The sequence below is a fragment of the Anser anser genome, assembly GCF_964211835.1.
Source record: "Anser anser genome assembly, contig: HAP1_SCAFFOLD_129, whole genome shotgun sequence".
In the NCBI taxonomy this organism is placed as follows: domain Eukaryota; kingdom Metazoa; phylum Chordata; class Aves; order Anseriformes; family Anatidae; genus Anser; species Anser anser.
Genome location: NW_028153757.1, coordinates 167853 through 296397, shown reverse-complemented (window position 1 = coordinate 296397; position 128545 = coordinate 167853). Strand labels below are relative to the sequence as shown.

At 49.8% G+C, this 128545-nt stretch overlaps 1 protein-coding gene and 1 long non-coding RNA gene across 3 annotated transcripts; both read left to right on the top strand.

Annotated features, from left to right (window-relative positions):
• Nucleotides 1-6965: 6965 nt before the first annotated feature.
• On the top strand, nt 6966-68348 carry LOC310891555 (zinc finger CCCH domain-containing protein 11A-like). Of its 2 annotated transcripts, none has more exons than XM_083853821.1 (3): nt 6966-8005; nt 8422-8483; nt 65511-68348. In XM_083853821.1, the coding sequence occupies exons 1-3, from the start codon at nt 7847-7849 to the stop codon at nt 65770-65772; spliced, it is 483 nt and encodes a 160-aa protein (XP_083709947.1). In that variant the 5' UTR covers nt 6966-7846; the 3' UTR covers nt 65773-68348. The 2 variants fall into 2 exon arrangements, with proteins under 2 accessions (XP_083709947.1, XP_083709948.1); XM_083853822.1 differs by lacking the exon at nt 65511-68348 and adding an exon at nt 9261-9885.
• A 48726-nt stretch (nt 68349-117074) lies between these two features.
• On the top strand, nt 117075-124192 carry LOC310891550. Its single transcript, XR_014577627.1, has 2 exons — nt 117075-118081; nt 121534-124192. It is a non-coding gene; the product is annotated as an uncharacterized lncRNA (long non-coding RNA).
• The last annotated feature ends 4353 nt before the right edge of the window (nt 124193-128545 follow it).

Sequence of the window (128545 nt, the reverse complement as noted above, 5' to 3'; positions counted from 1 at the left end):
TTTGGACGCTGCTGCTTCTGTTAGTACTCATTTTTTCAGAAACTTGTTGAACCTGAGCTGTGCCTACCACACCAACGAATGCTTTCATGACACAGTATTTTGTCAAAGCAGTTTTGCTTCTTGGAGCTACAGAAGCAGCTCTGGCTACATGATAGGGAACTGTGCTGCACTGGCAAAAACAGACTTACTTACAGACTTAACACCACTTGCTAACTTGATCTATTTCAAATCTCATTTTAACTTTAAAGAGCAATCAGTTTTGCGGTTCCTGTCTTACTAAGTTGCCTTGTTTTGCATGGAAGGTCAGCCTGTGAATGTTTTGCTTTATTGCATGCTTCAAAAAAAGGCTGAGAGGAAGAGACTGGAGGAACCTTTTCTATTCTATAGACTTTCCCCCACGAATGTGGAATTGCAGGCTACTTGGATGAATGTTCGAATGTAAGGGAGCAAGCCTCAGCCAAAGGAGGTAGAATCCTTGCTTAAGAGGAATTATCAGTGTGGGGACATCTTTGCTTAATGGGAGCCATTTAAACTCTTCATAGAAACTCAATAAGCTCTACATCTTATATTTGGAAAGCAGTATGGTTACGCAGCTGCTAACCTAATGACTTGAGTCTTCTGCTCTGCAACTTCAAATTTTGTTTTCAAGCAGTGCATACATCAGTTTAGGCTTTGGACAAGGAGATTTGTAATGCAAATAGTGATAAACCAGAATCAGTGCTACTGACGAGCGTAATGGTGAAATGCAGCAAATCAAGTGTTCCTGGAGAACTGTGAGATTACAAAACCAATAAGCCATGAAGCACTTTTTTTTTTTTTTTTTTAATCAATTCTTATATGCTGAAATAACACCTTCAAGAAAATCTGTTTATCCAGCCAGGCGACGGTGTCTACCTGTAAGCACAAAGGAAATGCCTTGAGAGTTCGTTTGCTGTATTTGAAGTTCTTATACCCTGCAGAAATAATTATTTAGAGTAACATGTAACTGAGGAGATCGTAGCAGGAAGTATATTATTTCTAGCATTAAATTGCTGCCCCGTTGCCAGTGCAATCTAGGGAGAGAACTGTATATAATAGTTAAACTCCCCTGGACTGACTTACATTATAAAATATTCTGACAAAGTAAGCTCTAAATCACTTGACATTTTGAAGAGTTTTAAACGGGTACAAAACCGAAGCTTTATAAACCAAGCAGCATTTATAATGCTTCATATATAAAAACAATGCCTATTTTTAAGATTTGTTACATATCTATGTAGATACGCTTGCTGGAAAAGCCAGGTCTGTTGTAGACCAAATGCTGCAGATTAAGACTTGTGGCTTACCAGTTTCATTTCTGTATTTTCTTGGAAAAAGTTTTGAGTTAGAGTTTAAATATAAAATGTAAATACTGTACAGATATATATTGAAATAAGTATTTCTTGGTGTACACAGGTGATATGCATGACAAATACTCTGTATCGATCATTGTTAAAAACGTAATGTTCTGTGTAAATCCACTGCGTATTAATCTTTTCATTTATCATCAAGAGCTGTTACTTAAGCCTGGACATTCTCAAAAACAAAGTGTGAAACTATATACCATTGTGTAGCTCCTCCTTTATCAAGAGTGCATGCAAGATAATTGCTCCTTTTTTCCCTTTCCAGAGGATGATTCGATTTTATAGCATGGATTATAACCGCTCTTGCAAGTGACCTTCTTTTAAGCACAACAGTTTAAATGATCAGGTTACAGAGAAAACCCTTTCACTGCAAAATAGATTCAATAAAGACTTGTGGCTTACCAGTTTCATTTCAAAACCCAAGTTGTTGGGTTTGATGGAAAAATGGTTGGTTTGGACGGTAAAAAGGTCGTCGGTTTTGATGGTAGGTTTAGTCTGAGTATTGAAGGCTTCCATCAGTAAGCTCTGCATCTGAAAGACAAAGGGAAGAAATGTCATTCCCTGTTGTGATACTCAACATGGAACTGTCTGGCTCAGTGGTTTTCTTTCTAAAGAGAGAAGTCACAACCCTGCACATGGCTTGATCTGCTCTCTGACTACAGGGCTGAACTGACTGTTGAAGGCAGCTTCCAAAGCCCTCCCATTAAACTGACTGCATTTCAGTTCCGTGCTAAAATTGGTCAACTGTACAGAATATTAGGACAAAGCTACCTGCTTTGATAGCAAACGGTAGACCTTAGGTAAGTTACATTCATTTGAAGGTTTGACTGGACGGCATCCTTGTTTTACTAGTGATCTTGTGGTCAAGCGGACCAAATCCTAGCTACAGAACAGAAGCGTTCAGAAACTGGCTAGAGAGAGCACTTAGGAATGCAGGAATTTAACTGCTTTAACGCTGCTCTTTCTCTCACGTATCTGGATTTTCCTTAAATCACAAATTATCACCAGCTATCCTTGTTAATTTATTCAAAGTAACATGAGTCCAGGTGAAAAGGCACACTCTAACAAGTCCTCAGTTGTTCCTAGTCTGCTCCTAGCTTACTTGAGAGGTTCAATACAGTTAAAAATAAATAAATAAATAAATAACCTGCTGAAGTAGCCTGAAGTAGTGGAAAACTCGGAAAATGTCCCAAGCCCTACACACCCTCCAGTTGTAATCAATGCTGCAGATGATGATGAAGATGATGATGTTGAGCATGGTTTGGTTCTTGGAAGGAATTTGTGCTGTAAATGATTGTGTAAGTCTTTGGTTCTTGGAAGGAATTTGTGCTGTAAATCAATGTATAAATCACAGATGACCTGAGGTCTGACTAGCGATAGGGCAGGCAGTCTGGTCAGGTCACTGGTGGCTTTGTCTGGCAGTCAGTGGACAGAACCTGAAATGTTGGAGGAAAGCTTAGAACCACTCTTGGCTTTAGTTGGTCTGTTGTGTAAAGCTCTATGTGAAACTAGGAAGGAAATTCCTTTTTTTTTGTCTGAAGAGTAATATGTTGTGTAGTAGTTAAAGCTGCAGAGAGAATCTAGAGTCCTAGATGTTTTGTCCTAGGGTAGTCTACTTACGAGTTCATCAGGTCAGTGTAGCTGTATTAAAAAAAAAAAAAAAAAAACAAAAAAAACCCAACTTTTTTATAGGAACCATGGACTGAAGTGTCATTGCATGAGCTACATAATCACGAACAATCTGGCCTATGCATAACTGAATAGATTTTTCCCCTTCAGACCAGCTTTCTGCGGAAGGAGAAGAAACTAAAACTCCCGTCCAGCAACCAGCTGAGGAAGGCCAAAATGGATTACGGATGATTTCCACTCGGAAAGCCAGTGCTACTACTGCTAAACAAGGTATTCCAGCACCTGTAGTAGGATAAATCGGAAGGAGAACTTGACAATTAACTCAAAAGCAATGTGACGTAAAAACACAACAGAATGTAGGGGTGCTGAATGGACTCGGTTATTTCCATGATCTCATTTCTCCCTGATACCATCATGTGCCCATTGGGTCAGAAAGTTGAACTCCTTTTCTTTCCTTTTGGAGAACAAAACAGGGTCACAGCATGGAGTTTAAATGGCTGCACGTGCAGCCTGGCAACCACTGTTGAAAGCCATATCTAACGATAGAGGGATCTAATATCACGTAAATGGATTAAAATTAAAACTACAGTTTTTACCCTGAAGGGTGAAAGGAGGGGCAAAATGCCATTGATTCTATGGTTGTTTCACTTGTGAGGAGTGTTGACAGGGTTTATTCTAAATACTTCTGAAAGTTCCTGAGCACTAAGAAGCCTGAGGATCTGTGGTCCTCAGTGAGTGCCTCTAAGCCTTAGTCTCATTAACTGTTTTCTGTTTTCAGAGGACGGTCTGAATTTTGGAATAAAAACACTTGAAGAAATCAAATTGCAGAAAATGAAGGAAAAAACTAAGAGACACGGTGGTGAGTTAATATTCCCTACTTTCTTACCCTCTTCACCTTCATCCTGTGTGATGATTTTTCTTTCAAAAAAAAATTCTTCCAGTAATACCGGGTAGCTGGCTATGCTTTGGTGAATCCAACTATTTGCCAAAGAAGTGAAATTTGATTGGCTTCAGAATGGCAGGTGATGGTGGCTGGGAGCTGCTTGAGGGATAGACTTCCATGTTTAGCTGGGGGCATCGAGCAACCTGATTCTCAGCCAGCTGGTATTCTAGATGGGAATTCCAAGGGCAACCAGAGGCAAATTAGTCACCTCTCTTATTTGCATGCTCTGGTCACTGTATGTTTGACAGTAATGAATAATTACAGTTTTTTGTTCTTCGTGATAGTTTTTTCTGTTTGGTAAACTTCCTTATGTTTTGCTTGCTCTGAGCAGAAGGTCCTTCAAGATCTTCTCTTCCTCCCGTCGATTCTATGATTTTTCCTGCTCCGGAAAAGGAAAATGTCCGGACAGTGGTGAGAACTGTGACACTGTCTACAGAGGAAGGTAATAATTCATGCTTTTGTTTTGATTTCATTACTCCTAAACTGGAAGGTTAAGCAAGAAGGAAGGCAATTCACCCCTGTTAGCCTCCTGGTGCTGCCGCCTTCTGTTCAAAACATGCTTTTATGCTGAAAGTCCCTGGTTGTACTGGAAAGCTTTGGTGCTCAGGTTAAGTGCAGTAGCAGGAGAAAGAAAAAAATGTGTCAGTATGCAAATAGGGGGATAACTGAAAAACAGGAGAGTAACGAGAAGAAAGAGCTCTAGAGGACAGTGCTATGTAAGAAGCAATTTCTGAAGCTTTAAAGAGGCTGACAGTGGCACGTGTGGACAGTAGTGCGATAGGAGTCTGTGTATAAATTATATTGTTTAGAGTTGTGCAAATTCCTTTGAAAGGGAAAGAAGTGAAGAAGTACTTCTACCCATAGACATTCACCTTAGAAAGGAATATTTCTCAGCATTTGTACCTAATAATATTCTGCTTGCTTATGCAGCTCTGTTCTGCACAAAGTATAGCTGTCAAGCAGACTCAGATTCATTCTCGACTACATTCAGCTGGAATTTGAGGCAAACACTGAGACTATGGATACTTTTTCTAAGTTAATTATAGTTGAAATATGAGTTTGTGTGGTTTAGCTGTCAAAACAGTGTCTTGCTGGGTTTTTTTGGACATGGGCTAACAGTATACTATTTCTATTGGCTACTGGTCTCTATGAAATAGAAAAATTTTACTTTTGTTTTAGGGGAGGAACCTGTGGTTCGACTAGATCTTGCTGAGAAACAAGGAAAACGGAAAGCCTCCGTGGGTAAGAACTTTTTATGAGCTGTTATTTAGGTGCCGCCTTCTCTATATGACTGCATCGAAGAGTATTTTTGACGTGTGAGAGGAAAATGCGTTGCAGTGGAGATCTGTGTTGACTGCAGAAATGGCAAAAAAACCATTTAGCAGCTGAAAGGCAATTTTATGAAAATATGCTTGAAAAATAGAAGCTTGTGGTTGACTGTTCTCAAATCTTCCTGCAAAGAAATGTTCTTAAAATATTCCTTGTTTTCTCTGTCTGAAGCTGATGTAAGCGCCCTTCCGGTGAAGCGCAGCCTTGCTGAAAGGCTGGGGAAGAAGGTGGAGGTTCCGGGAAATGCTGACAAAGCACCAAAGAGAGGTACAGCTACTAAACAGGCATCTGGATGTGATTCACGGGTTTTGTATTTAGGCTCTCTGTTTGTCCTTTTCCTGCGATGTTTCTTTTTGCATGTTGGCTGAGGTCTTAATCACCGGGATTCAAAGTTACCTTTCCTGCCTTGTTTTCGAATGTGAACACAAAGTTGACGTTTATGCAGCCTCCCTAATTTGGTCTTTTTCTGTTTTGCAGTTCAAGTTCCCAAGTCTGTGAAGGAGAGACTAGGATTACCTTCTCAACGGACTAGTACTGCGAAAGGTAACAACTGGCTATTAAATATACTTTCTCCTTCTTCCTTTCCGTGAACTTAGACCGTTTTCATACAGCCCTAAAAAGGAATTCAAATGAAAACAAAGAACTGGTTCCTCTTGCTCGAGTGCTGAAGCTCTTCTGACAGCCACTATCAGAAATCTGCCTCTAGGTGTGTGTTTATTTTCCGCTTGTGCCTTGTCAAGGTTTTAAGCTGCTTCTGTGAACCATCATATACAATTAGAATAGAGCCACTGCCGGGAGCAGGAATTTGAAATGCAGTCTGAAAAAGTAATCAAGTAAACTAGCATTTCTGTGTAGCAACTCTCTCTGGATAGGGCTGGTCTTCAAAATACAACAAGTGGCTCAGAGGAGGAGGAGAATGTTAGGCTATTGTCCTAAGATGGGTTATTGGGAACGCTCAGGCTTAGTTTTCCTTAGTACTGTGACAAATTTTGGAGACTTAAACTATTGTTGGACTCTCTTTAAATGCTGGTGCTTCTCATTTCTTGATGATGACAGGGAAGGCTGCTAAGCCAAAGGGAGAGATCCATGTGAAAACACTGGAGGAAATCCATCGTGAGAGAGCTCTTCGAGAAAGTCAAGCCAAAGCCCAGGCTGAATGGCATGGTAAAACCAAAGATCCCCGCGCAGGGGCAAAAATTGAGGGTGAGCCCAAGAAGCAGAGTGTGCTCACTCTTTCCGGGCCCAGCAAAGTGCAGTCGAAGGAGCCGGCAGGTAAAGCCAAGCCAGAAGGAGAAGTGCGTGTTAAAACCCTGGAAGAAATAAAGCGCGAGAAAGCTCTGCGGATGCAGCAGAGTGGAGGAAATGTGCCAGCTCCCCCAGCACAACCTGGACCTGCCCCAGCCGGGCAGAAATCGTTATGGAACACAAAGCTATCAGGTAATAAGATGCTTTAATACCTGCCCCGGTGAGGTGCTTCCCATATTGAGCAAGTTCCATTTGCTCAGGATCTGCTTTGCTTTTTCCTTCAATGCGGAGGATAAAAGAGTTTAAGGCTACAAAGTTCAAAGGCAAAGAAGGGCCAGAACATGCAACCATGTCTGTTTTCGTTAATTACGTGATGGTATTCTGTATTTCCCACTAGAAAATTAACACATTGAGGGGCTTTTTAGTCTAATTTTGGTATTCTGTTTTTTTCTGCCATCTGTTTATGGTATGAAGTCCTCCCTGTGTTGAGTTCAAGTTCACCTTCCTCTTTGGCATGTGTTGCTTAGCTTGACACGTGTATGTGTTTGTAAAGCATGCATCAGCATCTTAATGTGGGGGGCCAGTTTCTGTCAAAAATGACAGAGGATCAAAGGCCTCGTTGTTAACATTATATCAACTTTGTAAAATGAGATTGTGTGAGGGAGATAAGGAGGGCTTAAAGGCTGCATGCACTGCACATTGTAGCCTTTCTCTCTGTCTCACGGGACACGAGGAAATAAACACACAAAGAAAACAAGTACCCAGCTTTCTTTCGTTTCTTCTCCTGCCAGCCAGACGTTAGGTCAGGAATGGGAGACTAGAATATGACTCTACAAATTTGGATTTTGTAGAACAACTTAATAAATTTTGTGGGACATCACTGCAGGGGAGAGGAAGCTGGTACAACAGTTGCATACACTCTCTTGTCTTACTATACCTGCTGCTTTTCCTTTCCTAGAGGGAGCAAGACTTTAAATACAAAAGCTGTCAACATTTGTGAATCTTACTAGACTTCATACAACGTCTTAGAGTATTGCTTGCACTTGGGATCGCTCTGTGTCTGAGTTTCCCTCGTCCTGGATTATGATTTACTGTAGCCATTCACTTTCTTTGTTCCTTTGTATGGATTGTTGGTAGACGGAGTTTACTATGTGGAAGATATTGCTGAGAATCCAGGCAATGGCAGTGTAATTCTGCTGGCCAAATACAGTTAACTGTGTAGAAGGGCCGTGGAAATGAGGAAGAGAACGTGGATTTTTCATGAGGCAGAGCAAGACTGTATCAGTTCTCTCTTCCTTTTACTCTAGCCAACTTTAACATGTTTGCGAAGCCTTGGGATGGGAAAGTCGCTTCCCCCAAGAAGAAGGCACTGAAACGTAAGGCACCTGGCAGTTTTCCCTCTGCTGTAGCAGCTGTGAAACCACGGACTGCCTCCGACGCTGACACAATGGGACCTCCAGCCAAAAAAGCAGCTATGGTAAGGACAGGGGCTAATGCAGAAATGGATCCCTTGTAAAATTTATACCCTCCTCTAGGAGAAAAGATGGAAAACTCAAATGTTCTACAGGCCTTCTGTTTCCTTTTAAATCCAGTAGCTGCCTACAGAATTCTTGTAGTACCCTTCCATATTTATTAGATTAATGGCACTATTTACTTAGTCCTCTGTGATTCTGTGATTTCTCTGGTGTGGAGGATTTTGTCCATTAATGCTGTGTTCTTAAAAGACACAAGATCATTAGTAACCTCCAAGTGAATATTAACTTTCTTCAGGAGCACCTTGGTTTTGTATTTTGGCTAAGGCTCCGCAATGCCAGAGGAGAAGCAGCATGGAGGAAAAAGCTAGTAAGGAATCTTTTACCCATGAGTCCTAAACACTGTTTTGCTGCTTTCTAGGCTGTTCCAGCCACGCTGGAGCACGTCCCAGCCACCAGACTTGAAGAAAATCCCCAAAACAGGTGATGACCACAACTTGTTCTTTTTCTCAATCGGTGTATATCCCCAGTGAAACATAAGTTCTGTCACAGGTGGGGAAAAAAGGAGGGTTCTGAGATAATTAAAGCCCAAATCCATCAGAGGAATAAGTCACGTGAAATGACTTTCTAGCAGCTAGAAGGAATGCTTAATTAGACTTACTTTCTTTAAATGCTGCAAGTCGGTACAGCTTTCCAGTGACTTCTTGCTCTGTCTGAATACCTAAATGAGGATGAGGTGAAGTTCTTCTACTTCCTTGTGAGGTGATAAATGATGAGTAGTGTCCTCTGCCTTTTGGTCCTCAAGAATGCCACCCGAACAAACATACAAGGTGACAAGAGTGCAGGGAGAGCAGAGGGAAGTGATGGCTGCAGATCAGCTTCCTGTAGTGGGGAGCAAACTCTGCTGAGTGTGCCGTGGGAAAAATGACTAACTTAGTAAACAGATATTTGCAGATGGAGACTTCTTAACATTTTTACAGGAAAATTAAGCAAGGTGGCAAAGTGCCTCTTGCTACAAAAATTGAACCATCTCTGCTAGACTCCGGGTGCTCTGGCTTCACAGAGAAACCCCCAAACTGAAAAATGTACCTGCTAATATATTGGGCTCTAAATGTAGCCCTGGGTTAATTGAATAACAATCCCTGGGTAAGATTGAAGTGCAGGAGGGGTTGGCTACGGTTTTAAGAGCCGGTTTGCAGAAAAGGGATTTCCCGTTAAGAAATGGCATATACTGATTGTTCTCTTCCTTGCTCTGCCAAGACCTCAAGCACATCTTGGAAGCCAGGCAGAATCCGTGGAGCCAATGGAGTTCTCAAGCTCGACTTCAGCTTCTTCCCAGCTAGAAGAAGCAAGGACACGCCGGCTGAGTTCCACAGGCAACGCGCCCGTATCTGTAGACGAGGATTTAGAGATGCTACTTTGGGAACTCTCAGACGGCATACTGGAAGCCGAGCTCGACTTGGACCCAGGGAAGGATGAGGATGACCTCCTCCTTGAGCTTTCCAAGATGATTGATGATTGAACTGCATAGTCCTATGGTATATTAAAAAAAAAAAAAAAACAACAACAAAAAAAACCTCTTCTTCTTGTTGGATACCCCGAAGTGATTCTTTTTCTAACTGAGGCTTTGCAATGAGACTTAAAGCACAGTTGGATCTGGTAGAAATTGGCAGGATCTGCACTCAGTTGTCCTAAGTTTTCCTGCTGGTCAGAGTTAAGGTCTTGTGCATGGTTCCGTAACTATAGGTGGCTACCTTTGATATCAAGAGGACAAAGCACTTGTTTCTTTTGGCACAGAAAGATGTCCATCGGCACGCTGTGGTGGCTGTGAATTGACGTAGTGATGGAGCGATGCTCTGAAGGCTTAAACGGAAAGCTTCTTCCTTCCGCCCCCCCTTGGCACAGCTCGATGTTGGGCACATTGTGAAGCCTGAGTGTTCTGATTTCTCGGACAGCTGATACCCAAATCCCGGAGTTACTATGTCAACTCTTGACTTTTATTTGTGTATGCCATTGTTTTGACTGTAATCTTTTCAGATGATGAAGCTGTAGGGGCGGGAGGGAGCAAAATAATTATTCTAGCGTTGTGGACCAAACATGCTGCCAGGAGTGGTGGTGGTGGGGTCAGCCCACCCGGCCTTACTTTCAATTATCAGGGATGATAAAATGGTGTGAAAAGCAGCAGCTCTGCGATACGGCTACGCTACCCCCACTCCCTTCTCTTGTGCTGTACCAAAGTTCCCCCAAGCTTTGGTTGGTGCTTTTTGCTGGTGACAGTAGGACTCCAGGGCGAGTAGTCGGGACTCTCCTGCAGTAACTGGGTCAATTAAGGGTTGGTTTAAGTGCCTCCTGGTTATTAAAATAGCTCCCCTGAGCTGCTGGCTCTGCTGCCTGCTACAGCAAATGTTCGGGTGCCGTCAGCGTCGCACTTGGGCGTGGGCACTGACCCTGCGGAGGAGAGCTGAGACTCGCGTGTATTGTGTACCCTGCCGCCAGTGATCGTTTTCCCCTAGCAGATCTATTTTGAATCATTTCCCTAAATTTTAGAGGAACTTTAGGCTCTTTGTGCTATGATTTGTGAAGCTGTAGGGGCCCTCAGGCATTTGCTGCTGGCAGAGGAAAACCGCTTGTCGAATTTGTTGTAAATACTTTCTGTTTGGACAACAACGCCTGTGTGTGTGTGTGTGTGTGTGTGTGTGTGTGTGCACGCGTGCATGCTTTGACGACCCCCTGCGACGCCCCAGCTCCGCGAGGGAAGCTTTGAAGCGGCTCTGGGAAAACCTCTGCGGAAGAAACCGCTGCTAGTGACTTGCGGAAAAGGGACTCCACAATCAGTGAGATTGTAAAGTAGGTATGTTTATTCAGCGCTGGGCAGCACGGGAGGTCGTGGGCATGAAGATTGATGACTCTTCCTCGTCACCGCTAGTTGACCTCTTGTCTTTGCACAGACTCAGTTGCTCCTTGGCTCTTGTCCACCTGCAGGACCAGTTTCTCCCAGTTTCTTAAGACAGGCTCACTCTCTTATTAGGAGACTGACCTTGGTAAGGGGCCCAAGGCTTCTTGCTTTAGTTAATTGGCACAATGCACCATAGTTAGCAAAGACGCTAAGTAGCATCCTAGTTTAACGCTGTCAGCGCTCTATCTCTACTTGATAAGATTCTCCTAACTCCCTCTCTCACTGGAGCCCACGCAGCCCTCCGTCCTGCCGAAGGACTTCACGGGGACTTCTGCCGGCTCCGGGTGCCCGCACACAGACAGAAATGGCTTTGAGAGAAAACAATCAGGAGGAGGAGAGCTCAGAGACTGCGGCCGGCTTCGGCCACCTTCCCCTCGCTTTCCCTCTCCGTGTTCAAACCGAGCACTGTTCTGCCGTCAACCTTCGCTGCCTCTGCCCGCGGCGCCGGGCTTTCGCGGGTGCCATTGCTCCTCTACATATTTTATCCTTCCTTTTGTAAGGAATGGTCCAGCAATTCGTGTCACTAAGGGATTTGAAGGGTTACCATCGAGGCCCGGGTCTAGGTGATAAGAGAACAAAGGGGTTTTTAGGGAAAAGTGCTGACTACTGCAGGGGATGTTGCTAGAGTTTCTGAAATCCGGCGCAGAGGCTCCCAAACGAGGAGGAAGGGGGAGCTGAAGGACAATTGAAGGACAAAAGCCTGAGAGGAAGACAACCAGCATTCAGCCCGAGCAAGCCCCGAGAGACCACCAGAGACTGGTACGCAGGCGCCCCTGGGAGGGGTTTCGGATTCCGGAAACCAATTCTAATAACCCTGCCTCTTCTCGAAGTAGTAATGAATATGTATTAGCCTGGGAGCATCAAAACCAGCCGCCTTACGTAACAGGCGTGCGTCCTGGGGGAGCAGAGACTCCCGGCGCACCCAGCGCTGCTTGCTTGCCTCTATTCGTTTAATAAATTGTAAACTTTGATTGTAATCCTATTTGGATTTATAACAGCCATTTATAACACTTTTTATATTTGTATTTTATTTAAGGCTGTCTTGCCCCCCTCCCCCCCCAGCCTCGCTGCTCGCCAATAAAGCTGGCGCAGGGGCTAAGGGATTTGAAGGGCCTGCTTGTACACCTAAGGGATTTGAGGGCCTGCTTGTACACCTTTGGGGACTGCCTCTTTTGGGGGGGGGGGGGGGGGTGTTAGGAGCTGCTTGTATACTTTTTTAGGCATTCCTCTGAGAGGGGGTTGGGAGCTTCGTGTATACTGGGGGGGGAGGGCCTCCCTCGAGGTGGAAGCGGGGGGGGTTGGAGCGTTTCTACACTGTAGGGGCCTGCCTGTACACTTTTGGGGCCTGCCTTGGAGGGGTTGGGAACTGCTTGTACACCTTTGGGGCCTGCGTCTGCGCGGGGCGGGGGGGGTTAGGGGGTTGGAGCTGGTTTTAACCTTTCGGGCTTGCATCTGGAGGGGCTTGGGGCCTGCCTTTGGGGGGGGTGGTTGTGAGCTGCTTGTATACTGTAGGGGCCTGCTTGTACACCTTTGGGGCCTGCGTCTGGGGGGGGGTGGGAGCTGCTTGTACACTGTTAGGGCCTGCCTTGGGGGAGGGGTTGGGGCATGTGCCTTGGGGGCATGGGGTTGGGAGCTGCTTCTACGCTGTAGGGGTCTGGGTCTTGGGGGGTTGGGGCTGTTTGTACACCTTTGGGGCGTGCCTCTGGGGAGGATGGGGAGTTGCTTGTACACCTTTGAGGCCTGTGTCTGGGGGGGGGGTTGGGGCCTGTGCCGGGGGGGTTGGGAGCTGCTTGTACGCTCTAGGGTCCTCTGGCAGGCTTTGGGGCCTCCCTTTGAGGGGGGCAGTTGGGAGCTGGTTGTACACCTTTGGGGCCTGAGTCTGGGGTGTGGGGGCTGGGGCTGAGGCCTGGGGCCTGGGGCATGCCTCTGGGTGGTGGGGGGGGGGGTCCAGTTCATGGGGGGGGTGGGTTGGGAGCTGCTTGTGGACAGTTGGGGTCTGCATCCGGGTGTGGCTGGGGCCTGCTTGTAGACTTCTGCAGCCTGTGTCTGGTGTTTGGGGGCTTTTCTGTAGTGTTTGGGGATTGCATTTTGGCTTTGGGATGTGTCTAGAGCTTCTGGGGCCTAGCTGTAGTGCTTGGGGCCTGCGTCTGGGGCTTTTCTGTAGCATTTTGGTAGCGTGTTTGTGATTTGGGGTCTGTATCCAGGGTTTTGCCTTTTTTGTAGTTTTCAGCTTTGTGTCTGTTTCTTTGTTGGTTGCCTGGGGTTTGGGGTTTGGATCATTAGTCAGTGTCATTAGCGTCGGGGGGTTGATATGAAGGGTTAGGGTTGTGGTTAGAGTTGTTACGGTTAAAGAGAATAAGGATTTTAGGGTAAGGGGATCAAGGTTGTGGGAATAAAAATGTTTTTGCACAGAGTTACATCGTTTAGAGGGAAGGAAGGTGGTATTGATATATGCTTGCAGTGATAAGAAAGCTTAACAGACAACCTTGTAAAATGCAGACAACCAGAATCCTTAGAGCAATTGGGTGGAAATCACGGTGTAAGAAACATTACCACCTCAAAGAGGAAAACAGTCAAGAAAAAAATAAAATTGACTAGTAACAGGCCAGCAGCTGTGTATTTTCTGTGAAGCACTGGATAGATCGTGAACATGGATTACTCAGTCAATGGGGAAACTGGGGAGGGTCCTGGTCACCGAGAGGAAAAACAAAATTATATAAACTGTGTTATGGAACTAGTAGGTGGCTTGTGGGACGCCTGCCATTGCAATCGTGAATAAAAATGCTACCTCACTGAGATACTTGCCTGAGCCTATGGTATTGGTTACAGAGTGTTTCTAATAAGGTGTTAGGGTTTTAAGGTTTCAGGGCTAAGGCACTAGGGTTGGGTTTCAGGGTTAGGGTTTCCAGGGTTTAGGGTTAGGATTTTAAGGTTGTTAGGGTTGGAGTTATAAGGGTTAGGGTTTGGGGGTTAGTGTGTTAAGGTTTTAAAGTATTTTGTGGTTTTAGTGTTGATAGGGTTTTTAGGGTTAGGGTCTTAGGGTTTTAGTTATGGTCAGGTATTTAGGGTTAGGGTTTTAAGGTCTTATTTTTTTTTTTTTTAAGGTTAGGGTCTCCAGCGTTAGGGCTTTGAGAATCTTTACGTTTTGGGTTAGGGTTTAGAGGGTCTTAATTTTTAGGGTTAGGGCTTTTAGGCGTAGGTCTAGTGTGGTAAATTTTATCGGGTTAGGACTGTAAGGGTTTTTAGGGTTAGGGTTTCTAGGGTTTTTTGGGGTAGGGGTTAGGGTTAGATCCGTGGGAGCCGTAGTGTTAGGGGTCAGGGTTCTTAGGGGTAAGGCCCAATATTAGGGTGGAAGGCCAAACTAAGGGGGGAGCCCCCCCCAAAATTGAAGGGTCGAAGCCCCAATTTAGGGGAAGAAACGTCAAAATTGTGGGGTCCCCCAAAATTGGGCGGAAGAGCTCTTAATATTGGGGGAAACCCAAAAAAGGAGGGTGGGGGACTCTAAAATTGGGGGGACCCCCCCAAATTGGTTGTGTCCCCCCCAAAATTGGTTGTGTCCCCCCCAATTAGGGGAGGAACCCCCAAAATTGGGTGGGCGAACCCCCATATTGGGGGGGAAGAACACTTAAATGGAAGTGTGAAATTCCAGAATTGAATGTGGACCCCCCAGAACAGTCTTCAGGGGTTTAGTGTGGTAAATTTTATCAGGTTAGGGCTGTAAGGGTTTTTAGGGTTAGGGTTTCTAGGGTTTGTTGGGATAGGGGTTAGGGTTAGATCTGTGGTTGCCATAGCGTTAGGGGTCAAGGTTCTTAGGGGTTAGGCCTAATATTAGGGCGGAAGGCCAAAATAAGAGGGGGGGAGCCCCCCCCAAAATTGAAGGGTTGAAGCCCCAAGTTAGGGGAAGGAACGTCAAAATTGTGGGGTCCCCCAAAATTGGGCGGAAGAACTTTTAATATTAGGGGGGAACCCAAAAAAGGAGGGTGGGGGACTCTAAAATCGGTTGTGTCCCCCCCAAATTAGGGGAGGAACCCCCAAAATTGGGTGGGCGAACCCCCAAATTGGGGGGAAGAAGACTTAAATGGAAGTGTGAAATTCCAGAATTGGATGTGGACCCCCCAGAACAGTCTTCAGGGGTTTAGTGTGGTAAATTTTATCGGGTTAGGGCTGTAAGGGTTTTTAGGGTTAGGGTTTCTAGGGTTTGTTGGGGTAGGGGTTAGGGTTAGATCCGTGGTTGCCATAGGGTTAGGGGTCAAGGTTCTTAGGGGTTAGGCCTAATATTAGGGCGGAAGGCCAAAATAAGAGGGGGGAGCCCCCCCCAAAATCGAAGGGTTGAAGCCCAAAGTTAGGGGAAGGAACGGCCAAATTGTGGGGTCCCCCAAAATTGGGCGGAAGAACTCTTTAATATTAGGGGGGAACCCAAAAAAGGAGGGTGGGGGACTCTACAATTGGGGGGGACCCCCAAAATTGGTCGGGTCCCCCCAAATTAGGGGAGGAACCCCCAAAATTGGGTGGGTGAACCCCCAAATTGGGGGGAAGAAGACTTAAATGGAAGTGTGAAATTCCAGAATTGAATGTGGACCCCCCCCAGACCTGGGGAGGAATCCCCAAACTTGGGGGGGACCCCCAAAATTGGGGTTAAAGCCCCAGATCCCGGGGAGCTAAGCCCCAAATTAAGGGAAGGAACCTCAAACATGTGGTGAGAACCCCAACATTGGGGGAAAGAACCTTAATATTAGGGTGGCAGGCCAAGAAAGGATGGTGGGGGCCTCCAAAATTGTGGGGGGCTTGGAATTGGGGGGAATCCCCAAAATGGAGGGGGAACCCCAAAAGTGGGGGGGGGGCGAAGCACCAAATTAGGGGAAGGAACCCCAAAATTGCGGGAAAGAACTCTGAAATGGAGAGCTGAAAACCCGAAATTGAGGGGAAACCCCCCAAAACGGCGGGAAAACCCTCCATAAACACGAAACCGGTAATGTAACAGAGCAAAAAATGGCGTCCTACGGCAAGGTGCGAGGCTCAATTTTCTGGGGAGTGCTGGGAAATGTAGTTCTTGGCCACCGGGTTTCCGGGAGTCCATATTGTTTTCCCAGAGCATGCCGGGAGATGTAGTTCTCGGACACTGGGCTTCCGGGAGGCCATGTTGGTTTCCCATCTTTGCTAGACTCCGGGTGCTCTGGCTTCACAGAGAAACCCCCAAACTGAAAAATGTACCTGCTAATATATTGGGCTCTAAATGTAGCCCTGGGTTAATTGAATAACAATCCCTGGGTAAGATTGAAGTGCAGGAGGGGTTGGCTACGGTTTTAAGAGCCGGTTTGCAGAAAAGGGATTTCCCGTTAAGAAATGGCATATACTGATTGTTCTCTTCCTTGCTCTGCCAAGACCTCAAGCACATCTTGGAAGCCAGGCAGAATCCGTGGAGCCAATGGAGTTCTCAAGCTCGACTTCAGCTTCTTCCCAGCTAGAAGAAGCAAGGACACGCCGGCTGAGTTCCACAGGCAACGCGCCCGTATCTGTAGACGAGGATTTAGAGATGCTACTTTGGGAACTCTCAGACGGCATACTGGAAGCCGAGCTCGACTTGGACCCAGGGAAGGATGAGGATGACCTCCTCCTTGAGCTTTCCAAGATGATTGATGATTGAACTGCATAGTCCTATGGTATATTAAAAAAAAAAAAAAAAAAAGAAAAAAAAGAAAACAACTCTTCTTCTTGTTGGATACCCTGAGGTGATCCTTTTTCTAACTGAGGCTTTGCAATGAGACTTAAAGCACAGTTGGAACTGGTAGAAATTGGCAGGATCTGCACTCAGTTGTCCTAAGTTTTCCTGCTGGTCAGAGTTAAGGTCTTGTGCATGGTTCCGTAACTATAGGTGGCTACCTTTGATATCAAGAGGACAAAGCACTTGTTTCTTTTGGCACAGAAAGATGTCCATCGGCACGCTGTGGTGGCTGTGAATTGACGTAGTGATGGAGCGATGCTCTGAAGGCTTAAACGGAAAGCTTCTTCCTTCCGCCCCCCTTGGCACAGCTCGATGTTGGGCACATTGTGAAGCCTGGGTGTTCTGATTTCTCGGACAGTTGATACCCAAATCCCGGAGTTACTATGTCAACTCTTGACTTTTATTTGTGTATGCCATTGTTTTGACTGTAATCTTTTCAGATGATGAAGCTGTAAGGGCGGGAGGGAGCAAAATAATTATTCTAGCGTTGTGGACCAAACATGCTGCCAGGAGTGGTGGTGGTGGGGTCAGCCCACCCGGCCTTACTTTCAATTATCAGGGATGATAAAATGGTGTGAAAAGCAGCAGCTCTGCGATACGGCTACGCTACCCCCACTCCCTTCTCTTGTGCTGTACCAAAGTTCCCCCAAGCTTTGGTTGGTGCTTTTTGCTGGTGACAGTAGGACTCCAGGGCGAGTAGTCGGGACTCTCCTGCAGTAACTGGGTCAATTAAGGGTTGGTTTAAGTGCCTCCTGGTTTTTAAAATTGCTCCCCTGAGCTGCTGGCTCTGCTGCCTGCTACAGCAAATGTTCGGGTGCCGTCAGCGTCGCACTTGGGCGTGGGCACTGACCCTGCGGAGGAGAGCTGAGACTCGCGTGTATTGTGTACCCTGCCGCCAGTGATCGTTTTCCCCTAGCAGATCTATTTTGAATCATTTCCCTAAATTTTAGAGGAACTTTAGGCTCTTTGTGCTATGATTTGTGAAGCTGTAGGGGCCCTCAGGCATTTGCTGCTGGCAGAGGAAAACCGCTTGTCGAATTTGTTGTAAATACTTTCTGTTTGGACAACAACGCCTGTGTGTGTGTGTGTGTGTGTGTGTGTGTGTGTGTGCGTGCTTTGACGACCCCCTGCGACGCCCCAGCTCCGCGAGGGAAGCTTTGAAGCGGCTCTGGGAAAACCTCTGCGGAAGAAACCGCTGCTAGTGACTTGCGGAAAAGGGACTCCACAATCAGTGAGATTGTAAAGTAGGTATGTTTATTCAGCGCTGGGCAGCACGGGAGGTCGTGGGCATGAAGATTGATGACTCTTCCTCGTCACCGCTAGTTGACCTCTTGTCTTTGCACAGACTCAGTTGCTCCTTGGCTCTTGTCCATCTGCAGGACCAGTTTCTCCCAGTTTCTTAAGACAGGCTCACTCTCTTATTAGGAGACTGACCTTGGTAAGGGGCCCAAGGCTTCTTGCTTTAGTTAATTGGCACAATGCACCATAGTTAGCAAAGACGCTAAGTAGCATCCTAGTTTAACGCTGTCAGCGCTCTATCTCTACTTGATAAGATTCTCCTAACTCCCTCTCTCACTGGAGCCCACGCAGCCCTCCGTCCTGCCGAAGGACTTCACGGGGACTTCTGCCGGCTCCGGGTGCCCGCACACAGACAGAAATGGCTTTGAGAGAAAACAATCAGGAGGAGGAGAGCTCAGAGACTGCGGCCGGCTTCGGCCACCTTCCCCTCGCTTTCCCTCTCCGTGTTCAAACCGAGCACTGTTCTGCCGTCAACCTTCGCTGCCTCTGCCCGCGGCGCCGGGCTTTCGCGGGTGCCATTGCTCCTCTACATATTTTATCCTTCCTTTTGTAAGGAATGGTCCAGCAATTCGTGTCACTAAGGGATTTGAAGGGTTACCATCGAGGCCCGGGTCTAGGTGATAAGAGAACAAAGGGGTTTTTAGGGAAAAGTGCTGACTACTGCAGGGGATGTTGCTAGAGTTTCTGAAATCCGGCGCAGAGGCTCCCAAACGAGGAGGAAGGGGGAGCTGAAGGACAATTGAAGGACAAAAGCCTGAGAGGAAGACAACCAGCATTCAGCCCGAGCAAGCCCCGAGAGACCACCAGAGACTGGTACGCAGGCGCCCCTGGGAGGGGTTTCGGATTCCGGAAACCAATTCTAATAACCCTGCCTCTTCTCGAAGTAGTAATGAATATGTATTAGCCTGGGAGCATCAAAACCAGCCGCCTTACGTAACAGGCGTGCGTCCTGGGGGAGCAGAGACTCCCGGCGCACCCAGCGCTGCTTGCTTGCCTCTATTCGTTTAATAAATTGTAAACTTTGATTGTAATCCTATTTGGATTTATAACAGCCATTTATAACACTTTTTATATTTGTATTTTATTTAAGGCTGTCTTGCCCCCCTCCCCCCCCAGCCTCGCTGCTCGCCAATAAAGCTGGCGCAGGGGCTAAGGGATTTGAAGGGCCTGCTTGTACACCTAAGGGATTTGAGGGCCTGCTTGTACACCTTTGGGGACTGCCTCTTTTGGGGGGGGGAGGGGGGGGGGGTGTTAGGAGCTGCTTGTATACTTTTTTAGGCATTCCTCTGAGAGGGGGTTGGGAGCTTCGTGTATACTGGGGGGGGAGGGCCTCCCTCGAGGTGGAAGCGGGGGGGGTTGGAGCGTTTCTACACTGTAGGGGCCTGCCTGTACACTTTTGGGGCCTGCCTTGGAGGGGTTGGGAACTGCTTGTACACCTTTGGGGCCTGCGTCTGCGCGGGGCGGGGGGGGTTAGGGGGTTGGAGCTGGTTTTAACCTTTCGGGCTTGCATCTGGAGGGGCTTGGGGCCTGCCTTTGGGGGGGTGGTTGTGAGCTGCTTGTATACTGTAGGGGCCTGCTTGTACACCTTTGGGGCCTGCGTCTGGGGGGGGGTGGGAGCTGCTTGTACACTGTTAGGGCCTGCCTTGGGGGAGGGGTTGGGGCATGTGCCTTGGGGGCATGGGGTTGGGAGCTGCTTCTACGCTGTAGGGGTCTGGGTTTTGGGGGGTTGGGGCTGTTTGTACACCTTTGGGGCGTGCCTCTGGGGAGGATGGGGAGTTGCTTGTACACCTTTGGGGCCTGTGTCTGGGGGGGGGTTGGGGCCTGTGCCGGGGGGGTTGGGAGCTGCTTGTACGCTCTAGGGTCCTCTGGCAGGCTTTGGGGCCTCCCTTTGAGGGGGGCAGTTGGGAGCTGGTTGTACACCTTTGGGGCCTGAGTCTGGGGTGTGGGGGCTGGGGCTGAGGCCTGGGGCCTGGGGCATGCATCTGGGTGGTGGTGGGGGGGGGGTCCAGTTCATGGGGGGGGTGGGTTGGGAGCTGCTTGTGGACAGTTGGGGTCTGCATCCGGGTGTGGCTGGGGCCTGCTTGTAGACTTCTGCAGCCTGTGTCTGGTGTTTGGGGGCTTTTCTGTAGTGTTTGGGGATTGCATTTTGGCTTTGGGATGTGTCTAGAGCTTCTGGGGCCTAGCTGTAGTGCTTGGGGCCTGCGTCTGGGGCTTTTCTGTAGCATTTTGGTAGCGTGTTTGTGATTTGGGGTCTGTATCCAGGGTTTTGCCTTTTTTGTAGTTTTCAGCTTTGTGTCTGTTTCTTTGTTGGTTGCCTGGGGTTTGGGGTTTGGATCATTAGTCAGTGTCATTAGCGTCGGGGGGTTGATATGAAGGGTTAGGGTTGTGGTTAGAGTTGTTACGGTTAAAGAGAATAAGGATTTTAGGGTAAGGGGATCAAGGTTGTGGGAATAAAAATGTTTTTGCACAGAGTTACATCGTTTAGAGGGAAGGAGGGTGGTATTGATATATGCTTGCAGTGATAAGAAAGCTTAACAGACAACCTTGTAAAATGCAGACAACCAGAATCCTTAGAGCAATTGGGTGGAAATCACGGTGTAAGAAACATTACCACCTCAAAGAGGAAAACAGTCAAGAAAAAAATAAAATTGACTAGTAACAGGCCAGCAGCTGTGTATTTTCTGTGAAGCACTGGATAGATCGTGAACATGGATTACTCAGTCAATGGGGAAACTGGGGAGGGTCCTGGTCACCGAGAGGTAAAACAAAATTATATAAACTGTGTTATGGAACTAGTAGGTGGCTTGTGGGACGCCTGCCATTGCAATCGTGAATAAAAATGCTACCTCACTGAGATACTTGCCTGAGCCTATGGTATTGGTTACAGAGTGTTTCTAATAAGGTGTTAGGGTTTTAAGATTTCAGGGCTAAGGCACTAGGGTTGGGTTTCAGGGTTAGGGTTTCCAGGGTTTAGGGTTAGGATTTTAAGGTTGTTAGGGTTGGAGTTATAAGGGTTAGGGTTTGGGGGTTAGTGTGTTAAGGTTTTAAAGTATTTTGTGGTTTTAGTGTTGATAGGGTTTTTAGGGTTAGGGTCTTAGGGTTTTAGTTATGGTCAGGTATTTAGGGTTAGGGTTTTAAGGTCTTTTTTTTTTTTTTTAAGGTTAGGGTCTCCAGCGTTAGGGCTTTGAGAATCTTTACGTTTTGGGTTAGGGTTTAGAGGGTCTTAATTTTTAGGGTTAGGGCTTTTAGGCGTAGGTCTAGTGTGGTAAATTTTATCGGGTTAGGACTGTAAGGGTTTTTAGGGTTAGGGTTTCTAGGGTTTTTTGGGGTAGGGGTTAGGGTTAGATCCGTGGGAGCCGTAGTGTTAGGGGTCAGGGTTCTTAGGGGTAAGGCCCAATATTAGGGTGGAAGGCCAAACTAAGGGGGGAGCCCCCCCCAAAATTGAAGGGTCGAAGCCCCAATTTAGGGGAAGAAACGTCAAAATTGTGGGGTCCCCCAAAATTGGGCGGAAGAGCTCTTAATATTGGGGGAAACCCAAAAAAGGAGGGTGGGGGACTCTAAAATTGGGGGGACCCCCCCAAATTGGTTGTGTCCCCCCAAAAATTGGTTGTGTCCCCCCCAATTAGGGGAGGAACCCCCAAAATTGGGTGGGCGAACCCCCATATTGGGGGGGCAGAACACTTAAATGGAAGTGTGAAATTCCAGAATTGAATGTGGACCCCCCAGAACAGTCTTCAGGGGTTTAGTGTGGTAAATTTTATCGGGTTAGGGCTGTAAGGGTTTTTAGGGTTAGGGTTTCTAGGGTTTGTTGGGGTAGGGGTTAGGGTTAGATCTGTGGTTGCCATAGCGTTAGGGGTCAAGGTTCTTAGGGGTTAGGCCTAATATTAGGGCGGAAGGCCAAAATAAGAGGGTGGGAGCCCCCCCCAAAATTGAAGGGTTGAAGCCCCAAGTTAGGGGAAGGAACGTCAAAATTGTGGGGTCCCCCAAAATTGGGCGGAAGAACTTTTAATATTAGGGGGGAACCCAAAAAAGGAGGGTGGGGGACTCTAAAATCGGTTGTGTCCCCCCCAAATTAGGGGAGGAACCCCCAAAATTGGGTGGGCGAACCCCCAAATTGGGGGGAAGAAGACTTAAATGGAAGTGTGAAATTCCAGAATTGGATGTGGACCCCCCAGAACAGTCTTCAGGGGTTTAGTGTGGTAAATTTTATCGGGTTAGGGCTGTAAGGGTTTTTAGGGTTAGGGTTTCTAGGGTTTGTTGGGGTAGGGGTTAGGGTTAGATCCGTGGTTGCCATAGGGTTAGGGGTCAAGGTTCTTAGGGGTTAGGCCTAATATTAGGGCGGAAGGCCAAAATAAGAGGGGGGAGCCCCCCCCAAAATCGAAGGGTTGAAGCCCAAAGTTAGGGGAAGGAACGGCCAAATTGTGGGGTCCCCCAAAATTGGGCGGAAGAACTCTTTAATATTAGGGGGGAACCCAAAAAAGGAGGGTGGGGGACTCTACAATTGGGGGGGACCCCCAAAATTGGTCGGGTCCCCCCAAATTAGGGGAGGAACCCCCAAAATTGGGTGGGTGAACCCCCAAATTGGGGGGAAGAAGACTTAAATGGAAGTGTGAAATTCCAGAATTGAATGTGGACCCCCCCCAGACCTGGGGAGGAATCCCCAAACTTGGGGGGGACCCCCAAAATTGGGGTTAAAGCCCCAGATCCCGGGGAGCTAAGCCCCAAATTAAGGGAAGGAACCTCAAACATGTGGTGAGAACCCCAACATTGGGGGAAAGAACCTTAATATTAGGGTGGCAGGCCAAGAAAGGATGGTGGGGGCCTCCAAAATTGTGGGGGGCTTGGAATTGGGGGGAATCCCCAAAATGGAGGGGGAACCCCAAAAGTGGGGGGGGGGCGAAGCACCAAATTAGGGGAAGGAACCCCAAAATTGCGGGAAAGAACTCTGAAATGGAGAGCTGAAAACCCGAAATTGAGGGGAAACCCCCCAAAACGGCGGGAAAACCCTCCATAAACACGAAACCGGTAATGTAACAGAGCAAAAAATGGCGTCCTACGGCAAGGTGCGAGGCTCAATTTTCTGGGGAGTGCTGGGAAATGTAGTTCTTGGCCACCGGGTTTCCGGGAGTCCATATTGTTTTCCCAGAGCATGCCGGGAGATGTAGTTCTCGGACACTGGGCTTCCGGGAGGCCATGTTGGTTTCCCATCTTTGCTAGACTCCGGGTGCTCTGGCTTCACAGAGAAACCCCCAAACTGAAAAATGTACCTGCTAATATATTGGGCTCTAAATGTAGCCCTGGGTTAATTGAATAACAATCCCTGGGTAAGATTGAAGTGCAGGAGGGGTTGGCTACGGTTTTAAGAGCCGGTTTGCAGAAAAGGGATTTCCCGTTAAGAAATGGCATATACTGATTGTTCTCTTCCTTGCTCTGCCAAGACCTCAAGCACATCTTGGAAGCCAGGCAGAATCCGTGGAGCCAATGGAGTTCTCAAGCTCGACTTCAGCTTCTTCCCAGCTAGAAGAAGCAAGGACACGCCGGCTGAGTTCCACAGGCAACGCGCCCGTATCTGTAGACGAGGATTTAGAGATGCTACTTTGGGAACTCTCAGACGGCATACTGGAAGCCGAGCTCGACTTGGACCCAGGGAAGGATGAGGATGACCTCCTCCTTGAGCTTTCCAAGATGATTGATGATTGAACTGCATAGTCCTATGGTATATTAAAAAAAAAAAAAAAAAAAGAAAAAAAAGAAAACAACTCTTCTTCTTGTTGGATACCCTGAGGTGATCCTTTTTCTAACTGAGGCTTTGCAATGAGACTTAAAGCACAGTTGGAACTGGTAGAAATTGGCAGGATCTGCACTCAGTTGTCCTAAGTTTTCCTGCTGGTCAGAGTTAAGGTCTTGTGCATGGTTCCGTAACTATAGGTGGCTACCTTTGATATCAAGAGGACAAAGCACTTGTTTCTTTTGGCACAGAAAGATGTCCATCGGCACGCTGTGGTGGCTGTGAATTGACGTAGTGATGGAGCGATGCTCTGAAGGCTTAAACGGAAAGCTTCTTCCTTCCGCCCCCCTTGGCACAGCTCGATGTTGGGCACATTGTGAAGCCTGGGTGTTCTGATTTCTCGGACAGTTGATACCCAAATCCCGGAGTTACTATGTCAACTCTTGACTTTTATTTGTGTATGCCATTGTTTTGACTGTAATCTTTTCAGATGATGAAGCTGTAAGGGCGGGAGGGAGCAAAATAATTATTCTAGCGTTGTGGACCAAACATGCTGCCAGGAGTGGTGGTGGTGGGGTCAGCCCACCCGGCCTTACTTTCAATTATCAGGGATGATAAAATGGTGTGAAAAGCAGCAGCTCTGCGATACGGCTACGCTACCCCCACTCCCTTCTCTTGTGCTGTACCAAAGTTCCCCCAAGCTTTGGTTGGTGCTTTTTGCTGGTGACAGTAGGACTCCAGGGCGAGTAGTCGGGACTCTCCTGCAGTAACTGGGTCAATTAAGGGTTGGTTTAAGTGCCTCCTGGTTTTTAAAATTGCTCCCCTGAGCTGCTGGCTCTGCTGCCTGCTACAGCAAATGTTCGGGTGCCGTCAGCGTCGCACTTGGGCGTGGGCACTGACCCTGCGGAGGAGAGCTGAGACTCGCGTGTATTGTGTACCCTGCCGCCAGTGATCGTTTTCCCCTAGCAGATCTATTTTGAATCATTTCCCTAAATTTTAGAGGAACTTTAGGCTCTTTGTGCTATGATTTGTGAAGCTGTAGGGGCCCTCAGGCATTTGCTGCTGGCAGAGGAAAACCGCTTGTCGAATTTGTTGTAAATACTTTCTGTTTGGACAACAACGCCTGTGTGTGTGTGTGTGTGTGTGTGTGTGTGTGTGTGCGTGCTTTGACGACCCCCTGCGACGCCCCAGCTCCGCGAGGGAAGCTTTGAAGCGGCTCTGGGAAAACCTCTGCGGAAGAAACCGCTGCTAGTGACTTGCGGAAAAGGGACTCCACAATCAGTGAGATTGTAAAGTAGGTATGTTTATTCAGCGCTGGGCAGCACGGGAGGTCGTGGGCATGAAGATTGATGACTCTTCCTCGTCACCGCTAGTTGACCTCTTGTCTTTGCACAGACTCAGTTGCTCCTTGGCTCTTGTCCATCTGCAGGACCAGTTTCTCCCAGTTTCTTAAGACAGGCTCACTCTCTTATTAGGAGACTGACCTTGGTAAGGGGCCCAAGGCTTCTTGCTTTAGTTAATTGGCACAATGCACCATAGTTAGCAAAGACGCTAAGTAGCATCCTAGTTTAACGCTGTCAGCGCTCTATCTCTACTTGATAAGATTCTCCTAACTCCCTCTCTCACTGGAGCCCACGCAGCCCTCCGTCCTGCCGAAGGACTTCACGGGGACTTCTGCCGGCTCCGGGTGCCCGCACACAGACAGAAATGGCTTTGAGAGAAAACAATCAGGAGGAGGAGAGCTCAGAGACTGCGGCCGGCTTCGGCCACCTTCCCCTCGCTTTCCCTCTCCGTGTTCAAACCGAGCACTGTTCTGCCGTCAACCTTCGCTGCCTCTGCCCGCGGCGCCGGGCTTTCGCGGGTGCCATTGCTCCTCTACATATTTTATCCTTCCTTTTGTAAGGAATGGTCCAGCAATTCGTGTCACTAAGGGATTTGAAGGGTTACCATCGAGGCCCGGGTCTAGGTGATAAGAGAACAAAGGGGTTTTTAGGGAAAAGTGCTGACTACTGCAGGGGATGTTGCTAGAGTTTCTGAAATCCGGCGCAGAGGCTCCCAAACGAGGAGGAAGGGGGAGCTGAAGGACAATTGAAGGACAAAAGCCTGAGAGGAAGACAACCAGCATTCAGCCCGAGCAAGCCCCGAGAGACCACCAGAGACTGGTACGCAGGCGCCCCTGGGAGGGGTTTCGGATTCCGGAAACCAATTCTAATAACCCTGCCTCTTCTCGAAGTAGTAATGAATATGTATTAGCCTGGGAGCATCAAAACCAGCCGCCTTACGTAACAGGCGTGCGTCCTGGGGGAGCAGAGACTCCCGGCGCACCCAGCGCTGCTTGCTTGCCTCTATTCGTTTAATAAATTGTAAACTTTGATTGTAATCCTATTTGGATTTATAACAGCCATTTATAACACTTTTTATATTTGTATTTTATTTAAGGCTGTCTTGCCCCCCTCCCCCCCCAGCCTCGCTGCTCGCCAATAAAGCTGGCGCAGGGGCTAAGGGATTTGAAGGGCCTGCTTGTACACCTAAGGGATTTGAGGGCCTGCTTGTACACCTTTGGGGACTGCCTCTTTTGGGGGGGGGAGGGGGGGGGGGTGTTAGGAGCTGCTTGTATACTTTTTTAGGCATTCCTCTGAGAGGGGGTTGGGAGCTTCGTGTATACTGGGGGGGGAGGGCCTCCCTCGAGGTGGAAGCGGGGGGGGTTGGAGCGTTTCTACACTGTAGGGGCCTGCCTGTACACTTTTGGGGCCTGCCTTGGAGGGGTTGGGAACTGCTTGTACACCTTTGGGGCCTGCGTCTGCGCGGGGCGGGGGGGGTTAGGGGGTTGGAGCTGGTTTTAACCTTTCGGGCTTGCATCTGGAGGGGCTTGGGGCCTGCCTTTGGGGGGGTGGTTGTGAGCTGCTTGTATACTGTAGGGGCCTGCTTGTACACCTTTGGGGCCTGCGTCTGGGGGGGGGTGGGAGCTGCTTGTACACTGTTAGGGCCTGCCTTGGGGGAGGGGTTGGGGCATGTGCCTTGGGGGCATGGGGTTGGGAGCTGCTTCTACGCTGTAGGGGTCTGGGTTTTGGGGGGTTGGGGCTGTTTGTACACCTTTGGGGCGTGCCTCTGGGGAGGATGGGGAGTTGCTTGTACACCTTTGGGGCCTGTGTCTGGGGGGGGGTTGGGGCCTGTGCCGGGGGGGTTGGGAGCTGCTTGTACGCTCTAGGGTCCTCTGGCAGGCTTTGGGGCCTCCCTTTGAGGGGGGCAGTTGGGAGCTGGTTGTACACCTTTGGGGCCTGAGTCTGGGGTGTGGGGGCTGGGGCTGAGGCCTGGGGCCTGGGGCATGCATCTGGGTGGTGGTGGGGGGGGGGTCCAGTTCATGGGGGGGGTGGGTTGGGAGCTGCTTGTGGACAGTTGGGGTCTGCATCCGGGTGTGGCTGGGGCCTGCTTGTAGACTTCTGCAGCCTGTGTCTGGTGTTTGGGGGCTTTTCTGTAGTGTTTGGGGATTGCATTTTGGCTTTGGGATGTGTCTAGAGCTTCTGGGGCCTAGCTGTAGTGCTTGGGGCCTGCGTCTGGGGCTTTTCTGTAGCATTTTGGTAGCGTGTTTGTGATTTGGGGTCTGTATCCAGGGTTTTGCCTTTTTTGTAGTTTTCAGCTTTGTGTCTGTTTCTTTGTTGGTTGCCTGGGGTTTGGGGTTTGGATCATTAGTCAGTGTCATTAGCGTCGGGGGGTTGATATGAAGGGTTAGGGTTGTGGTTAGAGTTGTTACGGTTAAAGAGAATAAGGATTTTAGGGTAAGGGGATCAAGGTTGTGGGAATAAAAATGTTTTTGCACAGAGTTACATCGTTTAGAGGGAAGGAGGGTGGTATTGATATATGCTTGCAGTGATAAGAAAGCTTAACAGACAACCTTGTAAAATGCAGACAACCAGAATCCTTAGAGCAATTGGGTGGAAATCACGGTGTAAGAAACATTACCACCTCAAAGAGGAAAACAGTCAAGAAAAAAATAAAATTGACTAGTAACAGGCCAGCAGCTGTGTATTTTCTGTGAAGCACTGGATAGATCGTGAACATGGATTACTCAGTCAATGGGGAAACTGGGGAGGGTCCTGGTCACCGAGAGGAAAAACAAAATTATATAAACTGTGTTATGGAACTAGTAGGTGGCTTGTGGGACGCCTGCCATTGCAATCGTGAATAAAAATGCTACCTCACTGAGATACTTGCCTGAGCCTATGGTATTGGTTACAGAGTGTTTCTAATAAGGTGTTAGGGTTTTAAGATTTCAGGGCTAAGGCACTAGGGTTGGGTTTCAGGGTTAGGGTTTCCAGGGTTTAGGGTTAGGATTTTAAGGTTGTTAGGGTTGGAGTTATAAGGGTTAGGGTTTGGGGGTTAGTGTGTTAAGGTTTTAAAGTATTTTGTGGTTTTAGTGTTGATAGGGTTTTTAGGGTTAGGGTCTTAGGGTTTTAGTTATGGTCAGGTATTTAGGGTTAGGGTTTTAAGGTCTTATTTTTTTTTTTTTTAAGGTTAGGGTCTCCAGCGTTAGGGCTTTGAGAATCTTTACGTTTTGGGTTAGGGTTTAGAGGGTCTTAATTTTTAGGGTTAGGGCTTTTAGGCGTAGGTCTAGTGTGGTAAATTTTATCGGGTTAGGACTGTAAGGGTTTTTAGGGTTAGGGTTTCTAGGGTTTTTTGGGGTAGGGGTTAGGGTTAGATCCGTGGGAGCCGTAGTGTTAGGGGTCAGGGTTCTTAGGGGTAAGGCCCAATATTAGGGTGGAAGGCCAAACTAAGGGGGGAGCCCCCCCCAAAATTGAAGGGTCGAAGCCCCAATTTAGGGGAAGAAACGTCAAAATTGTGGGGTCCCCCAAAATTGGGCGGAAGAGCTCTTAATATTGGGGGAAACCCAAAAAAGGAGGGTGGGGGACTCTAAAATTGGGGGGACCCCCCCAAATTGGTTGTGTCCCCCCCAAAATTGGTTGTGTCCCCCCCAATTAGGGGAGGAACCCCCAAAATTGGGTGGGCGAACCCCCATATTGGGGGGGAAGAACACTTAAATGGAAGTGTGAAATTCCAGAATTGAATGTGGACCCCCCAGAACAGTCTTCAGGGGTTTAGTGTGGTAAATTTTATCAGGTTAGGGCTGTAAGGGTTTTTAGGGTTAGGGTTTCTAGGGTTTGTTGGGATAGGGGTTAGGGTTAGATCTGTGGTTGCCATAGCGTTAGGGGTCAAGGTTCTTAGGGGTTAGGCCTAATATTAGGGCGGAAGGCCAAAATAAGAGGGGGGGAGCCCCCCCCAAAATTGAAGGGTTGAAGCCCCAAGTTAGGGGAAGGAACGTCAAAATTGTGGGGTCCCCCAAAATTGGGCGGAAGAACTTTTAATATTAGGGGGGAACCCAAAAAAGGAGGGTGGGGGACTCTAAAATCGGTTGTGTCCCCCCCAAATTAGGGGAGGAACCCCCAAAATTGGGTGGGCGAACCCCCAAATTGGGGGGAAGAAGACTTAAATGGAAGTGTGAAATTCCAGAATTGGATGTGGACCCCCCAGAACAGTCTTCAGGGGTTTAGTGTGGTAAATTTTATCGGGTTAGGGCTGTAAGGGTTTTTAGGGTTAGGGTTTCTAGGGTTTGTTGGGGTAGGGGTTAGGGTTAGATCCGTGGTTGCCATAGGGTTAGGGGTCAAGGTTCTTAGGGGTTAGGCCTAATATTAGGGCGGAAGGCCAAAATAAGAGGGGGGAGCCCCCCCCAAAATCGAAGGGTTGAAGCCCAAAGTTAGGGGAAGGAACGGCCAAATTGTGGGGTCCCCCAAAATTGGGCGGAAGAACTCTTTAATATTAGGGGGGAACCCAAAAAAGGAGGGTGGGGGACTCTACAATTGGGGGGGACCCCCAAAATTGGTCGGGTCCCCCCAAATTAGGGGAGGAACCCCCAAAATTGGGTGGGTGAACCCCCAAATTGGGGGGAAGAAGACTTAAATGGAAGTGTGAAATTCCAGAATTGAATGTGGACCCCCCCCAGACCTGGGGAGGAATCCCCAAACTTGGGGGGGACCCCCAAAATTGGGGTTAAAGCCCCAGATCCCGGGGAGCTAAGCCCCAAATTAAGGGAAGGAACCTCAAACATGTGGTGAGAACCCCAACATTGGGGGAAAGAACCTTAATATTAGGGTGGCAGGCCAAGAAAGGATGGTGGGGGCCTCCAAAATTGTGGGGGGCTTGGAATTGGGGGGAATCCCCAAAATGGAGGGGGAACCCCAAAAGTGGGGGGGGGGCGAAGCACCAAATTAGGGGAAGGAACCCCAAAATTGCGGGAAAGAACTCTGAAATGGAGAGCTGAAAACCCGAAATTGAGGGGAAACCCCCCAAAACGGCGGGAAAACCCTCCATAAACACGAAACCGGTAATGTAACAGAGCAAAAAATGGCGTCCTACGGCAAGGTGCGAGGCTCAATTTTCTGGGGAGTGCTGGGAAATGTAGTTCTTGGCCACCGGGTTTCCGGGAGTCCATATTGTTTTCCCAGAGCATGCCGGGAGATGTAGTTCTCGGACACTGGGCTTCCGGGAGGCCATGTTGGTTTCCCATCTTTGCTAGACTCCGGGTGCTCTGGCTTCACAGAGAAACCCCCAAACTGAAAAATGTACCTGCTAATATATTGGGCTCTAAATGTAGCCCTGGGTTAATTGAATAACAATCCCTGGGTAAGATTGAAGTGCAGGAGGGGTTGGCTACGGTTTTAAGAGCCGGTTTGCAGAAAAGGGATTTCCCGTTAAGAAATGGCATATACTGATTGTTCTCTTCCTTGCTCTGCCAAGACCTCAAGCACATCTTGGAAGCCAGGCAGAATCCGTGGAGCCAATGGAGTTCTCAAGCTCGACTTCAGCTTCTTCCCAGCTAGAAGAAGCAAGGACACGCCGGCTGAGTTCCACAGGCAACGCGCCCGTATCTGTAGACGAGGATTTAGAGATGCTACTTTGGGAACTCTCAGACGGCATACTGGAAGCCGAGCTCGACTTGGACCCAGGGAAGGATGAGGATGACCTCCTCCTTGAGCTTTCCAAGATGATTGATGATTGAACTGCATAGTCCTATGGTATATTAAAAAAAAAAAAAAAAAAAGAAAAAAAAGAAAACAACTCTTCTTCTTGTTGGATACCCTGAGGTGATCCTTTTTCTAACTGAGGCTTTGCAATGAGACTTAAAGCACAGTTGGAACTGGTAGAAATTGGCAGGATCTGCACTCAGTTGTCCTAAGTTTTCCTGCTGGTCAGAGTTAAGGTCTTGTGCATGGTTCCGTAACTATAGGTGGCTACCTTTGATATCAAGAGGACAAAGCACTTGTTTCTTTTGGCACAGAAAGATGTCCATCGGCACGCTGTGGTGGCTGTGAATTGACGTAGTGATGGAGCGATGCTCTGAAGGCTTAAACGGAAAGCTTCTTCCTTCCGCCCCCCTTGGCACAGCTCGATGTTGGGCACATTGTGAAGCCTGGGTGTTCTGATTTCTCGGACAGTTGATACCCAAATCCCGGAGTTACTATGTCAACTCTTGACTTTTATTTGTGTATGCCATTGTTTTGACTGTAATCTTTTCAGATGATGAAGCTGTAAGGGCGGGAGGGAGCAAAATAATTATTCTAGCGTTGTGGACCAAACATGCTGCCAGGAGTGGTGGTGGTGGGGTCAGCCCACCCGGCCTTACTTTCAATTATCAGGGATGATAAAATGGTGTGAAAAGCAGCAGCTCTGCGATACGGCTACGCTACCCCCACTCCCTTCTCTTGTGCTGTACCAAAGTTCCCCCAAGCTTTGGTTGGTGCTTTTTGCTGGTGACAGTAGGACTCCAGGGCGAGTAGTCGGGACTCTCCTGCAGTAACTGGGTCAATTAAGGGTTGGTTTAAGTGCCTCCTGGTTTTTAAAATTGCTCCCCTGAGCTGCTGGCTCTGCTGCCTGCTACAGCAAATGTTCGGGTGCCGTCAGCGTCGCACTTGGGCGTGGGCACTGACCCTGCGGAGGAGAGCTGAGACTCGCGTGTATTGTGTACCCTGCCGCCAGTGATCGTTTTCCCCTAGCAGATCTATTTTGAATCATTTCCCTAAATTTTAGAGGAACTTTAGGCTCTTTGTGCTATGATTTGTGAAGCTGTAGGGGCCCTCAGGCATTTGCTGCTGGCAGAGGAAAACCGCTTGTCGAATTTGTTGTAAATACTTTCTGTTTGGACAACAACGCCTGTGTGTGTGTGTGTGTGTGTGTGTGTGTGTGTGTGCGTGCTTTGACGACCCCCTGCGACGCCCCAGCTCCGCGAGGGAAGCTTTGAAGCGGCTCTGGGAAAACCTCTGCGGAAGAAACCGCTGCTAGTGACTTGCGGAAAAGGGACTCCACAATCAGTGAGATTGTAAAGTAGGTATGTTTATTCAGCGCTGGGCAGCACGGGAGGTCGTGGGCATGAAGATTGATGACTCTTCCTCGTCACCGCTAGTTGACCTCTTGTCTTTGCACAGACTCAGTTGCTCCTTGGCTCTTGTCCATCTGCAGGACCAGTTTCTCCCAGTTTCTTAAGACAGGCTCACTCTCTTATTAGGAGACTGACCTTGGTAAGGGGCCCAAGGCTTCTTGCTTTAGTTAATTGGCACAATGCACCATAGTTAGCAAAGACGCTAAGTAGCATCCTAGTTTAACGCTGTCAGCGCTCTATCTCTACTTGATAAGATTCTCCTAACTCCCTCTCTCACTGGAGCCCACGCAGCCCTCCGTCCTGCCGAAGGACTTCACGGGGACTTCTGCCGGCTCCGGGTGCCCGCACACAGACAGAAATGGCTTTGAGAGAAAACAATCAGGAGGAGGAGAGCTCAGAGACTGCGGCCGGCTTCGGCCACCTTCCCCTCGCTTTCCCTCTCCGTGTTCAAACCGAGCACTGTTCTGCCGTCAACCTTCGCTGCCTCTGCCCGCGGCGCCGGGCTTTCGCGGGTGCCATTGCTCCTCTACATATTTTATCCTTCCTTTTGTAAGGAATGGTCCAGCAATTCGTGTCACTAAGGGATTTGAAGGGTTACCATCGAGGCCCGGGTCTAGGTGATAAGAGAACAAAGGGGTTTTTAGGGAAAAGTGCTGACTACTGCAGGGGATGTTGCTAGAGTTTCTGAAATCCGGCGCAGAGGCTCCCAAACGAGGAGGAAGGGGGAGCTGAAGGACAATTGAAGGACAAAAGCCTGAGAGGAAGACAACCAGCATTCAGCCCGAGCAAGCCCCGAGAGACCACCAGAGACTGGTACGCAGGCGCCCCTGGGAGGGGTTTCGGATTCCGGAAACCAATTCTAATAACCCTGCCTCTTCTCGAAGTAGTAATGAATATGTATTAGCCTGGGAGCATCAAAACCAGCCGCCTTACGTAACAGGCGTGCGTCCTGGGGGAGCAGAGACTCCCGGCGCACCCAGCGCTGCTTGCTTGCCTCTATTCGTTTAATAAATTGTAAACTTTGATTGTAATCCTATTTGGATTTATAACAGCCATTTATAACACTTTTTATATTTGTATTTTATTTAAGGCTGTCTTGCCCCCCTCCCCCCCCAGCCTCGCTGCTCGCCAATAAAGCTGGCGCAGGGGCTAAGGGATTTGAAGGGCCTGCTTGTACACCTAAGGGATTTGAGGGCCTGCTTGTACACCTTTGGGGACTGCCTCTTTTGGGGGGGGGAGGGGGGGGGGGTGTTAGGAGCTGCTTGTATACTTTTTTAGGCATTCCTCTGAGAGGGGGTTGGGAGCTTCGTGTATACTGGGGGGGGAGGGCCTCCCTCGAGGTGGAAGCGGGGGGGGTTGGAGCGTTTCTACACTGTAGGGGCCTGCCTGTACACTTTTGGGGCCTGCCTTGGAGGGGTTGGGAACTGCTTGTACACCTTTGGGGCCTGCGTCTGCGCGGGGCGGGGGGGGTTAGGGGGTTGGAGCTGGTTTTAACCTTTCGGGCTTGCATCTGGAGGGGCTTGGGGCCTGCCTTTGGGGGGGTGGTTGTGAGCTGCTTGTATACTGTAGGGGCCTGCTTGTACACCTTTGGGGCCTGCGTCTGGGGGGGGGTGGGAGCTGCTTGTACACTGTTAGGGCCTGCCTTGGGGGAGGGGTTGGGGCATGTGCCTTGGGGGCATGGGGTTGGGAGCTGCTTCTACGCTGTAGGGGTCTGGGTTTTGGGGGGTTGGGGCTGTTTGTACACCTTTGGGGCGTGCCTCTGGGGAGGATGGGGAGTTGCTTGTACACCTTTGGGGCCTGTGTCTGGGGGGGGGTTGGGGCCTGTGCCGGGGGGGTTGGGAGCTGCTTGTACGCTCTAGGGTCCTCTGGCAGGCTTTGGGGCCTCCCTTTGAGGGGGGCAGTTGGGAGCTGGTTGTACACCTTTGGGGCCTGAGTCTGGGGTGTGGGGGCTGGGGCTGAGGCCTGGGGCCTGGGGCATGCATCTGGGTGGTGGTGGGGGGGGGGTCCAGTTCATGGGGGGGGTGGGTTGGGAGCTGCTTGTGGACAGTTGGGGTCTGCATCCGGGTGTGGCTGGGGCCTGCTTGTAGACTTCTGCAGCCTGTGTCTGGTGTTTGGGGGCTTTTCTGTAGTGTTTGGGGATTGCATTTTGGCTTTGGGATGTGTCTAGAGCTTCTGGGGCCTAGCTGTAGTGCTTGGGGCCTGCGTCTGGGGCTTTTCTGTAGCATTTTGGTAGCGTGTTTGTGATTTGGGGTCTGTATCCAGGGTTTTGCCTTTTTTGTAGTTTTCAGCTTTGTGTCTGTTTCTTTGTTGGTTGCCTGGGGTTTGGGGTTTGGATCATTAGTCAGTGTCATTAGCGTCGGGGGGTTGATATGAAGGGTTAGGGTTGTGGTTAGAGTTGTTACGGTTAAAGAGAATAAGGATTTTAGGGTAAGGGGATCAAGGTTGTGGGAATAAAAATGTTTTTGCACAGAGTTACATCGTTTAGAGGGAAGGAGGGTGGTATTGATATATGCTTGCAGTGATAAGAAAGCTTAACAGACAACCTTGTAAAATGCAGACAACCAGAATCCTTAGAGCAATTGGGTGGAAATCACGGTGTAAGAAACATTACCACCTCAAAGAGGAAAACAGTCAAGAAAAAAATAAAATTGACTAGTAACAGGCCAGCAGCTGTGTATTTTCTGTGAAGCACTGGATAGATCGTGAACATGGATTACTCAGTCAATGGGGAAACTGGGGAGGGTCCTGGTCACCGAGAGGTAAAACAAAATTATATAAACTGTGTTATGGAACTAGTAGGTGGCTTGTGGGACGCCTGCCATTGCAATCGTGAATAAAAATGCTACCTCACTGAGATACTTGCCTGAGCCTATGGTATTGGTTACAGAGTGTTTCTAATAAGGTGTTAGGGTTTTAAGATTTCAGGGCTAAGGCACTAGGGTTGGGTTTCAGGGTTAGGGTTTCCAGGGTTTAGGGTTAGGATTTTAAGGTTGTTAGGGTTGGAGTTATAAGGGTTAGGGTTTGGGGGTTAGTGTGTTAAGGTTTTAAAGTATTTTGTGGTTTTAGTGTTGATAGGGTTTTTAGGGTTAGGGTCTTAGGGTTTTAGTTATGGTCAGGTATTTAGGGTTAGGGTTTTAAGGTCTTTTTTTTTTTTTTTAAGGTTAGGGTCTCCAGCGTTAGGGCTTTGAGAATCTTTACGTTTTGGGTTAGGGTTTAGAGGGTCTTAATTTTTAGGGTTAGGGCTTTTAGGCGTAGGTCTAGTGTGGTAAATTTTATCGGGTTAGGACTGTAAGGGTTTTTAGGGTTAGGGTTTCTAGGGTTTTTTGGGGTAGGGGTTAGGGTTAGATCCGTGGGAGCCGTAGTGTTAGGGGTCAGGGTTCTTAGGGGTAAGGCCCAATATTAGGGTGGAAGGCCAAACTAAGGGGGGAGCCCCCCCCAAAATTGAAGGGTCGAAGCCCCAATTTAGGGGAAGAAACGTCAAAATTGTGGGGTCCCCCAAAATTGGGCGGAAGAGCTCTTAATATTGGGGGAAACCCAAAAAAGGAGGGTGGGGGACTCTAAAATTGGGGGGACCCCCCCAAATTGGTTGTGTCCCCCCAAAAATTGGTTGTGTCCCCCCCAATTAGGGGAGGAACCCCCAAAATTGGGTGGGCGAACCCCCATATTGGGGGGGCAGAACACTTAAATGGAAGTGTGAAATTCCAGAATTGAATGTGGACCCCCCAGAACAGTCTTCAGGGGTTTAGTGTGGTAAATTTTATCGGGTTAGGGCTGTAAGGGTTTTTAGGGTTAGGGTTTCTAGGGTTTGTTGGGGTAGGGGTTAGGGTTAGATCTGTGGTTGCCATAGCGTTAGGGGTCAAGGTTCTTAGGGGTTAGGCCTAATATTAGGGCGGAAGGCCAAAATAAGAGGGTGGGAGCCCCCCCCAAAATTGAAGGGTTGAAGCCCCAAGTTAGGGGAAGGAACGTCAAAATTGTGGGGTCCCCCAAAATTGGGCGGAAGAACTTTTAATATTAGGGGGGAACCCAAAAAAGGAGGGTGGGGGACTCTAAAATCGGTTGTGTCCCCCCCAAATTAGGGGAGGAACCCCCAAAATTGGGTGGGCGAACCCCCAAATTGGGGGGAAGAAGACTTAAATGGAAGTGTGAAATTCCAGAATTGGATGTGGACCCCCCAGAACAGTCTTCAGGGGTTTAGTGTGGTAAATTTTATCGGGTTAGGGCTGTAAGGGTTTTTAGGGTTAGGGTTTCTAGGGTTTGTTGGGGTAGGGGTTAGGGTTAGATCCGTGGTTGCCATAGGGTTAGGGGTCAAGGTTCTTAGGGGTTAGGCCTAATATTAGGGCGGAAGGCCAAAATAAGAGGGGGGAGCCCCCCCCAAAATCGAAGGGTTGAAGCCCAAAGTTAGGGGAAGGAACGGCCAAATTGTGGGGTCCCCCAAAATTGGGCGGAAGAACTCTTTAATATTAGGGGGGAACCCAAAAAAGGAGGGTGGGGGACTCTACAATTGGGGGGGACCCCCAAAATTGGTCGGGTCCCCCCAAATTAGGGGAGGAACCCCCAAAATTGGGTGGGTGAACCCCCAAATTGGGGGGAAGAAGACTTAAATGGAAGTGTGAAATTCCAGAATTGAATGTGGACCCCCCCCAGACCTGGGGAGGAATCCCCAAACTTGGGGGGGACCCCCAAAATTGGGGTTAAAGCCCCAGATCCCGGGGAGCTAAGCCCCAAATTAAGGGAAGGAACCTCAAACATGTGGTGAGAACCCCAACATTGGGGGAAAGAACCTTAATATTAGGGTGGCAGGCCAAGAAAGGATGGTGGGGGCCTCCAAAATTGTGGGGGGCTTGGAATTGGGGGGAATCCCCAAAATGGAGGGGGAACCCCAAAAGTGGGGGGGGGGCGAAGCACCAAATTAGGGGAAGGAACCCCAAAATTGCGGGAAAGAACTCTGAAATGGAGAGCTGAAAACCCGAAATTGAGGGGAAACCCCCCAAAACGGCGGGAAAACCCTCCATAAACACGAAACCGGTAATGTAACAGAGCAAAAAATGGCGTCCTACGGCAAGGTGCGAGGCTCAATTTTCTGGGGAGTGCTGGGAAATGTAGTTCTTGGCCACCGGGTTTCCGGGAGTCCATATTGTTTTCCCAGAGCATGCCGGGAGATGTAGTTCTCGGACACTGGGCTTCCGGGAGGCCATGTTGGTTTCCCATCTTTGCTAGACTCCGGGTGCTCTGGCTTCACAGAGAAACCCCCAAACTGAAAAATGTACCTGCTAATATATTGGGCTCTAAATGTAGCCCTGGGTTAATTGAATAACAATCCCTGGGTAAGATTGAAGTGCAGGAGGGGTTGGCTACGGTTTTAAGAGCCGGTTTGCAGAAAAGGGATTTCCCGTTAAGAAATGGCATATACTGATTGTTCTCTTCCTTGCTCTGCCAAGACCTCAAGCACATCTTGGAAGCCAGGCAGAATCCGTGGAGCCAATGGAGTTCTCAAGCTCGACTTCAGCTTCTTCCCAGCTAGAAGAAGCAAGGACACGCCGGCTGAGTTCCACAGGCAACGCGCCCGTATCTGTAGACGAGGATTTAGAGATGCTACTTTGGGAACTCTCAGACGGCATACTGGAAGCCGAGCTCGACTTGGACCCAGGGAAGGATGAGGATGACCTCCTCCTTGAGCTTTCCAAGATGATTGATGATTGAACTGCATAGTCCTATGGTATATTAAAAAAAAAAAAAAAAAAAGAAAAAAAAGAAAACAACTCTTCTTCTTGTTGGATACCCTGAGGTGATCCTTTTTCTAACTGAGGCTTTGCAATGAGACTTAAAGCACAGTTGGAACTGGTAGAAATTGGCAGGATCTGCACTCAGTTGTCCTAAGTTTTCCTGCTGGTCAGAGTTAAGGTCTTGTGCATGGTTCCGTAACTATAGGTGGCTACCTTTGATATCAAGAGGACAAAGCACTTGTTTCTTTTGGCACAGAAAGATGTCCATCGGCACGCTGTGGTGGCTGTGAATTGACGTAGTGATGGAGCGATGCTCTGAAGGCTTAAACGGAAAGCTTCTTCCTTCCGCCCCCCTTGGCACAGCTCGATGTTGGGCACATTGTGAAGCCTGGGTGTTCTGATTTCTCGGACAGTTGATACCCAAATCCCGGAGTTACTATGTCAACTCTTGACTTTTATTTGTGTATGCCATTGTTTTGACTGTAATCTTTTCAGATGATGAAGCTGTAAGGGCGGGAGGGAGCAAAATAATTATTCTAGCGTTGTGGACCAAACATGCTGCCAGGAGTGGTGGTGGTGGGGTCAGCCCACCCGGCCTTACTTTCAATTATCAGGGATGATAAAATGGTGTGAAAAGCAGCAGCTCTGCGATACGGCTACGCTACCCCCACTCCCTTCTCTTGTGCTGTACCAAAGTTCCCCCAAGCTTTGGTTGGTGCTTTTTGCTGGTGACAGTAGGACTCCAGGGCGAGTAGTCGGGACTCTCCTGCAGTAACTGGGTCAATTAAGGGTTGGTTTAAGTGCCTCCTGGTTTTTAAAATTGCTCCCCTGAGCTGCTGGCTCTGCTGCCTGCTACAGCAAATGTTCGGGTGCCGTCAGCGTCGCACTTGGGCGTGGGCACTGACCCTGCGGAGGAGAGCTGAGACTCGCGTGTATTGTGTACCCTGCCGCCAGTGATCGTTTTCCCCTAGCAGATCTATTTTGAATCATTTCCCTAAATTTTAGAGGAACTTTAGGCTCTTTGTGCTATGATTTGTGAAGCTGTAGGGGCCCTCAGGCATTTGCTGCTGGCAGAGGAAAACCGCTTGTCGAATTTGTTGTAAATACTTTCTGTTTGGACAACAACGCCTGTGTGTGTGTGTGTGTGTGTGTGTGTGTGTGTGTGCGTGCTTTGACGACCCCCTGCGACGCCCCAGCTCCGCGAGGGAAGCTTTGAAGCGGCTCTGGGAAAACCTCTGCGGAAGAAACCGCTGCTAGTGACTTGCGGAAAAGGGACTCCACAATCAGTGAGATTGTAAAGTAGGTATGTTTATTCAGCGCTGGGCAGCACGGGAGGTCGTGGGCATGAAGATTGATGACTCTTCCTCGTCACCGCTAGTTGACCTCTTGTCTTTGCACAGACTCAGTTGCTCCTTGGCTCTTGTCCATCTGCAGGACCAGTTTCTCCCAGTTTCTTAAGACAGGCTCACTCTCTTATTAGGAGACTGACCTTGGTAAGGGGCCCAAGGCTTCTTGCTTTAGTTAATTGGCACAATGCACCATAGTTAGCAAAGACGCTAAGTAGCATCCTAGTTTAACGCTGTCAGCGCTCTATCTCTACTTGATAAGATTCTCCTAACTCCCTCTCTCACTGGAGCCCACGCAGCCCTCCGTCCTGCCGAAGGACTTCACGGGGACTTCTGCCGGCTCCGGGTGCCCGCACACAGACAGAAATGGCTTTGAGAGAAAACAATCAGGAGGAGGAGAGCTCAGAGACTGCGGCCGGCTTCGGCCACCTTCCCCTCGCTTTCCCTCTCCGTGTTCAAACCGAGCACTGTTCTGCCGTCAACCTTCGCTGCCTCTGCCCGCGGCGCCGGGCTTTCGCGGGTGCCATTGCTCCTCTACATATTTTATCCTTCCTTTTGTAAGGAATGGTCCAGCAATTCGTGTCACTAAGGGATTTGAAGGGTTACCATCGAGGCCCGGGTCTAGGTGATAAGAGAACAAAGGGGTTTTTAGGGAAAAGTGCTGACTACTGCAGGGGATGTTGCTAGAGTTTCTGAAATCCGGCGCAGAGGCTCCCAAACGAGGAGGAAGGGGGAGCTGAAGGACAATTGAAGGACAAAAGCCTGAGAGGAAGACAACCAGCATTCAGCCCGAGCAAGCCCCGAGAGACCACCAGAGACTGGTACGCAGGCGCCCCTGGGAGGGGTTTCGGATTCCGGAAACCAATTCTAATAACCCTGCCTCTTCTCGAAGTAGTAATGAATATGTATTAGCCTGGGAGCATCAAAACCAGCCGCCTTACGTAACAGGCGTGCGTCCTGGGGGAGCAGAGACTCCCGGCGCACCCAGCGCTGCTTGCTTGCCTCTATTCGTTTAATAAATTGTAAACTTTGATTGTAATCCTATTTGGATTTATAACAGCCATTTATAACACTTTTTATATTTGTATTTTATTTAAGGCTGTCTTGCCCCCCTCCCCCCCCAGCCTCGCTGCTCGCCAATAAAGCTGGCGCAGGGGCTAAGGGATTTGAAGGGCCTGCTTGTACACCTAAGGGATTTGAGGGCCTGCTTGTACACCTTTGGGGACTGCCTCTTTTGGGGGGGGGAGGGGGGGGGGGTGTTAGGAGCTGCTTGTATACTTTTTTAGGCATTCCTCTGAGAGGGGGTTGGGAGCTTCGTGTATACTGGGGGGGGAGGGCCTCCCTCGAGGTGGAAGCGGGGGGGGTTGGAGCGTTTCTACACTGTAGGGGCCTGCCTGTACACTTTTGGGGCCTGCCTTGGAGGGGTTGGGAACTGCTTGTACACCTTTGGGGCCTGCGTCTGCGCGGGGCGGGGGGGGTTAGGGGGTTGGAGCTGGTTTTAACCTTTCGGGCTTGCATCTGGAGGGGCTTGGGGCCTGCCTTTGGGGGGGTGGTTGTGAGCTGCTTGTATACTGTAGGGGCCTGCTTGTACACCTTTGGGGCCTGCGTCTGGGGGGGGGTGGGAGCTGCTTGTACACTGTTAGGGCCTGCCTTGGGGGAGGGGTTGGGGCATGTGCCTTGGGGGCATGGGGTTGGGAGCTGCTTCTACGCTGTAGGGGTCTGGGTTTTGGGGGGTTGGGGCTGTTTGTACACCTTTGGGGCGTGCCTCTGGGGAGGATGGGGAGTTGCTTGTACACCTTTGGGGCCTGTGTCTGGGGGGGGGTTGGGGCCTGTGCCGGGGGGGTTGGGAGCTGCTTGTACGCTCTAGGGTCCTCTGGCAGGCTTTGGGGCCTCCCTTTGAGGGGGGCAGTTGGGAGCTGGTTGTACACCTTTGGGGCCTGAGTCTGGGGTGTGGGGGCTGGGGCTGAGGCCTGGGGCCTGGGGCATGCCTCTGGGTGGTGGGGGGGGGGGGGTCCAGTTCATGGGGGGGGTGGGTTGGGAGCTGCTTGTGGACAGTTGGGGTCTGCATCCGGGTGTGGCTGGGGCCTGCTTGTAGACTTCTGCAGCCTGTGTCTGGTGTTTGGGGGCTTTTCTGTAGTGTTTGGGGATTGCATTTTGGCTTTGGGATGTGTCTAGAGCTTCTGGGGCCTAGCTGTAGTGCTTGGGGCCTGCGTCTGGGGCTTTTCTGTAGCATTTTGGTAGCGTGTTTGTGATTTGGGGTCTGTATCCAGGGTTTTGCCTTTTTTGTAGTTTTCAGCTTTGTGTCTGTTTCTTTGTTGGTTGCCTGGGGTTTGGGGTTTGGATCATTAGTCAGTGTCATTAGCGTCGGGGGGTTGATATGAAGGGTTAGGGTTGTGGTTAGAGTTGTTACGGTTAAAGAGAATAAGGATTTTAGGGTAAGGGGATCAAGGTTGTGGGAATAAAAATGTTTTTGCACAGAGTTACATCGTTTAGAGGGAAGGAGGGTGGTATTGATATATGCTTGCAGTGATAAGAAAGCTTAACAGACAACCTTGTAAAATGCAGACAACCAGAATCCTTAGAGCAATTGGGTGGAAATCACGGTGTAAGAAACATTACCACCTCAAAGAGGAAAACAGTCAAGAAAAAAATAAAATTGACTAGTAACAGGCCAGCAGCTGTGTATTTTCTGTGAAGCACTGGATAGATCGTGAACATGGATTACTCAGTCAATGGGGAAACTGGGGAGGGTCCTGGTCACCGAGAGGAAAAACAAAATTATATAAACTGTGTTATGGAACTAGTAGGTGGCTTGTGGGACGCCTGCCATTGCAATCGTGAATAAAAATGCTACCTCACTGAGATACTTGCCTGAGCCTATGGTATTGGTTACAGAGTGTTTCTAATAAGGTGTTAGGGTTTTAAGATTTCAGGGCTAAGGCACTAGGGTTGGGTTTCAGGGTTAGGGTTTCCAGGGTTTAGGGTTAGGATTTTAAGGTTGTTAGGGTTGGAGTTATAAGGGTTAGGGTTTGGGGGTTAGTGTGTTAAGGTTTTAAAGTATTTTGTGGTTTTAGTGTTGATAGGGTTTTTAGGGTTAGGGTCTTAGGGTTTTAGTTATGGTCAGGTATTTAGGGTTAGGGTTTTAAGGTCTTTTTTTTTTTTTTTTAAGGTTAGGGTCTCCAGCGTTAGGGCTTTGAGAATCTTTACGTTTTGGGTTAGGGTTTAGAGGGTCTTAATTTTTAGGGTTAGGGCTTTTAGGCGTAGGTCTAGTGTGGTAAATTTTATCGGGTTAGGACTGTAAGGGTTTTTAGGGTTAGGGTTTCTAGGGTTTTTTGGGGTAGGGGTTAGGGTTAGATCCGTGGGAGCCGTAGTGTTAGGGGTCAGGGTTCTTAGGGGTAAGGCCCAATATTAGGGTGGAAGGCCAAACTAAGGGGGGAGCCCCCCCCAAAATTGAAGGGTCGAAGCCCCAATTTAGGGGAAGAAACGTCAAAATTGTGGGGTCCCCCAAAATTGGGCGGAAGAGCTCTTAATATTGGGGGAAACCCAAAAAAGGAGGGTGGGGGACTCTAAAATTGGGGGGACCCCCCCAAATTGGTTGTGTCCCCCCCAAAATTGGTTGTGTCCCCCCCAATTAGGGGAGGAACCCCCAAAATTGGGTGGGCGAACCCCCATATTGGGGGGGCAGAACACTTAAATGGAAGTGTGAAATTCCAGAATTGAATGTGGACCCCCCAGAACAGTCTTCAGGGGTTTAGTGTGGTAAATTTTATCGGGTTAGGGCTGTAAGGGTTTTTAGGGTTAGGGTTTCTAGGGTTTGTTGGGGTAGGGGTTAGGGTTAGATCTGTGGTTGCCATAGCGTTAGGGGTCAAGGTTCTTAGGGGTTAGGCCTAATATTAGGGCGGAAGGCCAAAATAAGAGGGTGGGAGCCCCCCCCAAAATTGAAGGGTTGAAGCCCCAAGTTAGGGGAAGGAACGTCAAAATTGTGGGGTCCCCCAAAATTGGGCGGAAGAACTTTTAATATTAGGGGGGAACCCAAAAAAGGAGGGTGGGGGACTCTAAAATTGGTTGTGTCCCCCCCAAAATTGGTTGTGTCCCCCCCAAAATTGGTTGTGTCCCCCCCAATTAGGGGAGGAACCCCCAAAATTGCGTGGGCGAACCCCCATATTGGGGGGGAAGAACACTTAAATGGAAGTGTGAAATTCCAGAATTGAATGTGGACCCCCCAGAACAGTCTTCAGGGGTTTAGTGTGGTAAATTTTATCGGGTTAGGGCTGCAAGGGTTTTTAGGGTTAGGGTTTCTAGGGTTTGTTGGGGTAGGGGTTAGGGTTAGATCCGTGGTTGCCATAGGGTTAGGGGTCAAGGTTCTTAGGGGTTAGGCCTAATATTAGGGCGGAAGGCCAAAATAAGAGGGGGGGAGCCCCCCCCAAAATCGAAGGGTTGAAGCCCAAAGTTAGGGGAAGGAACGGCCAAATTGTGGGGTCCCCCAAAATTGGGCGGAAGAACTCTTTAATATTAGGGGGGAACCCAAAAAAGGAGGGTGGGGGACTCTACAATTGGGGGGGACCCCCAAAATTGGTCGGGTCCCCCCAAATTAGGGGAGGAACCCCCAAAATTGGGTGGGTGAACCCCCAAATTGGGGGGAAGAAGACTTAAATGGAAGTGTGAAATTCCAGAATTGAATGTGGACCCCCCCCAGACCTGGGGAGGAATCCCCAAACTTGGGGGGGACCCCCAAAATTGGGGTTAAAGCCCCAGATCCCGGGGAGCTAAGCCCCAAATTAAGGGAAGGAACCTCAAACATGTGGTGAGAACTCCAACATTGGGGTAAAGAACCTTAATATTAGGGTGGCAGGCCAAGAAAGGATGGTGGGGGCCTCCAAAATTGTGGGGGGCTTGGAATTGGGGGGAATCCCCAAAATGGAGGGGGAACCCCAAAAGTGGGGGGGGGGCGAAGCACCAAATTAGGGGAAGGAACCCCAAAATTGCGGGGAAGAACTCTGAAATGGAGAGCTGAAAACCCGAAATTGAGGGGAAACCCCCCAAAACGGCGGGAAAACCCTCCATAAACACGAAACCGGTAATGTAACAGAGCAAAAAATGGCGTCCTACGGCAAGGTGCGAGGCTCAATTTTCTGGGGAGTGCTGGGAAATGTAGTTCTTGGCCACCGGGTTTCCAGGAGTCCATATTGTTTTCCCAGAGCATGCCGGGAGATGTAGTTCTCGGACACTGGGCTTCCGGGAGGCCATGTTGGTTTCCCATCTTTGCTAGACTCCGGGTGCTCTGGCTTCACAGAGAAACCCCCAAACTGAAAAATGTACCTGCTAATATATTGGGCTCTAAATGTAGCCCTGGGTTAATTGAATAACAATCCCTGGGTAAGATTGAAGTGCAGGAGGGGTTGGCTACGGTTTTAAGAGCCGGTTTGCAGAAAAGGGATTTCCCGTTAAGAAATGGCATATACTGATTGTTCTCTTCCTTGCTCTGCCAAGACCTCAAGCACATCTTGGAAGCCAGGCAGAATCCATGGAGCCAATGGAGTTCTCAAGCTCGACTTCAGCTTCTTCCCAGCTAGAAGAAGCAAGGACACGCCGGCTGAGTTCCACAGGCAACGCGCCCGTATCTGTAGACGAGGATTTAGAGATGCTACTTTGGGAACTCTCAGACGGCATACTGGAAGCCGAGCTCGACTTGGACCCAGGGAAGGATGAGGATGACCTCCTCCTTGAGCTTTCCAAGATGATTGATGATTGAACTGCATAGTCCTATGGTATATTAAAAAAAAAAAAAAAAAAAGAAAACAACTCTTCTTCTTGTTGGATACCCCGAGGTGATCCTTTTTTTAACTGAGGCTTTGCAATGAGACTTAAAGCACAGTTGGATCTGGTAGAAATTGGCAGGATCTGCACTCAGTTGTCCTAAGTTTTCCTGCTGGTCAGAGTTAAGGTCTTGTGCATAGTTCCGTAAGTATAGGTGGCTACCTTTGATATCAAGAGGACAAAACACTTGTTTCTTTTGGCACAGAAAGATGTCCATCGGCACGCTGTGGTGGCTGTGAATTGACGTAGTGATGGAGCGATGCTCTGAAGGCTTAAACGGAAAGCTTCTTCCTTCCGCCCCCCCTTGGCACAGCTCGATGTTGGGCACATTGTGAAGCCTGGGTGTTCTGATTTCTCGGACAGTTGATACCCAAATCCTGGAGTTACTATGTCAACTCTTGACTTTTATTTGTGTATGCCATTGTTTTGACTGTAATCTTTTCAGATGATGAAGCTGTAAGGGCGGGAGGGAGCAAAATAATTATTCTAGCGTTGTGGACCAAACATGCTGCCAGGAGTGGTGGTGGTGGGGTCAGCCCACCCGGCCTTACTTTCAATTATCAGGGATGATAAAATGGTGTGAAAAGCAGCAGCTCTGCGATACGGCTACGCTACCCCCACTCCCTTCTCTTGTGCTGTACCAAAGTTCCCCCAAGCTTTGGTTGGTGCTTTTTGTTGGTGACAGTAGGACTCCAGGGCGAGTAGTCGGGACTCTCCTGCAGTAACTGGGTCAATTAAGGGTTGGTTTAAGTGCCTCCTGGTTTTTAAAATTGCTCCCCTGAGCTGCTGGCTCTGCTGCCTGCTACAGCAAATGTTCGGGTGCCATCAGCGTCGCACTTGGGCGTGGGCACTGACCCTGCGGAGGAGAGCTGAGACTCGCGTGTATTGTGTACCCTGCCGCCAGTGATCGTTTTCCCCTAGCAGATCTATTTTGAATCATTTCCCTAAATTTTAGAGGAACTTTAGGCTCTTTGTGCTATGATTTGTGAAGCTGTAGGGGCCCTCAGGCATTTGCTGCTGGCAGAGGAAAACCGCTTGTCGAATTTGTTGTAAATACTTTCTGTTTGGACAACAACGCGTGTGTGTGTGTGTGTGTGTGTGTGTGTGTGTGTGTGTGCGCGTGCTTTGACGACCCCCTGCGATGCCCCAGCTCCGCGAGGGAAGCTTTGAAGCGTCTCTGGGAAAACCTCTGCGGAAGAAACCGCTGCTAGTGACTTGCGGAAAAGGGACTCCACAATCAGTGAGATTGTAAAGTAGGTATGTTTATTCAGCGCTGGGCAGCACGGGAGGTCGTGGGCATGAAGATTGATGACTCTTCCTCGTCACCGCTAGTTGACCTCTTGTCTTTGCACAGACTCAGTTGCTCCTTGGCTCTTGTCCATCTGCAGGACCAGTTTCTCCCAGTTTCTTAAGACAGGCTCACTCTCTTATTAGGAGACTGACCTTGGTAAGGGGCCCAGGGCTTCTTGCTTTAGTTAATTGGCACAATGCACCATAGTTAGCAAAGACACTAAGTAGCATCCTAGTTTAACGCTGTCAGCGCTCTATCTCTACTTGATAAGATTCTCCTAACTCCCTCTCTCACTGGAGCCCACGCAGCCCTCCGTCCTGCCGAAGGACTTCACGGGGACTTCTGCCGGCTCCGGGTGCCCGCACACAGACAGAAATGGCTTTGAGAGAAAACAATCAGGAGGAGGAGAGCTCAGAGACTGCGGCCGGCTTCGGCCACCTTCCCCTCGCTTTCCCTCTCCGTGTTCAAACCGAGCACTGTTCTGCCGTCAACCTTCGCTGCCTCTGCCCGCGGCGCCGGGCTTTCGCGGGTGCCATTGCTCCTCTACATATTTTATCCTTCCTTTTGTAAGGAATGGTCCAGCAATTCGTGTCACTAAGGGATTTGAAGGGTTACCATCGAGGCCCGGGTCTAGGTGATAAGAGAACAAAGGGGTTTTTAGGGAAAAGTGCTGACTACTGCAGGGGATGTTGCTAGAGTTTCTGAAATCCGGCGCAGAGGCTCCCAAACGAGGAGGAAGGGGGAGCTGAAGGACAATTGAAGGACAAAAGCCTGAGAGGAAGACAACCAGCATTCAGCCCGAGCAAGCCCCGAGAGACCACCAGAGACTGGTACGCAGGCGCCCCTGGGAGGGGTTTCGGATTCCGGAAACCAATTCTAATAACCCTGCCTCTTCTCGAAGTAGTAATGAATATGTATTAGCCTGGGAGCATCAAAACCAGCCGCCTTACGTAACAGGCGTGCGTCCTGGGGGAGCAGAGACTCCCGGCGCACCCAGCGCTGCTTGCTTGCCTCTATTCGTTTAATAAATTGTAAACTTTGATTGTAATCCTATTTGGATTTATAACAGCCATTTATAACACTTTTTATATTTGTATTTTATTTAAGGCTGTCTTGCCCCCCTCCCCCCCCAGCCTCGCTGCTCGCCAATAAAGCTGGCGCAGGGGCTAAGGGATTTGAAGGGCCTGCTTGTACACCTAAGGGATTTGAGGGCCTGCTTGTACACCTTTGGGGACTGCCTCTTTTGGGGGGGGAGGGGGGGGGTGTTAGGAGCTGCTTGTATACTTTTTTAGGCATTCCTCTGAGAGGGGGTTGGGAGCTTCGTGTATACTGGGGGGGGAGGGCCTCCCTCGAGGTGGAAGCGGGGGGGGTTGGAGCGTTTCTACACTGTAGGGGCCTGCCTGTACACTTTTGGGGCCTGCCTTGGAGGGGTTGGGAACTGCTTGTACACCTTTGGGGCCTGCGTCTGCGCGGGGCGGGGGGGGTTAGGGGGTTGGAGCTGGTTTTAACCTTTCGGGCTTGCATCTGGAGGGGCTTGGGGCCTGCCTTTGGGGGGGTGGTTGTGAGCTGCTTGTATACTGTAGGGGCCTGCTTGTACACCTTTGGGGCCTGCGTCTGGGGGGGGGTGGGAGCTGCTTGTACACTGTTAGGGCCTGCCTTGGGGGAGGGGTTGGGGCATGTGCCTTGGGGGCATGGGGTTGGGAGCTGCTTCTACGCTGTAGGGGTCTGGGTCTTGGGGGGTTGGGGCTGTTTGTACACCTTTGGGGCGTGCCTCTGGGGAGGATGGGGAGTTGCTTGTACACCTTTGGGGCCTGTGTCTGGGGGGGGGTTGGGGCCTGTGCCGGGGGTTTGGGAGCTGCTTGTACGCTCTAGTGTCCTCTGGCAGGCTTTGGGGCCTCCCTTTGAGGGGGGCAGTTGGGAGCTGGTTGTACACCTTTGGGGCCTGAGTCTGGGGTGTGGGGGCTGGGGCTGAGGCCTGGGGCCTGGGGCATGCATCTGGGTGGTGGGGGGGGGGGGTCCAGTTCATGGGGGGGGGTGGGTTGGGAGCTGCTTGTGGACAGTTGGGGTCTGCATCCGGGTGTGGCTGGGGCCTGCTTGTAGACTTCTGCAGCCTGTGTCTGGTGTTTGGGGGCTTTTCTGTAGTGTTTGGGGATTGCATTTTGGCTTTGGGATGTGTCTAGAGCTTCTGGGGCCTAGCTGTAGTGCTTGGGGCCTGCATCTGGGGCTTTTCTGTAGCATTTTGGTAGCGTGTTTGTGATTTGGGGTCTGTATCCAGGGTTTTGCCTTTTTTGTAGTTTTCAGCTTTGTGTCTGTTTCTTTGTTGGTTGCCTGGGGTTTGGGGTTTGGATCATTAGTCAGTGTCATTAGCGTCGGGGGGTTGATATGAAGGGTTAGGGTTGTGGTTAGAGTTGTTACGGTTAAAGAGAATAAGGATTTTAGGGTAAGGGGATCAAGGTTGTGGGAATAAAAATGTTTTTGCACAGAGTTACATCGTTTAGAGGGAAGGAGGGTGGTATTGATATATGCTTGCAGTGATAAGAAAGCTTAACAGACAACCTTGTAAAATGCAGACAACCAGAATCCTTAGAGCAATTGGGTGGAAATCACGGTGTAAGAAACATTACCACCTCAAAGAGGAAAATAGTCAAGAAAAAAATAAAATTGACTAGTAACAGGCCAGCAGCTGTGTATTTTCTGTGAAGCACTGGATAGATCGTGAACATGGATTACTCAGTCAATGGGGAAACTGGGGAGGGTCCTGGTCACCGAGAGGAAAAAAAAAATTATATAAACTGTGTTATGGAACTAGTAGGTGGCTTGTGGGACGCCTGCCATTGCAATCGTGAATAAAAATGCTACCTCACTGAGATACTTGCCTGAGCCTATGGTATTGGTTACAGAGTGTTTCTAATAAGGTGTTAGGGTTTTAAGGTTTCAGGGCTAAGGCACTAGGGTTGGGTTTCAGGGTTAGGGTTTCCAGGGTTTAGGGTTAGGATTTTAAGGTTGTTAGGGTTGGAGTTATAAGGGTTAGGGTTTGGGGGTTAGTGTGTTAAGGCTTTAAAGTATTTTGTGGTTTTAGTGTTGATAGGGTTTTTAGGGTTAGGGTCTTAGGGTTTTAGTTATGGTCAGGTATTTAGGGTTAGGGTTTTAAGGTCTTTTTTTTTTTTTTTTAAGGTTAGGGTCTCCAGCGTTAGGGCTTTGAGAATCTTTACGTTTTGGGTTAGGGTTTAGAGGGTCTTAATTTTTAGGGTTAGGGCTTTTAGGTGTAGGTCTAGTGTGGTAAATTTTATCGGGTTAGGACTGTAAGGGTTTTTAGGGTTAGGGTTTCTAGGGTTTTTTGGGGTAGGGGTTAGGGTTAGATCCGTGGGAGCCGTAGTGTTAGGGGTCAGGGTTCTTAGGGGTAAGGCCCAATATTAGGGTGGAAGGCCAAACTAAGGGGGGAGCCCCCCCCAAAATTGAAGGGTCGAAGCCCCAATTTAGGGGAAGAAACGTCAAAATTGTGGGGTCCCCCAAAATAGGGCGGAAGAGCTCTTAATATTGGGGGAAACCCAAAAAAGGAGGGTGGGGGACTCTAAAATTGGGGGGACCCCCCCAAATTGGTTGTGTCCCCCCCAAAATTGGTTGTGTCCCCCCCAATTAGGGGAGGAACCCCCAAAATTGGGTGGGCGAACCCCCATATTGGGGGGGCAGAACACTTAAATGGAAGTGTGAAATTCCAGAATTGAATGTGGACCCCCCAGAACAGTCTTCAGGGGTTTAGTGTGGTAAATTTTATCGGGTTAGGGCTGTAAGGGTTTTTAGGGTTAGGGTTTCTAGGGTTTGTTGGGGTAGGGGTTAGGGTTAGATCTGTGGTTGCCATAGCGTTAGGGGTCAAGGTTCTTAGGGGTTAGGCCTAATATTAGGGCGGAAGGCCAAAATAAGAGGGTGGGAGCCCCCCCCAAAATTGAAGGGTTGAAGCCCCAAGTTAGGGGAAGGAACGTCAAAATTGTGGGGTCCCCCAAAATTGGGCGGAAGAACTCTTTAATATTAGGGGGGAACCCAAAAAAGGAGGGTGGGGGACTCTACAATTGGGGGGGACCCCCAAAATTGGTCGGGTCCCCCCAAATTAGGGGAGGAACCCCCAAAATTGGGTGGGTGAACCCCCAAATTGGGGGGAAGAAGACTTAAATGGAAGTGTGAAATTCCAGAATTGAATGTGGACCCCCCCCAGACCTGGGGAGGAATCCCCAAACTTGGGGGGGACCCCCAAAATTGGGGTTAAAGCCCCAGATCCCGGGGAGCTAAGCCCCAAATTAAGGGAAGGAACCTCAAACATGTGGTGAGAACCCCAACATTGGGGGAAAGAACCTTAATATTAGGGTGGCAGGCCAAGAAAGGATGGTGGGGGCCTCCAAAATTGTGGGGGGCTTGGAATTGGGGGGAATCCCCAAAATGGAGGGGGAACCCCAAAAGTGGGGGGGGAGGGGAAGCACCAAATTAGGGGAAGGAACCCCAAAATTGCGGGGAAGAACTCTGAAATGGAGAGCTGAAAACCCGAAATTGAGGGGAAACCCCCCAAAACGGCGGGAAAACCCTCCATAAACACGAAACCGGTAATGTAACAGAGCAAAAAATGGCGTCCTACGGCATAGTGCGAGGCTCAATTTTCTGGGGAGTGCTGGGAAATGTAGTTCTTGGCCACCGGGTTTCCGGGAGTCCATATTGTTTTCCCAGAGCATGCCGGGAGATGTAGTTCTCGGACACTGGGCTTCCGGGAGGCCATGTTGGTTTCCCATCTTTGCTAGACTCCGGGTGCTCTGGCTTCACAGAGAAACCCCCAAACTGAAAAATGTACCTGCTAATATATTGGGCTCTAAATGTAGCCCTGGGTTAATTGAATAACAATCCCTGGGTAAGATTGAAGTGCAGGAGGGGTTGGCTACGGTTTTAAGAGCCGGTTTGCAGAAAAGGGATTTCCCGTTAAGAAATGGCATATACTGATTGTTCTCTTCCTTGCTCTGCCAAGACCTCAAGCACATCTTGGAAGCCAGGCAGAATCCGTGGAGCCAATGGAGTTCTCAAGCTCGACTTCAGCTTCTTCCCAGCTAGAAGAAGCAAGGACACGCCGGCTGAGTTCCACAGGCAACGCGCCCGTATCTGTAGACGAGGATTTAGAGATGCTACTTTGGGAACTCTCAGACGGCATACTGGAAGCCGAGCTCGACTTGGACCCAGGGAAGGATGAGGATGACCTCCTCCTTGAGCTTTCCAAGATGATTGATGATTGAACTGCATAGTCCTATGGTATATTAAAAAAAAAAAAAAAACAACAACAAAAAAAACCTCTTCTTCTTGTTGGATACCCCGAAGTGATTCTTTTTCTAACTGAGGCTTTGCAATGAGACTTAAAGCACAGTTGGATCTGGTAGAAATTGGCAGGATCTGCACTCAGTTGTCCTAAGTTTTCCTGCTGGTCAGAGTTAAGGTCTTGTGCATGGTTCCGTAACTATAGGTGGCTACCTTTGATATCAAGAGGACAAAGCACTTGTTTCTTTTGGCACAGAAAGATGTCCATCGGCACGCTGTGGTGGCTGTGAATTGACGTAGTGATGGAGCGATGCTCTGAAGGCTTAAACGGAAAGCTTCTTCCTTCCGCCCCCCCTTGGCACAGCTCGATGTTGGGCACATTGTGAAGCCTGAGTGTTCTGATTTCTCGGACAGCTGATACCCAAATCCCGGAGTTACTATGTCAACTCTTGACTTTTATTTGTGTATGCCATTGTTTTGACTGTAATCTTTTCAGATGATGAAGCTGTAGGGGCGGGAGGGAGCAAAATAATTATTCTAGCGTTGTGGACCAAACATGCTGCCAGGAGTGGTGGTGGTGGGGTCAGCCCACCCGGCCTTACTTTCAATTATCAGGGATGATAAAATGGTGTGAAAAGCAGCAGCTCTGCGATACGGCTACGCTACCCCCACTCCCTTCTCTTGTGCTGTACCAAAGTTCCCCCAAGCTTTGGTTGGTGCTTTTTGCTGGTGACAGTAGGACTCCAGGGCGAGTAGTCGGGACTCTCCTGCAGTAACTGGGTCAATTAAGGGTTGGTTTAAGTGCCTCCTGGTTATTAAAATAGCTCCCCTGAGCTGCTGGCTCTGCTGCCTGCTACAGCAAATGTTCGGGTGCCGTCAGCGTCGCACTTGGGCGTGGGCACTGACCCTGCGGAGGAGAGCTGAGACTCGCGTGTATTGTGTACCCTGCCGCCAGTGATCGTTTTCCCCTAGCAGATCTATTTTGAATCATTTCCCTAAATTTTAGAGGAACTTTAGGCTCTTTGTGCTATGATTTGTGAAGCTGTAGGGGCCCTCAGGCATTTGCTGCTGGCAGAGGAAAACCGCTTGTCGAATTTGTTGTAAATACTTTCTGTTTGGACAACAACGCCTGTGTGTGTGTGTGTGTGTGTGTGTGTGTGTGTGCACGCGTGCATGCTTTGACGACCCCCTGCGACGCCCCAGCTCCGCGAGGGAAGCTTTGAAGCGGCTCTGGGAAAACCTCTGCGGAAGAAACCGCTGCTAGTGACTTGCGGAAAAGGGACTCCACAATCAGTGAGATTGTAAAGTAGGTATGTTTATTCAGCGCTGGGCAGCACGGGAGGTCGTGGGCATGAAGATTGATGACTCTTCCTCGTCACCGCTAGTTGACCTCTTGTCTTTGCACAGACTCAGTTGCTCCTTGGCTCTTGTCCACCTGCAGGACCAGTTTCTCCCAGTTTCTTAAGACAGGCTCACTCTCTTATTAGGAGACTGACCTTGGTAAGGGGCCCAAGGCTTCTTGCTTTAGTTAATTGGCACAATGCACCATAGTTAGCAAAGACGCTAAGTAGCATCCTAGTTTAACGCTGTCAGCGCTCTATCTCTACTTGATAAGATTCTCCTAACTCCCTCTCTCACTGGAGCCCACGCAGCCCTCCGTCCTGCCGAAGGACTTCACGGGGACTTCTGCCGGCTCCGGGTGCCCGCACACAGACAGAAATGGCTTTGAGAGAAAACAATCAGGAGGAGGAGAGCTCAGAGACTGCGGCCGGCTTCGGCCACCTTCCCCTCGCTTTCCCTCTCCGTGTTCAAACCGAGCACTGTTCTGCCGTCAACCTTCGCTGCCTCTGCCCGCGGCGCCGGGCTTTCGCGGGTGCCATTGCTCCTCTACATATTTTATCCTTCCTTTTGTAAGGAATGGTCCAGCAATTCGTGTCACTAAGGGATTTGAAGGGTTACCATCGAGGCCCGGGTCTAGGTGATAAGAGAACAAAGGGGTTTTTAGGGAAAAGTGCTGACTACTGCAGGGGATGTTGCTAGAGTTTCTGAAATCCGGCGCAGAGGCTCCCAAACGAGGAGGAAGGGGGAGCTGAAGGACAATTGAAGGACAAAAGCCTGAGAGGAAGACAACCAGCATTCAGCCCGAGCAAGCCCCGAGAGACCACCAGAGACTGGTACGCAGGCGCCCCTGGGAGGGGTTTCGGATTCCGGAAACCAATTCTAATAACCCTGCCTCTTCTCGAAGTAGTAATGAATATGTATTAGCCTGGGAGCATCAAAACCAGCCGCCTTACGTAACAGGCGTGCGTCCTGGGGGAGCAGAGACTCCCGGCGCACCCAGCGCTGCTTGCTTGCCTCTATTCGTTTAATAAATTGTAAACTTTGATTGTAATCCTATTTGGATTTATAACAGCCATTTATAACACTTTTTATATTTGTATTTTATTTAAGGCTGTCTTGCCCCCCTCCCCCCCCAGCCTCGCTGCTCGCCAATAAAGCTGGCGCAGGGGCTAAGGGATTTGAAGGGCCTGCTTGTACACCTAAGGGATTTGAGGGCCTGCTTGTACACCTTTGGGGACTGCCTATTTTGGGGGGGGGGGGGGGGGGGTGTTAGGAGCTGCTTGTATACTTTTTTAGGCATTCCTCTGAGAGGGGGTTGGGAGCTTCGTGTATACTGGGGGGGGAGGGCCTCCCTCGAGGTGGAAGCGGGGGGGGTTGGAGCGTTTCTACACTGTAGGGGCCTGCCTGTACACTTTTGGGGCCTGCCTTGGAGGGGTTGGGAACTGCTTGTACACCTTTGGGGCCTGCGTCTGCGCGGGGCGGGGGGGGTTAGGGGGTTGGAGCTGGTTTTAACCTTTCGGGCTTGCATCTGGAGGGGCTTGGGGCCTGCCTTTGGGGGGGTGGTTGTGAGCTGCTTGTATACTGTAGGGGCCCGCTTGTACACCTTTGGGGCCTGCGTCTGGGGGGGGGTGGGAGCTGCTTGTACACTGTTAGGGCCTGCCTTGGGGGAGGGGTTGGGGCATGTGCCTTGGGGGCATGGGGTTGGGAGCTGCTTCTACGCTGTAGGGGTCTGGGTTTTGGGGGGTTGGGGCTGTTTGTACACCTTTGGGGCGTGCCTCTGGGGAGGATGGGGAGTTGCTTGTACACCTTTGGGGCCTGTGTCTGGGGGGGGGTTGGGGCCTGTGCCGGGGGGGTTGGGAGCTGCTTGTACGCTCTAGGGTCCTCTGGCAGGCTTTGGGGCCTCCCTTTGAGGGGGGCAGTTGGGAGCTGGTTGTACACCTTTGGGGCCTGAGTCTGGGGTGTGGGGGCTGGGGCTGAGGCCTGGGGCCTGGGGCATGCCTCTGGGTGGTGGGGGGGGGGGTCCAGTTCATGGGGGGGGGTGGGTTGGGAGCTGCTTGTGGACAGTTGGGGTCTGCATCCGGGTGTGGCTGGGGCCTGCTTGTAGACTTCTGCAGCCTGTGTCTGGTGTTTGGGGGCTTTTCTGTAGTGTTTGGGGATTGCATTTTGGCTTTGGGATGTGTCTAGAGCTTCTGGGGCCTAGCTGTAGTGCTTGGGGCCTGCGTCTGGGGCTTTTCTGTAGCATTTTGGTAGCGTGTTTGTGATTTGGGGTCTGTATCCAGGGTTTTGCCTTTTTTGTAGTTTTCAGCTTTGTGTCTGTTTCTTTGTTGGTTGCCTGGGGTTTGGGGTTTGGATCATTAGTCAGTGTCATTAGCGTCGGGGGGTTGATATGAAGGGTTAGGGTTGTGGTTAGAGTTGTTACGGTTAAAGAGAATAAGGATTTTAGGGTAAGGGGATCAAGGTTGTGGGAATAAAAATGTTTTTGCACAGAGTTACATCGTTTAGAGGGAAGGAAGGTGGTATTGATATATGCTTGCAGTGATAAGAAAGCTTAACAGACAACCTTGTAAAATGCAGACAACCAGAATCCTTAGAGCAATTGGGTGGAAATCACGGTGTAAGAAACATTACCACCTCAAAGAGGAAAACAGTCAAGAAAAAAATAAAATTGACTAGTAACAGGCCAGCAGCTGTGTATTTTCTGTGAAGCACTGGATAGATCGTGAACATGGATTACTCAGTCAATGGGGAAACTGGGGAGGGTCCTGGTCACCGAGAGGAAAAACAAAATTATATAAACTGTGTTATGGAACTAGTAGGTGGCTTGTGGGACGCCTGCCATTGCAATCGTGAATAAAAATGCTACCTCACTGAGATACTTGCCTGAGCCTATGGTATTGGTTACAGAGTGTTTCTAATAAGGTGTTAGGGTTTTAAGGTTTCAGGGCTAAGGCACTAGGGTTGGGTTTCAGGGTTAGGGTTTCCAGGGTTTAGGGTTAGGATTTTAAGGTTGTTAGGGTTGGAGTTATAAGGGTTAGGGTTTGGGGGTTAGTGTGTTAAGGTTTTAAAGTATTTTGTGGTTTTAGTGTTGATAGGGTTTTTAGGGTTAGGGTCTTAGGGTTTTAGTTATGGTCAGGTATTTAGGGTTAGGGTTTTAAGGTCTTATTTTTTTTTTTTTTAAGGTTAGGGTCTCCAGCGTTAGGGCTTTGAGAATCTTTACGTTTTGGGTTAGGGTTTAGAGGGTCTTAATTTTTAGGGTTAGGGCTTTTAGGCGTAGGTCTAGTGTGGTAAATTTTATCGGGTTAGGACTGTAAGGGTTTTTAGGGTTAGGGTTTCTAGGGTTTTTTGGGGTAGGGGTTAGGGTTAGATCCGTGGGAGCCGTAGTGTTAGGGGTCAGGGTTCTTAGGGGTAAGGCCCAATATTAGGGTGGAAGGCCAAACTAAGGGGGGAGCCCCCCCCAAAATTGAAGGGTCGAAGCCCCAATTTAGGGGAAGAAACGTCAAAATTGTGGGGTCCCCCAAAATTGGGCGGAAGAGCTCTTAATATTGGGGGAAACCCAAAAAAGGAGGGTGGGGGACTCTAAAATTGGGGGGACCCCCCCAAATTGGTTGTGTCCCCCCCAAAATTGGTTGTGTCCCCCCCAATTAGGGGAGGAACCCCCAAAATTGGGTGGGCGAACCCCCATATTGGGGGGGAAGAACACTTAAATGGAAGTGTGAAATTCCAGAATTGAATGTGGACCCCCCAGAACAGTCTTCAGGGGTTTAGTGTGGTAAATTTTATCAGGTTAGGGCTGTAAGGGTTTTTAGGGTTAGGGTTTCTAGGGTTTGTTGGGATAGGGGTTAGGGTTAGATCTGTGGTTGCCATAGCGTTAGGGGTCAAGGTTCTTAGGGGTTAGGCCTAATATTAGGGCGGAAGGCCAAAATAAGAGGGGGGGAGCCCCCCCCAAAATTGAAGGGTTGAAGCCCCAAGTTAGGGGAAGGAACGTCAAAATTGTGGGGTCCCCCAAAATTGGGCGGAAGAACTTTTAATATTAGGGGGGAACCCAAAAAAGGAGGGTGGGGGACTCTAAAATCGGTTGTGTCCCCCCCAAATAGGGGAGGAACCCCCAAAATTGGGTGGGCGAACCCCCAAATTGGGGGGAAGAAGACTTAAATGGAAGTGTGAAATTCCAGAATTGGATGTGGACCCCCCAGAACAGTCTTCAGGGGTTTAGTGTGGTAAATTTTATCGGGTTAGGGCTGTAAGGGTTTTTAGGGTTAGGGTTTCTAGGGTTTGTTGGGGTAGGGGTTAGGGTTAGATCCGTGGTTGCCATAGGGTTAGGGGTCAAGGTTCTTAGGGGTTAGGCCTAATATTAGGGCGGAAGGCCAAAATAAGAGGGGGGAGCCCCCCCCAAAATCGAAGGGTTGAAGCCCAAAGTTAGGGGAAGGAACGGCCAAATTGTGGGGTCCCCCAAAATTGGGCGGAAGAACTCTTTAATATTAGGGGGGAACCCAAAAAAGGAGGGTGGGGGACTCTACAATTGGGGGGGACCCCCAAAATTGGTCGGGTCCCCCCAAATTAGGGGAGGAACCCCCAAAATTGGGTGGGTGAACCCCCAAATTGGGGGGAAGAAGACTTAAATGGAAGTGTGAAATTCCAGAATTGAATGTGGACCCCCCCCAGACCTGGGGAGGAATCCCCAAACTTGGGGGGGACCCCCAAAATTGGGGTTAAAGCCCCAGATCCCGGGGAGCTAAGCCCCAAATTAAGGGAAGGAACCTCAAACATGTGGTGAGAACCCCAACATTGGGGGAAAGAACCTTAATATTAGGGTGGCAGGCCAAGAAAGGATGGTGGGGGCCTCCAAAATTGTGGGGGGCTTGGAATTGGGGGGAATCCCCAAAATGGAGGGGGAACCCCAAAAGTGGGGGGGGGGCGAAGCACCAAATTAGGGGAAGGAACCCCAAAATTGCGGGAAAGAACTCTGAAATGGAGAGCTGAAAACCCGAAATTGAGGGGAAACCCCCCAAAACGGCGGGAAAACCCTCCATAAACACGAAACCGGTAATGTAACAGAGCAAAAAATGGCGTCCTACGGCAAGGTGCGAGGCTCAATTTTCTGGGGAGTGCTGGGAAATGTAGTTCTTGGCCACCGGGTTTCCGGGAGTCCATATTGTTTTCCCAGAGCATGCCGGGAGATGTAGTTCTCGGACACTGGGCTTCCGGGAGGCCATGTTGGTTTCCCATCTTTGCTAGACTCCGGGTGCTCTGGCTTCACAGAGAAACCCCCAAACTGAAAAATGTACCTGCTAATATATTGGGCTCTAAATGTAGCCCTGGGTTAATTGAATAACAATCCCTGGGTAAGATTGAAGTGCAGGAGGGGTTGGCTACGGTTTTAAGAGCCGGTTTGCAGAAAAGGGATTTCCCGTTAAGAAATGGCATATACTGATTGTTCTCTTCCTTGCTCTGCCAAGACCTCAAGCACATCTTGGAAGCCAGGCAGAATCCGTGGAGCCAATGGAGTTCTCAAGCTCGACTTCAGCTTCTTCCCAGCTAGAAGAAGCAAGGACACGCCGGCTGAGTTCCACAGGCAACGCGCCCGTATCTGTAGACGAGGATTTAGAGATGCTACTTTGGGAACTCTCAGACGGCATACTGGAAGCCGAGCTCGACTTGGACCCAGGGAAGGATGAGGATGACCTCCTCCTTGAGCTTTCCAAGATGATTGATGATTGAACTGCATAGTCCTATGGTATATTAAAAAAAAAAAAAAAAAAAGAAAAAAAAGAAAACAACTCTTCTTCTTGTTGGATACCCTGAGGTGATCCTTTTTCTAACTGAGGCTTTGCAATGAGACTTAAAGCACAGTTGGAACTGGTAGAAATTGGCAGGATCTGCACTCAGTTGTCCTAAGTTTTCCTGCTGGTCAGAGTTAAGGTCTTGTGCATGGTTCCGTAACTATAGGTGGCTACCTTTGATATCAAGAGGACAAAGCACTTGTTTCTTTTGGCACAGAAAGATGTCCATCGGCACGCTGTGGTGGCTGTGAATTGACGTAGTGATGGAGCGATGCTCTGAAGGCTTAAACGGAAAGCTTCTTCCTTCCGCCCCCCTTGGCACAGCTCGATGTTGGGCACATTGTGAAGCCTGGGTGTTCTGATTTCTCGGACAGTTGATACCCAAATCCCGGAGTTACTATGTCAACTCTTGACTTTTATTTGTGTATGCCATTGTTTTGACTGTAATCTTTTCAGATGATGAAGCTGTAAGGGCGGGAGGGAGCAAAATAATTATTCTAGCGTTGTGGACCAAACATGCTGCCAGGAGTGGTGGTGGTGGGGTCAGCCCACCCGGCCTTACTTTCAATTATCAGGGATGATAAAATGGTGTGAAAAGCAGCAGCTCTGCGATACGGCTACGCTACCCCCACTCCCTTCTCTTGTGCTGTACCAAAGTTCCCCCAAGCTTTGGTTGGTGCTTTTTGCTGGTGACAGTAGGACTCCAGGGCGAGTAGTCGGGACTCTCCTGCAGTAACTGGGTCAATTAAGGGTTGGTTTAAGTGCCTCCTGGTTTTTAAAATTGCTCCCCTGAGCTGCTGGCTCTGCTGCCTGCTACAGCAAATGTTCGGGTGCCGTCAGCGTCGCACTTGGGCGTGGGCACTGACCCTGCGGAGGAGAGCTGAGACTCGCGTGTATTGTGTACCCTGCCGCCAGTGATCGTTTTCCCCTAGCAGATCTATTTTGAATCATTTCCCTAAATTTTAGAGGAACTTTAGGCTCTTTGTGCTATGATTTGTGAAGCTGTAGGGGCCCTCAGGCATTTGCTGCTGGCAGAGGAAAACCGCTTGTCGAATTTGTTGTAAATACTTTCTGTTTGGACAACAACGCCTGTGTGTGTGTGTGTGTGTGTGTGTGTGTGTGTGTGCGTGCTTTGACGACCCCCTGCGACGCCCCAGCTCCGCGAGGGAAGCTTTGAAGCGGCTCTGGGAAAACCTCTGCGGAAGAAACCGCTGCTAGTGACTTGCGGAAAAGGGACTCCACAATCAGTGAGATTGTAAAGTAGGTATGTTTATTCAGCGCTGGGCAGCACGGGAGGTCGTGGGCATGAAGATTGATGACTCTTCCTCGTCACCGCTAGTTGACCTCTTGTCTTTGCACAGACTCAGTTGCTCCTTGGCTCTTGTCCATCTGCAGGACCAGTTTCTCCCAGTTTCTTAAGACAGGCTCACTCTCTTATTAGGAGACTGACCTTGGTAAGGGGCCCAAGGCTTCTTGCTTTAGTTAATTGGCACAATGCACCATAGTTAGCAAAGACGCTAAGTAGCATCCTAGTTTAACGCTGTCAGCGCTCTATCTCTACTTGATAAGATTCTCCTAACTCCCTCTCTCACTGGAGCCCACGCAGCCCTCCGTCCTGCCGAAGGACTTCACGGGGACTTCTGCCGGCTCCGGGTGCCCGCACACAGACAGAAATGGCTTTGAGAGAAAACAATCAGGAGGAGGAGAGCTCAGAGACTGCGGCCGGCTTCGGCCACCTTCCCCTCGCTTTCCCTCTCCGTGTTCAAACCGAGCACTGTTCTGCCGTCAACCTTCGCTGCCTCTGCCCGCGGCGCCGGGCTTTCGCGGGTGCCATTGCTCCTCTACATATTTTATCCTTCCTTTTGTAAGGAATGGTCCAGCAATTCGTGTCACTAAGGGATTTGAAGGGTTACCATCGAGGCCCGGGTCTAGGTGATAAGAGAACAAAGGGGTTTTTAGGGAAAAGTGCTGACTACTGCAGGGGATGTTGCTAGAGTTTCTGAAATCCGGCGCAGAGGCTCCCAAACGAGGAGGAAGGGGGAGCTGAAGGACAATTGAAGGACAAAAGCCTGAGAGGAAGACAACCAGCATTCAGCCTGAGCAAGCCCCGAGAGACCACCAGAGACTGGTACGCAGGCGCCCCTGGGAGGGGTTTCGGATTCCGGAAACCAATTCTAATAACCCTGCCTCTTCTCGAAGTAGTAATGAATATGTATTAGCCTGGGAGCATCAAAACCAGCCGCCTTACGTAACAGGCGTGCGTCCTGGGGGAGCAGAGACTCCCGGCGCACCCAGCGCTGCTTGCTTGCCTCTATTCGTTTAATAAATTGTAAACTTTGATTGTAATCCTATTTGGATTTATAACAGCCATTTATAACACTTTTTATATTTGTATTTTATTTAAGGCTGTCTTGCCCCCCTCCCCCCCCAGCCTCGCTGCTCGCCAATAAAGCTGGCGCAGGGGCTAAGGGATTTGAAGGGCCTGCTTGTACACCTAAGGGATTTGAGGGCCTGCTTGTACACCTTTGGGGACTGCCTCTTTTGGGGGGGGGGGGGGGGTGTTAGGAGCTGCTTGTATACTTTTTTAGGCATTCCTCTGAGAGGGGGTTGGGAGCTTCGTGTATACTGGGGGGGGAGGGCCTCCCTCGAGGTGGAAGCGGGGGGGGTTGGAGCGTTTCTACACTGTAGGGGCCTGCCTGTACACTTTTGGGGCCTGCCTTGGAGGGGTTGGGAACTGCTTGTACACCTTTGGGGCCTGCGTCTGCGCGGGGCGGGGGGGGTTAGGGGGTTGGAGCTGGTTTTAACCTTTCGGGCTTGCATCTGGAGGGGCTTGGGGCCTGCCTTTGGGGGGGTGGTTGTGAGCTGCTTGTATACTGTAGGGGCCTGCTTGTACACCTTTGGGGCCTGCGTCTGGGGGGGGGTGGGAGCTGCTTGTACACTGTTAGGGCCTGCCTTGGGGGAGGGGTTGGGGCATGTGCCTTGGGGGCATGGGGTTGGGAGCTGCTTCTACGCTGTAGGGGTCTGGGTTTTGGGGGGTTGGGGCTGTTTGTACACCTTTGGGGCGTGCCTCTGGGGAGGATGGGGAGTTGCTTGTACACCTTTGGGGCCTGTGTCTGGGGGGGGGTTGGGGCCTGTGCCGGGGGGGTTGGGAGCTGCTTGTACGCTCTAGGGTCCTCTGGCAGGCTTTGGGGCCTCCCTTTGAGGGGGGCAGTTGGGAGCTGGTTGTACACCTTTGGGGCCTGAGTCTGGGGTGTGGGGGCTGGGGCTGAGGCCTGGGGCCTGGGGCATGCATCTGGGTGGTGGTGGGGGGGGGGTCCAGTTCATGGGGGGGGTGGGTTGGGAGCTGCTTGTGGACAGTTGGGGTCTGCATCCGGGTGTGGCTGGGGCCTGCTTGTAGACTTCTGCAGCCTGTGTCTGGTGTTTGGGGGCTTTTCTGTAGTGTTTGGGGATTGCATTTTGGCTTTGGGATGTGTCTAGAGCTTCTGGGGCCTAGCTGTAGTGCTTGGGGCCTGCGTCTGGGGCTTTTCTGTAGCATTTTGGTAGCGTGTTTGTGATTTGGGGTCTGTATCCAGGGTTTTGCCTTTTTTGTAGTTTTCAGCTTTGTGTCTGTTTCTTTGTTGGTTGCCTGGGGTTTGGGGTTTGGATCATTAGTCAGTGTCATTAGCGTCGGGGGGTTGATATGAAGGGTTAGGGTTGTGGTTAGAGTTGTTACGGTTAAAGAGAATAAGGATTTTAGGGTAAGGGGATCAAGGTTGTGGGAATAAAAATGTTTTTGCACAGAGTTACATCGTTTAGAGGGAAGGAGGGTGGTATTGATATATGCTTGCAGTGATAAGAAAGCTTAACAGACAACCTTGTAAAATGCAGACAACCAGAATCCTTAGAGCAATTGGGTGGAAATCACGGTGTAAGAAACATTACCACCTCAAAGAGGAAAACAGTCAAGAAAAAAATAAAATTGACTAGTAACAGGCCAGCAGCTGTGTATTTTCTGTGAAGCACTGGATAGATCGTGAACATGGATTACTCAGTCAATGGGGAAACTGGGGAGGGTCCTGGTCACCGAGAGGAAAAACAAAATTATATAAACTGTGTTATGGAACTAGTAGGTGGCTTGTGGGACGCCTGCCATTGCAATCGTGAATAAAAATGCTACCTCACTGAGATACTTGCCTGAGCCTATGGTATTGGTTACAGAGTGTTTCTAATAAGGTGTTAGGGTTTTAAGATTTCAGGGCTAAGGCACTAGGGTTGGGTTTCAGGGTTAGGGTTTCCAGGGTTTAGGGTTAGGATTTTAAGGTTGTTAGGGTTGGAGTTATAAGGGTTAGGGTTTGGGGGTTAGTGTGTTAAGGTTTTAAAGTATTTTGTGGTTTTAGTGTTGATAGGGTTTTTAGGGTTAGGGTCTTAGGGTTTTAGTTATGGTCAGGTATTTAGGGTTAGGGTTTTAAGGTCTTTTTTTTTTTTTTTTAAGGTTAGGGTCTCCAGCGTTAGGGCTTTGAGAATCTTTACGTTTTGGGTTAGGGTTTAGAGGGTCTTAATTTTTAGGGTTAGGGCTTTTAGGCGTAGGTCTAGTGTGGTAAATTTTATCGGGTTAGGACTGTAAGGGTTTTTAGGGTTAGGGTTTCTAGGGTTTTTTGGGGTAGGGGTTAGGGTTAGATCCGTGGGAGCCGTAGTGTTAGGGGTCAGGGTTCTTAGGGGTAAGGCCCAATATTAGGGTGGAAGGCCAAACTAAGGGGGGAGCCCCCCCCAAAATTGAAGGGTCGAAGCCCCAATTTAGGGGAAGAAACGTCAAAATTGTGGGGTCCCCCAAAATTGGGCGGAAGAGCTCTTAATATTGGGGGAAACCCAAAAAAGGAGGGTGGGGGACTCTAAAATTGGGGGGACCCCCCCAAATTGGTTGTGTCCCCCCCAAAATTGGTTGTGTCCCCCCCAATTAGGGGAGGAACCCCCAAAATTGGGTGGGCGAACCCCCATATTGGGGGGGCAGAACACTTAAATGGAAGTGTGAAATTCCAGAATTGAATGTGGACCCCCCAGAACAGTCTTCAGGGGTTTAGTGTGGTAAATTTTATCGGGTTAGGGCTGTAAGGGTTTTTAGGGTTAGGGTTTCTAGGGTTTGTTGGGGTAGGGGTTAGGGTTAGATCTGTGGTTGCCATAGCGTTAGGGGTCAAGGTTCTTAGGGGTTAGGCCTAATATTAGGGCGGAAGGCCAAAATAAGAGGGTGGGAGCCCCCCCCAAAATTGAAGGGTTGAAGCCCCAAGTTAGGGGAAGGAACGTCAAAATTGTGGGGTCCCCCAAAATTGGGCGGAAGAACTTTTAATATTAGGGGGGAACCCAAAAAAGGAGGGTGGGGGACTCTAAAATTGGTTGTGTCCCCCCCAAAATTGGTTGTGTCCCCCCCAAAATTGGTTGTGTCCCCCCCAATTAGGGGAGGAACCCCCAAAATTGCGTGGGCGAACCCCCATATTGGGGGGGAAGAACACTTAAATGGAAGTGTGAAATTCCAGAATTGAATGTGGACCCCCCAGAACAGTCTTCAGGGGTTTAGTGTGGTAAATTTTATCGGGTTAGGGCTGCAAGGGTTTTTAGGGTTAGGGTTTCTAGGGTTTGTTGGGGTAGGGGTTAGGGTTAGATCCGTGGTTGCCATAGGCTTAGGGGTCAAGGTTCTTAGGGGTTAGGCCTAATATTAGGGCGGAAGGCCAAAATAAGAGGGGGGGAGCCCCCCCCAAAATCGAAGGGTTGAAGCCCAAAGTTAGGGGAAGGAACGGCCAAATTGTGGGGTCCCCCAAAATTGGGCGGAAGAACTCTTTAATATTAGGGGGGAACCCAAAAAAGGAGGGTGGGGGACTCTACAATTGGGGGGGACCCCCAAAATTGGTCGGGTCCCCCCAAATTAGGGGAGGAACCCCCAAAATTGGGTGGGTGAACCCCCAAATTGGGGGGAAGAAGACTTAAATGGAAGTGTGAAATTCCAGAATTGAATGTGGACCCCCCCCAGACCTGGGGAGGAATCCCCAAACTTGGGGGGGACCCCCAAAATTGGGGTTAAAGCCCCAGATCCCGGGGAGCTAAGCCCCAAATTAAGGGAAGGAACCTCAAACATGTGGTGAGAACCCCAACATTGGGGGAAAGAACCTTAATATTAGGGTGGCAGGCCAAGAAAGGATGGTGGGGGCCTCCAAAATTGTGGGGGGCTTGGAATTGGGGGGAATCCCCAAAATGGAGGGGGAACCCCAAAAGTGGGGGGGGGGGCGAAGCACCAAATTAGGGGAAGGAACCCCAAAATTGCGGGGAAGAACTCTGAAATGGAGAGCTGAAAACCCGAAATTGAGGGGAAACCCCCCAAAACGGCGGGAAAACCCTCCATAAACACGAAACCGGTAATGTAACAGAGCAAAAAATGGCGTCCTACGGCAAGGTGCGAGGCTCAATTTTCTGGGGAGTGCTGGGAAATGTAGTTCTTGGCCACCGGGTTTCCGGGAGTCCATATTGTTTTCCCAGAGCATGCCGGGAGATGTAGTTCTCGGACACTGGGCTTCCGGGAGGCCATGTTGGTTTCCCATCTTTGCTAGACTCCGGGTGCTCTGGCTTCACAGAGAAACCCCCAAACTGAAAAATGTACCTGCTAATATATTGGGCTCTAAATGTAGCCCTGGGTTAATTGAATAACAATCCCTGGGTAAGATTGAAGTGCAGGAGGGGTTGGCTACGGTTTTAAGAGCCGGTTTGCAGAAAAGGGATTTCCCGTTAAGAAATGGCATATACTGATTGTTCTCTTCCTTGCTCTGCCAAGACCTGAAGCACATCTTGGAAGCCAGGCAGAATCCGTGGAGCCAATGGAGTTCTCAAGCTCGACTTCAGCTTCTTCCCAGCTAGAAGAAGCAAGGACACGCCGGCTGAGTTCCACAGGCAACGCGCCCGTATCTGTAGACGAGGATTTAGAGATGCTACTTTGGGAACTCTCAGACGGCATACTGGAAGCCGAGCTCGACTTGGACCCAGGGAAGGATGAGGATGACCTCCTCCTTGAGCTTTCCAAGATGATTGATGATTGAACTGCATAGTCCTATGGTATATTAAAAAAAAAAAAAAAAAAAGAAAACAACTCTTCTTCTTGTTGGATACCCCGAGGTGATCCTTTTTTTAACTGAGGCTTTGCAATGAGACTTAAAGCACAGTTGGAACTGGTAGAAATTGGCAGGATCTGCACTCAGTTGTCCTAAGTTTTCCTGCTGGTCAGAGTTAAGGTCTTGTGCATAGTTCCGTAAGTATAGGTGGCTACCTTTGATATCAAGAGGACAAAACACTTGTTTCTTTTGGCACAGAAAGATGTCCATCGGCACGCTGTGGTGGCTGTGAATTGACGTAGTGATGGAGCGATGCTCTGAAGGCTTAAACGGAAAGCTTCTTCCTTCCGCCCCCCCTTGGCACAGCTCGATGTTGGGCACATTGTGAAGCCTGGGTGTTCTGATTTCTCGGACAGTTGATACCCAAATCCTGGAGTTACTATGTCAACTCTTGACTTTTATTTGTGTATGCCATTGTTTTGACTGTAATCTTTTCAGATGATGAAGCTGTAAGGGCGGGAGGGAGCAAAATAATTATTCTAGCGTTGTGGACCAAACATGCTGCCAGGAGTGGTGGTGGTGGGGTCAGCCCACCCGGCCTTACTTTCAATTATCAGGGATGATAAAATGGTGTGAAAAGCAGCAGCTCTGCGATACGGCTACGCTACCCCCACTCCCTTCTCTTGTGCTGTACCAAAGTTCCCCCAAGCTTTGGTTGGTGCTTTTTGTTGGTGACAGTAGGACTCCAGGGCGAGTAGTCGGGACTCTCCTGCAGTAACTGGGTCAATTAAGGGTTGGTTTAAGTGCCTCCTGGTTTTTAAAATTGCTCCCCTGAGCTGCTGGCTCTGCTGCCTGCTACAGCAAATGTTCGGGTGCCATCAGCGTCGCACTTGGGCGTGGGCACTGACCCTGCGGAGGAGAGCTGAGACTCGCGTGTATTGTGTACCCTGCCGCCAGTGATCGTTTTCCCCTAGCAGATCTATTTTGAATCATTTCCCTAAATTTTAGAGGAACTTTAGGCTCTTTGTGCTATGATTTGTGAAGCTGTAGGGGCCCTCAGGCATTTGCTGCTGGCAGAGGAAAACCGCTTGTCGAATTTGTTGTAAATACTTTCTGTTTGGACAACAACGCGTGTGTGTGTGTGTGTGTGTGTGTGTGTGTGTGTGCGCGTGCTTTGACGACCCCCTGCGATGCCCCAGCTCCGCGAGGGAAGCTTTGAAGCGTCTCTGGGAAAACCTCTGCGGAAGAAACCGCTGCTAGTGACTTGCGGAAAAGGGACTCCACAATCAGTGAGATTGTAAAGTAGGTATGTTTATTCAGCGCTGGGCAGCACGGGAGGTCGTGGGCATGAAGATTGATGACTCTTCCTCGTCACCGCTAGTTGACCTCTTGTCTTTGCACAGACTCAGTTGCTCCTTGGCTCTTGTCCATCTGCAGGACCAGTTTCTCCCAGTTTCTTAAGACAGGCTCACTCTCTTATTAGGAGACTGACCTTGGTAAGGGGCCCAGGGCTTCTTGCTTTAGTTAATTGGCACAATGCACCATAGTTAGCAAAGACACTAAGTAGCATCCTAGTTTAACGCTGTCAGCGCTCTATCTCTACTTGATAAGATTCTCCTAACTCCCTCTCTCACTGGAGCCCACGCAGCCCTCCGTCCTGCCGAAGGACTTCACGGGGACTTCTGCCGGCTCCGGGTGCCCGCACACAGACAGAAATGGCTTTGAGAGAAAACAATCAGGAGGAGGAGAGCTCAGAGACTGCGGCCGGCTTCGGCCACCTTCCCCTCGCTTTCCCTCTCCGTGTTCAAACCGAGCACTGTTCTGCCGTCAACCTTCGCTGCCTCTGCCCGCGGCGCCGGGCTTTCGCGGGTGCCATTGCTCCTCTACATATTTTATCCTTCCTTTTGTAAGGAATGGTCCAGCAATTCGTGTCACTAAGGGATTTGAAGGGTTACCATCGAGGCCCGGGTCTAGGTGATAAGAGAACAAAGGGGTTTTTAGGGAAAAGTGCTGACTACTGCAGGGGATGTTGCTAGAGTTTCTGAAATCCGGCGCAGAGGCTCCCAAACGAGGAGGAAGGGGGAGCTGAAGGACAATTGAAGGACAAAAGCCTGAGAGGAAGACAACCAGCATTCAGCCCGAGCAAGCCCCGAGAGACCACCAGAGACTGGTACGCAGGCGCCCCTGGGAGGGGTTTCGGATTCCGGAAACCAATTCTAATAACCCTGCCTCTTCTCGAAGTAGTAATGAATATGTATTAGCCTGGGAGCATCAAAACCAGCCGCCTTACGTAACAGGCGTGCGTCCTGGGGGAGCAGAGACTCCCGGCGCACCCAGCGCTGCTTGCTTGCCTCTATTCGTTTAATAAATTGTAAACTTTGATTGTAATCCTATTTGGATTTATAACAGCCATTTATAACACTTTTTATATTTGTATTTTATTTAAGGCTGTCTTGCCCCCCTCCCCCCCCAGCCTCGCTGCTCGCCAATAAAGCTGGCGCAGGGGCTAAGGGATTTGAAGGGCCTGCTTGTACACCTAAGGGATTTGAGGGCCTGCTTGTACACCTTTGGGGACTGCCTCTTTTGGGGGGGGAGGGGGGGGGGTGTTAGGAGCTGCTTGTATACTTTTTTAGGCATTCCTCTGAGAGGGGGTTGGGAGCTTCGTGTATACTGGGGGGGGAGGGCCTCCCTCGAGGTGGAAGCGGGGGGGGTTGGAGCGTTTCTACACTGTAGGGGCCTGCCTGTACACTTTTGGGGCCTGCCTTGGAGGGGTTGGGAACTGCTTGTACACCTTTGGGGCCTGCGTCTGCGCGGGGCGGGGGGGGTTAGGGGGTTGGAGCTGGTTTTAACCTTTCGGGCTTGCATCTGGAGGGGCTTGGGGCCTGCCTTTGGGGGGGTGGTTGTGAGCTGCTTGTATACTGTAGGGGCCTGCTTGTACACCTTTGGGGCCTGCGTCTGGGGGGGGGTGGGAGCTGCTTGTACACTGTTAGGGCCTGCCTTGGGGGAGGGGTTGGGGCATGTGCCTTGGGGGCATGGGGTTGGGAGCTGCTTCTACGCTGTAGGGGTCTGGGTCTTGGGGGGTTGGGGCTGTTTGTACACCTTTGGGGCGTGCCTCTGGGGAGGATGGGGAGTTGCTTGTACACCTTTGGGGCCTGTGTCTGGGGGGGGGTTGGGGCCTGTGCCGGGGGTTTGGGAGCTGCTTGTACGCTCTAGGGTCCTCTGGCAGGCTTTGGGGCCTCCCTTTGAGGGGGGCAGTTGGGAGCTGGTTGTACACCTTTGGGGCCTGAGTCTGGGGTGTGGGGGCTGGGGCTGAGGCCTGGGGCCTGGGGCATGCATCTGGGTGGTGGTGGGGGGGGGTCCAGTTCATGGGGGGGGGTGGGTTGGGAGCTGCTTGTGGACAGTTGGGGTCTGCATCCGGGTGTGGCTGGGGCCTGCTTGTAGACTTCTGCAGCCTGTGTCTGGTGTTTGGGGGCTTTTCTGTAGTGTTTGGGGATTGCATTTTGGCTTTGGGATGTGTCTAGAGCTTCTGGGGCCTAGCTGTAGTGCTTGGGGCCTGCATCTGGGGCTTTTCTGTAGCATTTTGGTAGCGTGTTTGTGATTTGGGGTCTGTATCCAGGGTTTTGCCTTTTTTGTAGTTTTCAGCTTTGTGTCTGTTTCTTTGTTGGTTGCCTGGGGTTTGGGGTTTGGATCATTAGTCAGTGTCATTAGCGTCGGGGGGTTGATATGAAGGGTTAGGGTTGTGGTTAGAGTTGTTACGGTTAAAGAGAATAAGGATTTTAGGGTAAGGGGATCAAGGTTGTGGGAATAAAAATGTTTTTGCACAGAGTTACATCGTTTAGAGGGAAGGAGGGTGGTATTGATATATGCTTGCAGTGATAAGAAAGCTTAACAGACAACCTTGTAAAATGCAGACAACCAGAATCCTTAGAGCAATTGGGTGGAAATCACGGTGTAAGAAACATTACCACCTCAAAGAGGAAAACAGTCAAGAAAAAAATAAAATTGACTAGTAACAGGCCAGCAGCTGTGTATTTTCTGTGAAGCACTGGATAGATCGTGAACATGGATTACTCAGTCAATGGGGAAACTGGGGAGGGTCCTGGTCACCGAGAGGAAAAAAAAAATTATATAAACTGTGTTATGGAACTAGTAGGTGGCTTGTGGGACGCCTGCCATTGCAATCGTGAATAAAAATGCTACCTCACTGAGATACTTGCCTGAGCCTATGGTATTGGTTACAGAGTGTTTCTAATAAGGTGTTAGGGTTTTAAGGTTTCAGGGCTAAGGCACTAGGGTTGGGTTTCAGGGTTAGGGTTTCCAGGGTTTAGGGTTAGGATTTTAAGGTTGTTAGGGTTGGAGTTATAAGGGTTAGGGTTTGGGGGTTAGTGTGTTAAGGCTTTAAAGTATTTTGTGGTTTTAGTGTTGATAGGGTTTTTAGGGTTAGGGTCTTAGGGTTTTAGTTATGGTCAGGTATTTAGGGTTAGGGTTTTAAGGTCTTTTTTTTTTTTTTTTAAGGTTAGGGTCTCCAGCGTTAGGGCTTTGAGAATCTTTACGTTTTGGGTTAGGGTTTAGAGGGTCTTAATTTTTAGGGTTAGGGCTTTTAGGTGTAGGTCTAGTGTGGTAAATTTTATCGGGTTAGGACTGTAAGGGTTTTTAGGGTTAGGGTTTCTAGGGTTTTTTGGGGTAGGGGTTAGGGTTAGATCCGTGGGAGCCGTAGTGTTAGGGGTCAGGGTTCTTAGGGGTAAGGCCCAATATTAGGGTGGAAGGCCAAACTAAGGGGGGAGCCCCCCCCAAAATTGAAGGGTCGAAGCCCCAATTTAGGGGAAGAAACGTCAAAATTGTGGGGTCCCCCAAAATAGGGCGGAAGAGCTCTTAATATTGGGGGAAACCCAAAAAAGGAGGGTGGGGGACTCTAAAATTGGGGGGACCCCCCCAAATTGGTTGTGTCCCCCCCAAAATTGGTTGTGTCCCCCCCAATTAGGGGAGGAACCCCCAAAATTGGGTGCGCGAACCCCCATATTGGGGGGGCAGAACACTTAAATGGAAGTGTGAAATTCCAGAATTGAATGTGGACCCCCCAGAACAGTCTTCAGGGGTTTAGTGTGGTAAATTTTATCGGGTTAGGGCTGTAAGGGTTTTTAGGGTTAGAGTTTCTAGGGTTTGTTGGGATAGGGGTTAGGGTTAGATCTGTGGTTGCCATAGCGTTAGGGGTCAAGGTTCTTAGGGGTTAGGCCTAATATTAGGGCGGAAGGCCAAAATAAGAGGGTGGGAGCCTCCCCCAAAATTGAAGGGTTGAAGCCCCAAGTTAGGGGAAGGAACGTCAAAATTGTGGGGTCCCCCAAAATTGGGCGGAAGAACTCTTTAATATTAGGGGGGAACCCAAAAAAGGAGGGTGGGGGACTCTACAATTGGGGGGGACCCCCAAAATTGGTCGGGTCCCCCCAAATTAGGGGAGGAACCCCCAAAATTGGGTGGGTGAACCCCCAAATTGGGGGGAAGAAGACTTAAATGGAAGTGTGAAATTCCAGAATTGAATGTGGACCCCCCCCAGACCTGGGGAGGAATCCCCAAACTTGGGGGGGACCCCCAAAATTGGGGTTAAAGCCCCAGATCCCGGGGAGCTAAGCCCCAAATTAAGGGAAGGAACCTCAAACATGTGGTGAGAACCCCAACATTGGGGGAAAGAACCTTAATATTAGGGTGGCAGGCCAAGAAAGGATGGTGGGGGCCTCCAAAATTGTGGGGGGCTTGGAATTGGGGGGAATCCCCAAAATGGAGGGGGAACCCCAAAAGTGGGGGGGGAGGGGAAGCACCAAATTAGGGGAAGGAACCCCAAAATTGCGGGGAAGAACTCTGAAATGGAGAGCTGAAAACCCGAAATTGAGGGGAAACCCCCCAAAACGGCGGGAAAACCCTCCATAAACACGAAACCGGTAATGTAACAGAGCAAAAAATGGCGTCCTACGGCATAGTGCGAGGCTCAATTTTCTGGGGAGTGCTGGGAAATGTAGTTCTTGGCCACCGGGTTTCCGGGAGTCCATATTGTTTTCCCAGAGCATGCCGGGAGATGTAGTTCTCGGACACTGGGCTTCCGGGAGGCCATGTTGGTTTCCCATCTTTGCTAGACTCCGGGTGCTCTGGCTTCACAGAGAAACCCCCAAACTGAAAAATGTACCTGCTAATATATTGGGCTCTAAATGTAGCCCTGGGTTAATTGAATAACAATCCCTGGGTAAGATTGAAGTGCAGGAGGGGTTGGCTACGGTTTTAAGAGCCGGTTTGCAGAAAAGGGATTTCCCGTTAAGAAATGGCATATACTGATTGTTCTCTTCCTTGCTCTGCCAAGACCTCAAGCACATCTTGGAAGCCAGGCAGAATCCGTGGAGCCAATGGAGTTCTCAAGCTCGACTTCAGCTTCTTCCCAGCTAGAAGAAGCAAGGACACGCCGGCTGAGTTCCACAGGCAACGCGCCCGTATCTGTAGACGAGGATTTAGAGATGCTACTTTGGGAACTCTCAGACGGCATACTGGAAGCCGAGCTCGACTTGGACCCAGGGAAGGATGAGGATGACCTCCTCCTTGAGCTTTCCAAGATGATTGATGATTGAACTGCATAGTCCTATGGTATATTAAAAAAAAAAAAAAAAAAAAGAAAACAACTCTTCTTCTTGTTGGATACCCCGAGGTGATCCTTTTTCTAACTGAGGCTTTGCAATGAGACTTAAAGCACAGTTGGAACTGGTAGAAATTGGCAGGATCTGCACTCAGTTGTCCTAAGTTTTCCTGCTGGTCAGAGTTAAGGTCTTGTGCATAGTTCCGTAAGTATAGGTGGCTACCTTTGATATCAAGAGGACAAAACACTTGTTTCTTTTGGCACAGAAAGATGTCCATCGGCACGCTGTGGTGGCTGTGAATTGACGTAGTGATGGAGCGATGCTCTGAAGGCTTAAACGGAAAGCTTCTTCCTTCCGCCCCCCCTTGGCACAGCTCGATGTTGGGCACATTGTGAAGCCTGGGTGTTCTGATTTCTCGGACAGTTGATACCCAAATCCCGGAGTTACTATGTCAACTCTTGACTTTTATTTGTGTATGCCATTGTTTTGACTGTAATCTTTTCAGATGATGAAGCTGTAAGGGCGGGAGGGAGCAAAATAATTATTCTAGCGTTGTGGACCAAACATGCTGCCAGGAGTGGTGGTGGTGGGGTCAGCCCACCCGGCCTTACTTTCAATTATCAGGGATGATAAAATGGTGTGAAAAGCAGCAGCTCTGCGATACGGCTACGCTACCCCCACTCCCTTCTCTTGTGCTGTACCAAAGTTCCCCCAAGCTTTGGTTGGTGCTTTTTGTTGGTGACAGTAGGACTCCAGGGCGAGTAGTCGGGACTCTCCTGCAGTAACTGGGTCAATTAAGGGTTGGTTTAAGTGCCTCCTGGTTTTTAAAATTGCTCCCCTGAGCTGCTGGCTCTGCTGCCTGCTACAGCAAATGTTCGGGTGCCATCAGCGTCGCACTTGGGCGTGGGCACTGACCCTGCGGAGGAGAGCTGAGACTCGCGTGTATTGTGTACCCTGCCGCCAGTGATCGTTTTCCCCTAGCAGATCTATTTTGAATCATTTCCCTAAATTTTAGAGGAACTTTAGGCTCTTTGTGCTATGATTTGTGAAGCTGTAGGGGCCCTCAGGCATTTGCTGCTGGCAGAGGAAAACCACTTGTCGAATTTGTTGTAAATACTTTCTGTTTGGACAACAACGCCTGTGTGTGTGTGTGTGTGTGTGTGTGTGTGTGTGTGTGCGTGCTTTGACGACCCCCTGCGACGCCCCAGCTCCGCGAGGGAAGCTTTGAAGCGGCTCTGGGAAAACCTCTGCGGAAGAAACCGCTGCTAGTGACTTGCGGAAAAGGGACTCCACAATCAGTGAGATTGTAAAGTAGGTATGTTTATTCAGCGCTGGGCAGCACGGGAGGTCGTGGGCATGAAGATTGATGACTCTTCCTCGTCACCGCTAGTTGACCTCTTGTCTTTGCACAGACTCAGTTGCTCCTTGGCTCTTGTCCATCTGCAGGACCAGTTTCTCCCAGTTTCTTAAGACAGGCTCACTCTCTTATTAGGAGACTGACCTTGGTAAGGGGCCCAGGGCTTCTTGCTTTAGTTAATTGGCACAATGCACCATAGTTAGCAAAGACACTAAGTAGCATCCTAGTTTAACGCTGTCAGCGCTCTATCTCTACTTGATAAGATTCTCCTAACTCCCTCTCTCACTGGAGCCCACGCAGCCCTCCGTCCTGCCGAAGGACTTCACGGGGACTTCTGCTGGCTCCGGGTGCCCGCACACAGACAGAAATGGCTTTGAGAGAAAACAATCAGGAGGAGGAGAGCTCAGAGACTGCGGCCGGCTTCGGCCACCTTCCCCTCGCTTTCCCTCTCCGTGTTCAAACCGAGCACTGTTCTGCCGTCAACCTTCGCTGCCTCTGCCCGCGGCGCCGGGCTTTCGCGGGTGCCATTGCTCCTCTACATATTTTATCCTTCCTTTTGTAAGGAATGGTCCAGCAATTCGTGTCACTAAGGGATTTGAAGGGTTACCATCGAGGCCCGGGTCTAGGTGATAAGAGAACAAAGGGGTTTTTAGGGAAAAGTGCTGACTACTGCAGGGGATGTTGCTAGAGTTTCTGAAATCCGGCGCAGAGGCTCCCAAACGAGGAGGAAGGGGGAGCTGAAGGACAATTGAAGGACAAAAGCCTGAGAGGAAGACAACCAGCATTCAGCCCGAGCAAGCCCCGAGAGACCACCAGAGACTGGTACGCAGGCGCCCCTGGGAGGGGTTTTGGATTCCGGAAACCAATTCTAATAACCCTGCCTCTTCTCGAAGTAGTAATGAATATGTATTAGCCTGGGAGCATCAAAACCAGCCGCCTTACGTAACAGGCGTGCGTCCTGGGGGAGCAGAGACTCCCGGCGCACCCAGCGCTGCTTGCTTGCCTCTATTCGTTTAATAAATTGTAAACTTTGATTGTAATCCTATTTGGATTTATAACAGCCATTTATAACACTTTTTATATTTGTATTTTATTTAAGGCTGTCTTGCCCCCCTCCCCCCCCAGCCTCGCTGCTCGCCAATAAAGCTGGCGCAGGGGCTAAGGGATTTGAAGGGCCTGCTTGTACACCTAAGGGATTTGAGGGCTTGCTTGTACACCTTTGGGGACTGCCTCTTTTGGGGGGGGGGGGGTGTTAGGAGCTGCTTGTATACTTTTTTAGGCATTCCTCTGAGAGGGGGTTGGGAGCTTCGTGTATACTGGGGGGGGAGGGCCTCCCTCGAGGTGGAAGCGGGGGGGGTTGGAGCGTTTCTACACTGTAGGGGCCTGCCTGTACACTTTTGGGGCCTGCCTTGGAGGGGTTGGGAACTGCTTGTACACCTTTGGGGCCTGCGTCTGCGCGGGGCGGGGGGGGTTAGGGGGTTGGAGCTGGTTTTAACCTTTCGGGCTTGCATCTGGAGGGGCTTGGGGCCTGCCTTTGGGGGGGTGGTTGTGAGCTGCTTGTATACTGTAGGGGCCTGCTTGTACACCTTTGGGGCCTGCGTCTGGGGGGGGGTGGGAGCTGCTTGTACACTGTTAGGGCCTGCCTTGGGGGAGGGGTTGGGGCATGTGCCTTGGGGGCATGGGGTTGGGAGCTGCTTCTACGCTGTAGGGGTCTGGGTCTTGGGGGGTTGGGGCTGTTTGTACACCTTTGGGGCGTGCCTCTGGGGAGGATGGGGAGTTGCTTGTACACCTTTGGGGCCTGTGTCTCGGGGGGGGTTGGGGCCTGTGCCGGGGGGGTTGGGAGCTGCTTGTACGCTCTAGGGTCCTCTGGCAGGCTTTGGGGCCTCCCTTTGAGGGGGGCAGTTGGGAGCTGGTTGTACACCTTTGGGGCCTGAGTCTGGGGTGTGGGGGCTGGGGCTGAGGCCTGGGGCCTGGGGCATGCATCTGGGTGGTGGTGGGGGGGGGTCCAGTTCATGGGGGGGGGGGGGTTGGGAGCTGCTTGTGGACAGTTGGGGTCTGCATCCGGGTGTGGCTGGGGCCTGCTTGTAGACTTCTGCAGCCTGTGTCTGGTGTTTGGGGGCTTTTCTGTAGTGTTTGGGGATTGCATTTTGGCTTTGGGATGTGTCTAGAGCTTCTGGGGCCTAGCTGTAGTGCTTGGGGCCTGCGTCTGGGGCTTTTCTGTAGCATTTTGGTAGCGTGTTTGTGATTTGGGGTCTGTATCCAGGGTTTTGCCTTTTTTGTAGTTTTCAGCTTTGTGTCTGTTTCTTTGTTGGTTGCCTGGGGTTTGGGGTTTGGATCATTAGTCAGTGTCATTAGCGTCGGGGGGTTGATATGAAGGGTTAGGGTTGTGGTTAGAGTTGTTACGGTTAAAGAGAATAAGGATTTTAGGGTAAGGGGATCAAGGTTGTGGGAATAAAAATGTTTTTGCACAGAGTTACATCGTTTAGAGGGAAGGAGGGTGGTATTGATATATGCTTGCAGTGATAAGAAAGCTTAACAGACAACCTTGTAAAATGCAGACAACCAGAATCCTTAGAGCAATTGGGTGGAAATCACGGTGTAAGAAACATTACCACCTCAAAGAGGAAAACAGTCAAGAAAAAAATAAAATTGACTAGTAACAGGCCAGCAGCTGTGTATTTTCTGTGAAGCACTGGATAGATTGTGAACATGGATTACCCAGTCAATGGGGAAACTGGGGAGGGTCCTGGTCACCGAGAGGAAAAAAAAAATTATATAAACTGTGTTATGGAACTAGTAGGTGGCTTGTGGGACGCCTGCCATTGCAATCGTGAATAAAAATGCTACCTCACTGAGATACTTGCCTGAGCCTATGGTATTGGTTACAGAGTGTTTCTAATAAGGTGTTAGGGTTTTAAGGTTTCAGGGCTAAGGCACTAGGGTTGGGTTTCAGGGTTAGGGTTTCCAGGGTTTAGGGTTAGGATTTTAAGGTTGTTAGGGTTGGAGTTATAAGGGTTAGGGTTTGGGGGTTAGTGTGTTAAGGTTTTAAAGTATTTTGTGGTTTTAGTGTTGATAGGGTTTTTAGGGTTAGGGTCTTAGGGTTTTAGTTATGGTCAGGTATTTAGGGTTAGGGTTTTAAGGTCTTATTTTTTTTTTTTTTTAAGGTTAGGGTCTCCAGCGTTAGGGCTTTGAGAATCTTTACGTTTTGGGTTAGGGTTTAGAGGGTCTTAATTTTTAGGGTTAGGGCTTTTAGGCGTAGGTCTAGTGTGGTAAATTTTATCGGGTTAGGACTGTAAGGGTTTTTAGGGTTAGGGTTTCTAGGGTTTTTTTGGGTAGGGGTTAGGGTTAGATCCGTGGGAGCCGTAGTGTTAGGGGTCAGGGTTCTTAGGGGTAAGGCCCAATATTAGGGTGGAAGGCCAAACTAAGGGGGGAGCCCCCCCCAAAATTGAAGGGTCGAAGCCCCAATTTAGGGGAAGAAACGTCAAAATTGTGGGGTCCCCCAAAATAGGGCGGAAGAGCTCTTAATATTGGGGGAAACCCAAAAAAGGAGGGTGGGGGACTCTAAAATTGGGGGGACCCCCCCAAATTGGTTGTGTCCCCCCCAAAATTGGTTGTGTCCCCCCCAAAATTGGTTGTGTCCCCCCCAATTAGGGGAGGAACCCCCAAAATTGGGTGGGTGAACCCCCATATTGGGGGGGAAGAACACTTACATGGAAGTGTGAAATTCCAGAATTGAATGTGGACCCCCCAGAACAGTCTTCAGGGGTTTAGTGTGGTAAATTTTATCGGGTTAGGGCTGTAAGGGTTTTTAGGGTTAGGGTTTCTAGGGTTTGTTGGGGTAGGGGTTAGGGTTAGATCCGTGGTTGCCATAGCGTTAGGGGTCAAGGTTCTTAGGGGTTAGGCCTAATATTAGGGCGGAAGGCCAAAATAAGAGGGGGGGAGCCCCCCCCAAAATTGAAGGGTTGAAGCCCCAAGTTAGGGGAAGGAACGTCAAAATTGTGGGGTCCCCCAAAATTGGGCGGAAGAACTTTTAATATTAGGGGGGAACCGAAAAAAGGAGGGTGGGGGACTCTAAAATCGGTTGTGTCCCCCCCAAATTAGGGGAGGAACCCCCAAAATTGGGTGGGCGAACCCCCAAATTGGGGGGAAGAAGACTTAAATGGAAGTGTGAAATTCCAGAATTGGATGTGGACCCCCCAGAACAGTCTTCAGGGGTTTAGTGTGGTAAATTTTATCGGGTTAGGGCTGCAAGGGTTTTTAGGGTTAGGGTTTCTAGGGTTTGTTGGGGTAGGGGTTAGGGTTAGATCCGTGGTTGCCATAGGGTTAGGGGTCAAGATTCTTAGGGGTTAGGCCTAATATTAGGGCGGAAGGCCAAAATAAGAGGGGAGGAGCCCACCCAAAATTGAAGGGTTGAAGCCCAAAGTTAGGGGAAGGAACGTCAAAATTGTGGGGTCCCCCAAAATTGAGCGGAAGAGCTCTTAATATTGGGGGAAACCCAAAAAAGGAGGGTGGGGGACTCTAAAATTGGTTGTGTCCCCCCCAAAATTGGTTGTGTCCCCCCCAAAATTGGTTGTGTCCCCCCCAATTAGGGGAGGAACCCCCAAAATTGGGTGGGCGAACCCCCATATTGGGGGGGAAGAACACTTAAATGGAAGTGTGAAATTCCAGAATTGAATGTGGACCCCCCAGAACAGTCTTCAGGGGTTTAGTGTGGTAAATTTTATCGGGTTAGGGCTGCAAGGGTTTTTAGGGTTAGGGTTTCTAGGGTTTGTTGGGGTAGGGGTTAGGGTTAGATCCGTGGTTGCCATAGGCTTAGGGGTCAAGGTTCTTAGGGGTTAGGCCTAATATTAGGGTGGAAGGCCAAAATAAGAGGGGGGGAGCCCCCCCCAAAATCGAAGGGTTGAAGCCCAAAGTTAGGGGAAGGAACGGCCAAATTGTGGGGTCCCCCAAAATTGGGCGGAAGAACTCTTTAATATTAGGGGGGAACCCAAAAAAGGAGGGTGGGGGACTCTACAATTGGGGGGGACCCCCAAAATTGGTCGGGTCCCCCCAAATTAGGGGAGGAACCCCCAAAATTGGGTGGGTGAACCCCCAAATTGGGGGGAAGAAGACTTAAATGGAAGTGTGAAATTCCAGAATTGAATGTGGACCCCCCCCAGACCTGGGGAGGAATCCCCAAACTTGGGGGGGACCCCCAAAATTGGGGTTAAAGCCCCAGATCCCGGGGAGCTAAGCCCCAAATTAAGGGAAGGAACCTCAAACATGTGGTGAGAACCCCAACATTGGGGGAAAGAACCTTAATATTAGGGTGGCAGGCCAAGAAAGGATGGTGGGGGCCTCCAAAATTGTGGGGGGCTTGGAATTGGGGGGAATCCCCAAAATGGAGGGGGAACCCCAAAAGTGGGGGGGGGGGCGAAGCACCAAATTAGGGGAAGGAACCCCAAAATTGCGGGAAAGAACTCTGAAATGGAGAGCTGAAAACCCGAAATTGAGGGGAAACCCCCCAAAACGGCGGGAAAACCCTCCATAAACACGAAACCGGTAATGTAACAGAGCAAAAAATGGCGTCCTACGGCAAGGTGCGAGGCTCAATTTTCTGGGGAGTGCTGGGAAATGTAGTTCTTGGCCACCGGGTTTCCGGGAGTCCATATTGTTTTCCCAGAGCATGCCGGGAGATGTAGTTCTCGGACACTGGGCTTCCGGGAGGCCATGTTGGTTTCCCATCTTTGCTAGACTCCGGGTGCTCTGGCTTCACAGAGAAACCCCCAAACTGAAAAATGTACCTGCTAATATATTGGGCTCTAAATGTAGCCCTGGGTTAATTGAATAACAATCCCTGGGTAAGATTGAAGTGCAGGAGGGGTTGGCTACGGTTTTAAGAGCTGGTTTGCAGAAAAGGGATTTCCCGTTAAGAAATGGCATATACTGATTGTTCTCTTCCTTGCTCTGCCAAGACCTCAAGCACATCTTGGAAGCCAGGCAGAATCCGTGGAGCCAATGGAGTTCTCAAGCTCGACTTCAGCTTCTTCCCAGCTAGAAGAAGCAAGGACACGCCGGCTGAGTTCCACAGGCAACGCGCCCGTATCTGTAGACAAGGATTTAGAGATGCTACTTTGGGAACTCTCAGACGGCATACTGGAAGCCGAGCTCGACTTGGACCCAGGGAAGGATGAGGATGACCTCCTCCTTGAGCTTTCCAAGATGATTGATGATTGAACTGCATAGTCCTATGGTATATTAAAAAAAAAAAAAAAAAAAAGAAAAAAAAGAAAACAACTCTTCTTCTTGTTGGATACCCTGAGGTGATCCTTTTTCTAACTGAGGCTTTGCAATGAGACTTAAAGCACAGTTGGAACTGGTAGAAATTGGCAGGATCTGCACTCAGTTGTCCTAAGTTTTCCTGCTGGTCAGAGTTAAGGTCTTGTGCATAGTTCCGTAAGTATAGGTGGCTACCTTTGATATCAAGAGGACAAAGCACTTGTTTCTTTTGGCACAGAAAGATGTCCATCGGCACGCTGTGGTGGCTGTGAATTGACGTAGTGATGGAGCGATGCTCTGAAGGCTTAAACGGAAAGCTTCTTCCTTCCGCCCCCCTTGGCACAGCTCGATGTTGGGCACATTGTGAAGCCTGGGTGTTCTGATTTCTCGGACAGTTGATACCCAAATCCCGGAGTTACTATGTCAACTCTTGACTTTTATTTGTGTATGCCATTGTTTTGACTGTAATCTTTTCAGATGATGAAGCTGTAGGGGCGGGAGGGAGCAAAATAATTATTCTAGCGTTGTGGACCAAACATGCTGCCAGGAGTGGTGGTGGTGGGGTCAGCCCACCCGGCCTTACTTTCAATTATCAGGGATGATAAAATGGTGTGAAAAGCAGCAGCTCTGCGATACGGCTACGCTACCCCCACTCCCTTCTCTTGTGCTGTACCAAAGTTCCCCCAAGCTTTGGTTGGTGCTTTTTGCTGGTGACAGTAGGACTCCAGGGCGAGTAGTCGGGACTCTCCTGCAGTAACTGGGTCAATTAAGGGTTGGTTTAAGTGCCTCCTGGTTTTTAAAATTGCTCCCCTGAGCTGCTGGCTCTGCTGCCTGCTACAGCAAATGTTCGGGTGCCGTCAGCGTCGCACTTGGGCGTGGGCACTGACCCTGCGGAGGAGAGCTGAGACTCGCGTGTATTGTGTACCCTGCCGCCAGTGATCGTTTTCCCCTAGCAGATCTATTTTGAATCATTTCCCTAAATTTTAGAGGAACTTTAGGCTCTTTGTGCTATGATTTGTGAAGCTGTAGGGGCCCTCAGGCATTTGCTGCTGGCAGAGGAAAACCGCTTGTCGAATTTGTTGTAAATACTTTCTGTTTGGACAACAACGCCTGTGTGTGTGTGTGTGTGTGTGTGTGTGTGTGTGTGTGTGCGTGCTTTGACGACCCCCTGCGACGCCCCAGCTCCGCGAGGGAAGCTTTGAAGCGGCTCTGGAAAAACCTCTGCGGAAGAAACCGCTGCTAGTGACTTGCGGAAAAGGGACTCCACAATCAGTGAGATTGTAAAGCAGGTATGTTTATTCAGCGCTGGGCAGCACGGGAGGTCGTGGGCATGAAGATTGATGACTCTTCCTCGTCACCGCTAGTTGACCTCTTGTCTTTGCACAGACTCAGTTGCTCCTTGGCTCTTGTCCATCTGCAGGACCAGTTTCTCCCAGTTTCTTAAGACAGGCTCACTCTCTTATTAGGAGACTGACCTTGGTAAGGGGCCCAAGGCTTCTTGCTTTAGTTAATTGGCACAATGCACCATAGTTAGCAAAGACACTAAGTAGCATCCTAGTTTAACGCTGTCAGCGCTCTATCTCTACTTGATAAGATTCTCCTAACTCCCTCTCTCACTGGAGCCCACGCAGCCCTCCGTCCTGCCGAAGGACTTCACGGGGACTTCTGCCGGCTCCGGGTGCCCGCACACAGACAGAAATGGCTTTGAGAGAAAACAATCAGGAGGAGGAGAGCTCAGAGACTGCGGCCGGCTTCGGCCACCTTCCCCTCGCTTTCCCTCTCCGTGTTCAAACCGAGCACTGTTCTGCCGTCAACCTTCGCTGCCTCTGCCCGCGGCGCCGGGCTTTCGCGGGTGCCATTGCTCCTCTACATATTTTATCCTTCCTTTTGTAAGGAATGGTCCAGCAATTCGTGTCACTAAGGGATTTGAAGGGTTACCATCGAGGCCCGGGTCTAGGTGATAAGAGAACAAAGGGGTTTTTAGGGAAAAGTGCTGACTACTGCAGGGGATATTGCTAGAGTTTCTGAAATCCGGCGCAGAGGCTCCCAAACGAGGAGGAAGGGGGAGCTGAAGGACAATTGAAGGACAAAAGCCTGAGAGGAAGACAACCAGCATTCAGCCCGAGCAAGCCCCGAGAGACCACCAGAGACTGGTACGCAGGCGCCCCTGGGAAGGGTTTTGGATTCCGGAAACCAATTCTAATAACCCTGCCTCTTCTCGAAGTAGTAATGAATATGTATTAGCCTGGGAGCATCAAAACCAGCCGCCTTACGTAACAGGCGTGCGTCCTGGGGGAGCAGAGACTCCCGGCGCACCCAGCGCTGCTTGCTTGCCTCTATTCGTTTAATAAATTGTAAACTTTGATTGTAATCCTATTTGGATTTATAACAGCCATTTATAACACTTTTTATATTTGTATTTTATTTAAGGCTGTCTTGCCCCCCTCCCCCCCCAGCCTCGCTGCTCGCCAATAAAGCTGGCGCAGGGGCTAAGGGATTTGAAGGGCCTGCTTGTACACCTAAGGGATTTGAGGGCCTGCTTGTACACCTTTGGGGACTGCCTCTTTTGGGGGGGGAGGGGGGGGGTGTTAGGAGCTGCTTGTATACTTTTTTAGGCATTCCTCTGAGAGGGGGTTGGGAGCTTCGTGTATACTGGGGGGGGAGGGCCTCCCTCGAGGTGGAAGCGGGGGGGGTTGGAGCGTTTCTACACTGTAGGGGCCTGCCTGTACACTTTTGGGGCCTGCCTTGGAGGGGTTGGGAACTGCTTGTACACCTTTGGGGCCTGCGTCTGCGCGGGGCGGGGGGGGTTAGGGGGTTGGAGCTGGTTTTAACCTTTCGGGCTTGCATCTGGAGGGGCTTGGGCCTGCCTTTGGGGGGGTGGTTGTGAGCTGCTTGTATACTGTAGGGGCCTGCTTGTACACCTTTGGGGCCTGCGTCTGGGGGGGGGTGGGAGCTGCTTGTACACTGTTAGGGCCTGCCTTGGGGGAGGGGTTGGGGCATGTGCCTTGGGGGCATGGGGTTGGGAGCTGCTTCTACGCTGTAGGGGTCTGGGTCTTGGGGGGTTGGGGCTGTTTGTACACCTTTGGGGCGTGCCTCTGGGGAGGATGGGGAGTTGCTTGTACACCTTTGGGGCCTGTGTCTGGGGGGGGGTTGGGGCCTGTGCCGGGGGGGTTGGGAGCTGCTTGTACGCTCTAGGGTCCTCTGGCAGGCTTTGGGGCCTCCCTTTGAGGGGGGCAGTTGGGAGCTGGTTGTACACCTTTGGGGCCTGAGTCTGGGGTGTGGGGGCTGGGGCTGAGGCCTGGGGCCTGGGGCATGCATCTGGGTGGTGGTGGGGGGGGGTCCAGTTCATGGGGGGGGGGGGGTTGGGAGCTGCTTGTGGACAGTTGGGGTCTGCATCCGGGTGTGGCTGGGGCCTGCTTGTAGACTTCTGCAGCCTGTGTCTGGTGTTTGGGGGCTTTTCTGTAGTGTTTGGGGATTGCATTTTGGCTTTGGGATGTGTCTAGAGCTTCTGGGGCCTAGCTGTAGTGCTTGGGGCCTGCGTCTGGGGCTTTTCTGTAGCATTTTGGTAGCGTGTTTGTGATTTGGGGTCTGTATCCAGGGTTTTGCCTTTTTTGTAGTTTTCAGCTTTGTGTCTGTTTCTTTGTTGGTTGCCTGGGGTTTGGGGTTTGGATCATTAGTCAGTGTCATTAGCGTCGGGGGGTTGATATGAAGGGTTAGGGTTGTGGTTAGAGTTGTTACGGTTAAAGAGAATAAGGATTTTAGGGTAAGGGGATCAAGGTTGTGGGAATAAAAATGTTTTTGCACAGAGTTACATCGTTTAGAGGGAAGGAAGGTGGTATTGATATATGCTTGCAGTGATAAGAAAGCTTAACAGACAACCTTGTAAAATGCAGACAACCAGAATCCTTAGAGCAATTGGGTGGAAATCACGGTGTAAGAAACATTACCACCTCAAAGAGGAAAACAGTCAAGAAAAAAATAAAATTGACTAGTAACAGGCCAGCAGCTGTGTATTTTCTGTGAAGCACTGGATAGATCGTGAACATGGATTACTCAGTCAATGGGGAAACTGGGGAGGGTCCTGGTCACCGAGAGGAAAAAAAAAATTATATAAACTGTGTTATGGAACTAGTAGGTGGCTTGTGGGACGCCTGCCATTGCAATCGTGAATAAAAATGCTACCTCACTGAGATACTTGCCTGAGCCTATGGTATTGGTTACAGAGTGTTTCTAATAAGGTGTTAGGGTTTTAAGGTTTCAGGGCTAAGGCACTAGGGTTGGGTTTCAGGGTTAGGGTTTCCAGGGTTTAGGGTTAGGATTTTAAGGTTGTTAGGGTTGGAGTTATAAGGGTTAGGGTTTGGGGGTTAGTGTGTTAAGGTTTTAAAGTATTTTGTGGTTTTAGTGTTGATAGGGTTTTTAGGGTTAGGGTCTTAGGGTTTTAGTTATGGTCAGGTATTTAGGGTTAGGGTTTTAAGGTCTTATTTTTTTTTTTTTTTAAGGTTAGGGTCTCCAGCGTTAGGGCTTTGAGAATCTTTACGTTTTGGGTTAGGGTTTAGAGGGTCTTAATTTTTAGGGTTAGGGCTTTTAGGCGTAGGTCTAGTGTGGTAAATTTTATCGGGTTAGGACTGTAAGGGTTTTTAGGGTTAGGGTTTCTAGGGTTTTTTGGGGTAGGGGTTAGGGTTAGATCCGTGGGAGCCGTAGTGTTAGGGGTCAGGGTTCTTATGGGTAAGGCCCAATATTAGGGTGGAAGGCCAAACTAAGGGGGGAGCCCCCCCCAAAATTGAAGGGTCGAAGCCCCAATTTAGGGGAAGAAACGTCAAAATTGTGGGGTCCCCCAAAATTGGGCGGAAGAGCTCTTAATATTGGGGGAAACCCAAAAAAGGAGGGTGGGGGACTCTAAAATTGGGGGGACCCCCCCAAATTGGTTGTGTCCCCCCCAAAATTGGTTGTGTCCCCCCCAATTAGGGGAGGAACCCCCAAAATTGGGTGGGTGAACCCCCATATTGGGGGGGCAGAACACTTAAATGGAAGTGTGAAATTCCAGAATTGAATGTGGACCCCCCAGAACAGTCTTCAGGGGTTTAGTGTGGTAAATTTTATCGGGTTAGGGCTGCAAGGGTTTTTAGGGTTAGGGTTTCTAGGGTTTGTTGGGGTAGGGGTTAGGGTTAGATCCGTGGTTGCCATAGGCTTAGGGGTCAAGGTTCTTAGGGGTTAGGCCTAATATTAGGGCGGAAGGCCAAAATAAGAGGGGGGGAGCCCCCCCCAAAATCGAAGGGTTGAAGCCCAAAGTTAGGGGAAGGAACGGCCAAATTGTGGGGTCCCCCAAAATTGGGCGGAAGAACTCTTTAATATTAGGGGGGAACCCAAAAAAGGAGGGTGGGGGACTCTACAATTGGGGGGGACCCCCAAAATTGGTCGGGTCCCCCCAAATTAGGGGAGGAACCCCCAAAATTGGGTGGGTGAACCCCCAAATTGGGGGGAAGAAGACTTAAATGGAAGTGTGAAATTCCAGAATTGAATGTGGACCCCCCCCAGACCTGGGGAGGAATCCCCAAACTTGGGGGGGACCCCCAAAATTGGGGTTAAAGCCCCAGATCCCGGGGAGCTAAGCCCCAAATTAAGGGAAGGAACCTCAAACATGTGGTGAGAACCCCAACATTGGGGGAAAGAACCTTAATATTAGGGTGGCAGGCCAAGAAAGGATGGTGGGGGCCTCCAAAATTGTGGGGGGCTTGGAATTGGGGGGAATCCCCAAAATGGAGGGGGAACCCCAAAAGTGGGGGGGGGGGCGAAGCACCAAATTAGGGGAAGGAACCCCAAAATTGCGGGGAAGAACTCTGAAATGGAGAGCTGAAAACCCGAAATTGAGGGGAAACCCCCCAAAACGGCGGGAAAACCCTCCATAAACACGAAACCGGTAATGTAACAGAGCAAAAAATGGCGTCCTACGGCAAGGTGCGAGGCTCAATTTTCTGGGGAGTGCTGGGAAATGTAGTTCTTGGCCACCGGGTTTCCGGGAGTCCATATTGTTTTCCCAGAGCATGCCGGGAGATGTAGTTCTCGGACACTGGGCTTCCGGGAGGCCATGTTGGTTTCCCATCTTTGCTAGACTCCGGGTGCTCTGGCTTCACAGAGAAACCCCCAAACTGAAAAATGTACCTGCTAATATATTGGGCTCTAAATGTAGCCCTGGGTTAATTGAATAACAATCCCTGGGTAAGATTGAAGTGCAGGAGGGGTTGGCTACGGTTTTAAGAGCCGGTTTGCAGAAAAGGGATTTCCCGTTAAGAAATGGCATATACTGATTGTTCTCTTCCTTGCTCTGCCAAGACCTCAAGCACATCTTGGAAGCCAGGCAGAATCCGTGGAGCCAATGGAGTTCTCAAGCTCGACTTCAGCTTCTTCCCAGCTAGAAGAAGCAAGGACACGCCGGCTGAGTTCCACAGGCAACGCGCCCGTATCTGTAGACGAGGATTTAGAGATGCTACTTTGGGAACTCTCAGACGGCATACTGGAAGCCGAGCTCGACTTGGACCCAGGGAAGGATGAGGATGACCTCCTCCTTGAGCTTTCCAAGATGATTGATGATTGAACTGCATAGTCCTATGGTATATTAAAAAAAAAAAAAAAAAAGAAAAAAAAGAAAACAACTCTTCTTCTTGTTGGATACCCTGAGGTGATCCTTTTTCTAACTGAGGCTTTGCAATGAGACTTAAAGCACAGTTGGAACTGGTAGAAATTGGCAGGATCTGCACTCAGTTGTCCTAAGTTTTCCTGCTGGTCAGAGTTAAGGTCTTGTGCATGGTTCCGTAACTATAGGTGGCTACCTTTGATATCAAGAGGACAAAGCACTTGTTTCTTTTGGCACAGAAAGATGTCCATCGGCACGCTGTGGTGGCTGTGAATTGACGTAGTGATGGAGCGATGCTCTGAAGGCTTAAACGGAAAGCTTCTTCCTTCCGCCCCCCTTGGCACAGCTCGATGTTGGGCACATTGTGAAGCCTGGGTGTTCTGATTTCTCGGACAGTTGATACCCAAATCCCGGAGTTACTATGTCAACTCTTGACTTTTATTTGTGTATGCCATTGTTTTGACTGTAATCTTTTCAGATGATGAAGCTGTAGGGGCGGGAGGGAGCAAAATAATTATTCTAGCGTTGTGGACCAAACATGCTGCCAGGAGTGGTGGTGGTGGGGTCAGCCCACCCGGCCTTACTTTCAATTATCAGGGATGATAAAATGGTGTGAAAAGCAGCAGCTCTGCGATACGGCTACGCTACCCCCACTCCCTTCTCTTGTGCTGTACCAAAGTTCCCCCAAGCTTTGGTTGGTGCTTTTTGCTGGTGACAGTAGGACTCCAGGGCGAGTAGTCGGGACTCTCCTGCAGTAACTGGGTCAATTAAGGGTTGGTTTAAGTGCCTCCTGGTTTTTAAAATTGCTCCCCTGAGCTGCTGGCTCTGCTGCCTGCTACAGCAAATGTTCGGGTGCCGTCAGCGTCGCACTTGGGCGTGGGCACTGACCCTGCGGAGGAGAGCTGAGACTCGCGTGTATTGTGTACCCTGCCGCCAGTGATCGTTTTCCCCTAGCAGATCTATTTTGAATCATTTCCCTAAATTTTAGAGGAACTTTAGGCTCTTTGTGCTATGATTTGTGAAGCTGTAGGGGCCCTCAGGCATTTGCTGCTGGCAGAGGAAAACCGCTTATCGAATTTGTTGTAAATACTTTCTGTTTGGACAACAACGCCTGTGTGTGTGTGTGTGTGTGTGTGTGTGTGTGCGTGCTTTGACGACCCCCTGCGACGCCCCAGCTCCGCGAGGGAAGCTTTGAAGCGGCTCTGGGAAAACCTCTGCGGAAGAAACCGCTGCTAGTGACTTGCGGAAAAGGGACTCCACAATCAGTGAGATTGTAAAGCAGGTATGTTTATTCAGCGCTGGGCAGCACGGGAGGTCGTGGGCATGAAGATTGATGACTCTTCCTCGTCACCGCTAGTTGACCTCTTGTCTTTGCACAGACTCAGTTGCTCCTTGGCTCTTGTCCATCTGCAGGACCAGTTTCTCCCAGTTTCTTAAGACAGGCTCACTCTCTTATTAGGAGACTGACCTTGGTAAGGGGCCCAAGGCTTCTTGCTTTAGTTAATTGGCACAATGCACCATAGTTAGCAAAGACACTAAGTAGCATCCTAGTTTAACGCTGTCAGCGCTCTATCTCTACTTGATAAGATTCTCCTAACTCCCTCTCTCACTGGAGCCCACGCAGCCCTCCGTCCTGCCGAAGGACTTCACGGGGACTTCTGCCGGCTCCGGGTGCCCGCACACAGACAGAAATGGCTTTGAGAGAAAACAATCAGGAGGAGGAGAGCTCAGAGACTGCGGCCGGCTTCGGCCACCTTCCCCTCGCTTTCCCTCTCCGTGTTCAAACCGAGCACTGTTCTGCCGTCAACCTTCGCTGCCTCTGCCCGCGGCGCCGGGCTTTCGCGGGTGCCATTGCTCCTCTACATATTTTATCCTTCCTTTTGTAAGGAATGGTCCAGCAATTCGTGTCACTAAGGGATTTGAAGGGTTACCATCGAGGCCCGGGTCTAGGTGATAAGAGAACAAAGGGGTTTTTAGGGAAAAGTGCTGACTACTGCAGGGGATGTTGCTAGAGTTTCTGAAATCCGGCGCAGAGGCTCCCAAACGAGGAGGAAGGGGGAGCTGAAGGACAATTGAAGGACAAAAGCCTGAGAGGAAGACAACCAGCATTCAGCCCGAGCAAGCCCCGAGAGACCACCAGAGACTGGTACGCAGGCGCCCCTGGGAGGGGTTTCGGATTCCGGAAACCAATTCTAATAACCCTGCCTCTTCTCGAAGTAGTAATGAATATGTATTAGCCTGGGAGCATCAAAACCAGCCGCCTTACGTAACAGGCGTGCGTCCTGGGGGAGCAGAGACTCCCGGCGCACCCAGCGCTGCTTGCTTGCCTCTATTCGTTTAATAAATTGTAAACTTTGATTGTAATCCTATTTGGATTTATAACAGCCATTTATAACACTTTTTATATTTGTATTTTATTTAAGGCTGTCTTGCCCCCCTCCCCCCCCAGCCTCGCTGCTCGCCAATAAAGCTGGCGCAGGGGCTAAGGGATTTGAAGGGCCTGCTTGTACACCTAAGGGATTTGAGGGCCTGCTTGTACACCTTTGGGGACTGCCTCTTTTGGGGGGGGGGGGGGGGGTGTTAGGAGCTGCTTGTATACTTTTTTAGGCATTCCTCTGAGAGGGGGTTGGGAGCTTCGTGTATACTGGGGGGGGAGGGCCTCCCTCGAGGTGGAAGCGGGGGGGGTTGGAGCGTTTCTACACTGTAGGGGCCTGCCTGTACACTTTTGGGGCCTGCCTTGGAGGGGTTGGGAACTGCTTGTACACCTTTGGGGCCTGCGTCTGCGCGGGGCGGGGGGGGTTAGGGGGTTGGAGCTGGTTTTAACCTTTCGGGCTTGCATCTGGAGGGGCTTGGGGCCTGCCTTTGGGGGGGTGGTTGTGAGCTGCTTGTATACTGTAGGGGCCTGCTTGTACACCTTTGGGGCCTGCGTCTGGGGGGGGGTGGGAGCTGCTTGTACACTGTTAGGGCCTGCCTTGGGGGAGGGGTTGGGGCATGTGCCTTGGGGGCATGGGGTTGGGAGCTGCTTCTACGCTGTAGGGGTCTGGGTCTTGGGGGGTTGGGGCTGTTTGTACACCTTTGGGGCGTGCCTCTGGGGAGGATGGGGAGTTGCTTGTACACCTTTGGGGCCTGTGTCTGGGGGGGGGTTGGGGCCTGTGCCGGGGGGGTTGGGAGCTGCTTGTACGCTCTAGGGTCCTCTGGCAGGCTTTGGGGCCTCCCTTTGAGGGGGGCAGTTGGGAGCTGGTTGTACACCTTTGGGGCCTGAGTCTGGGGTGTGGGGGCTGGGGCTGAGGCCTGGGGCCTGGGGCATGCATCTGGGTGGTGGTGGGGGGGGGTCCAGTTCATGGGGGGGGGGGGGTTGGGAGCTGCTTGTGGACAGTTGGGGTCTGCATCCGGGTGTGGCTGGGGCCTGCTTGTAGACTTCTGCAGCCTGTGTCTGGTGTTTGGGGGCTTTTCTGTAGTGTTTGGGGATTGCATTTTGGCTTTGGGATGTGTCTAGAGCTTCTGGGGCCTAGCTGTAGTGCTTGGGGCCTGCGTCTGGGGCTTTTCTGTAGCATTTTGGTAGCGTGTTTGTGATTTGGGGTCTGTATCCAGGGTTTTGCCTTTTTTGTAGTTTTCAGCTTTGTGTCTGTTTCTTTGTTGGTTGCCTGGGGTTTGGGGTTTGGATCATTAGTCAGTGTCATTAGCGTCGGGGGGTTGATATGAAGGGTTAGGGTTGTGGTTAGAGTTGTTAGGGTTAAAGAGAATAAGGATTTTAGGGTAAGGGGATCAAGGTTGTGGGAATAAAAATGTTTTTGCACAGAGTTACATCGTTTAGAGGGAAGGAGGGTGGTATTGATATATGCTTGCAGTGATAAGAAAGCTTAACAGACAACCTTGTAAAATGCAGACAACCAGAATCCTTAGAGCAATTGGGTGGAAATCACGGTGTAAGAAACATTACCACCTCAAAGAGGAAAACAGTCAAGAAAAAAATAAAATTGACTAGTAACAGGCCAGCAGCTGTGTATTTTCTGTGAAGCACTGGATAGATCGTGAACATGGATTACTCAGTCAATGGGGAAACTGGGGAGGGTCCTGGTCACCGAGAGGAAAAAAAAAATTATATAAACTGTGTTATGGAACTAGTAGGTGGCTTGTGGGACGCCTGCCATTGCAATCGTGAATAAAAATGCTACCTCACTGAGATACTTGCCTGAGCCTATGGTATTGGTTACAGAGTGTTTCTAATAAGGTGTTAGGGTTTTAAGGTTTCAGGGCTAAGGCACTAGGGTTGGGTTTCAGGGTTAGGGTTTCCAGGGTTTAGGGTTAGGATTTTAAGGTTGTTAGGGTTGGAGTTATAAGGGTTAGGGTTTGGGGGTTAGTGTGTTAAGGTTTTAAAGTATTTTGTGGTTTTAGTGTTGATAGGGTTTTTAGGGTTAGGGTCTTAGGGTTTTAGTTATGGTCAGGTATTTAGGGTTAGGGTTTTAAGGTCTTATTTTTTTTTTTTTTAAGGTTAGGGTCTCCAGCGTTAGGGCTTTGAGAATCTTTACGTTTTGGGTTAGGGTTTAGAGGGTCTTAATTTTTAGGGTTAGGGCTTTTAGGCGTAGGTCTAGTGTGGTAAATTTTATCGGGTTAGGACTGTAAGGGTTTTTAGGGTTAGGGTTTCTAGGGTTTTTTGGGGTAGGGGTTAGGGTTAGATCCGTGGGAGCCGTAGTGTTAGGGGTCAGGGTTCTTAGGGGTAAGGCCCAATATTAGGGTGGAAGGCCAAACTAAGGGGGGAGCCCCCCCCAAAATTGAAGGGTCGAAGCCCCAATTTAGGGGAAGAAACGTCAAAATTGTGGGGTCCCCCAAAATAGGGCGGAAGAGCTCTTAATATTGGGGGAAACCCAAAAAAGGAGGGTGGGGGACTCTAAAATTGGGGGGACCCCCCCAAATTGGTTGTGTCCCCCCCAAAATTGGTTGTGTCCCCCCCAATTAGGGGAGGAACCCCCAAAATTGGGTGGGCGAACCCCCATATTGGGGGGGCAGAACACTTAAATGGAAGTGTGAAATTCCAGAATTGAATGTGGACCCCCCAGAACAGTCTTCAGGGGTTTAGTGTGGTAAATTTTATCGGGTTAGGGCTGTAAGGGTTTTTAGGGTTAGGGTTTCTAGGGTTTGTTGGGGTAGGGGTTAGGGTTAGATCTGTGGTTGCCATAGCGTTAGGGGTCAAGGTTCTTAGGGGTTAGGCCTAATATTAGGGCGGAAGGCCAAAATAAGAGGGTGGGAGCCCCCCCCAAAATTGAAGGGTTGAAGCCCCAAGTTAGGGGAAGGAACGTCAAAATTGTGGGGTCCCCCAAAATTGGGCGGAAGAACTTTTAATATTAGGGGGGAACGCAAAAAAGGAGGGTGGGGGACTCTAAAATTGGTTGTGTCCCCCCCAAAATTGGTTGTGTCCCCCCCAAAATTGGTTGTGTCCCCCCCAATTAGGGGAGGAACCCCCAAAATTGGGTGGGCGAACCCCCATATTGGGGGGGAAGAACACTTAAATGGAAGTGTGAAATTCCAGAATTGAATGTGGACCCCCCAGAACAGTCTTCAGGGGTTTAGTGTGGTAAATTTTATCGGGTTAGGGCTGCAAGGGTTTTTAGGGTTAGGGTTTCTAGGGTTTGTTGGGGTAGGGGTTAGGGTTAGATCCGTGGTTGCCATAGGCTTAGGGGTCAAGGTTCTTAGGGGTTAGGCCTAATATTAGGGCGGAAGGCCAAAATAAGAGGGGGGGAGCCCCCCCCAAAATCGAAGGCTTGAAGCCCAAAGTTAGGGGAAGGAACGGCCAAATTGTGGGGTCCCCCAAAATTGGGCGGAAGAACTCTTTAATATTAGGGGGGAACCCAAAAAAGGAGGGTGGGGGACTCTACAATTGGGGGGGACCCCCAAAATTGGTCGGGTCCCCCCAAATTAGGGGAGGAACCCCCAAAATTGGGTGGGTGAACCCCCAAATTGGGGGGAAGAAGACTTAAATGGAAGTGTGAAATTCCAGAATTGAATGTGGACCCCCCCCAGACCTGGGGAGGAATCCCCAAACTTGGGGGGGACCCCCAAAATTGGGGTTAAAGCCCCAGATCCCGGGGAGCTAAGCCCCAAATTAAGGGAAGGAACCTCAAACATGTGGTGAGAACCCCAACATTGGGGGAAAGAACCTTAATATTAGGGTGGCAGGCCAAGAAAGGATGGTGGGGGCCTCCAAAATTGTGGGGGGCTTGGAATTGGGGGGAATCCCCAAAATGGAGGGGGAACCCCAAAAGTGGGGGGGGGGGCGAAGCACCAAATTAGGGGAAGGAACCCCAAAATTGCGGGGAAGAACTCTGAAATGGAGAGCTGAAAACCCGAAATTGAGGGGAAACCCCCCAAAACGGCGGGAAAACCCTCCATAAACACGAAACCGGTAATGTAACAGAGCAAAAAATGGCGTCCTACGGCAAGGTGCGAGGCTCAATTTTCTGGGGAGTGCTGGGAAATGTAGTTCTTGGCCACCGGGTTTCCGGGAGTCCATATTGTTTTCCCAGAGCATGCCGGGAGATGTAGTTCTCGGACACTGGGCTTCCGGGAGGCCATGTTGGTTTCCCATCTTTGCTAGACTCCGGGTGCTCTGGCTTCACAGAGAAACCCCCAAACTGAAAAATGTACCTGCTAATATATTGGGCTCTAAATGTAGCCCTGGGTTAATTGAATAACAATCCCTGGGTAAGATTGAAGTGCAGGAGGGGTTGGCTACGGTTTTAAGAGCCGGTTTGCAGAAAAGGGATTTCCCGTTAAGAAATGGCATATACTGATTGTTCTCTTCCTTGCTCTGCCAAGACCTGAAGCACATCTTGGAAGCCAGGCAGAATCCGTGGAGCCAATGGAGTTCTCAAGCTCGACTTCAGCTTCTTCCCAGCTAGAAGAAGCAAGGACACGCCGGCTGAGTTCCACAGGCAACGCGCCCGTATCTGTAGACGAGGATTTAGAGATGCTACTTTGGGAACTCTCAGACGGCATACTGGAAGCCGAGCTCGACTTGGACCCAGGGAAGGATGAGGATGACCTCCTCCTTGAGCTTTCCAAGATGATTGATGATTGAACTGCATAGTCCTATGGTATATTAAAAAAAAAAAAAAAAAAAAGAAAACAACTCTTCTTCTTGTTGGATACCCCGAGGTGATCCTTTTTCTAACTGAGGCTTTGCAATGAGACTTAAAGCACAGTTGGAACTGGTAGAAATTGGCAGGATCTACACTCAGTTGTCCTAAGTTTTCCTGCTGGTCAGAGTTAAGGTCTTGTGCATAGTTCCGTAAGTATAGGTGGCTACCTTTGATATCAAGAGGACAAAACACTTGTTTCTTTTGGCACAGAAAGATGTCCATCGGCACGCTGTGGTGGCTGTGAATTGACGTAGTGATGGAGCGATGCTCTGAAGGCTTAAACGGAAAGCTTCTTCCTTCCGCCCCCCCTTGGCACAGCTCGATGTTGGGCACATTGTGAAGCCTGGGTGTTCTGATTTCTCGGACAGTTGATACCCAAATCCCGGAGTTACTATGTCAACTCTTGACTTTTATTTGTGTATGCCATTGTTTTGACTGTAATCTTTTCAGATGATGAAGCTGTAAGGGCGGGAGGGAGCAAAATAATTATTCTAGCGTTGTGGACCAAACATGCTGCCAGGAGTGGTGGTGGTGGGGTCAGCCCACCCGGCCTTACTTTCAATTATCAGGGATGATAAAATGGTGTGAAAAGCAGCAGCTCTGCGATACGGCTACGCTACCCCCACTCCCTTCTCTTGTGCTGTACCAAAGTTCCCCCAAGCTTTGGTTGGTGCTTTTTGCTGGTGACAGTAGGACTCCAGGGCGAGTAGTCGGGACTCTCCTGCAGTAACTGGGTCAATTAAGGGTTGGTTTAAGTGCCTCCTGGTTTTTAAAATTGCTCCCCTGAGCTGCTGGCTCTGCTGCCTGCTACAGCAAATGTTCGGGTGCCATCAGCGTCGCACTTGGGCATGGGCACTGACCCTGCAGAGGAGAGCTGAGACTCGCGTGTATTGTGTACCCTGCCGCCAGTGATCGTTTTCCCCTAGCAGATCTATTTTGAATCATTTCCCTAAATTTTAGAGGAACTTTAGGCTCTTTGTGCTATGATTTGTGAAGCTGTAGGGGCCCTCAGGCATTTGCTGCTGGCAGAGGAAAACCGCTTGTCGAATTTGTTGTAAATACTTTCTGTTTGGACAACAACGCCTGTGTGTGTGTGTGTGTGTGTGTGTGTGTGTGTGTGTGCGCGTGCTTTGACGACCCCCTGCGACGCCCCAGCTCCGCGAGGGAAGCTTTGAAGCGGCTCTGGGAAAACCTCTGCGGAAGAAACCGCTGCTAGTGACTTGCGGAAAAGGGACTCCACAATCAGTGAGATTGTAAAGTAGGTATGTTTATTCAGCGCTGGGCAGCACGGGAGGTCGTGGGCATGAAGATTGATGACTCTTCCTCGTCACCGCTAGTTGACCTCTTGTCTTTGCACAGACTCAGTTGCTCCTTGGCTCTTGTCCACCTGCAGGACCAGTTTCTCCCAGTTTCTTAAGACAGGCTCACTCTCTTATTAGGAGACTGACCTTGGTAAGGGGCCCAAGGCTTCTTGCTTTAGTTAATTGGCACAATGCACCATAGTTAGCAAAGACACTAAGTAGCATCCTAGTTTAACGCTGTCAGCGCTCTATCTCTACTTGATAAGATTCTCCTAACTCCCGCTCTCACTGGAGCCCACGCAGCCCTCCGTCCTGCCGAAGGACTTCACGGGGACTTCTGCCGGCTCCGGGTGCCCGCACACAGACAGAAATGGCTTTGAGAGAAAACAATCAGGAGGAGGAGAGCTCAGAGACTGCGGCCGGCTTCGGCCACCTTCCCCTCGCTTTCCCTCTCCGTGTTCAAACCGAGCACTGTTCTGCCGTCAACCTTCGCTGCCTCTGCCCGCGGCGCTGGGCTTTCGCGTGTGCCATTGCTCCTCTACATATTTTATCCTTCCTTTTGTAAGGAATGGTCCAGCAATTCGTGTCACTAAGGGATTTGAAGGGTTACCATCGAGGCCCGGGTCTAGGTGATAAGAGAACAAAGAGGTTTTTAGGGAAAAGTGCTGACTACTGCAGGGGATGTTGCTAGAGTTTCTGAAATCCGGCGCAGAGGCTCCCAAACGAGGAGGAAGGGGGAGCTGAAGGACAATTGAAGGACAAAAGCCTGAGAGGAAGACAACCAGCATTCAGCCCGAGCAAGCCCCGAGAGACCACCAGAGACTGGTACGCAGGCGCCCCTGGGAGGGGTTTCGGATTCCGGAAACCAATTCTAATAACCCTGCCTCTTCTCGAAGTAGTAATGAATATGTATTAGCCTGGGAGCATCAAAACCAGCCGCCTTACGTAACAGGCGTGCGTCCTGGGGGAGCAGAGACTCCCGGCGCACCCAGCGCTGCTTGCTTGCCTCTATTCGTTTAATAAATTGTAAACTTTGATTGTAATCCTATTTGGATTTATAACAGCCATTTATAACACTTTTTATATTTGTATTTTATTTAAGGCTGTCTTGCCCCCCTCCCCCCCCAGCCTCGCTGCTCGCCAATAAAGCTGGCGCAGGGGCTAAGGGATTTGAAGGGCCTGCTTGTACACCTAAGGGATTTGAGGGCCTGCTTGTACACCTTTGGGGACTGCCTATTTTGGGGGGGGGGGGGGGGGGGTGTTAGGAGCTGCTTGTATACTTTTTTAGGCATTCCTCTGAGAGGGGGTTGGGAGCTTCGTGTATACTGGGGGGGGAGGGCCTCCCTCGAGGTGGAAGCGGGGGGGGTTGGAGCGTTTCTACACTGTAGGGGCCTGCCTGTACACTTTTGGGGCCTGCCTTGGAGGGGTTGGGAACTGCTTGTACACCTTTGGGGCCTGCGTCTGCGCGGGGCGGGGGGGGTTAGGGGGTTGGAGCTGGTTTTAACCTTTCGGGCTTGCATCTGGAGGGGCTTGGGGCCTGCCTTTGGGGGGGTGGTTGTGAGCTGCTTGTATACTGTAGGGGCCTGCTTGTACACCTTTGGGGCCTGCGTCTGGGGGGGGGTGGGAGCTGCTTGTACACTGTTAGGGCCTGCCTTGGGGGAGGGGTTGGGGCATGTGCCTTGGGGGCATGGGGTTGGGAGCTGCTTCTACGCTGTAGGGGTCTGGGTCTTGGGGGGTTGGGGCTGTTTGTACACCTTTGGGGCGTGCCTCTGGGGAGGATGGGGAGTTGCTTGTACACCTTTGGGGCCTGTGTCTGGGGGGGGGTTGGGGCCTGTGCCGGGGGGGTTGGGAGCTGCTTGTACGCTCTAGGGTCCTCTGGCAGGCTTTGGGGCCTCCCTTTGAGGGGGGCAGTTGGGAGCTGGTTGTACACCTTTGGGGCCTGAGTCTGGGGTGTGGGGGCTGGGGCTGAGGCCTGGGGCCTGGGGCATGCATCTGGGTGGTGGTGGGGGGGGGTCCAGTTCATGGGGGGGGGTGGGTTGGGAGCTGCTTGTGGACAGTTGGGGTCTGCATCCGGGTGTGGCTGGGGCCTGCTTGTAGACTTCTGCAGCCTGTGTCTGGTGTTTGGGGGCTTTTCTGTAGTGTTTGGGGATTGCATTTTGGCTTTGGGATGTGTCTAGAGCTTCTGGGGCCTAGCTGTAGTGCTTGGGGCCTGCGTCTGGGGCTTTTCTGTAGCATTTTGGTAGCGTGTTTGTGATTTGGGGTCTGTATCCAGGGTTTTGCCTTTTTTGTAGTTTTCAGCTTTGTGTCTGTTTCTTTGTTGGTTGCCTGGGGTTTGGGGTTTGGATCATTAGTCAGTGTCATTAGCGTCGGGGGGTTGATATGAAGGGTTAGGGTTGTGGTTAGAGTTGTTACGGTTAAAGAGAATAAGGATTTTAGGGTAAGGGGATCAAGGTTGTGGGAATAAAAATGTTTTTGCACAGAGTTACATCGTTTAGAGGGAAGGAAGGTGGTATTGATATATGCTTGCAGTGATAAGAAAGCTTAACAGACAACTTTGTAAAATGCAGACAACCAGAATCCTTAGAGCAATTGGGTGGAAATCATGGTGTAAGAAACATTACCACCTCAAAGAGGAAAACAGTCAAGAAAAAAATAAAATTGACTAGTAACAGGCCAGCAGCTGTGTATTTTCTGTGAAGCACTGGATAGATCGTGAACATGGATTACCCAGTCAATGGGGAAACTGGGGAGGGTCCTGGTCACCGAGAGGAAAAAAAAAATTATATAAACTGTGTTATGGAACTAGTAGGTGGCTTGTGGGACGCCTGCCATTGCAATCGTGAATAAAAATGCTACCTCACTGAGATACTTGCCTGAGCCTATGGTATTGGTTACAGAGTGTTTCTAATAAGGTGTTAGGGTTTTAAGGTTTCAGGGCTAAGGCACTAGGGTTGGGTTTCAGGGTTAGGGTTTCCAGGGTTTAGGGTTAGGATTTTAAGGTTGTTAGGGTTGGAGTTATAAGGGTTAGGGTTTGGGGGTTAGTGTGTTAAGGTTTTAAAGTATTTTGTGGTTTTAGTGTTGATAGGGTTTTTAGGGTTAGGGTCTTAGGGTTTTAGTTATGGTCAGGTATTTAGGGTTAGGGTTTTAAGGTCTTATTTTTTTTTTTTTAAGGTTAGGGTCTCCAGCGTTAGGGCTTTGAGAATCTTTACGTTTTGGGTTAGGGTTTAGAGGGTCTTAATTTTTAGGGTTAGGGCTTTTAGGCGTAGGTCTAGTGTGGTAAATTTTATCGGGTTAGGACTGTAAGGGTTTTTAGGGTTAGGGTTTCTAGGGTTTTTTGGGGTAGGGGTTAGGGTTAGATCCGTGGGAGCCGTAGTGTTAGGGGTCAGGGTTCTTAGGGGTAAGGCCCAATATTAGGGTGGAAGGCCAAACTAAGGGGGGAGCCCCCCCCAAAATTGAAGGGTCAAAGCCCCAATTTAGGGGAAGAAACGTCAAAATTGTGGGGTCCCCCAAAATTGGGCGGAAGAGCTCTTAATATTGGGGGAAACCCAAAAAAGGAGGGTGGGGGACTCTAAAATTGGGGGGACCCCCCCAAATTGGTTGTGTCCCCCCCAAAATTGGTTGTGTCCCCCCCAATTAGGGGAGGAACCCCCAAAATTGGGTGGGCGAACCCCCATATTGGGGGGGCAGAGCACTTAAATGGAAGTGTGAAATTCCAGAATTGAATGTGGACCCCCCAGAACAGTCTTCAGGGGTTTAGTGTGGTAAATTTTATCGGGTTAGGGCTGCAAGGGTTTTTAGGGTTAGGGTTTCTAGGGTTTGTTGGGGTAGGGGTTAGGGTTAGATCCGTGGTTGCCATAGGCTTAGGGGTCAAGGTTCTTAGGGGTTAGGCCTAATATTAGGGCGGAAGGCCAAAATAAGAGGGGGGGAGCCCCCCCCAAAATCGAAGGCTTGAAGCCCAAAGTTAGGGGAAGGAACGGCCAAATTGTGGGGTCCCCCAAAATTGGGCGGAAGAACTCTTTAATATTAGGGGGGAACCCAAAAAAGGAGGGTGGGGGACTCTACAATTGGGGGGGACCCCCAAAATTGGTCGGGTCCCCCCAAATTAGGGGAGGAACCCCCAAAATTGGGTGGGTGAACCCCCAAATTGGGGGGAAGAAGACTTAAATGGAAGTGTGAAATTCCAGAATTGAATGTGGACCCCCCCCAGACCTGGGGAGGAATCCCCAAACTTGGGGGGGACCCCCAAAATTGGGGTTAAAGCCCCAGATCCCGGGGAGCTAAGCCCCAAATTAAGGGAAGGAACCTCAAACATGTGGTGAGAACCCCAACATTGGGGGAAAGAACCTTAATATTAGGGTGGCAGGCCAAGAAAGGATGGTGGGGGCCTCCAAAATTGTGGGGGGCTTGGAATTGGGGGGAATCCCCAAAATGGAGGGGGAACCCCAAAAGTGGGGGGGGGGGCGAAGCACCAAATTAGGGGAAGGAACCCCAAAATTGCGGGGAAGAACTCTGAAATGGAGAGCTGAAAACCCGAAATTGAGGGGAAACCCCCCAAAACGGCGGGAAAACCCTCCATAAACACGAAACCGGTAATGTAACAGAGCAAAAAATGGCGTCCTACGGCAAGGTGCGAGGCTCAATTTTCTGGGGAGTGCTGGGAAATGTAGTTCTTGGCCACCGGGTTTCCGGGAGTCCATATTGTTTTCCCAGAGCATGCCGGGAGATGTAGTTCTCGGACACTGGGCTTCCGGGAGGCCATGTTGGTTTCCCATCTTTGCTAGACTCCGGGTGCTCTGGCTTCACAGAGAAACCCCCAAACTGAAAAATGTACCTGCTAATATATTGGGCTCTAAATGTAGCCCTGGGTTAATTGAATAACAATCCCTGGGTAAGATTGAAGTGCAGGAGGGGTTGGCTACGGTTTTAAGAGCCGGTTTGCAGAAAAGGGATTTCCCGTTAAGAAATGGCATATACTGATTGTTCTCTTCCTTGCTCTGCCAAGACCTCAAGCACATCTTGGAAGCCAGGCAGAATCCGTGGAGCCAATGGAGTTCTCAAGCTCGACTTCAGCTTCTTCCCAGCTAGAAGAAGCAAGGACACGCCGGCTGAGTTCCACAGGCAACGCGCCCGTATCTGTAGACGAGGATTTAGAGATGCTACTTTGGGAACTCTCAGACGGCATACTGGAAGCCGAGCTCGACTTGGACCCAGGGAAGGATGAGGATGACCTCCTCCTTGAGCTTTCCAAGATGATTGATGATTGAACTGCATAGTCCTATGGTATATTAAAAAAAAAAAAAAAAAAAAGAAAACAACTCTTCTTCTTGTTGGATACCCCGAGGTGATCCTTTTTCTAACTGAGGCTTTGCAATGAGACTTAAAGCACAGTTGGAACTGGTAGAAATTGGCAGGATCTACACTCAGTTGTCCTAAGTTTTCCTGCTGGTCAGAGTTAAGGTCTTGTGCATAGTTCCGTAAGTATAGGTGGCTACCTTTGATATCAAGAGGACAAAACACTTGTTTCTTTTGGCACAGAAAGATGTCCATCGGCACGCTGTGGTGGCTGTGAATTGACGTAGTGATGGAGCGATGCTCTGAAGGCTTAAACGGAAAGCTTCTTCCTTCCGCCCCCCCTTGGCACAGCTCGATGTTGGGCACATTGTGAAGCCTGGGTGTTCTGATTTCTCGGACAGTTGATACCCAAATCCCGGAGTTACTATGTCAACTCTTGACTTTTATTTGTGTATGCCATTGTTTTGACTGTAATCTTTTCAGATGATGAAGCTGTAAGGGCGGGAGGGAGCAAAATAATTATTCTAGCGTTGTGGACCAAACATGCTGCCAGGAGTGGTGGTGGTGGGGTCAGCCCACCCGGCCTTACTTTCAATTATCAGGGATGATAAAATGGTGTGAAAAGCAGCAGCTCTGCGATACGGCTACGCTACCCCCACTCCCTTCTCTTGTGCTGTACCAAAGTTCCCCCAAGCTTTGGTTGGTGCTTTTTGCTGGTGACAGTAGGACTCCAGGGCGAGTAGTCGGGACTCTCCTGCAGTAACTGGGTCAATTAAGGGTTGGTTTAAGTGCCTCCTGGTTTTTAAAATTGCTCCCCTGAGCTGCTGGCTCTGCTGCCTGCTACAGCAAATGTTCGGGTGCCATCAGCGTCGCACTTGGGCATGGGCACTGACCCTGCAGAGGAGAGCTGAGACTCGCGTGTATTGTGTACCCTGCCGCCAGTGATCGTTTTCCCCTAGCAGATCTATTTTGAATCATTTCCCTAAATTTTAGAGGAACTTTAGGCTCTTTGTGCTATGATTTGTGAAGCTGTAGGGGCCCTCAGGCATTTGCTGCTGGCAGAGGAAAACCGCTTGTCGAATTTGTTGTAAATACTTTCTGTTTGGACAACAACGCCTGTGTGTGTGTGTGTGTGTGTGTGTGTGTGTGTGTGTGTGCGTGCTTTGACGACCCCCTGCGACGCCCCAGCTCCGCGAGGGAAGCTTTGAAGCGGCTCTGGGAAAACCTCTGCGGAAGAAACCGCTGCTAGTGACTTGCGGAAAAGGGACTCCACAATCAGTGAGATTGTAAAGTAGGTATGTTTATTCAGCGCTGGGCAGCACGGGAGGTCGTGGGCATGAAGATTGATGACTCTTCCTCGTCACCGCTAGTTGACCTCTTGTCTTTGCACAGACTCAGTTGCTCCTTGGCTCTTGTCCACCTGCAGGACCAGTTTCTCCCAGTTTCTTAAGACAGGCTCACTCTCTTATTAGGAGACTGACCTTGGTAAGGGGCCCAAGGCTTCTTGCTTTAGTTAATTGGCACAATGCACCATAGTTAGCAAAGACACTAAGTAGCATCCTAGTTTAACGCTGTCAGCGCTCTATCTCTACTTGATAAGATTCTCCTAACTCCCGCTCTCACTGGAGCCCACGCAGCCCTCCGTCCTGCCGAAGGACTTCACGGGGACTTCTGCCGGCTCCAGGTGCCCGCACACAGACAGAAATGGCTTTGAGAGAAAACAATCAGGAGGAGGAGAGCTCAGAGACTGCGGCCGGCTTCGGCCACCTTCCCCTCGCTTTCCCTCTCCGTGTTCAAACCGAGCACTGTTCTGCCGTCAACCTTCGCTGCCTCTGCCCGCGGCGCTGGGCTTTCGCGTGTGCCATTGCTCCTCTACATATTTTATCCTTCCTTTTGTAAGGAATGGTCCAGCAATTCGTGTCACTAAGGGATTTGAAGGGTTACCATCGAGGCCCGGGTCTAGGTGATAAGAGAACAAAGAGGTTTTTAGGGAAAAGTGCTGACTACTGCAGGGGATGTTGCTAGAGTTTCTGAAATCCGGCGCAGAGGCTCCCAAACGAGGAGGAAGGGGGAGCTGAAGGACAATTGAAGGACAAAAGCCTGAGAGGAAGACAACCAGCATTCAGCCCGAGCAAGCCCCGAGAGACCACCAGAGACTGGTACGCAGGCGCCCCTGGGAGGGGTTTCGGATTCCGGAAACCAATTCTAATAACCCTGCCTCTTCTCGAAGTAGTAATGAATATGTATTAGCCTGGGAGCATCAAAACCAGCCGCCTTACGTAACAGGCGTGCGTCCTGGGGGAGCAGAGACTCCCGGCGCACCCAGCGCTGCTTGCTTGCCTCTATTCGTTTAATAAATTGTAAACTTTGATTGTAATCCTATTTGGATTTATAACAGCCATTTATAACACTTTTTATATTTGTATTTTATTTAAGGCTGTCTTGCCCCCCTCCCCCCCCAGCCTCGCTGCTCGCCAATAAAGCTGGCGCAGGGGCTAAGGGATTTGAAGGGCCTGCTTGTACACCTAAGGGATTTGAGGGCCTGCTTGTACACCTTTGGGGACTGCCTATTTTGGGGGGGGGGGGGGGGGGGGTGTTAGGAGCTGCTTGTATACTTTTTTAGGCATTCCTCTGAGAGGGGGTTGGGAGCTTCGTGTATACTGGGGGGGGAGGGCCTCCCTCGAGGTGGAAGCGGGGGGGGTTGGAGCGTTTCTACACTGTAGGGGCCTGCCTGTACACTTTTGGGGCCTGCCTTGGAGGGGTTGGGAACTGCTTGTACACCTTTGGGGCCTGCGTCTGCGCGGGGCGGGGGGGGTTAGGGGGTTGGAGCTGGTTTTAACCTTTCGGGCTTGCATCTGGAGGGGCTTGGGGCCTGCCTTTGGGGGGGTGGTTGTGAGCTGCTTGTATACTGTAGGGGCCTGCTTGTACACCTTTGGGGCCTGCGTCTGGGGGGGGGTGGGAGCTGCTTGTACACTGTTAGGGCCTGCCTTGGGGGAGGGGTTGGGGCATGTGCCTTGGGGGCATGGGGTTGGGAGCTGCTTCTACGCTGTAGGGGTCTGGGTCTTGGGGGGTTGGGGCTGTTTGTACACCTTTGGGGCGTGCCTCTGGGGAGGATGGGGAGTTGCTTGTACACCTTTGGGGCCTGTGTCTGGGGGGGGGTTGGGGCCTGTGCCGGGGGGGTTGGGAGCTGCTTGTACGCTCTAGGGTCCTCTGGCAGGCTTTGGGGCCTCCCTTTGAGGGGGGCAGTTGGGAGCTGGTTGTACACCTTTGGGGCCTGAGTCTGGGGTGTGGGGGCTGGGGCTGAGGCCTGGGGCCTGGGGCATGCATCTGGGTGGTGGTGGGGGGGGGTCCAGTTCATGGGGGGGGGTGGGTTGGGAGCTGCTTGTGGACAGTTGGGGTCTGCATCCGGGTGTGGCTGGGGCCTGCTTGTAGACTTCTGCAGCCTGTGTCTGGTGTTTGGGGGCTTTTCTGTAGTGTTTGGGGATTGCATTTTGGCTTTGGGATGTGTCTAGAGCTTCTGGGGCCTAGCTGTAGTGCTTGGGGCCTGCGTCTGGGGCTTTTCTGTAGCATTTTGGTAGCGTGTTTGTGATTTGGGGTCTGTATCCAGGGTTTTGCCTTTTTTGTAGTTTTCAGCTTTGTGTCTGTTTCTTTGTTGGTTGCCTGGGGTTTGGGGTTTGGATCATTAGTCAGTGTCATTAGCGTCGGGGGGTTGATATGAAGGGTTAGGGTTGTGGTTAGAGTTGTTACGGTTAAAGAGAATAAGGATTTTAGGGTAAGGGGATCAAGGTTGTGGGAATAAAAATGTTTTTGCACAGAGTTACATCGTTTAGAGGGAAGGAAGGTGGTATTGATATATGCTTGCAGTGATAAGAAAGCTTAACAGACAACTTTGTAAAATGCAGACAACCAGAATCCTTAGAGCAATTGGGTGGAAATCATGGTGTAAGAAACATTACCACCTCAAAGAGGAAAACAGTCAAGAAAAAAATAAAATTGACTAGTAACAGGCCAGCAGCTGTGTATTTTCTGTGAAGCACTGGATAGATCGTGAACATGGATTACCCAGTCAATGGGGAAACTGGGGAGGGTCCTGGTCACCGAGAGGAAAAAAAAAATTATATAAACTGTGTTATGGAACTAGTAGGTGGCTTGTGGGACGCCTGCCATTGCAATCGTGAATAAAAATGCTACCTCACTGAGATACTTGCCTGAGCCTATGGTATTGGTTACAGAGTGTTTCTAATAAGGTGTTAGGGTTTTAAGGTTTCAGGGCTAAGGCACTAGGGTTGGGTTTCAGGGTTAGGGTTTCCAGGGTTTAGGGTTAGGATTTTAAGGTTGTTAGGGTTGGAGTTATAAGGGTTAGGGTTTGGGGGTTAGTGTGTTAAGGTTTTAAAGTATTTTGTGGTTTTAGTGTTGATAGGGTTTTTAGGGTTAGGGTCTTAGGGTTTTAGTTATGGTCAGGTATTTAGGGTTAGGGTTTTAAGGTCTTATTTTTTTTTTTTTAAGGTTAGGGTCTCCAGCGTTAGGGCTTTGAGAATCTTTACGTTTTGGGTTAGGGTTTAGAGGGTCTTAATTTTTAGGGTTAGGGCTTTTAGGCGTAGGTCTAGTGTGGTAAATTTTATCGGGTTAGGACTGTAAGGGTTTTTAGGGTTAGGGTTTCTAGGGTTTTTTGGGGTAGGGGTTAGGGTTAGATCCGTGGGAGCCGTAGTGTTAGGGGTCAGGGTTCTTAGGGGTAAGGCCCAATATTAGGGTGGAAGGCCAAACTAAGGGGGGAGCCCCCCCCAAAATTGAAGGGTCAAAGCCCCAATTTAGGGGAAGAAACGTCAAAATTGTGGGGTCCCCCAAAATTGGGCGGAAGAGCTCTTAATATTGGGGGAAACCCAAAAAAGGAGGGTGGGGGACTCTAAAATTGGGGGGACCCCCCCAAATTGGTTGTGTCCCCCCCAAAATTGGTTGTGTCCCCCCCAATTAGGGGAGGAACCCCCAAAATTGGGTGGGCGAACCCCCATATTGGGGGGGCAGAGCACTTAAATGGAAGTGTGAAATTCCAGAATTGAATGTGGACCCCCCAGAACAGTCTTCAGGGGTTTAGTGTGGTAAATTTTATCGGGTTAGGGCTGTAAGGGTTTTTAGGGTTAGGGTTTCTAGGGTTTGTTGGGGTAGGGGTTAGGGTTAGATCTGTGGTTGCCATAGCGTTAGGGGTCAAGGTTCTTAGGGGTTAGGCCTAATATTAGGGCGGAAGGCCAAAATAAGAGGGTGGGAGCCCCCCCCAAAATTGAAGGGTTGAAGCCCCAAGTTAGGGGAAGGAACGTCAAAATTGTGGGGTCCCCCAAAATTGGGCGGAAGAACTTTTAATATTAGGGGGGAACCCAAAAAAGGAGGGTGGGGGACTCTAAAATCGGTTGTGTCCCCCCCAAATTAGGGGAGGAACCCCCAAAATTGGGTGGGCGAACCCCCAAATTGGGGGGAAGAAGACTTAAATGGAAGTGTGAAATTCCAGAATTGGATGTGGACCCCCCAGAACAGTCTTCAGGGGTTTAGTGTGGTAAATTTTATCGGGTTAGGGCTGTAAGGGTTTTTAGGGTTAGGGTTTCTAGGGTTTGTTGGGGTAGGGGTTAGGGTTAGATCCGTGGTTGCCATAGGGTTAGGGGTCAAGGTTCTTAGGGGTTAGGCCTAATATTAGGGCGGAAGGCCAAAATAAGAGGGGGGGAGCCCCCCCCAAAATCGAAGGGTTGAAGCCCAAAGTTAGGGGAAGGAACGGCCAATTTGTGGGGTCCCCCAAAATTGGGCGGAAGAACTCTTTAATATTAGGGGGGAACCCAAAAAAGGAGGGTGGGGGACTCTACAATTGGGGGGGACCCCCAAAATTGGTCGGGTCCCCCCAAATTAGGGGAGGAACCCCCAAAATTGGGTGGGTGAACCCCCAAATTGGGGGGAAGAAGACTTAAATGGAAGTGTGAAATTCCAGAATTGAATGTGGACCCCCCCCAGACCTGGAGAGGAATCCCCAAACTTGGGGGGGACCCCCAAAATTGGGGTTAAAGCCCCAGATCCCGGGGAGCTAAGCCCCAAATTAAGGGAAGGAACCTCAAACATGTGGTGAGAACCCCAACATTGGGGGAAAGAACCTTAATATTAGGGTGGCAGGCCAAGAAAGGATGGTGGGGGCCTCCAAAATTGTGGGGGGCTTGGAATTGGGGGGAATCCCCAAAATGGAGGGGGAACCCCAAAAGTGGGGGGGGGGGGCGAAGCACCAAATTAGGGGAAGGAACCCCAAAATTGCGGGGAAGAACTCTGAAATGGAGAGCTGAAAACCCGAAATTGAGGGGAAACCCCCCAAAACGGCGGGAAAACCCTCCATAAACACGAAACCGGTAATGTAACAGAGCAAAAAATGGCGTCCTACGGCAAGGTGCGAGGCTCAATTTTCTGGGGAGTGCTGGGAAATGTAGTTCTTGGCCACCGGGTTTCCGGGAGTCCATATTGTTTTCCCAGAGCATGCCGGGAGATGTAGTTCTCGGACACTGGGCTTCCGGGAGGCCATGTTGGTTTCCCATCTTTGCTAGACTCCGGGTGCTCTGGCTTCACAGAGAAACCCCCAAACTGAAAAATGTACCTGCTAATATATTGGGCTCTAAATGTAGCCCTGGGTTAATTGAATAACAATCCCTGGGTAAGATTGAAGTGCAGGAGGGGTTGGCTACGGTTTTAAGAGCCGGTTTGCAGAAAAGGGATTTCCCGTTAAGAAATGGCATATACTGATTGTTCTCTTCCTTGCTCTGCCAAGACCTCAAGCACATCTTGGAAGCCAGGCAGAATCCGTGGAGCCAATGGAGTTCTCAAGCTCGACTTCAGCTTCTTCCCAGCTAGAAGAAGCAAGGACACGCCGGCTGAGTTCCACAGGCAACGCGCCCGTATCTGTAGACAAGGATTTAGAGATGCTACTTTGGGAACTCTCAGACGGCATACTGGAAGCCGAGCTCGACTTGGACCCAGGGAAGGATGAGGATGACCTCCTCCTTGAGCTTTCCAAGATGATTGATGATTGAACTGCATAGTCCTATGGTATATTAAAAAAAAAAAAAAAAAAAGAAAAAAAAGAAAACAACTCTTCTTCTTGTTGGATACCCTGAGGTGATCCTTTTTCTAACTGAGGCTTTGCAATGAGACTTAAAGCACAGTTGGAACTGGTAGAAATTGGCAGGATCTGCACTCAGTTGTCCTAAGTTTTCCTGCTGGTCAGAGTTAAGGTCTTGTGCATAGTTCCGTAAGTATAGGTGGCTACCTTTGATATCAAGAGGACAAAGCACTTGTTTCTTTTGGCACAGAAAGATGTCCATCGGCACACTGTGGTGGCTGTGAATTGACGTAGTGATGGAGCGATGCTCTGAAGGCTTAAACGGAAAGCTTCTTCCTTCCGCCCCCCTTGGCACAGCTCGATGTTGGGCACATTGTGAAGCCTGGGTGTTCTGATTTCTCGGACAGTTGATACCCAAATCCCGGAGTTACTATGTCAACTCTTGACTTTTATTTGTGTATGCCATTGTTTTGACTGTAATCTTTTCAGATGATGAAGCTGTAGGGGCGGGAGGGAGCAAAATAATTATTCTAGCGTTGTGGACCAAACATGCTGCCAGGAGTGGTGGTGGTGGGGTCAGCCCACCCGGCCTTACTTTCAATTATCAGGGATGATAAAATGGTGTGAAAAGCAGCAGCTCTGCGATACGGCTACGCTACCCCCACTCCCTTCTCTTGTGCTGTACCAAAGTTCCCCCAAGCTTTGGTTGGTGCTTTTTGCTGGTGACAGTAGGACTCCAGGGCGAGTAGTCGGGACTCTCCTGCAGTAACTGGGTCAATTAAGGGTTGGTTTAAGTGCCTCCTGGTTTTTAAAATTGCTCCCCTGAGCTGCTGGCTCTGCTGCCTGCTACAGCAAATGTTCGGGTGCCGTCAGCGTCGCACTTGGGCGTGGGCACTGACCCTGCGGAGGAGAGCTGACACTCGCGTGTATTGTGTACCCTGCCGCCAGTGATCGTTTTCCCCTAGCAGATCTATTTTGAATCATTTCCCTAAATTTTAGAGGAACTTTAGGCTCTTTGTGCTATGATTTGTGAAGCTGTAGGGGCCCTCAGGCATTTGCTGCTGGCAGAGGAAAACCGCTTGTCGAATTTGTTGTAAATACTTTCTGTTTGGACAACAACGCCTGTGTGTGTGTGTGTGTGTGTGTGTGTGTGTGTGCGTGCTTTGACGACCCCCTGCGACGCCCCAGCTCCGCGAGGGAAGCTTTGAAGCGGCTCTGGGAAAACCTCTGCGGAAGAAACCGCTGCTAGTGACTTGCGGAAAAGGGACTCCACAATCAGTGAGATTGTAAAGTAGGTATGTTTATTCAGCGCTGGGCAGCACGGGAGGTCGTGGGCATGAAGATTGATGACTCTTCCTCGTCACCGCTAGTTGACCTCTTGTCTTTGCACAGACTCAGTTGCTCCTTGGCTCTTGTCCACCTGCAGGACCAGTTTCTCCCAGTTTCTTAAGACAGGCTCACTCTCTTATTAGGAGACTGACCTTGGTAAGGGGCCCAAGGCTTCTTGCTTTAGTTAATTGGCACAATGCACCATAGTTAGCAAAGACACTAAGTAGCATCCTAGTTTAACGCTGTCAGCGCTCTATCTCTACTTGATAAGATTCTCCTAACTCCCTCTCTCACTGGAGCCCACGCAGCCCTCCGTCCTGCCGAAGGACTTCACGGGGACTTCTGCCGGCTCCGGGTGCCCGCACACAGACAGAAATGGCTTTGAGAGAAAACAATCAGGAGGAGGAGAGCTCAGAGACTGCGGCCGGCTTCGGCCACCTTCCCCTCGCTTTCCCTCTCCGTGTTCAAACCGAGCACTGTTCTGCCGTCAACCTTCGCTGCCTCTGCCCGCGGCGCCGGGCTTTCGCGGGTGCCATTGCTCCTCTACATATTTTATCCTTCCTTTTGTAAGGAATGGTCCAGCAATTCGTGTCACTAAGGGATTTGAAGGGTTACCATCGAGGCCCGGGTCTAGGTGATAAGAGAACAAAGGGGTTTTTAGGGAAAAGTGCTGACTACTGCAGGGGATGTTGCTAAAGTTTCTGAAATCCGGCGCAGAGGCTCCCAAACGAGGAGGAAGGGGGAGCTGAAGGACAATTGAAGGACAAAAGCCTGAGAGGAAGACAACCAGCATTCAGCCCGAGCAAGCCCCGAGAGACCACCAGAGACTGGTACGCAGGCGCCCCTGGGAGGGGTTTCGGATTCCGGAAACCAATTCTAATAACCCTGCCTCTTCTCGAAGTAGTAATGAATATGTATTAGCCTGGGAGCATCAAAACCAGCCGCCTTACGTAACAGGCGTGCGTCCTGGGGGAGCAGAGACTCCCGGCGCACCCAGCGCTGCTTGCTTGCCTCTATTCGTTTAATAAATTGTAAACTTTGATTGTAATCCTATTTGGATTTATAACAGCCATTTATAACACTTTTTATATTTGTATTTTATTTAAGGCTGTCTTGCCCCCCTCCCCCCCCAGCCTCGCTGCTCGCCAATAAAGCTGGCGCAGGGGCTAAGGGATTTGAAGGGCCTGCTTGTACACCTAAGGGATTTGAGGGCCTGCTTGTACACCTTTGGGGACTGCCTCTTTTGGGGGGGGAGGGGGGGGGGTGTTAGGAGCTGCTTGTATACTTTTTTAGGCATTCCTCTGAGAGGGGGTTGGGAGCTTCGTGTATACTGGGGGGGGAGGGCCTCCCTCGAGGTGGAAGCGGGGGGGGTTGGAGCGTTTCTACACTGTAGGGGCCTGCCTGTACACTTTTGGGGCCTGCCTTGGAGGGGTTGGGAACTGCTTGTACACCTTTGGGGCCTGCGTCTGCGCGGGGCGGGGGGGGTTAGGGGGTTGGAGCTGGTTTTAACCTTTCGGGCTTGCATCTGGAGGGGCTTGGGGCCTGCCTTTGGGGGGGTGGTTGTGAGCTGCTTGTATACTGTAGGGGCCTGCTTGTACACCTTTGGGGCCTGCGTCTGGGGGGGGGTGGGAGCTGCTTGTACACTGTTAGGGCCTGCCTTGGGGGAGGGGTTGGGGCATGTGCCTTGGGGGCATGGGGTTGGGAGCTGCTTCTACGCTGTAGGGGTCTGGGTCTTGGGGGGTTGGGGCTGTTTGTACACCTTTGGGGCGTGCCTCTGGGGAGGATGGGGAGTTGCTTGTACACCTTTGGGGCCTGTGTCTGGGGGGGGGTTGGGGCCTGTGCCGGGGGGGTTGGGAGCTGCTTGTACGCTCTAGGGTCCTCTGGCAGGCTTTGGGGCCTCCCTTTGAGGGGGGCAGTTGGGAGCTGGTTGTACACCTTTGGGGCCTGAGTCTGGGGTGTGGGGGCTGGGGCTGAGGCCTGGGGCCTGGGGCATGCATCTGGGTGGTGGTGGTGGGGGGTCCAGTTCATGGGGGGGGGGGGGTTGGGAGCTGCTTGTGGACAGTTGGGGTCTGCATCCGGGTGTGGCTGGGGCCTGCTTGTAGACTTCTGCAGCCTGTGTCTGGTGTTTGGGGGCTTTTCTGTAGTGTTTGGGGATTGCATTTTGGCTTTGGGATGTGTCTAGAGCTTCTGGGGCCTAGCTGTAGTGCTTGGGGCCTGCGTCTGGGGCTTTTCTGTAGCATTTTGGTAGCGTGTTTGTGATTTGGGGTCTGTATCCAGGGTTTTGCCTTTTTTGTAGTTTTCAGCTTTGTGTCTGTTTCTTTGTTGGTTGCCTGGGGTTTGGGGTTTGGATCATTAGTCAGTGTCATTAGCGTCGGGGGGTTGATATGAAGGGTTAGGGTAGTGGTTAGAGTTGTTACGGTTAAAGAGAATAAGGATTTTAGGGTAAGGGGATCAAGGTTGTGGGAATAAAAATGTTTTTGCACAGAGTTACATCGTTTAGAGGGAAGGAGGGTGGTATTGATATATGCTTGCAGTGATAAGAAAGCTTAACAGACAACCTTGTAAAATGCAGACAACCAGAATCCTTAGAGCAATTGGGTGGAAATCACGGTGTAAGAAACATTACCACCTCAAAGAGGAAAACAGTCAAGAAAAAAATAAAATTGACTAGTAACAGGCCAGCAGCTGTGTATTTTCTGTGAAGCACTGGATAGATCGTGAACATGGATTACTCAGTCAATGGGGAAACTGGGGAGGGTCCTGGTCACCGAGAGGAAAAAAAAAATTATATAAACTGTGTTATGGAACTAGTAGGTGGCTTGTGGGACGCCTGCCATTGCAATCGTGAATAAAAATGCTACCTCACTGAGATACTTGCCTGAGCCTATGGTATTGGTTACAGAGTGTTTCTAATAAGGTGTTAGGGTTTTAAGGTTTCAGGGCTAAGGCACTAGGGTTGGGTTTCAGGGTTAGGGTTTCCAGGGTTTAGGGTTAGGATTTTAAGGTTGTTAGGGTTGGAGTTATAAGGGTTAGGGTTTGGGGGTTAGTGTGTTAAGGTTTTAAAGTATTTTGTGGTTTTAGTGTTGATAGGGTTTTTAGGGTTAGGGTCTTAGGGTTTTAGTTATGGTCAGGTATTTAGGGTTAGGGTTTTAAGGTCTTTTTTTTTTTTTTTTTTAAGGTTAGGGTCTCCAGCGTTAGGGCTTTGAGAATCTTTACGTTTTGGGTTAGGGTTTAGAGGGTCTTAATTTTTAGGGTTAGGGCTTTTAGGCGTAGGTCTAGTGTGGTAAATTTTATCGGGTTAGGACTGTAAGGGTTTTTAGGGTTAGGGTTTCTAGGGTTTTTTGTGGGTAGGGGTTAGGGTTAGATCCGTGGGAGCCGTAGTGTTAGGGGTCAGGGTTCCTAGGGGTAAGGCCCAATATTAGGGTGGAAGGCCAAACTAAGGGGGGAGCCCCCCCCAAAATTGAAGGGTCGAAGCCCCAATTTAGGGGAAGAAACGTCAAAATTGTGGGGTCCCCCAAAATTGGGCGGAAGAGCTCTTAATATTGGGGGAAACCCAAAAAAGGAGGGTGGGGGACTCTAAAATAGGGGGGACCCCCAAATTGGTTGTGTCCCCCCCAAAATTGGTTGTGTCCCCCCCAAAATTGGTTGTGTCCCCCCCAATTAGGGGAGGAACCCCCAAAATTGGGTGGGCGAACCCCCATATTGGGGGGGCAGAACACTTAAATGGAAGTGTGAAATTCCAGAATTGAATGTGGACCCCCCAGAACAGTCTTCAGGGGTTTAGTGTGGTAAATTTTATCGGGTTAGGGCTGTAAGGGTTTTTAGGGTTAGGGTTTCTAGGGTTTGTTGGGGTAGGGGTTAGGGTTAGATCTGTGGTTGCCATAGGCTTAGGGGTCAAGGTTCTTAGGGGTTAGGCCTAATATTAGGGCGGAAGGCCAAAATAAGAGGGTGGGAACCCCCCCAAAATTGAAGGGGTGAAGCCCCAAGTTAGGGGAAGGAACGTCAAAATTGTGGGGTCCCCCAAAATTGGGCAGAAGAACTTTTAATATTAGGGGGGAACCCAAAAAAGGAGGGTGGGGGACTCTAAAATCGGTTGTGTCCCCCCCAAATTAGGGGAGGAACCCCCAAAATTGGGTGGGCGAACCCCCAAATTGGGGGGAAGAAGACTTAAATGGAAGTGTGAAATTCCAGAATTGAATGTGGACCCCCCCCAGACCTGGGGAGGAATCCCCAAACTTGGGGGGGACCCCCAAAATTGGGGTTAAAGCCCCAGATCCCGGGGAGCTAAGCCCCAAATTAAGGGAAGGAACCTCAAACATGTGGTGAGAACCCCAACATTGGGGGAAAGAACCTTAATATTAGGGTGGCAGGCCAAGAAAGGATGGTGGGGGCCTCCAAAATTGTGGGGGGCTTGGAATTGGGGGGAATCCCCAAAATGGAGGGGGAACCCCAAAAGTGGGGGGGGGGGGCGAAGCACCAAATTAGGGGAAGGAACCCCAAAATTGCGGGGAAGAACTCTGAAATGGAGAGCTGAAAACCCGAAATTGAGGGGAAACCCCCCAAAACGGCGGGAAAACCCTCCATAAACACGAAACCGGTAATGTAACAGAGCAAAAAATGGCGTCCTACGGCAAGGTGCGAGGCTCAATTTTCTGGGGAGTGCTGGGAAATGTAGTTCTTGGCCACCGGGTTTCCGGGAGTCCATATTGTTTTCCCAGAGCATGCCGGGAGATGTAGTTCTCGGACACTGGGCTTCCGGGAGGCCATGTTGGTTTCCCATCTTTGCTAGACTCCGGGTGCTCTGGCTTCACAGAGAAACCCCCAAACTGAAAAATGTACCTGCTAATATATTGGGCTCTAAATGTAGCCCTGGGTTAATTGAATAACAATCCCTGGGTAAGATTGAAGTGCAGGAGGGGTTGGCTACGGTTTTAAGAGCCGGTTTGCAGAAAAGGGATTTCCCGTTAAGAAATGGCATATACTGATTGTTCTCTTCCTTGCTCTGCCAAGACCTCAAGCACATCTTGGAAGCCAGGCAGAATCCGTGGAGCCAATGGAGTTCTCAAGCTCGACTTCAGCTTCTTCCCAGCTAGAAGAAGCAAGGACACGCCGGCTGAGTTCCACAGGCAACGCGCCCGTATCTGTAGACGAGGATTTAGAGATGCTACTTTGGGAACTCTCAGACGGCATACTGGAAGCCGAGCTCGACTTGGACCCAGGGAAGGATGAGGATGACCTCCTCCTTGAGCTTTCCAAGATGATTGATGATTGAACTGCATAGTCCTATGGTATATTAAAAAAAAAAAAACCAAAAAAAAGAAAACAACTCTTCTTCTTGTTGGATACCCCGAGGTGATCCTTTTTCTAACTGAGGCTTTGCAATGAGACTTAAAGCACAGTTGGAACTGGTAGAAATTGGCAGGATCTGCACTCAGTTGTCCTAAGTTTTCCTGCTGGTCAGAGTTAAGGTCTTGTGCATAGTTCCGTAAGTATAGGTGGCTACCTTTGATATCAAGAGGACAAAACACTTGTTTCTTTTGGCACAGAAAGATGTCCATCGGCACGCTGTGGTGGCTGTGAATTGACGTAGTGATGGAGCGATGCTCTGAAGGCTTAAACGGAAAGCTTCTTCCTTCCGCCCCCCCTTGGCACAGCTCGATGTTGGGCACATTGTGAAGCCTGGGTGTTCTGATTTCTCGGACAGTTGATACCCAAATCCCGGAGTTACTATGTCAACTCTTGACTTTTATTTGTGTATGCCATTGTTTTGACTGTAATCTTTTCAGATGATGAAGCTGTAAGGGCGGGAGGGAGCAAAATAATTCTAGCGTTGTGGACCAAACATGCTGCCAGGAGTGGTGGTGGTGGGGTCAGCCCACCCGGCCTTACTTTCAATTATCAGGGATGATAAAATGGTGTGAAAAGCAGCAGCTCTGCGATACGGCTACGCTACCCCCACTCCCTTCTCTTGTGCTGTACCAAAGTTCCCCCAAGCTTTGGTTGGTGCTTTTTGCTGGTGACAGTAGGACTCCAGGGCGAGTAGTCGGGACTCTCCTGCAGTAACTGGGTCAATTAAGGGTTGGTTTAAGTGCCTCCTGGTTTTTAAAATTGCTCCCCTGAGCTGCTGGCTCTGCTGCCTGCTACAGCAAATGTTCGGGTGCCATCAGCGTCGCACTTGGGCGTGGGCACTGACCCTGCGGAGGAGAGCTGAGACTCGCGTGTATTGTGTACCCTGCCGCCAGTGATCGTTTTCCCCTAGCAGATCTATTTTGAATCATTTCCCTAAATTTTAGAGGAACTTTAGGCTCTTTGTGCTATGATTTGTGAAGCTGTAGGGGCCCTCAGGCATTTGCTGCTGGCAGAGGAAAACCGCTTGTCGAATTTGTTGTAAATACTTTCTGTTTGGACAACAACGCCTGTGTGTGTGTGTGTGTGTGTGTGTGTGTGTGTGCGTGCTTTGACGACCCCCTGCGACGCCCCAGCTCCGCGAGGGAAGCTTTGAAGCGTCTCTGGGAAAACCTCTGCGGAAGAAACCGCTGCTAGTGACTTGCGGAAAAGGGACTCCACAATCAGTGAGATTGTAAAGTAGGTGTGTTTATTCAGCGCTGGGCAGCACGGGAGGTCGTGGGCATGAAGATTGATGACTCTTCCTCGTCACCGCTAGTTGACCTCTTGTCTTTGCACAGACTCAGTTGCTCCTTGGCTCTTGTCCACCTGCAGGACCAGTTTCTCCCAGTTTCTTAAGACAGGCTCACTCTCTTATTAGGAGACTGACCTTGGTAAGGGGCCCAAGGCTTCTTGCTTTAGTTAATTGGCACAATGCACCATAGTTAGCAAAGACACTAAGTAGCATCCTAGTTTAACGCTGTCAGCGCTCTATCTCTACTTGATAAGATTCTCCTAACTCCCTCTCTCACTGGAGCCCACGCAGCCCTCCGTCCTGCCGAAGGACTTCACGGGGACTTCTGCCGGCTCCGGGTGCCCGCACACAGACAGAAATGGCTTTGAGAGAAAACAATCAGGAGGAGGAGAGCTCAGAGACTGCGGCCGGCTTCGGCCACCTTCCCCTCGCTTTCCCTCTCCGTGTTCAAACCGAGCACTGTTCTGCCGTCAACCTTCGCTGCCTCTGCCCGCGGCGCCGGGCTTTCGCGGGTGCCATTGCTCCTCTACATATTTTATCCTTCCTTTTGTAAGGAATGGTCCAGCAATTCGTGTCACTAAGGGATTTGAAGGGTTACCATCGAGGCCCGGGTCTAGGTGATAAGAGAACAAAGGGGTTTTTAGGGAAAAGTGCTGACTACTGCAGGGGATGTTGCTAGAGTTTCTGAAATCCGGCGCAGAGGCTCCCAAACGAGGAGGAAGGGGGAGCTGAAGGACAATTGAAGGACAAAAGCCTGAGAGGAAGACAACCAGCATTCAGCCCGAGCAAGCCCCGAGAGACCACCAGAGACTGGTACGCAGGCGCCCCTGGGAGGGGTTTCGGATTCCGGAAACCAATTCTAATAACCCTGCCTCTTCTCGAAGTAGTAATGAATATGTATTAGCCTGGGAGCATCAAAACCAGCCGCCTTACGTAACAGGCGTGCGTCCTGGGGGAGCAGAGACTCCCGGCGCACCCAGCGCTGCTTGCTTGCCTCTATTCGTTTAATAAATTGTAAACTTTGATTGTAATCCTATTTGGATTTATAACAGCCATTTATAACACTTTTTATATTTGTATTTTATTTAAGGCTGTCTTGCCCCCCTCCCCCCCCAGCCTCGCTGCTCGCCAATAAAGCTGGCGCAGGGGCTAAGGGATCTGAAGGGCCTGCTTGTACACCTAAGGGATTTGAGGGCCTGCTTGTACACCTTTGGGGACTGCCTCTTTTGGGGGGGGAGGGGGGGGGGTGTTAGGAGCTGCTTGTATACTTTTTTAGGCATTCCTCTGAGAGGGGGTTGGGAGCTTCGTGTATACTGGGGGGGGAGGGCCTCCCTCGAGGTGGAAGCGGGGGGGGGTTGGAGCGTTTCTACACTGTAGGGGCCTGCCTGTACACTTTTGGGGCCTGCCTTGGAGGGGTTGGGAACTGCTTGTACACCTTTGGGGCCTGCGTCTGCGCGGGGCGGGGGGGGTTAGGGGGTTGGAGCTGGTTTTAACCTTTCGGGCTTGCATCTGGAGGGGCTTGGGGCCTGCCTTTGGGGGGGTGGTTGTGAGCTGCTTGTATACTGTAGGGGCCTGCTTGTACACCTTTGGGGCCTGCGTCTGGGGGGGGGTGGGAGCTGCTTGTACACTGTTAGGGCCTGCCTTGGGGGAGGGGTTGGGGCATGTGCCTTGGGGGCATGGGGTTGGGAGCTGCTTCTACGCTGTAGGGGTCTGGGTCTTGGGGGGTTGGGGCTGTTTGTACACCTTTGGGGCGTGCCTCTGGGGAGGATGGGGAGTTGCTTGTACACCTTTGGGGCCTGTGTCTGGGGGGGGGTTGGGGCCTGTGCCGGGGGGGTTGGGAGCTGCTTGTACGCTCTAGGGTCCTCTGGCAGGCTTTGGGGCCTCCCTTTGAGGGGGGCAGTTGGGAGCTGTGTAAGAAATGGTCCAGCAATTCGTGCCACTAAGGGGTTTTGAAGGGTTAACATTGAGGCCTGGGTTTAGGCGAGAAAAGAACAAAGGGATTTCTTCGGAGAAAAACTGCTGACTTTGCACGGATGTGCAGTAACTTCTGATAGCCGGCCAAGAGACCACTAGATAAGGAGGAAGAATAAGAGCCTTCCTGTCTCCCTGTCTCCCTGGACCACGAGATAAGGAGGAAAATATGAGCCTCCCTGTCTCCCTGTTCGAGCGGCCCCTGAGAAAGTAACAGAGACTGATAAGCAGGCGACATCGGATTTGGGAAACCAATTATAATAACCCTGCCTCTTCTAGAAGTAGTAATAAATATGTATTAGCCTAGGAGTATAAAAAAGTAGATGCCTTACGTAACGGGTGTGCGTCCCGGTGGAGCAGAGACTCCCGGCGCACCCAGCGCTGTTTGCTTGCCTCTATTCGTTTAATAAATTGTAAACTCTGATTGTAATCCTATTTGGGACTCAGTCATTTATAACAATTGGGGGCTCGTCCGGGATGGTCTTGGTTCCTGAATTCTGACTTGATCTAGGAGGGGCGCCCCCACCATTTGGTGGCTCCTGTTCGAGTCAGGTCGGGGCTAACACCATCCTGAACCTGAATAAGGGCAAGCAAAGATTTAGATTTTTTTATGAGCTCCCTTTGCCGGCTGCAGCACTATATTTTGCCCGTAATTCTGCGCGCGAAGATCCGAACGAAGACGACGGAGTCGTAAGTATTTAATGTGTATACCGTTCGGTTGGGTGGGATTCGGTTGCCTGTGTGTGTGAGAGTGTGATTGAGACGGAACGTAGTTCCGAAGCGATTGTGGAGGTCTTCTAACCGCGGTTCCAATCTCCCGCGAGGGACTTGGCCGGTGAAGGACCGAAGCGATTCCTATAGGATTCGTGGGTGGGTGATAGGTCCTAAACCCCCTGCAAGACACTCTCACTAAGGCAACCAAGGGCTGTAGGAATTGCCACAGTAAAATTCCTAGATGGGTCAGACAAAATTGAAGACCCGGGACCAGAGAAAAGGGAGCAAATTACCAGACATACCACCAGAAAGTCCATTAGGGATAATGATTAGAAATTGGAACGATAGGGGCCCCAGAAAAGGGAAAAAGTAAATTAAAAATGGTTCAGTATTGTATGACAGAATGGCCAAAGGAGCCTTTAAGACCACATGTCTTTTGGCCCGTTTTCGGATCCTTTGAAGACTGGGTTTGCCAGGCCTTAAATATACATGTTAATTCAAAGGAACCTTTTAGCCAGGAGGAAAGTGATTATGCAGGATTATGGATCAGGATCTCACGTCCTTTTCCAGCCTCAATATTTACACTAAAAGCAGACGAGAAGTTTGACGAAGAAGAGAACAAAAAAATAAAAAATAAAAAAAAAAGGAAAAAGAAAAAGATGATGAATGGGAGTCATTGGATAACCTACCACCTCTGTATCCTAACAATCCACCCCCGGTGGTGCATCTTGTAATCCTGTTTTGTTCTTAAATGTTTTGACTGTGTCAAGGAGGAAGGTGGGAGCATTATCTAAGTAACAGTTTAGAAGTTTGGGTATATTCGCGGTGGTGTTCGGTCAGTTTCCCAAGTATCGGGGGAGCGGGGCTGACTGATTATCAAAGTGGTAGAACGGAGAGTCACTTCTTTGGTGGTTCGGGCCTGAGCCCTGGGAATTTGGTAAGAAGGGGGAGAGCGAATTTATTTAGGCCTCAATACCTTTTTAAACCCCCATCTTGACGGATACACAGGAGTGATTCCTTGTTTTGTGTAGGCTTACTAACAAAGTGCATGAGAAAAATTAGCATTCGGCTTGAAATTCGGTCTTGTTGAAATGTAAATTTTGTGGAAAAGGTGTTATTGTTTGTCTAGAAGACAGAAGGCTGAGTGCTTCAGGTGTTTTTCCGAAGTCCTGCGGATTTATGATTGGAATGGGGCTCATTAATAATCTGAAATAGTAAAGTTTGTATGTGGAAAGAAGAGTTTAATCCCAGAGAATTGGGACATTTGGGAAGAAGATTAGGAAAAGATAGTAAAAACCTGCAATAAAAAGGTTTGTGTGGAAATTGAAACAAGGGACAGTAACTAATATAAATAAATAAAAGGGAATGGGAAATCAAGGAAAAGGGGAAAATCCAAAAAAAAGACGTCCTAAAAAAAAAAAAAAAAAAAAAAAAGCCTCCTTGGGTGCATATTGGCACATTGGAAGGATATTGTTAGAAATGGGGGCACAGAAAGCAAGAGGACTTTCACTAAGTATTGCAATCAATGGTGGCCACTATATAAACTAAATGGCCACTTTATGGATCAATCGACTATAACAGTGTCTTGCAATTAATGTTTTTGAGGAGAGAAGGAAAATAGGATGAAATGTTGTATAGTGATATGTTGTTTCAGCATCTTGGAGGGAAAAGGTTTGGAATTAAGTTGGCCCCTGACTGAGCCTTTGGTGTTGGCATTAGAAAAGTACAGGCTGGAGAAAGATAAAGGAAGTGTTAAAAGGATTGTTGGAGGTGTTAAAGGTTGTGTGGCATGTAGTATTTAACAGAGCTGTTTGAAGTTGAATGAGCAGGGAAAGAGGATGTAGGAATGTTAATAGTTCCGTCTCAACCCGAGGCTGAGATCTCTAAATCGCGGGTGTGAGCCCTCTGGGGCAGGGGGACCGTGATGGGTCCGAGAGAGTTGTCGTGGAAACAGAAAAGCAGCTAACTCTTGAAACAACCTGAGTTCCTGTGTGAGCTCAGATTGCCAATGGGACCGCTCAGGGAACTTTCAACGATTGCATTCCCCTGACCGACCCCCTCACTGAGACCCTAATCACCCCGGAAATTATGTAAATACTAAAATCTGGTTAAATTGGCTATTGGGAATTGAGAATCTGTTCCAACAAGGTCCAAAAGAAACCCCTATGGAATTTATGGAATTTTTGAATTTCTGGACCAACTTTGAAATGCAATGAAAAAAAAAAAAATGGACCTGGCTTAAAAAAAAAAAAAAAAAAAAAAAAAAAAAAAAAAAGAGAGAGAGAGAGGCAACTGGCTAGCCTCTTTCCAGGGCAATCGGCCCCTGATATCAGAAAGAAATTGTCTTAGGCTGCAGGACAAACAACAGTCAGGAATGATGGGGACCTGGGGCATCTACCCTAGCAGGTCCACTAGTTGAAATAAAGCTAGGAAACGAAGACAGAGGCTTGAATTTTTTCTTGGTTATGGGAGCTTCTTTCTCTGTGTTAATTAGGCTGTAAATGTAATAGGAGCAACATATTCAGTGTTAAATAGTTTAAAAGGACGATTAGGAACTAAGACAACTACAATAATTGGAGCCACAGGGAAAGAGGAAGAATGGTCATTCTTACAACCCCTTGATTTGCGTTTTGGGGGTGAGGAACTAACCCATAAATTTTAGTATGTACCAGAATGCCCGATGCCACTCTTGGGACGGGATCTATTAGCCAAATTAGATGCAACAATAACCTTTGAGGATGGAGAATTAATAATGAAGGTACCTGAGTCCAAAGTAGGCCAAATCCTAATGATCAAAGATAAACCCTTTGTTAATATTCCAAGAGAAGTAGAAAATGCAGTTATAGCAACAGTACGGGAAACAGATGTACCAGGGAAGTCGAAACTGGCACAACTGGTAAAGGTGGAATTAAAGGAAGGAGCCAAACCTGTTTGAATCAAACAATATCCGCTTAAGATAGAAGCTAGGCACGGGAATGGTGAAAATTATTGACAAATTTCTCAAATATCAGATTCTGGAAGAATGTAAATCGGAATACAATACTCCAATTTTTCCAGTAAAGAAGCCGAATGGCGAGTATAGATTTGTACAAGATCTTAGAGCAATAAATGAAATAACAAAGGATATTCACCCGGTAGTAGCTAATCCTTACACATTGTTAACATCTGTGAAAGGGAAATATAAATGGTTTACCGTGATAGATTTAAAGGATGCCTTCTTTTGCATACCTCTTGATAAAGATAGTAGAAAATTATTTGCCTTCAAATGGGAAAACGTATTGAAGTTTTTGGACCACATATGGTAACAACCGTTTTGGAACAAAGGGGGGGGGGGCACTGGTTATCACCCAGCTGGATGGTGAAATATCAGGCAATCCTAACTGAACAAGATGACATAACCTTGAAAACGACTAACCTGTTATATCCAGCAGTATTTCTAGGAACTGTTCCAGAAGAAGGACCGTTGGAACACAGTTGTGTGCAAATAATCGAACATACGCCAGCCACAAAGATTTGAAGGATGTACCCCTTGAAAGGTATTCAGTGGGAATACCACACTCCGTGGCACCCACAAAGCTCAGGGAAAGTAGAAAGGATGAATCAAACAATAAAACAACAATTGGCTAAGTTAATGATGGAGACACAGCTGCCCTGGACGAAATGCTTACCATTGGCACTTTTAAACATAAGAACTAAACCACACAGTGAGACTGGATTATCATCATATGAAATGTTATATGGTATGCCTTATTCTCAAGGGATGCCCCTAGGGAACAATGTAGTTGAGGATCATAGTATCCAGAAATACATAATTACCATTGGAAGGAGATTACAGGAGATAAGAGAAATTGGGATGATGACTCAGACACCACCTTTAGGATTTGCTATTCATAAGATACAACCAGGAGACAAGGTCTTAATAAAAACCTGGAGAGAGGAATCATTGAACCCCCGATGGGAGGGACTGTACCTTGTTTTACTTACTACTGAAACAGCTGTGAGAACAGCAGAAAGGGGTTGGACCCACGCATCCAGAATAAAAGGACCAATAACTACCGAAGCCTGGAGGGTTGAGTCCACTCCTGGGGAACTGAAACTGAGACTAAAGAGGAACTGATATCCCAGCAATGAGGTTCTGCATGAATTAAGGGCACTGGATAAAGAGGACAAGTCTGAAGGGAGGAAAGGGAGAAGGCAAGACCGGGGTAGGACCCTCCACTGCGGCGTGTATGGTCTACCGAGGGAGGCAACCCCTATGGGTATTGACCGCCGAGTGAGAGTGCCTCGACCGGACTTCTCCCTCACCAAGATCAGTTTGTCCTGAGAAAATAACATGAGAACCTTTTAAACCCATAATAAAATTGTGATTAGTTTTTCCAGGAGCTGGATCACCCTGAAGGGCTGAATGGTAACACAAGCTCTGAAAGCGGGCCCAACCCCATGATTGAAGGCGCTTCCCACACTCTCAAGATTGGACGGCGAAAAAGGCTTATAATATGACAGGTCGCCAAAGAGAACTGAATTGTGACTGTAAGTGGAAACCCAACGTGGGAGCTTGGAAGCGTGCATATACGAGTACAAACGGGGCAGACATTGTAACAGGACCACTCGGTAACAAGGACACTCTGTATTATCACGCCCCAAAGGGTAAAGATGGATGGGATGGTCATTTTCCAAACGGGACGTGGGCCCTAAAGGGACATTATTGGGTGTGTGGCAAACATGCTTACAAGAGGCTACCTGGAAACTGGTCGGGAATATGCTATGGGGGGTACATAAGACCCTTGTTCTTTTTATTGTCACAAACACAAGGAAATCATTTAGGAATAAGATTATATGATGACCTGAACAGAGTAAAACGATCTATTGATACTTCCTTATCCGGGGGTAGTGCCCAAAAATGGGGAAAGGATGAATGGCCTCCTGAAAGAATCATACAGCATTATGGGCCAGCCACCTGGAACCCAAATGAGTTGATATCAGGAGCCCGAGAACCTATTTATAATTTGAACCGAATAATTAGGTTGCAAGCTATCCTCGAAGTTGTAACAAATCAAACAGCGACAGCCTTGGATCTTTTGGCTGACCAATCCACTCAAATGAGAAATGCTATATTCCAACATAGAATGGTCTTAGACTATTTACTAGCAGAAGAAGGGGGAGTATGTGGAAAACTGAACGATTCTAATTGTTGTCTACAGATTGATGATAATGGAAAAGTGGTCAAGCAGATAACAAAGGAAATCAGAAAGTTAGCCCACGTCCCAGTACAAACTTGGAAGGGTATGGATTGGGATTTCTTTTCATGGTTGCCTGGTGAACCATGGGTTAAAAGGATGCTGTTTTTATTTTTATGTGGTGTAATGACATTATTGTTTATACCTTGTATGATACCTTGCTTTACGTTGTTGATACGGCGAGTAATAAATAGCACCCAATTTGTGATGACTTCAGTGGAGAGAAAAGGTGACGTGTCGATAATGATGCTTAAGAAGTGGACACCCCGAGAACTGACTGATGAAATCCAATTGTTACTGACAAAGGTTGAAGGAGAGACACGAATTGATGATTAAAAAAAAAAAGGGAGGAATTGTAAGAAATGGTCCAGCAATTCGTGCCACTAAGGGGTTTTGAAGGGTTAACATTGAGGCCTGGGTTTAGGCGAGAAAAGAACAAAGGGATTTCTTCGGAGAAAAACTGCTGACTTTGCACGGATGTGCAGTAACTTCTGATAGCCGGCCAAGAGACCACTAGATAAGGAGGAAGAATAAGAGCCTTCCTGTCTCCCTGTCTCCCTGGACCACGAGATAAGGAGGAAAATATGAGCCTCCCTGTCTCCCTGTTCGAGCGGCCCCTGAGAAAGTAACAGAGACTGATAAGCAGGCGACATCGGATTTGGGAAACCAATTATAATAACCCTGCCTCTTCTAGAAGTAGTAATAAATATGTATTAGCCTAGGAGTATAAAAAAGTAGATGCCTTACGTAACGGGTGTGCGTCCCGGTGGAGCAGAGACTCCCGGCGCACCCAGCGCTGTTTGCTTGCCTCTATTCGTTTAATAAATTGTAAACTCTGATTGTAATCCTATTTGGGACTCAGTCATTTATAACAGCTGGTTGTACACCTTTGGGGCCTGAGTCTGGGGTGTGGGGGCTGGGGCTGAGGCCTGGGGCCTGGGGCATGCATCTGGGTGGTGGTGGTGGGGGGTCCAGTTCATGGGGGGGGGTGGGTTGGGAGCTGCTTGTGGACAGTTGGGGTCTGCATCCGGGTGTGGCTGGGGCCTGCTTGTAGACTTCTGCAGCCTGTGTCTGGTGTTTGGGGGCTTTTCTGTAGTGTTTGGGGATTGCATTTTGGCTTTGGGATGTGTCTAGAGCTTCTGGGGCCTAGCTGTAGTGCTTGGGGCCTGCGTCTGGGGCTTTTCTGTAGCATTTTGGTAGCGTGTTTGTGATTTGGGGTCTGTATCCAGGGTTTTGCCTTTATTGTAGTTTTCAGCTTTGTGTCTGTTTCTTTGTTGGTTGCCTGGGGTTTGGGGTTTGGATCATTAGTCAGTGTCATTAGCGTCGGGGGGTTGATATGAAGGGTTAGGGTTGTGGTTAGAGTTGTTAGGGTTAAAGAGAATAAGGATTTTAGGGTAAGGGGATCAAGGTTGTGGGAATAAAAATGTTTTTGCACAGAGTTACATCGTTTAGAGGGAAGGAGGGTGGTATTGATATATGCTTGCAGTGATAAGAAAGCTTAACAGACAACCTTGTAAAATGCAGACAACCAGAATCCTTAGAGCAATTGGGTGGAAATCACGGTGTAAGAAACATTACCACCTCAAAGAGGAAAACAGTCAAGAAAAAAATAAAATTGACTAGTAACAGGCCAGCAGCTGTGTATTTTCTGTGAAGCACTGGATAGATCGTGAACATGGATTACTCAGTCAATGGGGAAACTGGGGAGGGTCCTGGTCACCGAGAGGAAAAAAAAAATTATATAAACTGTGTTATGGAACTAGTAGGTGGCTTGTGGGACGCCTGCCATTGCAATCGTGAATAAAAATGCTACCTCACTGAGATACTTGCCTGAGCCTATGGTATTGGTTACAGAGTGTTTCTAATAAGGTGTTAGGGTTTTAAGGTTTCAGGGCTAAGGCACTAGGGTTGGGTTTCAGGGTTAGGGTTTCCAGGGTTTAGGGTTAGGATTTTAAGGTTGTTAGGGTTGGAGTTATAAGGGTTAGGGTTTGGGGGTTAGTGTGTTAAGGTTTTAAAGTATTTTGTGGTTTTAGTGTTGATAGGGTTTTTAGGGTTAGGGTCTTAGGGTTTTAGTTATGGTCAGGTATTTAGGGTTAGGGTTTTAAGGTCTTTTTTTTTTTTTTTTAAGGTTAGGGTCTCCAGCGTTAGGGCTTTGAGAATCTTTACGTTTTGGGTTAGGGTTTAGAGGGTCTTAATTTTTAGGGTTAGGGCTTTTAGGCGTAGGTCTAGTGTGGTAAATTTTATCGGGTTAGGACTGTAAGGGTTTTTAGGGTTAGGGTTTCTAGGGTTTTTTGTGGGTAGGGGTTAGGGTTAGATCCGTGGGAGCCGTAGTGTTAGGGGTCAGGGTTCCTAGGGGTAAGGCCCAATATTAGGGTGGAAGGCCAAACTAAGGGGGGAGCCCCCCCCAAAATTGAAGGGTCGAAGCCCCAATTTAGGGGAAGAAACGTCAAAATTGTGGGGTCCCCCAAAATTGGGCGGAAGAGCTCTTAATATTGGGGGAAACCCAAAAAAGGAGGGTGGGGGACTCTAAAATTGGGGGGAGCCCCCAAATTGGTTGTGTCCCCCCCCAAATTGGTTGTGTCCCCCCCAAAATTGGTTGTGTCCCCCCCAATCAGGGGAGGAACCCCCAAAATTGGGTGGGCGAACCCCCATATTGGGGGGGCAGAACACTTAAATGGAAGTGTGAAATTCCAGAATTGAATGTGGACCCCCCAGAACAGTCTTCAGGGGTTTAGTGTGGTAAATTTTATCGGGTTAGGGCTGTAAGGGTTTTTAGGGTTAGGGTTTCTAGGGTTTGTTGGGGTAGGGGTTAGGGTTAGATCCGTGGTTGCCATAGCGTTAGGGGTCAAGGTTCTTAGGGGTTAGGCCTAATATTAGGGCGGAAGGCCAAAATAAGAGGGTGGGAGCCCCCCCCAAAATTGAAGGGTTGAAGCCCCAAGTTAGGGGAAGGAACGTCAAAATTGTGGGGTCCCCCAAAATTGGGCGGAAGAACTTTTAATATTAGGGGGGAACCCAAAAAAGGAGGGTGGGGGACTCTAAAATCGGTTGTGTCCCCCCCAAATTAGGGGAGGAACCCCCAAAATTGGGTGGGCGAACCCCCAAATTGGGGGGAAGAAGACTTAAATGGAAGTGTGAAATTCCAGACTTGGATGTGGACCCCCCAGAACAGTCTTCAGGGGTTTAGTGTGGTAAATTTTATCGGGTTAGGGCTGTAAGGGTTTTTAGGGTTAGGGTTTCTAGGGTTTGTTGGGGTAGGGGTTAGGGTTAGATCCGTGGTTGCCATAGGGTTAGGGGTCAAGGTTCTTAGGGGTTAGGCCTAATATTAGGGCGGAAGGCCAAAATAAGAGGGGAGGAGCCCACCCAAAATTGAAGGGTTGAAGCCCAAAGTTAGGGGAAGGAACGTCAAAATTGTGGGGTCCCCCAAAATTGAGCGGAAGAGCTCTTAATATTGGGGGAAACCCAAAAAAGGAGGGTGGGGGACTCTAAAATTGGTTGTGTCCCCCCCAAAATTGGTTGTGTCCCCCCCAAAATTGGTTGTGTCCCCCCCAATTAGGGGAGGAACCCCCAAAATTGGGTGGGCGAACCCCCATATTGGGGGGGAAGAACACTTAAATGGAAGTGTGAAATTCCAGAATTGAATGTGGACCCCCCAGAACAGTCTTCAGGGGTTTAGTGTGGTAAATTTTATCGGGTTAGGGCTGCAAGGGTTTTTAGGGTTAGGGTTTCTAGGGTTTGTTGGGGTAGGGGTTAGGGTTAGATCCGTGGTTGCCATAGGCTTAGGGGTCAAGGTTCTTAGGGGTTAGGCCTAATATTAGGGCGGAAGGCCAAAATAAGAGGGGGGGAGCCCCCCCCAAAATCGAAGGGTTGAAGCCCAAAGTTAGGGGAAGGAACGGCCAAATTGTGGGGTCCCCCAAAATTGGGCGGAAGAACTCTTTAATATTAGGGGGGAACCCAAAAAAGGAGGGTGGGGGACTCTACAATTGGGGGGGACCCCCAAAATTGGTCGGGTCCCCCCAAATTAGGGGAGGAACCCCCAAAATTGGGTGGGTGAACCCCCAAATTGGGGGGAAGAAGACTTAAATGGAAGTGTGAAATTCCAGAATTGAATGTGGACCCCCCCCAGACCTGGGGAGGAATCCCCAAACTTGGGGGGGACCCCCAAAATTGGGGTTAAAGCCCCAGATCCCGGGGAGCTAAGCCCCAAATTAAGGGAAGGAACCTCAAACATGTGGTGAGAACCCCAACATTGGGGGAAAGAACCTTAATATTAGGGTGGCAGGCCAAGAAAGGATGGTGGGGGCCTCCAAAATTGTGGGGGGCTTGGAATTGGGGGGAATCCCCAAAATGGAGGGGGAACCCCAAAAGTGGGGGGGGGGGGGCGAAGCACCAAATTAGGGGAAGGAACCCCAAAATTGCGGGGAAGAACTCTGAAATGGAGAGCTGAAAACCCGAAATTGAGGGGAAACCCCCCAAAACGGCGGGAAAACCCTCCATAAACACGAAACCGGTAATGTAACAGAGCAAAAAATGGCGTCCTACGGCAAGGTGCGAGGCTCAATTTTCTGGGGAGTGCTGGGAAATGTAGTTCTTGGCCACCGGGTTTCCGGGAGTCCATATTGTTTTCCCAGAGCATGCCGGGAGATGTAGTTCTCGGACACTGGGCTTCCGGGAGGCCATGTTGGTTTCCCATCTTTGCTAGACTCCGGGTGCTCTGGCTTCACAGAGAAACCCCCAAACTGAAAAATGTACCTGCTAATATATTGGGCTCTAAATGTAGCCCTGGGTTAATTGAATAACAATCCCTGGGTAAGATTGAAGTGCAGGAGGGGTTGGCTACGGTTTTAAGAGCCGGTTTGCAGAAAAGGGATTTCCCGTTAAGAAATGGCATATACTGATTGTTCTCTTCCTTGCTCTGCCAAGACCTGAAGCACATCTTGGAAGCCAGGCAGAATCCGTGGAGCCAATGGAGTTCTCAAGCTCGACTTCAGCTTCTTCCCAGCTAGAAGAAGCAAGGACACACCGGCTGAGTTCCACAGGCAACGCGCCCGTATCTGTAGACGAGGATTTAGAGATGCTACTTTGGGAACTCTCAGACGGCATACTGGAAGCCGAGCTCGACTTGGACCCAGGGAAGGATGAGGATGACCTCCTCCTTGAGCTTTCCAAGATGATTGATGATTGAACTGCATAGTCCTATGGTATA

What these genes read in the sequence shown, in the direction of transcription:
- LOC310891555 (XM_083853821.1), top strand. Translation starts at nt 7,847, where the DNA reads ATGTTTGCGAAGCCTTGGGATGGGAAAGTCGCTTCCCCCAAGAAGAAG. An exon ending in CAGCCAAAAAAGCAGCTATG is followed by an intron (nt 8,006 to 8,421) that starts GTAAGGACAGGG and finishes GCTGCTTTCTAG; the next exon opens with GCTGTTCCAGCCACGCTGGA. An exon ending in GAAGAAAATCCCCAAAACAG is followed by an intron (nt 8,484 to 65,510) that starts GTGATGACCACA and finishes TGCTCTGCCAAG; the next exon opens with ACCTGAAGCACATCTTGGAA.